Source organism: Neoarius graeffei, chromosome 1 (assembly GCF_027579695.1).
Source record: "Neoarius graeffei isolate fNeoGra1 chromosome 1, fNeoGra1.pri, whole genome shotgun sequence".
Taxonomy (NCBI): Eukaryota; Metazoa; Chordata; class Actinopteri; order Siluriformes; family Ariidae; genus Neoarius; species Neoarius graeffei.
This window is the reverse complement of record NC_083569.1, coordinates 41,962,948-42,080,999: the sequence shown is the minus strand read 5'-3', so window position 1 is coordinate 42,080,999 and position 118,052 is coordinate 41,962,948. Positions and strand designations below refer to the sequence as shown.

At 41.0% G+C, this 118,052-nt stretch overlaps 1 protein-coding gene across 3 annotated transcripts; it reads right to left on the bottom strand.

Annotated features, from left to right (window-relative positions):
• Window positions 1–1,365: 1,365 nt before the first annotated feature.
• Window positions 1,366–107,367, bottom strand: lpin2 (lipin 2). 3 transcript variants are annotated; one of them, XM_060932089.1, is made up of 20 exons: window positions 89,877–90,115; window positions 56,429–56,629; window positions 31,743–31,838; window positions 31,189–31,493; window positions 30,946–31,053; window positions 30,700–30,826; window positions 24,979–25,294; window positions 24,543–24,642; window positions 24,115–24,296; window positions 23,911–24,004; window positions 23,637–23,799; window positions 16,638–16,717; window positions 15,990–16,146; window positions 14,192–14,340; window positions 11,341–11,427; window positions 11,093–11,245; window positions 10,440–10,554; window positions 4,911–5,014; window positions 3,947–4,094; window positions 1,372–1,749 (listed from the first exon to the last, which is right to left on the bottom strand). In XM_060932089.1, the coding sequence occupies exons 1-19, from the start codon at window positions 89,982–89,984 to the stop codon at window positions 3,947–3,949; spliced, it is 2,793 nt and encodes a 930-aa protein (XP_060788072.1). In that variant the 5' UTR covers window positions 89,985–90,115; the 3' UTR covers window positions 1,372–1,749. The 3 variants fall into 3 exon arrangements, with proteins under 3 accessions (XP_060788081.1, XP_060788089.1, XP_060788072.1); XM_060932098.1 differs by lacking the exon at window positions 89,877–90,115 and adding an exon at window positions 107,094–107,367 and having other exon boundaries at window positions 1,366–4,094; XM_060932106.1 differs by lacking the exon at window positions 89,877–90,115 and adding an exon at window positions 106,682–106,879 and having other exon boundaries at window positions 1,366–4,094.
• Between the last annotated feature and the right edge of the window lie 10,685 nt (window positions 107,368–118,052).

Genomic DNA, 118,052 nt, shown 5'->3' with positions numbered 1-118,052 from the left:
AGAAGCCATCTTCATCAACCTGGAACAACCATCACTGAACAGAGGAGGTGGTCTGATACACCACTTATCAGCCACATACAATGCAGTCCTTGGCACACTTCCCAGAAAACTGAATACACATCCACACCAAGACTCCGCTGACTTCAATGACTCACATAATGGCAGAGAGAGCCAACGACCCTCTAGGCTGCTAGCACCGTTCACACCCAGCCTCCCGGTGACCCTCACACCTACAGGATGACTGATACCCCTTTTCCACCAAATCAGTTCCAGGGCTGGTTCGGGGCCAGTGCTGGTGCTGGTTCACAACTCGTTCAACTTGCGAGCCAGCTGAGAACCAGTTTGCTTTTCCATAGCTCGCGGTGCTAAAGGAAGACACGTCATTATGTCGCTGTATACGTCAGTTACGTCGCTACGTTTGCATAAACCTTGGCATGAATATCGAAGCAAAAACAACACGGAAGAAGCAGCAGCAGCAACAATAATGATAATGGATGACTTCGCGTTTGTACAGCTGCTGCTTCTCGTCGCTTAAAAATGGCGACCTTTCGCGGTCTCGTTATTGTTGTTGGTCTTAACAACTCCGCCCCCCCCAGTGATGCAAGCGGTTCTTTCCTCTGGCCCAGCAGAGAGCTGGTGCTAGCCTGGAACCGGTTTTTCTGGCCCCAGAGCCAGTTCTTTATCAGTGGAAACAGAAAACCCAGTTCCAAACTAAGCACTGGCCCCGAACCAGCCCTGGAACTGCTTTGGTGGAAAAGGGGCATGAGGGTCAATGACCCATGTGACCTCAATGACTCTCCTTAGGGTTGCTTTTGGTCCACTAGAGGATAAATACCTGGAACTCCCCACTAGTCAGACAGAACTGAAGAAGCCTTTCGGATGAGAGGTGAAACGTCTTCAAGAATTTCAAGCAAGTCCAGATGCCTTCTTTAGCACTTACGGATTACGATGACCTGGATGACAGACCCTTCAGAGAAATAACATGGAATGAATGGCTTAGCATAAACCTGAAGCCAGATCTATTGTCCGAGCTGCGGTGTTATGGGGGGAAATTTTTTTTTTTTTTTTAAATCAATACAATCCGAGTAGAACTGAGCATTCAAGAGCACTGTGGTTAAAGCTTTTATAAAAATCACATAACGTAATGGAATGACTAACAGTCAAAATGAAGAATTTCAGGACAGCTACAACAGGAAGATCTTTTGGGTACTGAAGGGGAAAATGATTTTGCATAGATAAAGCACTACAACAAGCAGGAATCAAAAATGAGACCCACAAAGAATTAAAGGGTTTGTTCATATCTATAGTGTAAACAGTGTCATAAGTTCTACTGTTTCATCCAACACTTAGAACAGCTGGATTCGTAAATGTAGTGATTCAAGAAGCGATTTCAGGAACTCTAAACTAGCCTGTGACACGCACACCTCCGCTATTCTCATTCCAAGAGAAGACAGTAATACCCCTTTATGCACACACTGCAACTTTTGGTTTGGACATTCCATCTTATTTATTGTACTGCTGAACAAGGCAATGGGGAGGGGGGGAACGACAAAATTTGACAATATTAATTTTTCCATTGCTATATAAATGAAGAAAATGTCTGACTTGAGGTGATAATCTCCTAAATCTGATTAAACCACACAATCTCCAGCCTTCATTTCATTCCACCACTCGGTTGCCTGTACCTCTTCTTTCTCTCCACTGTCTACCCTTGTCCTTCAATTCCTCAGCTGAATTCTAAACATCCTCCTGAAGGAAATGTAAGGGAAAAAGAAAAACGTTCGTTAGTGAAACAATCTAACTTTTGTAATAAATGCGTTTTAATCGATTTTCATGTCATTTTCCAAAACAATAAATCCATACACTAAGTATACACTTAAAGGTATCTAGAGTGGTCGGATGCAGTAATGTTCAATTTTGACACTGAAAACAATACAGGTTGACGACAAAATGCGTATTTCAACAAATAAAAGCATATAAAATTAAGGGCATGAAAAGCAAGAGTAATGAACAATAAATGATCGGTTCCAGAGCAATACGCATGGTGGTTTTTTAAACATTTTTACAACCATAGATGAGTGTGTCCATCCCACACAAGAAGTATTACTTTCATAGAAAGAACGGGATCACTTTGTTAATCATTAACAGACAGATTTCACTTCTACACTTCATAAAGACCAAAAAAAAAAAAGTGATAATACATTTGTGCATAAACAACTGAAAACAACCCAGGAAGTCCCTTCCCCCCCCCACAACGTTTACCATCATACAAATATCCTATTGTAAATAAATTACTTGCTATTGTGCTCCGAGTCGGTGTGCATGCCTACCTAACACAGTGCTTTACACCTAACTTTAAAACGAGGACCTAGAAACAAATTATTGTAAATACACTGTTACACAGAGGCAAAGACCAGCTTTTGCTAACTACTCATGACAAGGATGTGCTCCTTCCCTTGGCCACAGAGAATCATCAGTCAGAAGATGTTCAGGAAAATAATAAGGGACACTCCTCTTGTGAAACAGCTGCGATCTGTTTCTTCAACACCACTGTAATTGGCCCATTACAGTGCTATAACTGCTCAGGCAGACTGATAGGCTGTCTTCCTCAGCACCAAAACATCATTCACCTATAGACCTGAAAGTTTGAAAATATCTCAAAAGACAGACGTAAAACTCTAAATGCCATCATACTAGTTTAAAAAAAAAAACCCCGAGGCTAAAGCTACAAATCGGTACACATTAGAACTTCATCTCGGGAAATCAAACACCATTAGCATTTCTGGTCAATTTCTTTGATTACACAAATTAAATAGGCTGATTTTTACCTGCAGTGCAGTTCAAAAAACACTCGAGTCTTATTTTAGCCTCATGTGGGGGAAAAAAAATAAATAAAAAAAGAAGCTTTTAAACCTTCCACGCAAAAGGCTGCTGAATAGCTTCCAATAAGGCCATTCCTTCATTAGCTGCAAGCTGATCCATGGCACGTTCTTGCGATCAGTAAGGCATTATAAAGCAGCCAGACAATGAAATTGTTAACGAGTGGAAAACACCTGGAAAACAGATGGAAGCCTTGCTCAGGGCTTTTCCACCAGGGCTAAAAGCTTAAACGCACCATCGGACTGTAGATGCCGCGAAAAGATAGTGCTGCGAGGTCACCGACACGACTGACTTGGATAGCAGCAACAGCATTCAAGAGAGCGTCTGATCAAACCTTGTCAGAGACGCATAGTCAGACAGGAATTCTTTCGCCACGTCATGTTAGGAGGCAGTGCACTTTAGTAATCGTAATTAACTTACCATGAAATAGTTAATCATCATTTAGAGAACAAAATAAATTAGCATTTGTAAATAAATATCTCTATTAATTAGTTCTGTGATCCTACATATTCTCCCACATGACTCATTTTCTGTTTCCTACTAAACATACTGCGCCATTGTACCCACATGGTAACTGTTAAGCGCTTAGGCCACAAGATTGTAAACACCAGCCTACCCTGGACCACCACAGTGGGGATAAATCTTATTAAATTGTCCACCAGTATCAGACAGACCAGGCAGGCTATGATAACCCCAAATTAAGTAATTAACGTATACACACAATAAACTGAAGACTTTGATCTAAGTATCTATTAGATGCCTTGGCACTCAGGCAGGCTTCAAATATCCCTGATGTGTGTGACAATGAGGAAAAACTGCACCATCACCTCCCCCACAGTTCAACATGGATATTAGATTAAAGGGGAGAGCGAGGCATCATTCCGTCTGAGATGTGCAGATGGATTTTATACAACCCTTTACAACAGAACTGGCCTCAGCTGGTCAGAGTGCAGATACGGGTAGTGAGGACTTTTGGATTTTGCAAGGATTACACCCAATTATCTTTGAGAAATATTACTTCAGCCCATACAATGGCATATGGACAGAGACTGAGAGCATGTCTAGCCTATGAGAGTAGGTCGTCTGGGTTGATCTCGGGGATGGGCTGCCTCCAGAAACAAAACGAGCTGAACTCGGGGAAGCTGAAGGCCGAGCTTTGTTCTTTACTCAGCAATGGAAACACGTGCTCCACGAGCTCGCTCAGCCTGCTGTACCTGTACAGAAATGACAACACACATGTATGTACACACATATACACCTGGCCTTCCAGAACACAAAACACCATAGAGCTGCTAGGTAAATTATGAAAGTTTTTGAGCAAATATTCAGCAAAAAATAAAATGTTAATCCCTTTAACTCCCACCTTATTATTCAATAACCTGCCTTAAAGCATAATAATACACCAAGTACAATGAATTATTCAGTATCTACTGTGAAACTAATCGAAAAATATGGGGAAAAAATTGACCTTGCATATCCAGAGCATATGCAATCAAGTGCGTACGTGTTTGCGTCACAGTTGTCAGCAAAAAAAAAAAAGTTTTTGTTTATTAAAGTGAAAAAAAGATTGATGTAGTCTCAGTAACTGAAGCTGAACAGCTTGAAGATGAAGCGTTGCTCACAATGAACACTGACTAAAATACCCAGAGAAATAAAACACTCCTCATATAGGGTCTAGAAAGGCTTTTTGCGATTCAGCAAGACAATAAAGTCCAAATCATTGTTCTGAAAGCTTCTGAGATTAAGGCATTTAATGTAATGTAATGCATGCATTTACAACGTAATGCTGACCATTTGTCTTTTCTGAGCTGGATCCCTTGCTGACACTTTGTCACAAACCACAAGGGTGAGTAGATGGATCCAGTCAGTTTAATTTTAATAAAAATTTAGTTTGGTTTTTTTTCCTCGTTTGAGAGGTAAAGGGTTATAAAATCGGGAAATCGGAGTCCTGAGTGCCGTAATAGTGTTAACTGGTTTCTAGGGCTTAATTAGATTAGAGCACTGCAGATGTAAGAAGTGGACATGCTTACGAGGTCTTGTTTCCTTTAGTCTGCTCCTGAATTAGCTCTCCTTTAGGGTTGACAGTGAAAATCCTGCAAACAGGCACTCCGACCTCCTTATAGGCAAAAACATCCTAGAACGAGAAAGTGATCCAGATGTGCATTACAAACTGGAACATTATAGACTGTGTGGAACATTACAGACCATCTTTCCACCAAGCACATCAACAAGACAAACTTCAGACAGAAAAATAGATGTAATAATGTCTGTAAACGGGGCCAAAAATTTATGACACCCTCCACCCAAGCAGAGTCTCACCAATACAAGGATTTTAATGTTCGTGATGAGTATATTTTATCACTTGAAATCTGTGTGCTGTCTTCATGAGATCCTGAACTGCTTGTTAACCTTAATAAACTCATCTTACTATACTGTTAATAATCCTAACTGCCAGTATACTTAACTGAAGTTGTGTTTTTAATTTCAGTGAAGAATACCCCAAAAAGGAACAAGAGTGCTCTGAGAGCACAAGATCCCCTGCTGGTAGCTATGCCATAACTCTGGTAAAATGAAACTGAATTGAACGAAATTACAATATGCGTATTACCGACATAAAACAAAGAATCCTGTCAAATTTCGTGAAATTCCTCCAAAAAAAGTGTGAGAGGGGTTGATTTCAGAAGGTGAGCACCCTTCCTGGGACAGACATCATGACATAATCCCCCTTCGGGCCTTTCGGCCAGCGGGGGATAATAAAAATTGTGAGGGAAGTTGATTTCAGAAAGCAAGCACACCTTGACGAAACTGCCAAAGTACAAGTTTGTTCATAATCAAGGGTATAACCAGGGTTCCTACACATTGTCAAATTTAAAATTCCAGACTTTTTCCATACTCAAATTCTCAGGTTTGGAGACTTCAGCGAACAAACAACTACTCATATATTTAAAAGAATTACTTGAAAATCAAACAGGTACTCGCGTTATGACATACCACCAAAATGCATACCATATTTAGCTTGGCCTAAAATTTGTATCAGTGCCCTGTTTTTGTCATAAATATATATACACATTACACAAAATACAGGATGCCACTCTGACGCACACGTATCTGATGCACACCTCAAGACATTTAAACACAGGTGTGTGAAGATGTCAAGCACATACAGGATGTCCCGAAAAAAAATGTATACACACTTTTAATCACTGTAAAGTGCTGTGTGTTTATTAAAATCCGTGTAATTTTCAAAGAGTAATAGAATTTACAGACATTTTATTATTTACCGTATTTTCTGGACTATAGAGCGCACCTGTATATAAGCCGCATCCGCTCTATTTAAAAAAAAAATTAAAAAAAAAAAGATATACAAGCCGCACCGGGCTATAAGCCGCAGATATCTATGTTGAAAAATTAGATATTTACTGCATGTACAGAACGATTTTGTACTGTAAATGTACATGTATGTACCTGAACAGATTCTTTCCGAACAGTGCCTTTTAACACGGCAGCAACTTTGCTGATTAAAACGGAACAGAACCAAGAGAAAATAACCGGTATTTATTTACCTTCATTTCTCCTGTGTTTGAAACCACAAGTCACTTTAATCATCTTCGCTGGATTTGAAATTAATTACCAGTTAGTAATTTGTCGTGCGTGTTCTATCTGCTAAAGATCTGCTAATTCTTCTTTGCATTGATTTTTCGTCTTATTTTTGATTCTACTTCCGGAGTGCCCCTAGCGGTGGAAGAAAAATCCACAGAATAGCCGCACCTTTGTATAAGCCGCATGGTTCAAAACCTAGGAAAAAAGTAGCAGCTTATAGTCCAGAAAATACGGTAGTCACCACCTGTTCTCAAAATGGCATCCATTCTGGTCCAGTCACTGCTGACAATGCAAACCACATTCAATTCTCTTGGTATTTTTGGACATTCACTTTCAGTGACTGTTGCAGGTCTCATAGCGTAGACTATAAACATCAGTTAGAGGCAGTGATAAAACAATAAAGTAATGTCTGTAAATTCTATTACACCTTGAAAATGAAATGAATTTTAATAAACACCTACTTCACAATGATTCAAAGTGTGTATACATTTTTTTCGGGACACCCTGTATGTTCTGCGCACACACAAGTTTACTGAAGCTTCTAATTTGAAAACAGTCATTATGGCATTTTTTGTATTTACTATTGTGTTTTATGAAGGCCCTGTGTTAGTTCCACCGTAGATCACATTTTGTCCACATACCAAGAGATGGCAGACGTGGCCACCCTAACCAGTATGTAATGGCTGCAGTGCCCTTGAGCAAGGCATTTAACCCCACATTGCTCCAGGTTGTAACCATTTTGTACCCTGTAATAACTAAGTGGCTTTGGATAAAAGCGACAACTAAATGTAATGTAATTATAATAATAACGTAATAACAGCATTGTTCAGTTTATATGCATGTTTGCGTACACAGCCTTCATATTTTTGTTGGCAGTTTTTTTTGTCTTGGGTCGCTTGTTTTCAGGGTCCATGTGCCTTATTTTTCTAGCAAATTCTGGCAACACTGCCAAATAAGCCATAAGCATTTTTACACTGACTGGAGCTATGATGTGTGTTCACGCGTGTTCAAGAGGCGTTTTGTAGCAGGGGGTTTTCCTGAGTCTTGTCCAAAGTCTTTCAAGAAGCAAGCAGGTTCAGGGGGTGTGGCGGAGCGCATGCCAGTACAACAGAACACCCGTTTCCCTTCCTCCGCATTTCAACACATTTCTTTGGTAAAATTCAACTGAATGTCGGAAGGTTGAGCTTCATTTTACTATGTAGCGGCAAAGGTCTGGAAACACAAATATTTCTCCATACCCTAATTTCCATTTTCCATACTTTTCCAGACCTGGAAAATACTAAAATCAAATTCCATACTTTTCCATACTGCGTAGGAACCCTGTATAACTCTGGTTAAATTCGCCCAAATGAAACGAAATTTCAACCTGTGTATAACTGTCATATAACAAAGCCTTTTGCCAAGTTTGGTGAAATTCCTCCACAAATTGTAAGAGGAGTTGATTTCAGAAGAACGTACACCCTCATGAAATTGTCAAAGTTATTTAATCAAGGGTTAAAACTCTGGTAAAATTTTCACAAACTAAATTAAATTGTAATATGCGTATTACTGTCACATAAGGCCTTTTGCCAAGCTTCGAGAAATTCGTCCACAAATTGTGAGAGGAGTTGATGTCAGAAGGCAAACACACCTTCATGAAATTGTGAAAGTACAAGGCTGTTAATCAAGAGCCACAACTCTGGTAAAATGCCACCGAATTGAACAAAATAAGATGTGTATTACCGACACATAACAAGGCCTTTTGCCAAGTTTCGTGAAATTCCTCCACAAATTGTGAGAGGAGTTGATTGCAGAAGGAAAACACGCGCTCATGAAATTGTCAAATTATAATTTTGTTAATCAAGGGCTGTAACTCCGGTAAAACGTGACTATATTGAACGAAGTTACAATATGCGTATTACTGACATATAACGAAGAATCCTGCCAAGTTTCGTGAAATTCCTCCAAAAATTGAGAGAGAGGAGTTGATTTCAGGAGGTGAGCACCCTTCCCGGGATGGACGGACATCGCCACAACATAATCCCCCTTCGGGCCTTTCGGCCAGCAGGGGATAAAAAGGAGACTTGCAACCGGCCTGGAGGTTTAAGGAATACAGAGATGATGCATGCAGATTTATTTACTACTTTCATATTACCCGTAATGCTTTGCACCTTGGGGGGTAACCGAAATATAAACAAACTAAAACACGGGTGTCGCACACTGACAGTAATCTTTCGAATTTAAAATCTCCCTAAAACCTTCAAAGAAGTGTCAAAACTAAATAATCAAAGTTTAAAGAACTGGGCAAAGCCTTTTCTGTGGACTTTGAGAAATCAATCGGTAAAAAAGCGCTTGTAAATACTGTATTGAACGCTTTGAACATCTCGACTTTGAGTGACTCTCAGCAGCCTTCCTCGTCTGTCAACACGGGGGTTCCAACAATTACTTACCTGCAAAAGTTAAAAGACTGGCAGATGAGCTTCGAAAGCTCGACACTGATCATAGAAGAAGCCACACAGTGAAATCGTTTTTGCCGGGTGCTGATTACGGCGAGAAAGCCGTAAGAAAATACAAAAACGCTTTGAGCATGGGAACACAAGCAAGGAATTCACTCAGTCAGTCAAGTACGTACTGTAAACACGGCAAAATTGTTACATTTCTTTTTGAAGTTGATTTTGATTTCCCTCATGCTGATTTTCCTCAAGCTCATCTGCTACCAGATTACGACAATCTTTGGGCTGTTAGAGGAAGCTGTTAGGACAACCGGGTCAAATACTACATTCAATCTACCTACAGAAACACCCAAGCTTACTTACACTGCATCGTTTGCACTTTCTTTTGGGAGTTGATCCTTCAATAAAGTTGTCATTTTCAGTTCTTTGACTTCTTGTTTTTTGCACTTTTTATGACTAAACACAAAGACAGAGGGGTTGTAGGTTTCGTGACTTGGATCATCAGACTTTATTCCACCACCGAATTGTGTAGAACAGTGTCACATGTTGTCTGCCGGTGTAAAATTTGGACGCTGAATTCTCGCTAGCTTCTTTAGGTCTTCTATAAAACTTTAAATCAGAAAAAGTCGTTTTTCCTTCATGTGAATTTGAAGAAATGACTGAGGTTATCTGACTTCGTAAGCAAATAAAGTGCCTGGTTACCCCCCCCAGGTGCAAAGCATTATGGGTATGTGAGAATAGTTAATTATATGCTTGTTGGAAGAGCTGCGGGCGGCACGGTGGTGTAGTGGTTAGCGCTGTCGCCTCACAGCAAGAAGGTCCTGGGTTCGAGCCCCGGGGCCGGCGAGGGCCTTTCTGTGTGGAGTTTGCATGTTCTCCCCGTGTCCGCGTGGGTTTCCTCCGGGTGCTCCGGTTTCCCCCACAGTCCAAAGACATGCAGGTTAGGTTAACTGGTGACTCTAAATTGACCGTAGGTGTGAATGTGAGTGTGAATGGTTGTCTGTGTCTATGTGTCAGCCCTGTGATGACCTGGCGACTTGTCCAGGGTGTACCCCGCCTTTCGCCCGTAGTCAGCTGGGATAGGCTCCCAGGAATATAGGAATATAGGCTCCCAGGAATGTAGAACAGGATAAAGCGGCTAGAGATAATGAGATGAGATGAGATGGAAGAGCTGCCAAGTGTGTGCTGAGTATTCTGCCCTCTGCAGGCAATTACAAGTACTGTGCATGTGCAATTGTCTCCCCATAACTCTCCTAGTTATAAATATATCCGTTTTGCTTGACAGCCCCAAATACAGCCTTTGCCATAAGCAATATTTGAACGGTCAATAAAGTTAATTATGATGTATTGCCATATTGTTGCTGCTCCCCCCCCCAAAAAAAAAAAAAAAAACTTCCTGCCATCCACCTGACGCAAGTTGCATGGCAGACAGCACACCTCAATCCTGAATCCACATATCACACTTGCCACCAGCAACTGCAGGCAGGTAATAAAAATGCAAACAGAGCTTACTACAATTCAACTCACATTGGTCCTGTTTCCAAATGCAGCATAAAAGGGATGTTTGTTGGACTGAAACAGGTTCTTGATGTCAGTAAGACATTCAATCTTGAAAATCTCTGGCTTTTTCTCAATCACTTCTCTGTAAAAGGAAAAGAACAGACAGAAAATCTCATTAGGCTGTACACTTTGAGGACTGCACACATCAATGTCACAGCTTGACAACATTATATATAAAATCCAAAATAACTTCCCGTGTTTAAAAACGCTTGGTAGGAAGAAATGTACACTTGGCTGAAGGTTCATTCAGTCCAGATTGAGAGAAAATTGAATAAATTTGGAATTCTTACCCACTAGCTAGCTACCAAATAGGGAGGATGAAGGCTAGCACATGCTTACTCTGAGACATGTGAAGCCAGCCACCACGTTCTCGCACGCAGCTGAAGGCGCTTTAAGGAAAGTGCTAACTGCCCTGCTCTACATACACAAGCTCACAGATAGCAAGAGTAACCAATCATGGGCATGACTGACAGGAAGAGTATGGTATCCCTCAGGACCACAGATTGTTGTGGCATCCACAGCATTCAAAAATCACAATCTTGCAATAATAGTGCAATTTTTTTTTTTTTTTTTGCTGTCACACCACTCGGGAGTCTTTTTTTTTGGACTAGGTGTGGTACCTGTGAAATGCAGAGAAGAGGCTGCTGGGAGAAAGCATGAGGGGTCCACGGGGTAGAATCGTGCCACCATCATTCACCCACTGCAGATAGCCACGAGTCATATCGGCCATGCCAATAGCTCTGGCTGAACAATACAGAAACTTGTAGCCATTCCTGCACAGCACACAGAAACAGAATTGTACACATCCGTGTAAAACTTCAGTTAAAATGACAGCATGATAAGACAAATGCATCTGTGATGAACTCACTCGGCTACAGAGTGGTAAAGCTTGGCAATGCCTTGGTGAGTCCAGTCCTTCCCGAGCTGAGGCAGAATCTGCCCAAACACGTCTGATCTGCAGGACAGCACACACACACACACACACACAGCGTCAGCAAGGAGCCAGAGCTCCATGTCTAAATGGAACGCCACAAGTGTCACTTTCTTTGAAGAATTAACAAAAGTTTAAAAAAGCAAAGCCATCTTTCACTATCTGGAGGAGTCTTAAACCATGTAATCTGCTAACGAGGAACATCTCCCTGACTTTAAAGTATTATCTGGTGCACAGCCCAGATGGCAGTGCAAAACTGCTAGATTTAAATTGGCTCATTATGGTGACGTCCTTCACCTGGTCTGAATCCGTGGCCTTGCTCTTGCTACACTGATGCAGCAGAAATAATAAGCTCCACTCTTTTTTTTTTTTTTTTAAATGTTGCCCACTGTTCTGTGAGAACAGCTGCAGAGAACCATCTTTATATACACATTATATCTGCCTTTGATGCAATTAAAACCCAGACTGGCTTTGAGCCAACATTAGTGCTGCGAGTACCATCAAACTCTGCACTATTCAATAAGACAGTATCCATTAAGCCTAGGTCACAACCGGACATACGATTTTTTGGCCGTGCGATTTTTGGCGTTTCCCAAATCGCTGCGTTTTTTTTGTTCGTGGAGAAAGACGCACGTTGGCCGCAAGTTTGTCTTGCAACCTGAAAAAAACATAAGCGCCCGTAGAGTTTGACATGACAAAGAACCTCTGCGGCCGGTCTACGGCTCGAAAATCAGCACGTCACATGCGTGCCCTCCATGCGTTTCACGCGCGCCCTCTGTGCGTTTCTTGCACGTAGACCAGCCGTAGGAGCACGTACGGCCAGTTGTGACCGAGGCTTTAGACTGTGCAAACGGTCGCTTTTGTGAAACTAAAAGCTTGACTAGATTGGATTGGTATTCATTGGCACATTCAATCTCTTTCAACTCCTTTATAATTTCCAACTGATTGGCTTTTCCTCCATGTGCCAAACTCATTACTGTGCATTGTAAGGGAGTTGTTCATCGTAATATTTACACACTGTATGGCTTTTTGTTTTTATATTCTTCTGTTGACTAACTGAAAAAATTATTCAAGACCAAAGTTTCACAAGCACAGATTTATGATGACTGCTGTTGGCCCATCAAAAGCAACAACACTACACTTTATCATGCTCTCTGTTGTAAAAAACAGAGCAGCTTTGGGGAAAAAAAAAAAAAAACAGAGCAGCTTTGGGGAGGGGGAAAAAACAGAGCAGCTTTGGGGAGGGGGAAAAAACAGAGCAGCTTTGGGGAGGGGGAAAAACAGAGCAGCTTTGGGGAGGGGGGGAAAAACAGAGCAGCTTTGGGGAGGGGGAAAACAGAGCAGCTTTGGGGAGGGGAAAAACACAGAGCAGCTTTGGGGAGGGGAAAAAACACAGAGCAGCTTTGGGGAGGGGAAAAAACAGAGCAGCTTTGGGGAGGGGGGAAAAAAACAGAGCAGCTTTGGGGAGGGGGGAAAAACAGAGCAGCTTTGGGGAGGGGAAAAAACAGAGCAGCTTTGGGGAGGGGAAAAAAAACAGAGCAGCTTTGGGGAGGGGAAAAAAACAGAGCAGCTTTGGGGAGGGGAAAAAAACAGCAGCTTTGGGGAGGGGAAAAAACAGAGCAGCTTTGGGGAGGGGGAAAAACAGAGCAGCTTTGGGGAGGGGGAAAAACAGAGCAGCTTTGGGGAGGGGAAAAAACAGAGCAGCTTTGGGGAGGGGGAAAAACAGAGCAGCTTTGGGGAGGGGGAAAAAACAGAGCAGCTTTGGGGAGGGGGAAAAACAGAGCAGCTTTGGGGAGGGGAAAAAACAGAGCAGCTTTGGGGAGGGGGAAAAACAGAGCAGCTTTGGGGAGGGGGGAAAAACAGAGCAGCTTTGGGGAGGGGGAAAAACAGAGCAGCTTTGGGGAGGGGGGAAAAACAGAGCAGCTTTGGGGAGGGGGGAAAAACAGAGCAGCTTTGGGGAGGGGGGAAAAACAGAGCAGCTTTGGGGAGGGGGGAAAAACAGAGCAGCTTTGGGGAGGGGGGAAAAACAGAGCAGCTTTGGGGAGGGGGAAAAACAGAGCAGCTTTGGGGAGGGGGGAAAAACAGAGCAGCTTTGGGGAGGGGGGAAAAACAGAGCAGCTTTGGGGAGGGGGAAAAACAGAGCAGCTTTGGGGAGGGGGAAAAAACAGAGCAGCTTTGGGGAGGGGGAAAAAAACAGCAGCTTTGGGGAGGGGGAAAAACACAGAGCAGCTTTGGGGAGGGGGGAAAAAAACACAGCAGCTTTGGGGAGGGGAAAAAAAAACAGAGCAGCTTTGGGGAGGGGGAAAAAAAACACAGAGCAGCTTTGGGGAGGGGGAAAAAAACACAGAGCAGCTTTGGGGAGGGGGGAAAAAAAACAGAGCAGCTTTGGGGAGGGGGAAAAAAACAGAGCAGCTTTGGGGAGGGGGAAAAAAAAACACAGAGCAGCTTTGGAGAGGGGGGAAAAAACAGAGCAGCTTTGGGGAGGGGAAAAAAAAACCACAGAGCAGCTTTGGGGAGGGGGGAAAAAAACACAGAGCAGCTTTGGAGAGGGGGAAAAAAACAGAGCAGCTTTGGGGAGGGGAAAAAAAAACCACAGAGCAGCTTTGGGGAGGGGGAAAAAAAAAAAAAACACAGAGCAGCTTTGGAGAGGGGGAAAAAAAACAGAGCAGCTTTGGGGAGGGGAAAAAAAAAACCACAGAGCAGCTTTGGGGAGGGGGGAAAAAAAAACAGAGCAGCGATCGATCGATCGATCGATAGATAGATAGATGGGCATCACTGTAGTACCTACTTTGTAATAGTGCCATCGATATCAGAAATGATGACCTTGTCATCCCAGTCCCACAGGTAGATCGTGCCATCACAGCGGCATGTGCCCTGGTACTGGGTGGTTATGCTGAAGGTGACATCATTAGGCCCCTGCTTCAGCTTTAGTTTGGCCTGTGAGACAGAGATATTCATTGCAACACATTACACACATCTCTCTTACATTGCAACTTACTACTAAACCAGAGCAGGGCAATAAATATCAAGCCATATGAAATTTTATGCTTCTAATTTCCCGTACGTAATGTATAAAATCACCCGCATGTGTTATACCAGATGAGGATTGTGTTATTTATTTGTGCACGTTGAAATATATGAGGAACATTACCAAATTGCAACCTACTGTGAAGTATTAATTACCCATTACTCATTTGAAGTATGTACTAGAACTACTAACTCAAGCTTCTTTGAAAGCTAATTGGTTGAGATGATTTGAAGCCAGGAGAGGGAGCTCTAATCAAAACAACAGCCATTAGACAATCTTGTCAAAATGATTCATTGTGCTGCAGATTAGTCTAAATAACAGCAGCAAAGGCTTATGGGGTAGATTATAACAGTTTCACAGAAAAGCCTTTAATAGCGCATTAGACGAAGATCTCGTTCCTTTCTGGACTTTGAAGAACCACTGAACGCATTGATTAGCAAAGCCTAAAAGGCTGGAGCTTTTTAACACCACTTACACAGAAGCTAAGGGAGGAGTAAAGTGATTTTCCTGTTCATAACTATAAAGTCTATTTAAGCTTAGTTTTACCCAGGGAGGTAGGATACCTTAAGTGAGTAATGAAAAACAAATCTGCAAAAAGTTTTATAAGCATCACAGTGAATTTATCACCTCTTCTTGGTTAAATTTAGTCAAAGGTGTCTTGCTCTAATTCGACTTTCCAATAATAAATCACCAACACCACCGAGTAGTTGTCGCAAGCTAGACATCTGGGTTGTTTTTTTTTTTTTGGGACACGCAAAAGTTCGAAGATTATGTTGAATAAACATGCTTGCCAAAATGGCAGTTGCACCGTCAACCAAACGGCCACTTCCTGTGACAGACGATAAGCAATTTTTGGCCACCTTTAAATGATGGAGAATTTTGTTGTAAACAAGTCATGAACTATTATTCAAAAATTCTTGCTCTGAAAAGCTCGTCGTTTCACATTTTTCAAAAAATTTTGTCAACTTGTCAGAGGCCAGCGCATGTATGCGCACATACACAGATGTGCAGACATCCAGTTTGACTGCAACGTTCAAGGTGAGTCCAATTACGGTTAGAATTTCTGCCATTATTGTTTCCATGGTTACAGCCACATTTAACTGGTGGGTTTGACCTTTGGATTATGCGTAGTTATAATTTACCAGGACTAGGAAGCTAGACCAACAAGCCGATTCTACAGGAAGAGTCCGGTGACTCAAGGTAAATCAGTCTTGACCAGCTTTAAATAAATAAATCGTTATGCTTCTGTAACCTCCATTTCTCTCACCCGTTTTTTTTTTTTTTTGGGTTAAGATCAGTTTCACATACATGAACAGAATGAACAAAATGAAGGTGTGAATAGAAAGACAGACACACATCATAGCTTTTGTGAAATGTATTCAAATATAAACAGGAATAAGACTCCGGGGCCAGGATCTGGTACATGATGGAAGTGTGGAAATGTTACCTAGTATTAACTGACCAGCCTCATTACATTACAGAAATTTACTGGGTAAAACTAGCCGAAATAGAGCTTTGTGCACATTAGGAGAGAAGTAAAAAGGTAAAGCAGACTCACAATCTGGTCGGAAGAGAGGCGCAAGGACTTCCTGTAGGAGAGTGTGCTAGGCTGAGGTTGAGGCTGGGGCTCAGTCTGAGCCGAGCGCTCAAGAGAAGCAGCAGCTGCACTCACCTCCTTCCCCTCCTCATCACTAGACGAGTCTCTGGACTCCACTCTGAACAAACAGTAACCATTTGGTCAGGGAACTGCATTTGCTAATGCTCACTAGCTCCACATTTAAGTCTTCCCTGAAACTACAAAGAGCTTAAGTCTGAAAGAAACTAGGCCAGCTCACTGCAAGGCAAGTTTGGGAAACTTCCAGTCAGCGACTTGGGAAAACTTAGTCAATTTTAACATTTATATTTATACCATTTGGCAGATGCCTTTATCCAAAGCATCTTGCATTTATCTCTTTTTTTTTTTTTTTTTAAACAACTGAGCAGTTGTAGGTTAAGGCAGCACTGACAGTGTGGTGCTGCTGGGATTCAAATTAACAACCTTCTGATCAGACGTCCAATGTTTTAACCACTCTGCTACCACTAACACAATGTGAGATGTCTGGTTTTATCTTCATCTTTGGGTGTGTCCGACATACCATACTGAAATTGCGCCCTTTAACCCACACAGACAGCAAACTATGTGACAGGAAGTAATGTGATGCCTTACTTGCAGGGATCATTTTCCAGAGAGGCTTCTCCCTCTTTTAGCTGCTCCTCCTTCATCTCCAGTTTTCCTGCATTCTCAGACTAAAGGAAAAAATGGCAACAGAAGACATCAGACTAGGCAGCTGCTTACTCCACAATCAAATGACCCATAACACATTCAGTTCTTGCAGAAAAACAAAGGTTTGTTTTTTTTTTCATTTCTTCTTGCAAAATCAAACACCACAAAAGACCCAAGTGAATAAGAACAGGACATAAGCCTTAGTGCCTTGAATTTTGGAAAAATCAACAGCCCTTCAATTTGTTCCTGATGAAAAGCCCTGAGAGTAATGAGCTGCCTGCTCTGTTTCTATCCATCATAACTGAGCATGTAAAAGTCCACACGCTCCATGGAGTCCTAATTACCGAACTGCAGGATGGAGGCAGACACAGAAACAGACACTGATGTGCGAGCAATTTAAGATACTTCAGAGCAAATATAGGGAGCTTCAGATGTTAACAAACCAAAACATCACTCATTGCTCTGTGCCAGAAATTACAGAAACAACCCCGCTACTAGCAGAGAAACAACTAGTCCAGCAGAGCCAAAAGGCAAGTCGTCACCTGCGCGCTATGAGATTAAAGAGCATTTAATAAACTGAAGACAGGTTAAAAATAAATAAAGTTTCTCCCTGACTGTCATATGGATTATAGCTGTATAATACAAAATGCAGTACAATAATTGGTAAAGATGGGTATAAAAAAAAAAAGGTTATGAAAAATGTCTTTGGGAATTATTTGCTTTATCTCACATTGAAAACATGAGAGAATTCTTTACTTGAAGTAAATATATTATTTATTTGAAGTAAAACATGTGTCAAAATAGATATTAGTACTCAAAAAATCTTGGGATCAGTATGTAACACATCAATCAGCCATAAAATTAAAAACACTGACAGGTAAAGTGAATAACATTGATTATGTTGTTACAGTGGCACCCGCCAACAGGTGGGATATACCGGTATTAGGCAGCAAGAGAAGAGACACTTCTCAAAGTTGATTTTTTTTTTTTTTTAGGGGGCACGCAAGTATAAGGATCTGAGTGACTCTGACAAGGGCCCAAAACAGAAAGGTGTCCACATTAACTTTTTCAGCAGTTTGTGCCACAGTAGCTCTTCTGTGGGACTGGACCATATGGGCTAGTCTTTGTGCCCCATGAGAATCAGTGAGCCTTCGACACCCATGACCTTATCACCAGTTCACCGGTTGCCCTTCCTTGGACCACTTTTGGTTGGTACTAACCACTGCATACCAGGAACACACCATAAGATGTACCGTTTTGGAGATGCTCAGACCCAGTCATCTGGCCATCACAATCTGGCCCTTGTCAAAGTCGCTCAGATCCTTACACTTGCCCATGTTTCCTGCTTCCAACACATCAGCTTCGAGTTGACTGTTCTCTTGCTGCCTAATATATCCCACCACTTGGCAGGTGCCACTGTAACAGTGTAATTACTTTACTAGTCAGTGATTGTAATTTTATGGCTGATGGGTATATACGGTAGCAGTCAAAAGTTTGGACACCCCTACTCATTCATAGTCCCCCCCTATATTTTGACTATTTTCTACATTGTTGAACAATACTGAAGACATCCAACCCTTTCTTCTTGTTCTTTGTGTATCCAGTGTTATTACTGCAGAGCCAATGATTTTCTGTTTCAAAATCTGGCTTTTTCCGTTTCGGACAATGAAAAATTCCGTTTCACAATTTCAGTTCAAAATTGTTCTGTTTGGCTCCAATTTAGTAATTCTGGCTGGCATAATTTTACTTGGGTTTCAAAGTATCGCATCTCTAGACACAAATGGTCCTTTACATGAAGAAGTCATTCATTAAAAAAAAAACATATATAATAAAACAATTACACTGACAGTAGGCTGATAAATTGCATTAATTAAAAAAAAATTAAAATGGAATCACAGATTGAGAACTCAAAATACTTTGACATACTGATAACATAAATCAAGAAACTAGGATCACCGTTAACTAAAACCCCATCTCATATATAATACATGCAATATAATAGCGTATATAATCTCAATATAATATTGAGTACTGATAAATTAATGGGGTAAATTAATACAGTAATACTTACTGAGCCTGTAATGACAATACTCATAATTGACTGTTTAAAAATATTACTCTATATCCATCTTTTTTAGTACACCACAAACTCCTGAAACAGTGTTTCCTAACAAAGCACAGAACACGCTCTCAAACAGACTAGAATAGTTTAACTTTGATTGTAATGACAGTCCTGAATATTCTTTGCAGATCAACCACTGAGCGCTCTCAGAGTACCTAGAAACGCTGCTCGATATCGCCATTATGACAGAGCATCACAAGTTGTTTAGTATCGGTCTCTGTGAGACTGAATCTTCTGTCATTTACACTACGTTCACACTGCAAGGCTTAATGCTCAATTCCGATTTTTTTTGTGAAATCCGATTTTTTTGAGAGGTTGTTCACATTAACAAATATATGCGACTTGTATGTGATCCTCAGTATGAACGAAAAGCAACCTAAAAGTGTTCCGCATGCGCATTGCAGGATACGACGACGTCACACGCAGTGAGCATGGCCAGTGTTTACGGAAGTAACCTAAAGTTTCCTGTGTATGACAGTAGCCAGCATGGAGTACCTGGCGATGATGCAGTTGTTGTTGCGACGGAGCCAGAACATGCACAATAGCCTGATGTTATGGAGGAGGTTGAGAAGGAAGAGGGCAAGGGTTTTGGCTCAGGCGTTCTGCGGGGTAGTGACTGCAACCTCCGTTCAAAGGAACATCAAAGCCATGTTGTTGTAACTTTTTTTGAGAGACCCGCCGCCTACTTCAGCGCAGAATCGTGACGTTTGTGGCTTGTTGATGACGTGTAAGTCGGATGAATGCGACCTGGCGGTTCAGACTGAAGTCGCATATGAAAAGATCGGATAGGAATCGGAATCAGGACCACATATCCAAACGGCCTGGGTCGGATTTGAAAAAATCGGATCTGTGTTGTTCATATTGTCAATAAAAGATCGGATACAGGTCACATATGGGCGAAAAAATCGGATTTGAGTCACTTCAGCCTGCAGTGTGAACGTAGTGTTATTCATGGAAAAGGAGCGCTCAACGTCCACACTCGCCACTGGCAACCATATGGCATTCGTTTCTTTTTCGCGGTCGCCATTCTAGTTGCGACGCAGGGAGCGAATCTGTAAACGAGCAGCTCATTGGCTGGTTAGGTGTGCCACAAGCCAATCACAATCACCGACAAAGCTGCCTTGACCGTAAAGGCATGTCTGCTTGGGCGTTAGCAGCAGTTACGCAGAAGCCTTCTGCAGCAGTTACACTTTGACACGCGAGCAATGTTGAAAAAATGAATACAAGCACAGATGTACTAAAAAAACCCATTATTTTCAAAAATTCCGTTTGGCAGTCAAAAATCCGTTTCACGATAAAAATTCCGTAATTTCCGCCCGTTTTCCACGATCGCGGAAAATCATTGGCCCCATTACTGTTGATCTTAGCCTTGTCTGGTTTTGACCTTAGTCTATGTAACATTCACCATCTCTGCCCGTGTTTTGGCCCTTGCTATGGAATAGCCTGAAAAACAGACCATTTGCAAATAGTGTGAAGCACCATAGACGTACATGGCCACTGACCATCTCTGAGAATTCCAACACTATTCCTGCATGTTCAAACACCATCCCATAACAAAGACATAGCACGTCTCATCCTTTAAATTGTTTAAATATGTACACTCACTGACCACTTTATTAGGAACACCAACTCATTCATGCAATTCTCTAAATTAGCCAATTATAGGGAATTATGTGGGAGTGTGTTAAATAAAATGTTTCGTATTTTAGATTCTTCAGAGTAGCCAGCGCTTACTTTGATGACATTTTGCACACTATTGACATTATCTTAACCAGCTTCATGAGGTAGTCACCTGGAATGCTTTTCAATTAACAGATGCCTCGTCAAAAAAGTTAATTAGTGCAATTTCTTGCCTTCTTAATGTGCTTGAGATCAAACAGTAAATAATCTCATCTCATTATCTCTAGCCGCTTTATCCTGTTCTACAAGGTTGCAGGCAAGCTGGAGCCTATCCCAGCTGACTACGGGCGAAAGGCGGGGTACACCCTGGACAAGTCGCCAGGTCATCACAGGGCTGACACATAGACACAGACAACCATTCACACTCACATTCACACCTACGCTCAATTTAGAGTCACCAGTTAACCTAACCTGCATGTCTTTGGACTGTGGGGGAAACCGGAGCACCCGGAGGAAACCCACGCGGACACGGGGAGAACATGCAAACTCCGCACAGAAAGGCCCTCGTCGGCCACGGGGCTCGAACCCGGACCTTCTTGCTGTGAGGCGACAGCGCTAACCACTACACCACCGTGCCGCCCACAGTAAATAATAATAATAATAAAAAAAATAATACTACAGTAAATAGCCCTATTGCACAACTGTAGTAATCCATATTGTGTCAAGAACCGCTCAACTGAGTAAAAAGAAATGACATCCATCATTACTGTAAGACATGAAGTGACTTTTAATTAATAAAAATTAAGAAAAACAGTGAATTAGGAGGTGTCCCCAAACTTTTGACTGGTACGATATTACTGTTTTAAGTTCATCGAAGTGTTTAGGAACTCTTAAGTGGTCGGCCTGTTATACTGGGTTACAAATATGAGGTGACAACGGCCAAAATGCCTTAGCCGTTCATCAATCAATGGAAGATAGACAAGAACACACAAATGAAATGTGTTGGATTTCATAAATTAGGCACATTTAAGAAAGAAAGAAAGAAAGAAAGAAAGAAAGAAAAGAGTATAGTAATAAACAAGTTATAACGGTTCAAGTTAAATTTATTAAACTTTAACACGTCTAAAACAGGGCAGCACGGTGGTGTAGTGGTTAGCGCTGTCGCCTCACAGCAAGAAGGTTCTGGGTTCGAGCCCCGTGGCCGGCGAGGGCCTTTCTGTGCGGAGTTTGCATGTTCTCCCCGTGTCCGCGTGGGTTTCCTCCGGGTGCTCCGGTTTCCCCCACAGTCCAAAGACATGCAGGTTAGGTTAACTAGTGACTCTAAATTGAGCGTAGGTGTGAATGTGAGTGTGAATGGTTGTCTGTGTCTATGTGTCAGCCCTGTGATGACCTGGCGACTTGTCCAGGGTGTACCCCGCCTTTCACCCGTAGTCAGCTGGGATAGGCTCCAGCTCGCCTGCGACCCTGTAGAACAGGATAAAGCGGCTAGAGATAATGAGATGAGATGTCTGAAACAACTAGATCTGTAATCAACCTGCGTGGAAGAGGGCCCAAGTGTATTTTGTTCCCACGCAGTGAGGAGGATGGACAGAGAGGAAAATTTTTCTTCACGGCTCACTGCTGGATATTTGAACAAGATGGCTGCATTTAAGGATTACCAATTGCCCAAATCTATAATTAGACCTCCTTTCATACAAACTACATGGAAGGCATGTCCGTGGTTTTTATGACTCCCTCTGCCAAGAACCTAAAGCTGGTTCAGTCTCAGCGTTGAAGTCGAGGCTGAAAACATATCTGTTTAGTCCAGCCTTGTGTTAATGGTGTTTATGAGGTAAAGGTGTAGATCTGGAGGGTTCTCAGACAGAGTGTTTTGGTAAACTGGGATGTATGGATGCTGTCAGTCCCCACTCGCTTGCTCACTCGAGTTTGCTGACGGTGTAGTGGCTGCTGCTTTATGTCCCGGGGCCCCCTCATGCCTGTGTTACCTTCTGGCTCTCCCCTTTTAGTTATGCTGTCATAGTTAGTTGCCGGAGTCCCTGCTTGTACTCAGTGCAATATGTATACTGTTCCTACTTATTCAGGTGACATTGGGCATACCTAACAACCTGTGTTTTCTCTCTCTTCCCCCCCCCCCCCCAAAAAAAAAAAAAAATCTGTCCCTCTGAGTTACATGTTGGTCCTGGGATTGAGATGCTGGCCTCTTCTACTCCTCGGACCTGCCTGATCCATCCTGGTGCCCTGTGTCTGGTTGGAGTCTTATCGCATCGCTCCTGTGGAGGACGGCCCCATGAGGACAGTTGAAAGTCACACCTGGAGGACGCTCTGGACTCTTACAGTAATGCTTTTATGGCTGAGGACTACAGTTGACTTGCTAACTTTCAGACTGCAGTTGTCATGAACAGTTTTGCACTCAAGTTTCCATCAATGAAGAGTTTATAACATCAACGAAACAGACTTCATGTTAAAACTGTTAATGTTATAGTCATGCTGTCTGTTGTTGCCCAAATGAGGATGGGCTCCCTTTTGAGTCTGGTTCCTCTCGAGGTTTCTTCCTCATGCCACCGTCGCCACAGGCTTGCTCATTGGGGATAGATTAGGGATAAAATTAGCTCATGTTTTAAGTCGTTCAAATTCTGTAAAGCTGCTTTGCGACAATGTTTATTGTTAAAAGTGATATACAAATAAACTTGACTTGACTGGTTAATGGTTGGCTCGTCTAGGGGTCCAGTGATCCACAACCTGCGTCAAAATCCACACAAAACTGGTTAAATGATCACAGATTCGAGCTTCTGATATGGTCATTCCAGTCCCTTGACTTAAACTCTTCTGAAATCCTATGAGATGAGCTAGAGAGGAAAAGCCACAAGAGAGAACAGAGAATCTGAAGGATCCGGAGAAATTCTGGGTCTCAGATTCCATGCTCTGTACACTTCCAGTCATAAGAGAAGATTGTGGGCTCAGTTGGCAAAGGGCAACTGCACAACATATGCAACTAAATGCAAGGTGCTAATTATTTGTGGTTTAAAAAGTACTTTTTTGATATGGTTTCTTTTTCTTAGAATACATTTGATTCAATTATAGCTTAGGTGAGATTAAGATTTTTTTTTTTTTTAAAGTTTTCCAAAGAGATTTTTATAACCACCTTTACTGTTAATTTGCTAATAATTCTGGAGCCGGCTATATAATCATAACAGTATTACCTGTTTGATAGTGCTGTCTGCTCTTTTCCGCCAGAACCACCAACGGCCAGACTTCTTCGGCATCCTCTCTTTAACCCAGGCCTCCTCTGTAGCTTTGGGCAAATTCTTCTGGAAAGCCTGTAAGCTTAAAATTAACGGTGCAGCTAGTGTCCAGTTGTAGTATCTGTGGAGGAAAACACATTTTAAATATTTTGTATGCACAAATGAGTACAATGACGAGGGTTTTTTTTTAAACTTTTAAATATAATTTAATAATGATTAAAAATGCTCCTACCTGTTCCCTATTTTCACCACTAAATTAGGATTGTCTATAATGGCTGGATTCTCAGCAAATTCATTGTAAGTGATGATATATTCCATAAACCTCTCTAAAAAGAGAGAGAGGGGGGGGTTTAATCCATTTCCATGATGTTAACCACTATCCAAAAATAGAGAATACCACCATTTGAGTTGCACTCAAATGTAGTGTGTGATGTACCTTTGGAGATCTCTGCATTCTCGCTAAGCCCCCCACACAGTGAGAGTGTGACATCAGGCAGGTCAGAGGCCGAGTCAGACAGACATTCTGTTCCGCTGTCAGCCGCAGCACTGCCAACTGACTGAGGGGACTGAGACCCTGAATGCATCCCTGAGTCCATCCAGTGCTTGGAGTCTGAGTCACTGTGTGCACACAAACACAGCTGCAATTTTTCTCCTCAAACAACTTTTAAAATAGATCCAAGGTAAGCACAGTCAGCTATATTCACAGGACAGTTAGCACTAAAAAAAAGTTTAAAAGGCTGATCCAGGATTTCCATAAAAAGCTACGCAGCACAGCTTTTATTTGCAAGCTCACATATCACTGCAAAGACAGGACATGGCATTTTAACAAGCTGCAGGCTACTCAAGTTATTAGCTTCTGTGTACCTCTTGGGAAAGTAGCGCGCAGCCACATCAGGCTCAAGCACATTCAAATCATCTAGGTAGATATCCTCAGGTCCCTGGTGCTGACTTCTCTTTGGTACTCCTGAACAACAAACAGCAACAGTAATGCTCTAAAGTAGCAACGCTCACAACTCCGCAGTCTAATCAACGTATTTAGATCACTTCATGGGTCTTAGAACACAGGAACATCAACCCTGAGAACTTAAACCATAAATTCTGTCTCACATACTGCCTGATTCAGATTAGATCCCATCAGGAACAGTACATGCTGCAAATTAACCATTAACTACATTTTCTTTCCCCTTTCATGGCTTCCTTTGACAATATTACTGCCTATTGTAACTGCTTTACAAAGGATAAGAGAGACAATGATTATAGTGGCCACTAAAACCCGTCAGTAAGATTACAATCAGTTGACCTTTCTTCTTGGAAGGAGAGTCTGTCTTTGGGCAGACATCCATCATGGCTCCACCTTGAGGGCTGGGGGCAGCAGTATGGGACTCCGAGGGCGTGGAGGTGGTTACACATTCAGAAGTCATTAGTGGGGTGATCGGGGTAGCTGGAGTACGAGGCTCAGGCTTCACAATAGTGCATATGGGTGCAGGTTCCAGGACGTCTTTCACATCAGCCTCAGGCTCCATGGCCTCAGAGCTCAGGATCACCCTGAAGTGAGTGTTCTCAGATGGCGTTATGGTCACAGTCTTGGGAAGTTCTGTCTTGTCTTTTTTGGCCATCTAGTGGAAATATTTTGAAAAGCAAGACAGATAAGCTCCAAATATAACCTGTAACTTTATACAGATAAAATTATAGGCTGACTATTCCAGCTATCAGTACTGAATCTTTACATTACACTATTAAAGAACTGAGGTAAGCTTAACCCCCTTAACCTGAAGCAGATCATTCAGTTGATACTCAGTGAATTATTAGGAAAGATATACAAGTTGTGTGCATAAAACTGCAGATCTTTATTGGTCAGCAATACTGGGTACAGACTTGTGACCGGTACTGGGAGTTTAATGGGTTAATGCTCATGAAAGAAGGCAATTTGAAATGCAAGAGGAAAAAGTAAAAAAAAAAAAAAAAGGGGGGGAGGGTTAGGGTTAAGAAAGGAAAGAGTGAAAGTAAAAGATGAAATGAAAAAGAGACAGAAAGAAAGTGAAAGAATGGGGGAGGAACGTGCCTCCTCTCAATCCCCTATCAGGTCATAGCGAAAGCTTAACAGGCTACATTAAATTAAATGATGTATTGGGCAATAAAATACGATGATGCCATGTATTTCAGTTGGTTGAAGCCACTTTCTTTTCCATTCAGGTCAATAGGTTGGAGTTGTTTCTGATAAAATAGGGGCTTTTTGTCCCTGTTGAGGGACATTTTGAAACAATTACATTTTTAAAAAGACCTTAACCATTCAAGCTTACATAAGGAACAGAACATGACTGGGTGTGGTGATGTAGGAAAATGATCAACAATGGGATGGTGTAATCTACCACCCTGTAATTAATTTCATAAAGTGCATTTTTCATCTTATACTGTATGACAGCTATTTGCCAACCAACAATTTATTAAAGCATGTCTTACATTTTAACCATTTTTAGTTACAATTAATGCTGCAGAATCAGTGTCAGTGAAACAAGTTAGTTCCTGTCAACTTGTGCTATCGCAGCCATAAACAGCCTCGCCAGTCTCGGTTGTTTTTTTTTTCCTCTCTCATGAAGATATAAAATGCATCTTTGTGCACAAGAACCAAAGTGAAAAATTTTCCACCATGGAAAATTTGCAGCTGCAACTCGAATTGTTAAAAAATGCTGAAACTGAAGACTTCTCGCATGGAATTATTTGATATTCCTTTACTTCCTCTTATGCTTAAAATCTGTTTCATTCTCTTGATGCTGATTCTTATTATTTGTGCGTGTACTCTGTACCAGGGTGTTCTGAACTGCTGTGTCACGCTGTAAGTGGATAAAACGTACGTAACGAGACAGATAAGTGATAAACATTGTCATGTGCAGAACCTTTCATCATACAACGAGCTAAGCCTGCCTGAATATGTACAGTAACTGCATCAATGACCTAAAAACTTGTTATACTGGGTAGGCTTTCACATGTTTATTTAGACAGGAAAGGAGACAAGTTGTGTGACGAGACCAAAACAGAACTCCAATTAAACTCCTGTATTTGCCCATCGGAAGAATTTCTGCAAATAAAATTCCATTATTGTGAAAATTATGTTTACCCTTTGCAGCTGACTGAAGCATTACAAGACAACACCTTACATAATATTAAGTAAACGCCTCCTTATTACAAACTCCTTTCAAAAAAAGTTGGGATGCTGTTTAAACTAAATAAAAACAGAAATATGATGATTTGCAAGGCATGGAGACTCTTTCATTGAAAATAATACAAAGGCAATATATCAATTGTTGAAAGTGAGTATTTATTTATTTTAAATATAAGCTCATTTTGAATTTGATGCCAGCAACACATTTCAAAAAAGGTTGGGACAGGGGCATGCTTACACTGTGTTGCATCAATTCTTAACACCGCTCTCTGGAAGCATTTGGGAACTGATGTGGCCACATGCTGCCATTTTGAAAGTTCTTGCCTGATGTCGGATTTCAGCTGCTTAGCAGTTTTCGGTCTCCATCATAATTGTTGTTTCATAATACACTAAATGTTTTCAATGGGAGACAGATCTAGACTGCAGGCAGGTCAGTTTAGCACCCAGACTCTTTTACTATGCAGTTGTAATACGTATAGAATGTAGTTTGCCATTGTCTTGCAGAAATAAGCAAAGACTTCCCTGAAAAAGATTTTGTCTGGATGGCAGCATATTGCTCCAAAACCTCTATACATCATTCAGCATTAATGATGCCTTCCCAGGTGTGCAAGCTACCCATACCATGGGCACTAATGCACCCTCATACCATCAGAGATGCTAGCTTTTGAACTGTGCACTGATCAGCCAGATTGTCCCTCTTCAGCCTAGAGGATGCAGTCAGGGCTCAACATTAACCTGGGCTCATGCTAGCCGCTCGCACGTCCGCAAATTGCAAAGTTTTATTTCAATTTGCGAAAAGAAAATCATCTGTATTCACATTTTATGCGAAAAAGTCACTTAAAGTTTAAGCAAAATCCATCAAACAATTGCGATTTCTCAAGATAAAGAGTGCCTTTCGTGCCCATCTTCGACGTTTTGATTTATAACCAACGCCCCCGAGTTTCGAAGCTTCTTACTGGTTGACCGCAAATTACGGCTTCCAATAGCATCGGACCTTACATATAAAACGATCAGTTTCTGAGTTGTGCTGATAATGTCGGCAATTCTCATTCATTAGTGAACAAGATTATAGCGAGGTTTATTTAAAATAAATTATCTGACTTTATATATGACAAAAACTTATCTAAAAAGTGAGATAACATATTAGAATATTCAGTTAGCTTTCTCAGTTAGGGATAAAAAACACGATATACTGTAACCATTCTAAAGACGTATTTTCTACATAATATCAACCCTGCCAGAACTTTGGAAGAACTCACAGATGAACCAGGATATATCGACCAAGTGTACCTTGTTTTCAGAGCGTTTTGACGCACATGGTTCAAAGTTTTGACTGCAAGTGTTTCATTTGAGAAATTAATGGTGAATATCATTATATTTGGGTTATGAGATTAATTTATAAGAAACAACCATTGATTTTAAATCCCTGAGCTCCCTTCATCCTACCCATAAAGACAACCCCCTCCCCCTAAACACACACACACACACACATAGCCCAGGCAGCAATGTATGATCATTGACCATCATGACCATAGGTGTGATAAATCCCTGATAGAGTTGGAAGCCACTCACCATGCAGTTATGTTACACAGGCCAGTCAGCATACTACAGAGGGTGACTAAGGGCTAAAAGGTGCATAGATAGCAAAGAATGCAAAGCACATCACACCAGATGTTAGATATAATTATAATGAAAAATATGGACTCCGTAAACCAGATTAAGTGGGTTAAATTAAACACAATTTCATTACATATATACAGTTGATGAAATGATCAAAATAAGAGAATTCAAGAATAAATAAGCATGCTATGAACATAAATCAAGAACATGGAAAGACAAAGGCAGGAAACAAGCTTGCAAACACTACTGAAACACCAACAAACTACAATAACAATTCATTTTTCAATATTATGTCAGTGCAAGAAACATTTAGAAGTATAACATATCTTGCTAAAAAGAAAGTGTTCTTTTAACATTTCTTGCTAAGCGAAATTGCAAATTGCTAAAGAAAAATCTGAGTCTTTAGCACTTTTCGCTAAAACAATTTGGGTCCTAGAGTGAGCACAGATTAACGATAGTCCAACTATTCTGGACAACCAAATGTTTGGTTCGGACAAGTCAAATCCGCATCTGCCTATCCGACAGGACAAGCTGAATATTTGTTGAAAATCACCATTTTTTATAGTAATTATTCAAGAGCTACAATCAATAAAAGTTGGAACAAAACTAGTTCAATCCCCTCAGTGATCCGGCCGTGTTATTGTTTATGAAATTCCAGGGAAGCAGAGTACAGCAGGTGCGTGTGTAAGAATAACCACGTCATAATATCTAGATTATTAGACTTTGAATTCATCAAAACTGGAGAAATGGCGATCAAATAACTCAATAAAATAAATATCTGTGGTGAATCTTCATGCCATTCGGAGATTTATTGTATGGTACACATTAACGATCACGAATGCCATAGAATATTTCGCGGTAATTTTACAACAGTGCTGAATTCATTTACAGTTTGTTTTCACTGACAACGGAATTCTGTCACCCTTATCATGGGTAAACTTGTTTTCTTTCGGTTTCATTTTGTCAAAAATAAAAGTGAAAATGATGAAGTGAAAAAGGTGAAACTGACAATCCCAATTCTTAAAATTGTATATCAGGTAATGGTTATAACACATACACCATAATGGGGCTTTGGATAGTTTTTGTTTATTGTTACAGTTAAAGTTTGAGTTTTACTGAAAAATTAAAGCATAATGCTGATCATAACTGTACCTGCTTTTTGATAAACTTTGTTAATCACTTTCCTTTCACTGAACTCGTAAATAAACAGTAATAAAAAGGTTATGGTTAGGACAAGTTAAAGGAGATATGAAGTCATTTTTAAACTTGCTTTATTTCTTAATTAACGTGTTATTCAATTACGTTTACGGTTTCAGTAACCTTATATCGTGACTCATACTGGCAACTAATTGCAATTAAATATTACACTTATCGGCCTATTCGGTTTTTAGCCATGTTGAATTTAGTTCGTTTGGTCCACGGCAGGCGTCACTTATCCGTGCGATCTTCGCCAGACTTGTGCGAGACTTTGAAACGTGAAGTGTCAGCCAGGTGTCAGTGCTGCCATTTTGAAAACTGTTTTCCAAACGAAGTATTGCACAAAAACGAGTTTAAATGACGATCACTGCCTACTTTTTCAAACTTTCCTGATTGCTATCAAAACAAATAAAACTTCCGGCTTGATTACATCAGCATTCGAAAGAGAGCGCGCGCGTCTTTTGACGACGTTGGCAGATGTTGGTCACTTTGATTTGCGCTGTACGTTTTACTTCCGTCCTACGATGTCTCGCACAGGTCTCAACGAATCTCATTTACGGCCATTGCTTTGACATATGGACTGATGTATTACAGAGCATTTCGCCGCTGTCAGTTCAAAACCTGCTATGTGACAATTTAGGTCAAATTGGGTTCTCTATGCCGACTGGTCAATTTTGACCTCGTGCTTCCATTTATGCTAATTAGAAAAGCTAATAATAGAACAAGTAAACTTTTACTGGCTTCTCAGCTTGTTATTTCAGAGTTTTATTCAGTTTTTTACGTCTCCTGTAAAAAAAGGAAAAATGTCACATAGCAGGTTTTGACCGGACAGCGACAATATTTCAAAACACTCATAACTTGCTATAGCAGCGACAAAATAGGTATCAAAAATGCATTCCGATATTTAATAAAATTAGATAAATAGAATTTTAATGATAAAAAAAATTTGGTTTCAGTTCTCCTTTGATACATGTTCTGACCATGTCAAAAATCTTGCTGCTTGTCCAACTGGAAATTTGTGCTGAAATGTGATATCACACATACCCTGGTGGGTTCTGGGAACTCTCCCCATGTCCACTGCATGTGAGACTCCATTTTCAGCATGCTCTCAGAGGGCCGGATCACCAGCTCAGAGTCACTCTTGGGAGAGAAGGCCTCAGACATGGCATGACTACACATGAGTAAATGCAAAACAGAGATTAGTGAATTCCTGATATACTACAGTATGTGTTGCAGAGTCTTTGATCACGAGTATGCATTCTGGCGTGCTGGGATTAAATGAATCGTTACCTGTCAGTAGGTGACCAGTCTCCATCAGAATAAGGATAGCTCTCCGGAGAATGGCGAACTGCTGGTACTCTCATTTCAACCTCTCTTAATGTGCTAATCGAAGATGATCTAAAAAGTGACAGTTGGGGGGTGGGGGTGGGGTGGGGGGGAGATAAAATTCACGACAAAAACATTTAGCTGACTAGTTTTAACAGACTAGCTGACATTTTAACTGACAAGTTAATATAAACTGTTAGTGGTCACCGTGTGCTGGGAGTGGCCTCTTCATCAGTGCTCAGATCCATTTCAAAGATGTCCTCTGTATTAGCAGAAGCACCAACAGAGGCAGGAGGAGTCATCTCTTCACGCCGAGAGTCCACTTTGTGCTTCTTTCTCCGCCTCTTCTTTTTCTTGGCTGTCCCTGTACTGGGCACAGGGGGCTCAGGAGGCTCCTCAAGGTCCAGCGGGTCATTGTCTAGACCCTGAGTCTTACCTCGATCACCTCCAACCCAGAACATGTGACTCTCAGTGGGGATTGGAGAAGTGGCTAGGTGAGCTGGGACTGTCTCCTGAATTAGAAAGAAGTGTACTTTAAACTCAAGGCAAACACATTCGCCATTATTACTCCCTAGTCATACATCGGAAATATAAGTGAAACTTCTTTTAATGAAGCCAAATAAATTAAAATATTTGAGGAAGCGCATTAAAAATCCATTTTATGGATGCAAATTTAGAGCAGCAATGAATTCCAGACATGCAGGGGGCTTCCAAGAAAGATTACTTGTTTATATGAAGTGACCCCTTGTGAAAATACTCACATCCTGCACCTCCATTTCCTGGACGAAAAAAGCTTCTCCGTTGTCCCCGAGCTTCATATGTAGATCCACTGGCTCTCCATTTATTTCTATATCAATCTGAGGAAATTCAAGATCAAAATCTCATCGCACATTTTCACAAAACCCATGCTCACATTTCCAGTCAAGTTTGAGATATTTTGATACTTTCCATCATCATATTATCCCCTATGAAAGTATTTGAATGGAAAGGCCGATTCTTTTGTTTCTGCCATGTCCTGAAGACACCGGTGTTTGAGATCAGAAGATATGAGATGATTGAGCAGAATTTTAGCTTTCATTTCCTGCCATTTCCAACAAGATATGTTGAACAACCTAGAACATGGCACCTTTGGTAGCAGACCACCCAATTTTTAGCTGAGCAAAGTACTCGAACAGATAATCTTAAAGCAAATAAACACTTAATATTTGGTTGCACATCCCTTGCTCGCAATAACTGTTGATCCACCGACATCACCAAACTGTTGCATTCTTCTACTGTGATTTTTTTTCCAGGCTTATACTGCAGCTATTTTCAGTTGTTTGTATTGGGACGTTTCTCTCTTCAGAAATGTGAAATGCATACTCAATTGGGTTAAAGTCTGGAGATCAAATTGGCCAGTCTAAAACCGTCAGCTTTTCCCCTCCTGATGAAGTCTTTCATGGTGTTCTGAATTAATTCTGCTGCTACCATCACCAGTTACATCAATAAAGATTGACGAGCCCGTTCCAGAAGCAGCCATGCAAGCCCAAGCCATGACGCTACTTCCACTGTGCTTGAGTGATGAGCTTGTAGGTTTTAGATCCAAAACAGATCCTTTCCTTCTCCACTTTGGCCTTTCCATTACTTTGGTAGATGTTAATCTTGGCTCCAGAACTTCTGTAGCTCATCTCTGTACTTTTTTGCAAATTCCAATCTGGCCTTCTGATCCTTACTGCGGAGTGTTTGCATCTTGTGGTATGACGTCTATATTTCTGCTCTCAAAGTCTCCTTTGAACAACAGATTGTAATACCGTCACCCCTGCCTGTGGAGGTTGTTGGTAATATCACTGCTATTTTGGGGGGGGGGGTTCTCCACAGCTCTCACAATGTTTGTCATCAACTCCCGTTTTCCTTGGCTGACCTGTTTGATGTCTGATTATTAGTGCACAAGTTTGTCCCCCCCCCAGGACACGTACAATGATTTTCAGAACCATTGCACAGAATTTCCCTCTTTTCTTAGCTCCAAAATGGCTTGCTTTTCTCCCAAAGACAGCTCTCTGGTCTTCATGTTAGTTTATCCTTTTTAACAACAAATGCACTCTTCACAGGTGAAACCCAGGCCACAAACCAAGAGTAGGTCATTCAGAGCTATTATTTAAAAACAATAAATGTAGCAGTTCATACCTGAGCACCCCCCCCCCAAAAAATAAATAAATAAAAAACCACCCCACCCACATGTTCCAATTTTTTTGATCACTGGGTGTGTGTTAAAAACCAAAAGGTGTTTTTGTATCTAGTAATCCATATTATGTTAAGACTCGCTCAACTAAGATAAACGACAGTCCATCATTACTTGAAGTGTCTTAATAAAGAATTAAAAGTAAACCAGAGAATTAGGTGATTAGGTGTCCAAACTTTCAACTGGTACTGTAAATATATGGGAATCCTTCAAAAAAAACAAAGCAATTCATAGTAATTAATTACAATTATGTAACATGACAAAAATGTTACAATTAATTGAAACGAGTGGCTCCAGATATTAGTGACGGCGACCAAAGAAAGCCACCGCCTAAGCATGGCACCGCTCCTCATGCTACCACTCAAATGGTGCTGAAGAGACAGCGACACTTCAGCACCACTGTTTTGGGCCTCCAAGAGCAGTGTGGCAATGGGGTGGAGTCAGCTAATCACACACGGCTGGTGGAGCATGCTCTCTCAGGTCTTAAAGAGGGAGAAGAGTATCCCGTGCTGTATATCAGCTGCAAACTGTACCTTGCAGAGAAGTAGTAAGCAGCAGTGGAAAGAGAAGCCTTGGCCATCAAGTGGGCAATCATGGAACTCTAGTACTATCTGTCCGGTCGTCACTTCACTTTAGTCACTGACCACACCCCACTTCAGTGGATGGCGACAGTAAAAGACACCAATGCCCGTGTTACTCGCCGTTTCTGTACCTCCAAGACTTCTCTTTCCATGTCCAACACAGCACGGAAACACTGGTAGCCAATCTAAACACTACAGCCTCTGGGCCGAGCCTGCAAGGACGGGAGCCCAAGAAAGCCACCACCTAGGCAACTCACCACTCCTCATACTACTGCCCCGATTGTGCTGAACAGACAAATGACACTTCAACACCACTGTTTTGGACCACCAAGAGCAGTGTGGCCAATGAGCAGCCAATAAAATGGAATAAAACAAACGCATCTTTGTGTAAACCAAAATCTCACCTCATTGTACAACCCCGATTCCAAAAATGTTGGGACAAAGTACAAATTGTAAATAAAAACGGAATGCAATGATGTGGAAGTTTCAAAATTCCATATTTTATTCAGAATAGAACATAGATGACATATCAAATGTTTAAACTGAGAAAATGTATCATTTAAAGAGAAAAATTAGGTGATTTTAAATTTCATGACAACACATCTCAAAAAAGTGGGGACAAGGCCATGTTTACCACTGTGAGACATCCCCTTTTCTCTTTACAACAGTCTGTAAACGTCTGGGGACTGAGGAGACAAGTTGCTCAAGTTTAGGGATAGGAATGTTAACCCATTCTTGTCAAATGTAGGATTCTAGTTGCCAACTATCTTAGGTCTTTTTTGTCGTATCTTCCATTTTATGATGCACCAAATGTTTTCTATGGGTGAAAGATCTGGACTGCAGGCTGGCCAGTTCAGTACCCGGACCCTTCTTCTATGCAGCCATGATGCTGTAATTGATGCAGTATGTGGTTTGGCATTGTCATGTTGGAAAATGCAAGGTCTTCCCTGAAAGAGACGTCGTCTGGATGGGAGCATATGTTGCTCTAGAACCTGGATATACATTTCAGCATTGATGGTGTCTTTCCAGATGTGTAAGCTGCCCATGCCACAAACACTAATGCAACCCCATACCATCAGAGATGCAGGCTTCTGAACTGAGCGCTGATAACTTGGGTCGTCCTTCTCCTCTTTAGTCCGAATGACACAGCGTCCCTGATTTCCATAAAGAACTTCAAATTTTGATTCGTCTGACCACAGAACAGTTTTCCACTTTGCCACAGTCCATTTTAAATGAGCCTTGGCCCAGAGAAGACATCTGCACTTCTGGATCATGTTTAGATACGGCTTCTTCTTTGAACTATAGAGTTTTAGCTGGCAATGGCGGATGGCACGGTGAATTGTGTTCACAGATAATGTTCTCTGGAAATATTCCTGAGCCCATTTTGTGATTTCCAATACAGAAGCATGCCTGTATGTGACGCAGTGCCGTCTAAGGGCCCGAAGATCACGGGCACCCAGTATGGTTTTCCGGCCTTGACCCTTACGCACAGAGATTCTTCCAGATTCTCTGAATCTTTTGATGATATTATGCACTGTAGATATGTTCAAACTCTTTGCAATTTTACACTGTCGAACTCCTTTCTGATATTGCTCCACTATTTGTCGGTGCAGAATTAGGGGGATTGGTGATCCTCTTCCCATCTTTACTTCTGAGAGCCACTGCCACTCCAAGATGCTCTTTTTATACCCAGTCATGTTAATGACCTATTGCCAATTGACCTAATGAGTTGCAATTTGGTCCTCCAGCTGTTCCTTTTTTGTACCTTTAACTTTTCCAGCCTCTTATTGCCCCTGTCCCAATTTTTTTGAGATGTGTTGCCGTCATGAAATTTCAAATGAGCCAATATTTGCCATGAAATTTCAAAATGTCTCACTTTCGACATTTGATATGTTGTCTATGTTCTATTGTGAATACAATATCAGTTTTTGAGATTTGTAAATTATTGCATTCCATTTTTATTTATAATTTGTACTTTGTCCCAACTTTTTTGGAATCAGGGTTGTACATTGCTCTGGATAAGAGGGTCTGCTAAATGCCTGTGATGGTTGCTATGCATGTATCATCTACAAGACGGCTTCTGATTGGCTGTGTGCACATGCGAAAAGCAGTGCAGCCAATCAGAAGCCTTTTACAGATGATACTTGGCATACTTCCTGTATGAACACCATAGTGTGAGAAATCACAGAGCTCTTAAACTGAAATTTAGTTTTCAGTTTAAGAACTTAAAAAAAAAAGTTAAAAGTTGAGTAATTTAATTGCAGCTTTCTTCATACAACCCAGGGAAGAGAAAAGTCACCACTGATATCAGTAACAAAGATGAATTTGAGGATAACTTTAACCCTCCCCCCAAAAAAAGACCAATATTAAGTTGGTCATGGAAAGTGCCAAGCTGCCGATGTTGACCAAGTTGAGTGGAATTAAGCTTTAAAACTTAGGCGAGTCACATTTTTATATCTTGTGGGCAGTTACTATGATCTTTCCACAGTGTGTTGTGGAAGTTATTGCGAGGGGCATCAAACATGATGGGAATCGGCATTAACTTCATGTACAAGTATACATTTAGAAGTCTTCCAGAAGCCTAATATTACATAATTAAGTTTATATGCACTGTGTGGACAAGCAGTGAAGGTACATACAAAAAAAAAAAGTAACCAACCATAAACCATGATAAGAAGTTTGTCACATTCACTTCCAAGACTGACAAAGAACTGACATGCCTGTATAATTAATGTGTACACACACATATAGGCCTTTATTTTTCATGCATTTTTAATTTGACAAGCATGGGTTATGCCGAGTGCTGACAGTGGCTGCACAACAGACTAGACTGAATTTAATGAAATAGGCCAAATATATTTTCTTGTATTGGTTTCCAAAAGCTCAATGAACTCTTCTTTTTTTTCCAGCTACACATGCCACATCTGGCCTGATTGAACACCATGCCATCACCTTTTTTGTACCCAAAGAAATGATCCAGGTGGTTGTCTAGTCACGCTTTCCTCACCTGGACTTCCACTAACTTGGCAACAGTATCTCTATGAACACATCTGAGCCTTTTTTCCTGCGCCCTACAAGGACATAACATGCCGCCTCCAAATGAGTCGGAGGATGAAGAGATACAGGTGCATGTAAATAAAGGACAAGAAGGACAGAGTCAAGATAATGGATGTAGGTGAGGACATGGTGAAGAGACAGAAGCAGGCGTGGTCATGCGTTTGGCCATGGCAGAGAGGTTGAAGCAAGGGGTCTTTTGTTGTTCTACATGAACTATAAAACAACATTTGCAAGGAACTTTTGAATCTTTATCACTACAAACCGGTCAATTTCCCAATAATATGAAAACAGCTAAAGTTATTCCGCTATTCAAAACTGGAGACAAACCCCTGTTCACAAATTACAGACCTGTTTCTCTTCTCCCACAGTTCTCAAAAATTCTGGAAAAAGTTTTTAATAGGTTAGACAATTTCATAGAGAAAGTATAACTTACTCACGGATAATCAATATGGATTTAGATGTAATCGATCAACAGCAAAAGCTTTAATTGAATTGCTTGAGGAAACCATAAATTCCATAGATAAAATGACTGTTGGGGTATTCATTGATCTAAAAAAAGCATTTGATACAATAAATCATCAAATATCATTCAACAAATTGGAACAATATGGTATTAGGGGACTAGCATTAGAGTGGGTGAAAAGTTATTTAAGAAACAGGAAGCAATTTGTGAAAATGGGAGATTACCAGTCAAGATGTTTGGATATTGAATGTGGCGTTCTACAGGGATCAGTGTTGGGTCCTAAATTATTTATCATGTATATCAATGACATATGTAATACATCACAAATACTCAAAAATTCATCTTATTTGCTGATGATACAAACATACTCGGATCAGGTGAGAATTTACAGCAACTCTTGGACACTATCACCTCAGAACTTATTAAAATCAAAAAACTGGTTTGACAAAAACAAGCTGTCACTAAATCTGAGCAAGACAAAAATTGTGTTATTCGGTAACAGAAAAATAAATATCATCAAGCACAGGTACAGATCGATGGTATTGATTTGGAAAGAGTACATGAAATTAAATTCCTGGGGGTGATGATAAATGACAAGATTTGCTGGAAATCTCACATCAAATACATCTGCACTAAAATAGCTAGAAGCATCTCTGTAATGGCCAAAGCAAGACACTACTTAGACAACAAATCACTCCACATTAGGGATGTTAACCGATGACCGTTTGACCGGTGGTTGACCGAATCAACGTCAACCGGTTCATTTTTTCTTTTTGGTTGTCGGTGAAAAAAAAAAAAATCAATCGTTTTGAAGCTGCCGATTTTGGAGCAGAGAACCTGGAATTCTGTGTTGTAAGGACGACAGCTGACAAATCAGAAACACCCATTCAGTCATGTCCCGCCCTCCCGCCCCAGTTAAAGACAGCTGACAAATCAGAAACACCCATTCAGTCATGTCCCGCCCCAGTTGAACACAGCTGCCACTCGGTGAAAAAAAAAAAAAAGTGTAAACACAGGCTTTTTAGCTTACAAATTACTATTCTGTTTTTTTTTGTTTTGTTTTTTTAATTATTATTAGAAGGCACATGGAGTTTAGTCCTGCCTTGGCCAGTGCATTCTGAAAGTATGTTTCGGTCTGTAGCCAACAATGCATGTTATTGCAGATCATATCTCTCCACACAAACTAAAGGCGCAGATGCCGACTTTTTCACGGCTTTTTCATGGACTGTAACGGCATTTGCTTATGTAGTAATTTTAATACAGAATTTACTCTGATGAAATTATTCAGACACTCCAACGCCCCCCCCCAAAAAAAAATCAGATCTGCACGAGCCGTGAAAAAGGCGCGCCGTTTGCATCCCTGTTTAAACTCATAGGTTAACCGACTTTAACCGGCTAATGAGGCTCGGTGGTCGGTCAAGATTTTTTTTTTTTTTAAGTTTTCGCCATCCCTACTCCACATATTGTACTGTTCCTTGGTTTTACCTTACCTAAATTACTGCATAGAGGTGTGAGGCAATACATATACAAGTTCATTAGATCCACTACTCAAACTGCAAAAAAGAGCCATCAGAATAATTCATAATGTCGGGTATCTTGAACACACCAATCCTTTATTCTTAAAGTCTAAATTAATAAAATTTAAAGATTGGGTGGAATTCCAAACAGCACAATTTATTTACAAAGCCAGGAATAATTTATCAAGCCACTTACAGAAAATGTTTCAGGATAGAGTGGGAGGGTACAAGCTAAGGGAAATGTCAAACTTTAAAATCCAAAGATGTTGAACTACAATGAAAAGATTATGTATATCAAATAATGGCGTAAAGCTATGGAACAGACTGAGTGTGGAGCTGAAACAATGTCCAAACATCAAGCAGTTTAAAAACAAATACAAGCAAATGATTTTTACAAAATACTGGGAGGAAGGGGCTTGAGGGAGAATCTGGATGTTCTCAGGATAGGGCTTGCCGCTCTGTATTATTTATTATTATTAGGGCCCGAGCACCGTTTGGTGCGAGACCCTATTGTTTTTCAAAGGATTATTATTATTATTATTATTATTATTCTGCCGCGTTTGGCCTTATTTGAGGCATTTCCCATGCATGAAAACTCATGAAATTTGATACACACAGTCGTCGTCACCGCTACTCAGCCACAAACTTTTGGCCCCAGGCCTGGCCCAGGGATTTCATAGCGCCCCTTTTTCCAGTTCCCATTGAAATGAATGGGTAGAACTTTGGAATGATGTCATAAGGCCATTTGGAGTGAAATTACACATGGTCATTTTTAACGTACTCCTCCTAGACGGTTCATCAAATTCATGTCAAATTTGGCAGACATGATGCCAAGATATTGCTGAAGTTGAATTGCTAAGGGATTTTTGATATGTTGTAATATGTTGAAATATAACATAATATGCCGAAATATAACATAATATGCCAAGATATTGCTGAATGTTGAACTTGATATCTTGTAATATGATTCTGATTCTCTTTAGCTGTTATGGGCCTGTCTGGTATAGCGCCACCAACTGGCCAAGGAAAGAATAGGGTTTTGAATGTGTATGTTTTGACACATGAATTTTAACATGCTCCTCCTAGATGGTTCATGAGGTTCATGTGAAATTTGTTATACGTGATGCCAAGATGTCACTGATATTAAACTGCGAAGGGATTTTTGATATCTTGTAATATGTTGAAATGGCCTTATGATTTTAATATCTTGCCACAAACAGGAAACGTGTCAGAAAGCCACAGTGCATTGACTGTATGGTCGGACACTTCTTACTTTAATAGATATTATGATTATTATGATAACCTGATGCCCAATGGGCCTGCCTGTTATAGCGCCACCACCTGGCCAAGCAGGAAATGTGCCAGAAATTGGCAATGCCTTAACTGATTGATCTGACACTTTACAAAATATTGTGTATTATGATTGTGATGATATTCACATGTGTAATTCAGATGCCTAGCACAGCGCCACCATCTGGCCAAGCAGGAAATGGGGAAAAATGTTCAATTCATTGATGATTTATCTGAAACTTTACAAAATACTGGATATCATGAGTCTGATATAACATATACAATTCTGTGCACACTCATACACACTCTCACAGTCGTATGCATATTTATGCGCATACACATACACTCAAGTATGCACTCACATGCACACCCAACATCTATGAGCACACACACACACTTTCTCTTTGACACACACACAATAATAGTGGAGCACCATACCTAAGAAAAAATGGTAAACCCATCGAGTCGATTTTTTGTGGTTTGTCCGTGTACCACCAGTCATACACACCGCCTAGTGGCCAGTGTTAGTAATTGCCAGTCATACACACCGCCTAGTGGCCAGTGCTAGCCAGTAAAGAAATAAAACAAAAGAGACTGGCTATGATAAGAAAATTCTACAACCCAGAAACAGATGGGAGCTCCGCTTTTAGGCAGTGCCTAAATCTATATATTAGTGACCTGCCATCATTGTGCATTTTGTTGCAGACATATGAAAACACTGTCTCTCTCTCTCATCCGTCAAGCAGTCATGGCATTTGCAACATGCACATCACCTTTGAACATCTGATGAATATATGACATGTGACTGTTTTGTTGGGTGGCAGCATGTCCTGGGTTGCGGAACACGACGTGCGAGGGCCCGTCAAGGCCGCTAGCGGCTTTAATTATTATTATTATTATTACTACTATTATTAATAATATTTATTTGTACTATTATCAATTAGTATCATACTGAAATAATATGTTATTTTAATGGTTTTTATTATAATTAGTATTATACTGATATATATTGATGTGTTATTTTTATTATTAGTATCATTAGTATTATACGGATATTCACAAGAAATAATTGGTATCATACATGATCATAGGGAAATAGAGAGTGGGGGTACGAGTTAATAAGTTTTTACTTCTTCCTACTCCTTTTCGAACATGTTTAAGTTCATTTTAATTATTATTAGTTAATTAGTATTAAAATTACTCTCTCTCTGTCACACAATTTTTTTCTTTGATAATGGTTATTTATTTAGTTTGGTTTTGTTTTGATTTTACTGTTCACGCATGTTTGAAATAAAGATTTAAATTTTGGAAAGGGAAAAAATCCTGGCAAAAATAATTTACATAACATGTTCCTAAAAAGATACACTGAAAAAAAAAAAAAAATTTAGTGTACATCCAGGCCTTTCAATTACATAATTTGGGCTACACCCTGTATTTCTGAATTTGGGATTTTTCCGTCGTGATGCAGGGTAATTTGGGTTTTTCTGCACGCGTAAAGTGCTGTTTTCCCAGCGCTCGGTGTTTAAACCTGCTGCTGCTTTTTTAGCTACATAGTTATGAATAAATAAAGAAATCGATGAATGGTATTTTTACCTTTACTGCAAATGTCTACAGCATTAATCCCTCTTGATGTACATGAAAACAATTAGAATCCAGTTAGTTAGTATTTAAAAGATGTGTTGGGGCCTGAGGAGAGCCTGGAGGAGAGGAGCCTGGGAACGAAAAAGCAAGTTCTGCACTGTTGCCATTAAAGAGACGAACCTGGAGCAGACCTGCGACACAAAAGGTTTTTCAATCACATCACAAGAATCGGCCGTGCAATTCACAGTCTGTAGTCGGGTAAAAGATCTTCGTTTAAACGAAAGGCCAGTGTCTAAAACCATCATCAACAAGAGGACCAAGCGCCAAGTCACTGATTCCACCCACACTTACACTACTGTGTGGATTTAAGATGCAAGCTGTAATCTTAAATACACACAGTTGTGTCCTGAATAGCTCTCTTTTATTCAGTCTTTTACCTGATTTAAATTATAGGACACTAGGTATCAGAGAGATATTGCAGTTGAGGTCCGATAATGTGGGATACAGGGCTGTTAAGTTTTTAAACGATACAGGAATTAGGAGAATTTAGCACAATAGGGTAGTAAACATTCTGGTTCACACTCCAGTCCAGAAGGTGGCTGTAATGCACCTAAAAGCTGTTTGCCAACCCCCATAAAAGAAAAAAGAAGCTTTACCTAATGTGGAAATCCCGCTCTGGTCATTGGTAAGCGAGTCTCGCTCCTCCACGAAATCATGGCATGCTGATCGCTGTTGGAGAATTCGTGCTCTGCGCGAGGCTTACGGCGAGTTCGACGAACCCGGAACATGGGAATGGTGCGGATTTTGCGTCAATTATGAGAAATACATGCTGATTCTCGCTAATTTCTGTGTTTTTAAAGAAGAAAGTCAAGACATTGGGTTTTATGCAGCCAAGTTTATGTAAATCAACATTTCTTTTTTTTTCTTTAGACTTTTGGTAGCACATTTTGGGCGCCTACAACGTTATCTGTCGCAGGTTTCACGTAATTGAAAGGCCTGACATCTCTGAAACTGTAATAAATATGCCCCAAATTTTATCTCTTTTGAAATTCGCATTGCTAAGGAGTTTACATAGTAAACTTTACAAGCAGATTTATCCATTTCTGACTTTTCATAACAAAAGTGCTCTGAGAGCACATTATCCCCCGCTGGAAACAAGACCACAACTCTGGTAAAATGCGACTGAATTGAACAAAATTGCAATATGGGTTGTTTTACAAATCAGGGTACGCAAGCTAAAAATCACATTTAAACACTTATTATCTTCAATATCAAAAGGCTTGACTAAATAAACTTGGTTGTTTATTGTAGCCCTGTGATAGCTCTATTTACCATGCAAAATATAATTGGAAACATAGTTAATGTTGAATGCCAGTAAGTTTTCAGACTATTTTGATCAAATTAGTATGCAATTGTGTGTGTAAAAAAAAAAGTCCTCTCCGAGACAGCTAATTTTTCAATATAAAATAACAATCTAAAATGATTATTTTCATCCTAAAATGTGGTCAAGATATTGGGACATAAATAGAGACAACTAACACAAAGCTTACAGCTTTATATTTAAAAGCACTATGGAAGTAGTGGATTCTGAATTGTCAAAAAAAAAAAAAAAAAACATCCTCTCCGAGAATCACTTCATTTGTTTCTCCCATCTTATAGCAGATTACACAAAACTACCATACACACACGTCAAAAAATTACCTGAAATCTGTTCTTTAACTTGTCCTTCACTTAAAAACTGGTACAAGAACCAGTTTGAATCAATTTGAATTCTGGACCCCTGTGACACAAACTTTGTACCCTGTTTGTAAAACAACCCATATGCGTATTACTGACATGTAACAAAGAACCCTGTCAAGTTTTGTGAAATTCCTCCAAAAAAGCGTGAGAGGAGTTGATTTCAGAAGGTGAGTACCCTTCCCAGGACGGATGGACAGACGGACATCGCCATAACATAATCCCCCTTCGGGCCTTTCGGCCAGCAGGGGATAAAAAGTAAAATCTGACCATTTCAAATGCCCATCTCTCAATGGTATATTGGTCAAATTTATTGATTCATGCATAACTGGAAAGCTCTCTCTCACACACACACACACACACACACACACACACACACACACAATTCAGAGTTGCCCCTACAGTGTTAGGAAACCCATGTGAAAGCCTAGAGGAAGCCCAGAGGAAGCCCAGGTGTAAACTTAACATGCAAAACTCTGCACAGACAGTAATCCGTGCTCAGAATTGAACCGGGGACCCTGGAGCTGTGGGCAGGCCATGCCTCACCCTATGTTTATCATGTAAATGGGTCAGTCCATGAAATGATGTTACTTTTCATTGGTCCGGGTTTACATAATCATTTCATCTTTAATTTCCATGATTTAAAGAAATATTTAGCAGATTATCCATAAATATTCCCATCTCATCTCATCTCATTATCTCTAGCCGCTTTATCCTTCTACAGGGTCGCAGGCAAGCTGGAGCCTATCCCAGCTGACTACGGGCGAAAGGCGGGGTACACCCTGGACAAGTCGCCAGGTCATCACAGGGCTGACACATAGACACAGACAACCATTCACACTCCCATTCACACCTACGGTCAATTTAGAGTCACCAGTTAACCTAACCTGCATGTCTTTGGACTGTGGGGGAAACCGGAGCACCCGGAGGAAACCCACGCGGACACGGGGAGAACATGCAAACTCCACACAGAAAGGCCCTCGCCGGCCCCGGGGCTCGAACCCAGGACCTTCTTGCTGTGAGGCGACAGCGCTAACCACTACACCACCGTGCCGCCCTCCATAAATATTGTTTGAAGAAATAAAATAAATAAAAAAATGAAGTTTCCTTTTGAAATAAAGAAATGTGAAACATTTTCTTCCCGTGACTGGACACGGATGACACGTTTTTTTGTGACATGGAATATTTGCTGACTTTGAGCTTAAATAAACCTTCATTACTTTCTGAGAATTTCAATAAAATTAGTTTCATGGTACTTGCAATTTAGTTTTACACTCTCATAATAAAGTTAAGAAGGTTCTATAAACTATTTAGCTTCGAATTCATCCACTAAAAATAGGTTGTGAATGTAACATTGTGGTGTCCTACCGTGTTACGTTAGAAACCAGGCTTATAAAAAATGATAAAACGAGTTGAAATCATGATTGATGTTTTTAATATAAAGAAGAATATACTATAAAACAATGTAGGTAGAAAGAAATTTAAACAAACGGCAATAAAAGAAATTATCGATGGTTTTTCTCACATCCTAACTTAGCGTCCACTCACTTCCTGGTTCGTTCACAACCTGCGAGACCTATTTACTCAATCTAGGTCAGCTGAACTGACGCGAGAGAACTTCTCGCGGGATCTCACACACAACACGTGCTCTCGAGAAGTGCAGATATAAGTGTGACTAAGTAAAGTAATGAATTCAATAATCTCATTTACCCCATATAGGATGAAACTGTTTCCTGTTAATGACTGTTATTGTTCAAATCTTAGAGATTTTATGAAGTTTGTGAAATACTGGTATTTCATATTTTCAGTGTTTATGATGTTGAACTAATATTTCTAATGAATTCTTATTCAGTGTTAATGTTTAAAGTAAGCAAATAAAAGCAAAAAATTGATTTTATCAATATTTTTCCTTTATTTTTAAAAGCTTGTTCGTGTCCTTGTTACATTAGCAACCGGGTAAATATTTATGGATTTTATCATACATTGTAGAGCAGGAGTTATGTTATATTTTCTTATATGGTCAATGCTTCATGGAAATAAAAGTTGTTTTCAGTTGTAAATTGTTTTAAGTGACTCCCTCTATGTCACATTTTGGTAACCCCATTTCATGGACTGACCCAAATCTAATAGAATATTGAGTCTTAAAAACAGCTGAACCTGTATTTGCTGTTGTAATGTCACACCGCATAATTACAAAACATCAGAGAACGATCTTACAGGTTTCTGAAACGGTATTCAGCATCTGGTGTCTAACATGCAAATGATCGTCTACTGAATATCCTTTCTTAGAATGTTTACTTCAGCACATCAGTTTTCTAGGCATCAGAGTGAAGCCTCTTGTAAAATGAAACCCTTGGCTTCCTGCCAAGCCAATACATTTTTAATCATCTTTTCAGCCACGACTCGAATACACAAATAACAAATGGGATCAGTGTGCTGGCATTTGGTCGTGGACACCAAGATCATATCACACACCTGATACCGCAAAATTAGTGCCATATACTCAATGCTCAGCTTTCAACCAACAGCCAAGCTGCAGGAAACGTTAGCAGTGATCCAAAACCTCTAGTGAATACTGATTTATTTCGGCATCTTACACAGAATCCGCCCAGTCTCTGCTTTACTCAATCTCTGCCTTTCTACCCCCACTTAGGGGAAAAGCCTCTCGTCTTCAGTTACATGGTTGCTAGGCAATCTGGACATTCTGTGCAGAAATAAGGGCCAGAATGTTAACGATGCCACTAATGATCCAGTCCAGGGTGAGTCTGAACCAGAGATGTCCCTCATGCCAACCCAACATAAAATATTTAAAAAGCTAAACAAAAGTAGGGTCAGACTTGTGCTGAAAGAAGGATCAAGGACTTCCTTTTAAACCCAACATTCTCTACGTGACTGAGATGAGGGAAAGTCAGGTAAAAATATGGACAAAAGGGGGGCCCAGCATGTAGAGCCATTCAAGACTCTCAATGAGCACAGGAAAAGATTTCAAAAAAAGAGTCACATTTAGTTTGCCTTCCTATTATATAAGTAACCTTGATGGTACTATTCCCACTCCTCCCTTGGCAGGCACTTCTTATTCTGAGAAACCTGTTGCCATAGCAACCTCCCTCTCAGCATCTCCACACTTCTTGTGGGTTGACAGAGCTTTTTAATCCCCCACCACTTTTGTTTCCTTCTTTTTCACTTCTTGCATATCAGCTACATGCAAAAACCACCCACATTTCCTGTTGCTCAACGACATGGCTTTGCAATTGATCTTATTCTGGAAAAAGGAAACCGGACAGAACTTCCAAAAATTATATGAACAAAGCTTCTATCAAAACGCATCGTTAAGTATTCCAACCCACTTATTTGCCGGTGTATGTTTAGTTATTTAAACATGCACGCAGTCACACACATTCGTTGACCACTTTCATTGGGAATACCTGTACATCTGCACATTTATACAGTTACCTGATCAGCCAATCATGTGGGACAGCAGCACTGCATAAAACCATACAGACCCAAGTCAAGAGCTTCATTTAATGTTCACAACAAACATAACGAGTGCTCGGAGAGCACAACATCCCCCGCTGGCAACTAGGCCATAACTCTGGTAAAATGCAGCTGAATTGAACGAAATTGCAATATGCGTATTACCGACGTGTAACACAGAATCCTGTCAAGTTTTGTGAAATTCCTCCAAAAATTGTGAGAGGAGTTGATTTCAGAAGGTGAGCACCCTTCCCAGGACGGACGGACATCGCCACGACTTAATCCCCCTTCGGGCCTTTCAGCCAGCGGGGGATTAGGGTTGGGCGGTATTACGGTAAGAAGGTATCCCGAGGTATCCAAAAGTACCAACGGTATCGGTCTCATTATCGTCATTTTAAAAAAATATATATAATACCTAAATAAATATGGAGTACATGAGGTCATAATATAAAATAATAAATTGAAGATCATCCCGAATAACTGTGTGATCGTATTTTCACTAATTCTATCAATTTCCTAAAGAAGTTCTCATCGCGTGCAGGGTTGTTTATGTCATTACCATGGCAACCCTGCGTGACATTTGGAGTCTGACAGAAAGCTTCGCAAGAGACTGAGACCGCGGTTGAAAGATGGCAAGTCAAGATAACGAGTTAGTGGCAAAAAAAAAAAACAAACATCGGCAGTGTGGCAGTATTTTGGTTTCAAACCAAACGAAAAGGGAGAGCCAGCAAACACAGATGAAGCTGTGTGTAAAGTATGTAAGAAGACGGTCACAGCGCGAGGGGGGGGGGGAACACCTCCAATCTGAGTGTTTTGAGTAGGTTACATGAGTAACAAGGTAAAATAATATAACGTATGACATTTGGGATGTGGGTAATAAACGTTTGAAATGTCATCTACTGAAGAAACGGAAGAAAACATCGTAGCGTAAACTGTTAGGTTTCTGGTGGGAATTAGCAATGCGCTTGCTATCTTTGTTGGGTGTGTTAAACCGTATGGATTTAAGTGGAATAATTGTAAGGAGTTATGTGATCAAGACAACGTTTTAAGCAAGGTAAGGCCATTTGATTATTAATTTCCCCGCCATGGCATGACGTGGGCCCATATGATTTTGCCTTGTGCAGCTATCACGCATTTGAATTAGGTTCGCCTCATTTGCGCTGAAGAATATGGTTTATCGCGCAGTCTAAACGGACTTGGGTGTTGGTTGATTCTTTTTCTTTTCTTTTTATTTCCCATGCTTGAAAGGGTATGATCCTGCTCATCGTGTACTTTTTTTTGATGGAGTAGGTGAAATAGTGCTGCAAATGGCGTTTCAACGCAGACATGTGTAAACGACAGTTGAATGCTATTTTCAAGATGAAGGAAGAGTTGCGTGATGCTTTGAAATATCTCTTAATCCATTCATCAATGCACAAAATTCACTTTGCTGCTTAATCCATACCACAATGCACACAATTCGCTATGCTGCTTTTAAATAGTACATTTGAGGCATAGGCGCAGGTCTGGACAAGGTCCGCCGGTATAGGCGCACGTTACGCAGTAGGCCGAAACAAAATATTGTTTTTTTCTCGGTAATACCGTATACCCCGGGAAAACACAGACAGTTTAAAGGTATCAAAATTTGGATACCGCCCAACCCTACAGGGGATAATAAAAATTGTGAGGGAAGTTGATTTCAGAAAGCAAGCACGCCTTGATGAAATTGCCAAAGTACAAGTTTGTTCATAATCAAGGGCGTAACTCGGGTAAAATCTGCCTAAATTAAATGAAATTTCAATATGCGTATAACTGTCAAAGCCTTTTGCCAAGTTTGGTGAAATTCCTCCACAAATTGTAAGAGGAGTTGATTTCAGAAGAATGTACACCCTCATGAAATTGTCAAAGTACAAGTTATTTAATCAAGGGTCAAAACTCTGGTAAAATTTTCACAAACAAAATTAAATCGCAACATCCGTATTACCGTCATAGAACAAGGCCTTTTGCCAAGCTTCAAGAAACTTGTCCAAAAATTGAGAGAGGAGTTGATTTCAGGTAGTGAGCACACCTTCATGAAACTGTGAAAAGTATAATTTTGTTAATCAAGGGCTGTAACTGGTAAAATGTGACCGAATTGAACGAAATTAGAATGTGTGTATTCTAGTGCTGTCAAAAATGTCGCGTTATTAACGCGTTAACTTGACTCAATTTTAACGGCGATATTTTTTTTTATCGCGAGATTAACGCTCTGTGACATGATGCCACGCCCCGCACAGCCAGAGTCCTCTGCCCTCCCCCGAAGAGCCACGGTGCTCGGTTTAAGTTTCGTTTTCCCATCGGCGGCTCCAGCCCCACTTTGCAGTGGCTGTGACAAGACGTGTTATGCTCTGCAATAATAAAAAATAAAAAAAAAATAAAAAAAATTGGTACAACCAGTGTTCGAACTATGCCGATATTTTCGGGGGGGGGGGGGGGGGTCCCTTTTTTTTCCCTGGGGGTGGGGGGTGGGGGTGGGTGGGTGCTTGCGCTTGTCTCAGAGCGCGGATCTCCATCGCGCGCTCACTTCGGATATGCAAATGCTTCCTGTTACACACGATTGCTATGTCAATAAACATCATTTTGCCAATATTTTAGAGACCCCCCAACATTTCCCAAATCACGTTTTCAAGGGATCTCATGTCTGTTTCAGGGGATCTCGGATCCCCGAGTACCCCCGTAGTTCGAACGGTGAGCAAGCCCATTCACTTTTTTATGCTGATAAGAGAATTTACAATGGTTTTTCATGTGACAAAAATGTGCGACTAAATTGCGATTAATCGCGAGTTAACTATGACAGTCGCGACATTAATCGCGATTAAATATTTTAATCGCTTGACAGCACTAGTGTATTCCTGACATATAACAAAGAATCCTGCCAAGTTTCGTGAAATTCCTCCAAAAATTGAGAGGAGTTGATTTCAGAAGGTGAGCACCCTTCCCAGGATGGATGGACGTCGCCATGACATAACCCTCCCCCCACCACCACCCCCTTTGGGTCTTTCAGTCAACAGTGGATAAAAACGGGGGGAAACGTGGTCTCAGTAATGACCAGGTCAGACAGCAGAAAGACGCATGCCGCAACCTGAGATCGGTCGGGTGACTACCGACTGCAGGTGGACGCAGGCGTTTTGCGTCAAATTCTTCATCGTGGTCAGATGTATTGCAAGATGCAGAGTTTTTTAAGCTGAATCTTGTCACGAGCCAGCCGGGAAGATCTAGGTCCTGAGGCGATCTTTCACCCCATTCCCTGGTTTTCTCCAAGCTTTCCCTGCGCTGCGGCCAGCACACCTGTCTCTCATCAGCTCATCCACAGCTCTACATTATACCACTCGGATATTCGTTCGGCGCGGGATTGTCTTCGCCTCAGGATATGGTTTTTCGCCCCTTGTTCGCCCAGGTTTTTGTATTCTATTATTTAGTCACTTTGCTGCGTGTTGTGGAGTATTTCGCTCTTCTGTGGATATCATTTATTGGGACTGTGAGCGCGTCGTTTTCCAGACGCGGAAGCACTTTGAACTTTTAAACTTCTGAACTGCGGGCTCTTTCCTGTTGCAGGGCTGCGTTTCTGGACTCGATCATGCTTTTTTTCAACCCGCGATTGGTTGCTCAAGCGTTGCATGACCGCCTGCCTCTACATGCGTCAATCTGCTATTTGCACCTATTGAGGATTTGCACGTGACGTCACGAGGTCACGTGATATTTGCTTATCCGCCATTTTGGACGGCATGGCTGCGCATAGAACTTATGGCCCTTTTCCACTACCCTTTTTCAGCTCACTTCATCTCGCTTCAGCTCACTTCAGCCCGACACGGCTCGCGTTTCGACTACCAAAAAACAGCATGACTCCGCTCGCTTCAGCCCTGCTTAGCCCCTAAAACTCGCACCGTTTTGGAGTGGGGCTGAAGCGAGCCAAAGCGAGCCGAGTGAGGCTGGGGGCGTGAGCAGACACTCCCCTGTGCACTGATTGGTGGGGAGGAGTGTCCTCACATGCCCACACACGCCCCGCGAGCACGCTGGGATCTGTAAACACCGTAAACCCGGAAGGAGAAGAATTACGAATTACGAGAATTATGAAGCCTTATGCGCCTCGCCTCATCTATACGCTCTTGCCAGTATCTGTTGGCGTTGTCGGTGACAACAAGCCACAGAACCAAGACCAGCAACACTAACGACTCCATGTCCTCCATGTTTATTGTTTACTATCCGGGTCGTGAGACTACCGCTTAAAAGCTCACTGATGTCACTGTTTGCGCTGCTTAACGACATCACCTGACGTCCACCCACTTTCGCTAACTCCACCCAATGTGTCCACCCACTTCCAGCCAGCACGGTTCAGCGCGGTTGTAGTCGAAATGCAACTCCAACAGCCCCGCTCAGCTCGACTCAGCACGGCACGGCTCAGCCCGACTCAGCCGCGTTTGTAGTGGAAAAGCGGCATTAGACGAACCCGTTCTAATTATCAAGTGTGTGGGAGTAGATCTTTCAAGAATGGTTATATCTTGTTCAGCATTTGGTTGTACCAATAGACAGGGCCAAAAGGAGGGCCTGTCATTTTATAGATTCCCCGCAGACGAGGAGAGACGCGCTGTGCGAAGAGAAAACTGGTACCCCAGTTCTACCAGCCGAATTTGTAGTGAACATATCAGGTAGGTGTAATCTTCTAATTCAATACTCCTAGTACATCTGTTAAGTTGATTTTTGGATTGAATGATAGCTGCATACTTAGAAACTAGACAGTCTCTAACGTTTAAAATGGCTATGCCTAGCCCTACTACCCTGGCCTAGTCTATGACAATGTTTTATCTTTTTGGCTCATATATGCCTTTGAAAGGCCAATCCATAGTAGGGATGGCGAAAACTAAAAAAAAAAAAAATCTTGACCGACCACCGAGCCTCATTAGCCGGTTAAAGTCGGTTAACCTATGAGTTTAAACAGGGATGCAAACGGCGGATGCCGTTTCACGGCTGAAACACGCAGATCTGATTTTTTTCTTTGGGTGGGGGTGGGGGTGTTGGAGTGTCTGAATAATTTCATCAGAGTAAATTCTGTATTAAAATTACTAAATAAGCTATAAAACGTCCTGCATAGTCTCTTTATGATAAACATCTTAACGCCACTTACCCGTGAGGTTATCAAGTAGACATTCTTCTTCGGGACCTTCCAGACGTATAGTTGAGATATCCATCCCGCAACAAAATATTTATAAGCTTCCAGGCTCTTGTAAGCTTTGACGGCTTTGCCAGTGTAACACGATTCACGATTAACGAGAAAATTGTAAATGTCGTGGTAGGCCAGATCGGGCAAATCACCGGCACCGCAGCTCCGAATTTCCCTGAACAAGGATTGCGGCAAGTCGTACGGATCTGCAATCCCCAACCTGGAACACTTTTCCACGTAACGCTGCCTCACGTCACCTTCAAGATGCTGAACAAACTTAGACAAGTAATCGCGCGATGTAGATGGGGTATTTTCCGAATTTTCTTGGGGATTACTCCCTGGATCCATTACGCTCGTGCAAGGTAAACAATCCTGAAGCCGTCCAATATGGCGGAGTAAACATGGACGGGTCACGTGACTGCACATCCTCTATGAGAAGCGAATCGCAGCTGAAATGCGAACAGATTGTGATCCACTTGAGTCAACCTGCCTCTACTAAAGACCCTCTGCCATTATCTGTGTCGTCATGTATCAACACAAGACCAGTCTTGCGTGTACCTGCAATTTTATCATCTCAGGTAGACGAAAGTAGTTGAAAATGAGTTGCAGCCTGCCATCTGACCTGGGCATAACTCTGACCGTGGCATGTTGTTGGTGCCAGATGGGCTGGTTTGAGTATTTCAGAAACTGCTGACCACCTGGAATTTTCCACAAACAGTCGCTAGAGATTACACAAAATGGTGAAAAAAATAAATAAAATAAAAATTCGATAAGCATCAGGTCTGTGGGCTGAAACACCTTGCTGATGAAAGAGGGCAAAGGAGAATGGCCAAACTGGTTCAAGCTACCAGGAAGGGCTACAATAACGCAACTATTCGATACAACTGTGGTCAGCAGAAAAGCATCTCAAAATGAAGAACATGTTGAACCTTGTAGCATGTCTTCCACAACAGACCACAGTGGGTTCTACTGCTTTCAGTTAAGAACAGGGCCTAACCATGGCCTAAAGGTTAGAGAAGCAGCTTTGAGACCAAAAGGTCACTGGTTTGATTCCGTGGACCAGCAGGAATGGCTGAAGTGCCCTTGAGCAAGACACCTAACCCCCAACTGTTCTGGGTATGTTGTACGTCACTCTGGATAAGAGCATCTGCTAAATGCCTGCAATATGTTGGAAAAAGAATCATCATCTCAGGTTACACTGGGTACAGGTGCCACCAAACTGGAAAGATGAAGGGTGGAACATAACATGGTCTTATTCCAATCTTCAAGTGGCCATTTTCAGCATTGTACTGGTGCCACATGATTAATGAAATTATTCACTCAGCCAATGTGCAGATGTACTTCCTAATAAAGTGGGCAATGGTTATAAAAGACAGACAGTGACATTTGACCTTTGTCAGTGATAACCTAACACTCCTACCACAGCTTTATTCTAAACTGAAACTGGGAAAACAATCCGTTTTTGCACAAAAATAAAACGGGATTTTTCAACTTAAAATGTTTTATAAACTCACTCAGTTGACCCGTATTTGAGTTATGTTATTAATTTTATAATAATCATTAAGATGTATTGCTTTACAAAATCACATTAATTAATGCTTTTATTGCAGGCCATTTATTGGATTTTACATTTTTCTAACATGCCAAAATCCCATTTTAAGCAGTTACATCAATCAAAGGCAGCTTAATTACCTACTCAGAATGTACAGTACAGCTGTCCGCGAGTTGGCTTAGTGGTCAGCGTGTCCGCCTCTCGATCGGGAGATCGCGAGTTCTACTCGCGGTCAGGTCATACCAAAGACCATCATAACGAGATAGAACTCGACGCCAATGGCGTCGATGGGGATGCCTCCGCCTGGTAGACTACACGCCTTATTAAGTTGCGATTTGGGGATGGACATTTGACCTCACAGTAATCTTAACCTGGTGAAATTACTTGTATTAGCCTTGGAGATATTGCGTTCACAAGGTTTTCGGACAGACATCTGACCTCACAGTGACCTTGACCTTAGACCTTTTGATCTCAAAATCTAATCCTTTCATCTTTGTCCCAAAGCGCACAAATGGTGAAAGTTTGGTGAAATTCCTTTCATTATTCTTTGAGATATGGCGTTCACAAAGTTTGGGGGTCCATCCCCAAACTTTGTGAACACCATATCTCAAAGAATTTGACCTTTTGGCCATTTATTGGATTTTGAATGACCAATTTGGCCATTTATTGGATTTTACATTTTTCTAACATGCCAAAATCCCATTTTAAGCAGTTACATCAATCAAAGGCAGTTATGATGGTCTTTGGTATTTTGATATTTTCATTTTGGCATTTTGATATTTTCATTAGCCTTGACCTTAGACCTTTTGATCTCAAAATCTAATCATTTCATCTTTGTCCCAAAGCACACAAATGGTGAAAGTTTGGTGAAATTCCTTTCATTATTCTTTGAGATATGGCGTTCACAAAGTTTGGGGGTCCATCCCCAAACTTTGTGAACGCCATATCTCAAAGAATTTGACCTCACAGTAATCTTGACCTGTGACCTTTTAACCTCAAAATCTAATCAGTTCATGTTTGTTCCAAAGCGCACAAATGGTGAAAGTTTGGTGAAATTCCTTTCATTAGCCTTTGAGATATCGTGTTCACAAGGTTTGGGGACGGACGCACGCACGGACAGACGGACAACCCGAAAACATAATGCCTCCTGCACCTTAAGGTGGCGGAGGCGTAAAAATGGTACCTACTGTCATCTGGCAAGGCACGCTGCAATACAGATGCGAGTGGGGAGTCAAAACTCTCGTGTTTACCAGAGGACCAGACCCCCACTGTAACCCTAGCTATGGAAGAGGCGAGAGGCCGAGGACTACAGAAACGGAGATCGGCGCCGCCTAATGTGCCATATGGCGCGGGAAGGACTTTAGAATGTACAGTTACATATAGGGTTTCTACAGCAAGCCTATTATAACCTCCCCATCATCCAAAGCAGGATATTGCCTTTTGGGTCTCTGCACCAAAGCCATTATATAAAGAAGTTACATTCTATTTTGGGCCGTTACAGACACAAAAACAGTACAAGGACACACACAGACATACCCACCCCACTTGGTCTTTTACACAGGATGTGGTGAAAGTCTCTTTTCTTCATTCAACAAGGGGTGTTGTTTCAGTACAGACTTGCTGATTATGCATTTCCATCAAACTCGTAGCATAGTTAATGTTTGCAAAAATGGCAAACCGCAGGCCCACTGATGATGAAATGTTTACATGCTCACTGAAGCCTGTTTTGGTGGCTCGATCAGGGTGTAACTCAGGACAATAAGGGTTTTTTTTCTTTTTAAAGGGGGCTGCATACTGGCTCACTAAAACTGACAGGAACTTCTTGAGCCCTCCATTTTAACCTACTACACATTTCCTTACAGCAGGACTGTGCAGTAAAAGGATGCAATCGCGTAACCCATGACAGATGTGTGCGTTATTTACCAGCTGGGAGGTCCGTATCATGAAATACCATGACCTTAAGCTGGTAAATAATATATTTATTTTTTTCTTTACCAAATTCTAACAGAAAACGAGAGCGCCCGAAAGGGAAAACCGAGCTGAGCTGCCATTTTGAATCCTCATTCACGGCTGTAATGCAAATGGCTTCCTCCTCGGTATACAAGTGCACTTCCATGGCAGGAAAAAACTACATTTTGCCACCTATGTAGTCCCCTATTTATACAAATAGGAGTTATTCAGGATTCAGCCATGTTTTTGCTCGGCATTAGCAAGTTAGAGGTTTTTAGCTTTCTCCTGAAATGTTTTCTTTTATTTCTTCTTCCTCAGGGTAGTAAAACTCGCTTTCGCTGTGAACACTGTCGTTATCGCTATCCATGCTGTAAAATTAATGCTATTCTCCTGAGAAATGCTGGCAAAAATTTATAAGATTTTTGATAATCTTATAAATAAATCTTTAAAAAAAAAACATAAATGTTGACCAAAAATGCTACTATGTTTTTTGTTGTTGTGAACAAGCGAGTAGCCAGGAGGTCCGTATCGTAGGATACGGACCCGCTCGCCAGTCAATTCGAGCGCAGGATTTGATGGAAACTGCACCGCGAAAAAAATAAGATTGCTTATTTTAGTAAAGAAAATGGGTAGAAAGCTATACAATAAATGATCTTCATGTGTGGCTTGTGAAACATAACAGCAGGGTGGGGTTAACCAGAAATGGTTACCATGACAAGCCTCTTATAAAAAGACACTTATAAACAGAACACGGAACATGAGAGACATCACCCACCAGTCTTACTTTACAGCATGAGTTTCAGATCAATCTTGCACTCCCATTATAAACCTGTGCCCCTGTTGTCACTCACCACTTTCTCTTTGGAGCGCAGCACTCCAAGTTTCCCGAAGCGCACGTGAAAAGGAGAGCACTGGTAGGTCCCGTCTTTCTGCCGTACCACCACCACATCGATGCAGCCTGACAGCGTGGCCTGGTTAATGCCCTTATACAGCTCCTTCACCGTCACCAGCACCTGACCTGCCAACTGCCCCACATAGTTCATGGTGCCTACCTGCTCAGAGACACAATGGGAGGGGGGAGGGGTCAGCACAGATCAGCGATGTTAAAGTGCATATCACGGGTAAATTCAGGAGCGAGATCAATGTAATTCTCCTTTTTTATATTAAACTTTGGTCAAATATCTGTCACATTCTGCATTTTGTGCAATTTTTTTACCTTGCGCAATACCAGAAAAATTCAGTTGAAAATCAAGCCATTTGAGGCGAATTGGTCCGCCTCTGAAAAAACTTGGCATTTGGATTTCCCGGCAAACATTGATTTTCGTGACGTCGCGTGCAGCGCTCGAAATTAACGGTGTCCCGACGTCCCGGGGACCATAAAAAATGTCATCGGTACACAAAATTATCATATCTGGGACAATCCCGGGACAATGGAAAAAAATAGATCTAGAAAAAAAGTTCTACATTAATATTATTTACAAAGCCGTAACACATACGTAGACATTCACCTAATTTGTCAATTTTAATTTTAAAACGTTAACAGCGAAAAATACATAGTAGCTACACTTTCGATGCACCTGCATCCGTAGGCTACAGAGCAGCGCATTCTGTTCTAGAATCTTCGGCCGGAGTCCGCATTATATGGACTTGGAATGGAATTGCTACCGCACACGCTGCGCCGACTCTTGCCAGAACAAAAATGCTGAAGTGGTTGAAGCGGACCGACCGCGGGGAAGAAACTGAAAGCCCAGACATAACGTCTCCGGGACCTTCAGGATCCAAAGTGTCATCGCCTGGTCTGCAGGCAACGCTAGCAACTGAATGAACTTAATGAACACTGTTAGACACGTTATAAAATACAACAGGAATGATGTGGATGATATTGACGGAAGATACCGTTCAACAGAATAAGTGAGTTTTCTTGGTGTCTTTCTAGTTCAGAAAGTTTAGTCAGTCAGCAGCACAACTAGGCTCGGACCTGGCACTATGCTGATGTTGCTAACATTTGCACCCACGTTTTGGCAGCGAAAGTTCATAAAAATGGATAACGGAAAGTTCATAAAAATGGATAACGGAAAGTTCATAAAAATGGATAACGGTAATGGATAACGGAAAGTTCATAAAAATGGATAACGGTAATGGTGAAAATTATAAGTTGGCCTTATAAGTGCCAACAGATATTCAAGGTATAAGTAGATGAAATGAACATAAAAGGGGTCTTATTTTCAACTAAAGTGTACTGCAGATGTAGGGAGTTGAAACATTTTCTGAATGAGCTAGTTGGCCCCTTTAAATAAACGGGTATCTATTCATACAGTGAGATCGCCAAAGTTTAATAAACTGAAAATGCAATAACTAATTTTGAAGTAGATGATGTATAGGACATGTGTCACTTGTGTCTTGTGACTTATTGTAAAAATGATATAAAGGGTTCAAAATCGCATAGTTACAAATATAATAGTAACGTCATATGATAATATTAACCACTGGTTATTTCAGAGAGGAAAAAAATGGGGACACTATTGCTTCCATTCGGGACAATACAACACAGAATTCGGGACCACTGGGGGACACAAAGAAAAAAAGTTAATTTCAAGCCCTGGTTGCGTGCGGGACGCCTCCCTCTGAATCCTACGTCAGCGCTGGTTTGTTCATGAGAAAACAACCTGGTGGTTTTCTGCAAATTTCTTCGTTATCACGTAATTATTAAAATGGTTAACAGATGTATCGTAGGAGGGTGTAGCAACACCAATCTTGATGGGATTAGTACTCATCGTTTCCCAAAAGACCGGACAATGAGAGAGAAATGGGAGCGCTTGGTCTACACAGGCTGTGCACTGAAACCGTGCGGAGCTCGCGCAGCCTGCTGGCGCTTCTGCAGGTGACGTCACGAATCTGGCTCCAGATTCCCTTGGGATTTTTCCAGACGCGTTTTATTTTATTTTTTTCTGCTGTAGACAGATGGCCTTGTGCAAAATTACCCTTCTGGATGAGTGTGTAAAGGGACATACTTTCATAAACAAAATTGGCCCAGAATATGCACTTTAACAGCATCATTGTTCATAGTAATGGAACCAATTTCCTCATCAAAGTGTACAGCACATCAGTTTCAGATAATCACCACCATTAACTAAAGCTTTAGCTTATAATAAGCAATTCCAATAAAAGGCTTATTAGATGCAGCATTCACATATTTCATATTTAATTTTAAAAAATAAGACAAAAAAAAAAAAACAGCCCTGAGGACAGGTTTCACAATACCAAATGACCAAAATATGAACTCAAGTCTCTGTAGACGAGTTTTAAGCAAGAGTTTGGCTCCGTTAGTCTCCCTTTCTCTGTATATACATGACCAGTACAGACTCAGTGGGTAAGCTGCAGATTATTCATCCTTCAGGCTGTTCTGCTGGCAATGAAAGTTTCATTTCAATTCATTTTTCACAACAAGCAGCAGTGAGAAAACTGCACGTTTGTAGCTCACGGCTAAGCACAACCAGAACCACAACTCCTGTGATCTTTAAAAGACCCCGCTGAGCTCAGCAGTGAGCATGGCGAACAAGAGCGTGCTTGAGAGACTTTGACAAAAGAGGCAAGAAACATTTGGTAGAAACTAGGGATTTGACCCGATACGAACACATTATTCAGATTCAACAGGTAATGTGTTCTAAAGAGATGCAGATACAAATAGGAAGGGCACTGTTGTTTGGGGTTCCCCCCCAGAAAAGTCCACAGAACATCTGGTTAAGACTAGAGGTGTATACGAGGACTGGGATCCTGACCATGGGGACGAATGAGTGATCGCAAAACAAACAAAAGACCATGTTCACATTGCAGTGGTCCTTCGTCCAACTTCCTATTCCTGGCTGCAGCAGTTTCAAAATGATACTAGTTTGTTTATATGAGGGTGAGTCAAAGTGTTTATTGCAAATAGGGGTCCACGAACGCATCCATTTTTTCCTACATAATCTCCATTTCACGCAAGTGTTCATTGTGTCACTTCAATTTAGCTAGATTACCAGTACAGTCCATTTCTTTACTACAGTACCAGTCAAACGTTTGTACACCCCTATTCATTCATAGGTTTTTCTCTATTTTGACCGTTTTCTACATTGTAGAACAAAACTGAAAACATCAAAACTATGAAATAACTTTTGGAACATATAAATATGTTATTATTTACCAGCTTAAGGTTGGTCCGTATTGTGAAATACCGTCACCAAGGTCTTGAAAGTACTGCAGGGGTCAAAATTAACTTTTGAATGTACTTGCCCTCAGGGCAACCAAGCCCAAAAATGTACTTGCCCGCATGCATGTATCAGTTGCCCTACTTTTTTGCAGGTTGACTGGGTAAGTAATTTGCATAAAAAGCAATCTGGATGTATAGAGTATGCAATAAAATATTTCAACTTGTTTTGCCATTGTTTGATTACTGATTGATAAAGTTAACACACTCATATGTGTTTGGTGTTTATTTCATCATGATGAACAGTAAAACAACTCGGTATAACTACTAGTATCTTCTATTAAACATGTTAAACAGTCAGAAAACATCATGTCATCATGGTCAAGTACAACTGATCAAATCAGAATTAAAAATCAGTCCAAAAAGACGCTTCATTCATTCTAGCCTACGTGACAGTGACCCCTCGTGTGAATCATCATAATATCATGTAGCGCCATCTTGCGAATGGAAGCATCAACTACTGCAACGAACCAAAGTCAAGGACAAACCAAAGAGAAGACGGGAAAAATAAAGTTTTCGTTCTGTTTCTGTTAGGAATCACAACAACTTAATTTTTCTTGGTAAAATAGACATTCAAACACAGTTGTCCGACAGACAACTAGTGATAATTTTATTGTTGCCCGAGTATGAGAATGACTTGCCCATGTCCATCGGTACATGCTTAATTTCGACCCCTGTACTGACCGAGGCCCTCTGGGCCGAGGTCAGTATTCAAGGCCGAGGTCACGGTATTTCACGATACGGACCGACCTTAAGCTAGTAAATAACATTTATTTTTTTTCTTTACCAAATTCTAACAGAAAACAAGAGCGCTCAAAAGGGAAAACTGAGCCGAGCCGCCATTTTGAATCCTCATTCACGGCTGTAATGCAAATTGCTTCCTCCTCGGTATACAAGTGCACTTCCATGGCAGGAAAAAAAAAAAAACTACATTTTGCCACCTATGTAGTCCCCTATTTATACAAATAGGAGTCATTCAGGATTCAGCCATGTTTTTGCTCGGCGTTAGCAACAGTTAGAGGTTTTTATCTTTCTCCTGAAATGTTCCCTTTTATTTCTTCTTCCTCAGGGTAGTAAAACTCGCTTTCGCTGTGAACACTGTCGTTATCACTATCCTTGATTTGAAATTAATGCTATTCTCCTGAAAAATGCTGGCAAAAAGATTTTTGATAATCTTATAAATAAATCTTATTAAAAAAAAAAAAAAAATGTTGACAAAAAATGCTACTATGTTTTTTCTTGTGAGCGAGTGAGTCGCCAGAGGTCCGTAACCGGGGTCCATACCGCAGGATCTGGACCCGCTCGCCAGCCAAATCAGAGCGCAGGATTTGATGGAAACCAGACCACGAATAAAATAAATGGAATTATGTGGTAACTTTAAAATAAGTTTCATATTTTAGATTCTTCACTGTAGCCAGCATTTACCTTGACACTTTGCACACTATTGGCATTATGTTAACCAGCTTGAGCTGGGGCGGCGCGGTGGTGTAGTGGTTAGCACAGTCGCCTCACAGCAAGAAGATTCTGGGTTCGAGCCCAGAAACTGGCGAGGGCCTTTCTGTGTGGAGTTTGCATGTTCTCCCCGTGTCTACATGGGTTTCCTCCGGGTGCTCCGGTTTCCACAGTCCAAAGACATGCAGGTTAGGTTAATATGGGATGGCCTTGGGCTGAGGTGCCCTTGAGCGAGGCACCTAACTCCCAACTGCTCCCTGGGCACTGTTAGTAAGGCTGCCCACTGTTCTGGGTATGTGTGCACGCTCATTGCTCAAGTGTGTGTTCACTGCTTCAGATGGGTTGAATGCAGAGAGGAATTTCACAAGCGTGTGATGAATGAAAGTTGTTGTTCTTCATGAGGTAGTCACCTGGAATGCTTTTCAATCATAGGCTTAGCTAGCGAGCCATACAGCCGTGTTTTACACGGCCAATTCTCAAAAAACACGGCCATAAATCCCTAAACGCGGCCTATAAATTTTATACTAACCTGTGCTAACCAAAATTTTGTTGTTTTGTGAAGCAATTTTGTGCATTTCTGCGGACATTTTTGTCGACGATCAGCGGGTTCCCGGAACGTGTGCTTTCCATATACGGAAATTAAATTGAGAAAATCAAATTTACCACCAAAAATGTAACACTTATTGGTCAGACTTTGAAACGAGGCTTGAATGGAAGCAAAATATTACGAGTTTTGAGAGCTTCGCTGGCGAAGCTTGGCAGGTTTAGAATGAGTAGCTCATGTATTTAGATAAATATCTTTGCGAGTTTATCATCATACAAGCATGATAAACATATTGACAAACTTTATACTTTCCACTTTCCTATGTTCCCACTGCCAAATAATAATATAGTTTTAAAATTACCTAAATTAGATGAAACACAAAACTTGTCACCTTCCCTCAGTCTCACCGGAGTCGGTGTGCTGACAGCCCACTGGCGCATTCATAAAAGGCTGTTCCCATGGTAACGGCATGATCACTTTCACGCTTTTGGTTGGTTTCCCTTTCGCCAAGATTTACATCATCTTAAAAACAGTACTTTCATAAACTACCATTATTGAATTTTTTGTATTGTTTACAGTATTTACATTTCAAGTAACTACAGGAAAATTCTTTCCTTTGTAACTTAATTTCACTTATTTTTAACTCCTGTTTATTGCACTTGAACAGAATCAGAATGATTCCTAACACTGTGATGTAACATTTGATTTATGTATACTTCATAAAATCAAAACTTGTTTAAAAGCGATAATATTTTCAGTTGTATTTATCTCATAATATTAATCTTCAGAGTCGGGTGAATCTCATTTTTTATCTTTGTTGTATAAAGATGTATTCTGTGTAATAGGACTTGAGAGCAGCACTCTATTTTGTTTGTCATAAGTGCACTAGAAATTATAATTTAAGGTTTCAGCTTTTATTGCAGGAATTTGTAGATGATTTTATTGATAATTACAGTGATTTGTAAAGTTCTGGTTAATGAATAGGAAACTAATGTTATAACGAAGTTTAAATTTAAGTTAGTAAATGGGTTAAATGCCTAATAAAATATAACTCACACAAAATTAATGTGCAAATGCACCAAAAAAAAAAAAAAATGAAGTTTTCAAAATTTGCCCCCCCAGCTTCATGAGGTAGTCACCTGGAATGCTTTTGAGCTAACAGGTGCCTCGTCAAAAGTTAATTAGTGCAATTTCTTGCCTTCTTAATGCATTTGAGATCAAACAGTAAAACAATAAACATACAGTAAATAGCCCTGTTCCACAACTGTACTAATCCATATTATGTCAAGAACCACTCAATAAAGTAAAGAGAAACGACATCCATCATTACTTTAAGACATAAGACATTAATAAACAAAAGGGGGGACAACCCCCAAACACTAAATTAGGTGTGTCCAGACTTTTGTCTGATACTGCTGCACTTTTAAGGATTTCAGTTGACTCACCCCTGTATTTGGAGAAACAGAACTAACTAAATTTGTTTAAAAAATAAATAAATAAAATAATCCACGAGAGGAATTAAATAATTCCTGCAAACATCTCTAACCCACTTATGAACTGGAGTGACTAAGCTGAGGTTGAGAAACTGTCCAAGGCAGAATTCACAGATCGTGCTGATTGTGCGAGCATTTCTACCTTGGACAGCTCCCTCCAGTATTTTCCAAAGTAGTTTTAAAGGGGGGGGGCACGCACCACACCCCCACCCTTCTGGCTTAAAGCAAATACGCAGAGCCATGGCCTCACTTTCATTTATAAATGTCTCGAGACCTCAAGAATGGCACAGGAATAGTTTTAAGCGTTAACAATAAATCTAATATAGTAATTTTTACAATTCAAGTGATTCATACAGGTAGTGGTCTGAGTGAATGACCTTGACATCCGTAACGTCACAGCAGGAAGTCTATCGGTCTCATGGCCATTTCCGCTATACTAAAACACAGAGCTGACTGCAACTCCGATCCTCCATTTTGAGCTAATTTATCGCCGTGCCACGTAGATGTGTTACTGGTGGGTGCAGCAACACGACAGAAGCTGGATTTACGTTGCATTCATGGCCCAAGAATGTTCAAACTGCAAAGATTTGAACGCGTTTTGCGAGAAGTTCACGGGCACATTGGGCGGCTATGCAGCAGTCTCTCCTCTGCTCTGCACATTTTATTGAAGACTCGTACGAGACCTCTGATCTGTTGAGAAGCGTTGGCTATAAGCCCGTATTGAAAGAGGGTGCAGTACCAACAATTAAAGGAAAACAAGAAAAGGAAAGCATTTATTTCATTTTATTTTTTTAACGGAAAGTAAGTGCAGTTGCGCCAGTCCTCCCGGACTGAGCCGAGGGTTGTTGGTAAAACCCGGGACGGAACAGATCGCTCAAGCAGTGACCTCCCTGCGGTTGTTGCTAAAACCGGTGACCTTCGGTTCCGTCCTGGGTTTTAGTAATCGCCTGAGCCGAGCAGTAATGGCGGAATACACAGTATGGAGAGAATGAGTGGAGCAGCCGTCTGATTTCTAAACTGGATATTACTGCCATCTCGCCCTTACATGGAAGAAGCGAATGAACGGAGAACTGAACGAACAACTGAAAGTCAGATCGTTTCAAAACAAATCGGTCACAAGATCAGCCTTCAAGAAGCGAGAACACAGACGGGTAAGCTCCGACTCTCATTTGGATTTAAAATAAATAAATAATAATAATAATTGTTTACCTGCATTTAGATTAATCCATGTAACTTGTATTGTGTGTTTAAGTTAGCGGTATAAGATTATTTAATTTGCTTCAGAATGTGATCGTCTCAGTTCATCTGATTATTTAATTCACCTTTTACATTTTATCAGTGAAAATGCATGCATGTACATGTATATTGCACAAGTTAGAACACCCATCCTGTTTTAATGAGAGTCAAATCAGTCTTAGTTGAGCGAGTCGGTAACGGGATTTCTTACTTTCACCATAAATTTTTATTTATATGACTTTGGTTTATAGCTGTAAAAGGCCTCGGCCTTAAAACCGGTTCCCGCTGTGATGTCACGCACTCAGGGCTGGCTGGCTCAGCTCCAATGCCAACTTTGCGCTCGATTTTAACTCTCAAAAATATATAATTTTTTATTCCCATTTATACAGCAGGGCGGCACGGTGTAGTGGTTAGCGCTGTCGCCTCACAGCAAGAAGGTCCGGGTTCGAGCCCCGGGGCCGGCGAGGGCCTTTCTGTGTGGAGTTTGCATGTTCTCCCCGTGTCCGCGTGGGTTTCCTCCGGGTGCTCCGGTTTCCCCCACAGTCCAAAGACATGCAGGTTAGGTTAACTGGTGACTCTAAATTGAGCGTAGGTGTGAATGTGAGTGTGAATGGTTGTCTGTGTCTATGTGTCAGCCCTGTGATGACCTGGCGACTTGTCCAGGGTGTACCCCGCCTTTCGCCCGTAGTCAGCTGGGATAGGCTCCAGCTTGCCTGCGACCCTGTAGAACAGGATAAAGCGGCTAGAGATAATGAGATAAATAAAGGTTCTCTATATATGCTTTAAGCCACGACCACAACCAAATAAAAATATCTGCAGCACTAAACGGATACAGACAGTGCAGTTAATTACACTGTCCCGTAATTATCCTATGAACATTTTTCCATCTCACTCTTCACAGCATCAGGAAATCGATTTAGTTCTGAGAACTGTTTAATTGAAGAGTGTGGTCATCCACAAACAGTTAATGATTAGTGAAACAGCTCAGCACGAACGCAAGATAAAAATGTACTATAGTTCACTTTTTAAATATGACTCAGCTGTAGCGAGGATTAAAACCTGACTTTTGTTATTTCAGCATTACTTCTGATCTAAAAACAGATGTGAAAAACGACAGTCCAATGAGGATAATCACCTGCAATGACTAACAAAGGACCAAATACAGCAAATCTTTTCGTCTAGCACCAGGCTTGGTCTTTTTCAGTCTAAATGAGGAAATCCAGGTCCTTCTTTATTTAGGCCACATCACACTGAAGAATCTCTACCTAGGAATAGTCCACTTTTTTTTTTTTAATAAACGCAACAGCTGCGTCTCAGTGTACACATGAATACGATTATATAAAAACACAAGACAACATTTACAATTCAGTCTTTGGGGGCAAATTTACAAAAGCATATGCACTATTGCACTAGTTAAGCCTTTAGAGGGAAACCATGAATTACTTCTCAGGCTGGCTGTCACGATTCTGTTTCCAGAGTTTAGAGTGCTGATGTTTTATTTATGATCTGTGAGAAGAAAATGGCTCCATCTCTGTAGACCTTCTGGGGGGGGGGGGGGGGGGGGGGGGGGGGGGGGGGGTCAATATCTATGAGAATTTAACTACGTGAGGTTTTTAGTCATTACAGCTAGAGTGAATGCAAATTGTGTGTTTAAAAAAAAAAAGGTGACGGAATATTGAAAAAAACACATGATGACTGAAATTTATATGATAATCCTGAGCTCTTGGGAGTCGCCCTTACCGATATCGGGTGTTCATGCATCCTATTTAAAACGTGTTATATTAGGTGAGAGCAATGCATTCAATCTGTTTGGCTGGTTTTTTTTTTGTTTGTTTTTTAATACTGCGTTGACAGTCTGAGGTAGCGTGCAAACACTATCCGGTTTATGCCAGACAGACGAGAGAGAGAGGTTTTTTTGTTGTTGTTGTTTTCAAAAGAACACCCCACACAGTACATACACAGAACACAGTTTGGAAAATACACAGGAGAAAGCATTTGGAAGCAACCAGGTGTTATGATTTTGTTCTGTACACTGTATTCTAGCGATGAGCAAAGCCCTTACATTCAGCCCAAGGTCCAGAACACACAGTAGGCTACGATTACAACTGAGTAACTCTTCTCTCTTCTACCTAGCCAAGGTGAGGCGATTAGTACATTCTGTAATCAGCATAGAATATATATTGCGCGACAAATCACGATACAAATTTATGACCATTTGAACCCATTAAATCACGATTATCATCAGGCTGCTTAATCTCTCTTTTTCGTAGCTGTAAATGCGCCGTTATACAGCACAGGGTGCACATACAATAGTGGGAATACATGTGACTTCACCCTAGTCAGAAGTTACACAGCTCGAATGCTACAAACACGCACAAAAAAAAAAAAAGAAAACCCTCCTCTAAAATGGGAAACCTATTCTGCAAGTGACTGAACAAATAGATTTAAAAAGAAACCAGAGCTCCTTTTAAAGACTGCTGAAGGTGAAAGAAAAGAAAAATGGAGGTAGTACAAAATGTTCATTAAGAAAAGGCCTACTTGTTATTAACCTTCATTTTTAATTAAAAGGAATATTTTACTCCAACCTTTGCGAATGTGGGTAAATTATTGTTGGTTATTAAGAAAATGAAACAAAAAGGCATTTTAACAAAAGGAATGTTGAAGTTGTTAAAGAATAGGAAAATTAACATTGAATTCTTTTGGAATAAAATTGTCTTCATTTAATATTTTTTTCAAAAATATCTTGATAAAAGTCAAATTATGAACCCAGTATTGTGAACAGAATCAAATTGGGAATTGGGGGAATCGTTACATGCCATATCCTGTGGGATATGCGCCATTTGAGGAGTTCACAGAATCCGCACCACAGTGGGTCAGCAATGCATGAGCACTTCTTACTCAAGCAGTTGTGGTTCAAGATGAGCTCTCGTTCGGTGGTTTTGCTCTTTTGACCTCGTACTCAGTACTTTGCGCTTGTGCACAATAAAATTTTAATTCTCATCACACTTCTGCAATATGTAGTCATCTTCAGTACAGAACACTTGTACTACCTCTCAAACTGCAGAGTACATCATTACACCACTGGTGTCCATACTTACAGTACCAGTCAAAAGCTTGGATACACCCAATTCAATGGCTTATTTTTACAAATTAAAAAAAGACATTTCATGCCTTAAGTAATGATGGATGTCATTTCTCTTTACTTAGTTGAGCGGTTCTTGACATAATATGGACAGGGCTCGACATTAAGGACTGCCTGATTGCCCGGGGCAAGTGAAACATGCATTCGGGCAAGTTGGATACAAATGCCCCCAACATGCCAGACCAGGCAAATTGGAATGTGCATATATTACAAACTAGCACCACAAAAATTTGACTTTTTGATCCTTTATTTCATTTCAGTTCCTAAAAGCGTCCCTCACTATGTATCCGCCATTATGTCTTGGCGGTTTTCTTAGTCTCAGTTTCATTTACTGCTGTGCAATAGGGGATGGCGAAAACTAAAAAAAAATCTTGACCGACCACCGAGCCTCATTAGCCGGTTAAAGTCGGTTAACCTATGAGTTTAAACAAGGATGCAAACGGCGCGCCTTTTTCACGGCTCGTGCAGATCCGATTTTTTTGGGGGGGGGGGGGGGGGGCGTTGGAGTGTCTGAATAATTTCATCAGAGTAAATTCTGTATTAAAATTACTACATAAGCAAATGCCGTTACAGTCCATGAAAAAGCCGTGAAAAAGTCGGCATCTGCGCCTTTAGTTTGTGTGGAGAGACATGATCTGCAATAACATGCATTGTTGGCTACAGACCGAAACATACTTTCAGAATGCACTGGCCAAGGCAGGACTAAACTCCATGTGCCTTCTAATAATAATTAAAAAAAAACAGAATAGTAATTTGTAAGCTAAAAAGCCTGTGTCTACACTTTTTTTTTCTTTCGCCGAGTGGCAGCTGTGTTCAACTGGGGCGGGACATGACTGAATGGGTGTTTCTGATTTGTCAGCTGTCTTTAACTGGGGCGGGAGGGCAGGACATGACTGAATGGGTGTTTCTGATTTGTCAGCTGTTGTCCTTACAACACAGAATTCCAGGTTCTCCGCTCCAAAATCGGTAGCTTCAAAACGATTGATTTTTTTTTTTCACCAACAACCAAAAAAAAATTAACCGGTTGACGTTGATTCGGTCAACCACCGGTCAAACGGTCATCGGTTAACATCCCTACTGTGCAAGTTATTTTATATACCCCGCTGTTGTAGTATGGTACACGTACTGTTTATAGACTCCTTGTGCATGACATCACGCATCATGTGATAATTACAGCTGGGGTCAGATAGACACCGTCTTTCATGAAAGCAAGGCTTAATCTGTCTTCAATATGGTTAACAGAAATAGAAGAAAGAAGAAGAAGAAGAAGAAACCTTTATTCGTCACATGCACACTTTAAGCACAGTGAAATTCAGCCTTTGCATTTAACCCATCTGAAGCAGTGAACACATGCGCGCACACACTCTCAGAGCAGTGGGCAGCCACATCAGAGCGCCTGGGGAGCAGTCAGGGGTTCGGTACCTTGCTCAAGGGCACTTCAGCCCAAGGCCGCCCCACGTTAACCTAACTGCATGTCTTTGGACTGTGGGGGAAACTCAAGTACCCGGAAGAAACCCATGCAGACACGGGGAGAACATGCAAACTCCACACAGAAACACCCTCGCTGGCCGCTGGGTTTGAACCCGGAACCTTCTTGCTGTGAGGCGACCATGCTAACCACTACACCACCATGCCACCCAAGGTAATGTAACACTTAAAGGGTAAACATGCCCCTGTCCCAACTTTTTTGGAAAGTGTTGCAGACACTAAATTCAGAATGAGTGTATATTTACAACATTTTATCAGTTTGAACTAGGGGTCGACCGATAATCGGCCTGGCCGATATATCGGGCCGATATTCTGCATTTTTAGGGTTATCGGTATCGGCCATAATTTCCACCAATATGCCGATAACATGCCTTTTTGCAGCCATTTCATTCCTAATGTGACCGTCACTGCACGTCCTTTCCTGCACTCGCCTCTCTGAGTTCAAGAACACGGTCCCGCCCACCACAACATCTGATTTGTTTGGCACAAGAGATATAGCCAATCGACACATGTAGCTAAACGCTGTGAACTGTTTCAAGGCGGCCGTATGGGCACTCGGGCAGAAGCAGATCCCACTTCAAGGCAAGGACACGCTGCTTTTGCCGCAATAAGTCACAAACACACAAGTTGCAAAAGCACATCATCATTATATGTTTACATTCTTCATCTACTACTCGTTAAAATTGTCCATTTGCATCTGTGTAGCCAGGCAAACTTAGCTTACGGAAGGAAGCACTTGAATTAGCCTACAACCAACTAGTCTCGCTGAAACTACATGTAATGCTTCCTTCACTACAATATAATCCTCCTAAATTGGGAATATTAGGCTTGGGCATTAAAAGCAGTAGAATGTAGATGGTTACTTGTCAAGTTGTTACATAATAGGGAGTGATAGCCGACTTTATGTTTGATTTTACTTTTTAAAAAATGCTGCAGGCAGCTCCCTACACTTGCTTTGTTATCTAAAAACTACTTGAAGTTGGTAAGTCTTACTTATGGCCCTTTTCCACTACCCTTTTTCAGCTCACTTCAGCTCGCTTCAGCTCACTTCAGCCCGACACGGCTCGCGTTTCGACTACCAAAAAACATCACGACTCGGCTCGCTTCAGCCCTGCTTAGCCCCTTAAACTCGCACCGTTTTGGAGTGGGGCTGAAGTGAGCCAAAGCGAGCCGAGTGAGGCTGGAGGCGTGAGCAGACACTCCCCTGTGCACTGATTGGTGGGGAGGAGTGTCCTCACATGCCCACACACGCCCCGTGAGCACGCTGGGATCTGTAAACACTGCAAACCCGGAAGGAGAAGAATTACGAATTACGAGAATTTCTGAAGCCTTATGCACCTCGCCTCATCTATACGCTCTTGCCAGTATCTGTTGGCGTTGTCGGTGACAACAAGCCACAGCACCAAGACCAGCAACACTAATGACTCCATGTTTATTGTTTACTATTCGGGTCGTGAGACTACCGCTTAAAAGCTCACTGAGGTCACTGTTTGCGCTGCTTAACGACATCACCTGACGTCCACCCACTTTCGCTAACTCCACCCAATGTGTCCACCCACTTCCAGCCAGCACGGTTCAGCGCGGTTGTAGTCGAAATGCAACTCCAACAGCCCCGCTCAGCTCGACTCAGCACGGCACGGCTCAGCCGCGTTTGTAGTGGAAAAGCGGCAAAAGTTCTTAGTGTAAAAGAATCCAGAGTGTATTTTCATTTATTTTCCACTGAAATTGGTGAGCTGTGATATAGGGAGTGATTTATTTTTTTATTGGTGAATATTTTATTATTTTATTTCTCATTTTATTCTAACTAATGTTTGACTTTATTGTACAAATGCTGCTGGCATCTCCCTGCACAAAATTTCATGTTCAATTTTACAATTAAACATACATTTCATGGATATGAAGGTCTGTGTCAGTGTGTGCCATGTTTAATTTCATGTGAATTATAATGTTTACATTTATCGGTTGCACATATGTTATCAGCATCCCAATTCCATAATAATCGGTATCGGTCCTGAAAAAAAAAAAAAAGAAAAAAAAAAAAAACCTATCGGTCGATCCCTAGTTTGAACATTAAATATGTTCACTTTGTACTGTATTCAATAGGCCGAAATCCATCCATCCATCCATCCATTATCTGTAGACGCATAACCTATTCGACAGGGTCGCAGGCAAGCTGGAGCCTATCCCAGCTGACTACGGGCGAGAGGCGGGGTACACCCTGGACAAGTCGCCAGGTCATCACAGGGCTGACACATAGACACAGACAACCATTCACACTCACATTCACACCTACGCTCAATTTAGAGTCACCAGTTAACCTAACCTGCATGTCTTTGGACTGTATAGAGCATTGCCTTTTACACAAGATGTGTAATCAAAACAGAAAAGCCTTGAGACCATGAGTTTGAATCCCGATGATGCTGTGACCAGATGTCCAATAGAGAGACGTTGGCTGTGCTCTCTGAGTGGGATGGCATTACTCTCTCGCCCCAATCACAGTGCGTTACGGCAAATCATGGCCTTCTGTGAGCTCATGCGTACGTGCAGTGTGTTACGCCACCACCTTGATGCAGCATGAGCAGCAGTTTGAAAAGATGTCAGCTGGTTTCATGTGTCTGAGGAAGCGTGTGTGATTGCCTTCACCTTTCCTGGTTGGTAGCTGCTATGGGTGGAAATTGGCCAAGACCAAGACATGCACACTATGGCAACTTATTAGATACATCAAATTTAAAAAAAATAAATGAATTAAAAAAAAAAAAATACGCAATTCTAAAGTTTTGAAGATATATTATATACAGTGGTGCTTGAAAGTTTGTGAATGCTTTATAATTTTCTATATTTCTGCATAAATATGACCTAAAACATCATCAGATTTTCACACAAGTCCTAAAAGTAGATAAAGAGAACCCAGTTAAACACATGAGACAAAAATATTATACTTGGTCATTTATTGAGGAAAATGATCCAACATTACATATCTGAGTGGCAAAAGTATGTGAACCTCTAGGATTAGCAGTTAATTTGAAGGTGAAATTAGAGTCAGGTGTTTTCAATCAATGGGATGACAATCAGGTGTGAGTGGGCACCCTGTTTTATTTAAAGAACAGGGATCTATCAAAGTCTGATCTTCACAACACATGTTTGTGGAAGTGTATCATGGCACGAACAAAGGAGATTTCTGAGGACCTCAGAAAAAGTGTTGTTGATGCTCATCAGGCTGGAAAAGGTTACAAAACCATCTCGAAAGAGTTTGGACTCCACCAATCCACAGTCAGACAGATTGCGTACAAATGGAGGAAATTCAAGACCAGTGTTACCCTCCCCAGGAGTGGTCAACCAACAAAGATCACTCCAAGAGCAAGGCGTGTAATAGTCGGTGAGGTCACAAAGGACCCCAGGGTAACTTCTAAGCAACTGAAGGCCTCTCTCACATTGGCTAATGTTAATGTTCATGAGTCCACCATCAGGAGAACACTGAACAACAATGGTGTGCATGGCAGGGTTGCAAGGAGAAAGCCACTGCTCTCCAAAAAGAACATTGCTGCTCATCTGCAGTTTGCTAAAGATCACGTGGACAAGCCAGAAGACTATTGGAAAAATGTTTTGCGGACGGATGAGACCAAAATGGAACTTTTTGGTTTAAATGAGAAGCATTATGTTTGGAGAAAGGAAAACACTGCATTCCAGCATAAGAACCTTATCCCATCTGTGGAACATGGTGGTGGTAGTATCATGGTTTGGGCCCGTTTTGCTGCATCTGGGCCAGGACGGCTTGCCATCATTGATGGAACAATGAATTCTGAATTATACCAGCGAATTCTAAAGGAAAACGTCAGGACATCTGTCCATGAACTGGATCTCAAGAGAAGGTGGGTCATGCAGCAAGACAACGACCCTAAGCACACAAGTCGTTCTACCAAAGAATGGTTAAAGAAGAATAAAGTTAAATGTTTTGGAATGGCCAAGTCAAAGTCCTGACCTTAATCCAGCCGAAATGTTGCGGAAGGACCTGAAGTGAGCTGTTCATGTGAGGAAACCCACCAACATCCCAGAGTTGAAGCTGTTCTGTATGGAGGAATGGGCTAAAATTCCTCCAAGCCGGTGTGCAGGACTGATCAACAGTTACCGCAAATGTTTCGTTGCAGTTATTGCTGCACAAGGGGGTCACACCAGATACTGAAAGCAAAGGTTCACATACTTTTGCCACTCACATATGTAATATTGGATCATTTTCCTCAATAAATAAATAAATGACCAAGTATAATATTTTTGTCTCATTTGTTTAACTGAGTTCTCTTTATCTACTTTTAGGACTTGTGTGAAAATCTGATGGTGTTTTAGGTCATATTTATGCAGAAATATAGACAATTCTAAAGGGTTCACAAACTTTCAAGCACCACTGTATATACATATTTTTCCCCCCACAGAAGGTGAAGAACCTGATGAAGCATGGGCTTCAAGCCATGTCTATACTGCTTCAAACCCTTTACGACCATTAGAGAAAACAAGGATTCAAGTGCCAAGATCAAGGTCAAATCTGCAGTCCGACAATCCCGACAGGCTGACAAATACTGGTATCCCATTTCACACACGGGATTAGAGAGAGAACGAAGAAAGGGAATTGTGTGTGAATAGAAATCCCTCGACGGCGACTGATTTCAGAAAGAAAAATCTTCAAAAGCACGCTGATGCTGCTCTGGAAACCAGGCTTATGAACACATTATCACTTGGAGAAGACAGGTGAAGTAAACACCTGCTAAAAAAGAAGGTGGAAGGAAATGTATTCAAATGTACAGCATCCTGCCTGTCACTGCAGGTACTTTCAGCAACTGAAGTCCTTTTAGGAGATCGGTTATATTTTACACATGGGTAATAAACAGGGAAAAATTCAAGAATGTGTACAGAGCATGAACGTAATGCAGTTCACCATTTAAAACACCAGAGCTCCGAAACTGTGCAACCTATTAAATTAAAACACCGCATAACGAGCACATGGTGGGCCTGATCACAACTACTGACACGCATTATATGGTTACATGACCACATTATACGAGAGTTATAAAGAGCTACTGAGCAGCTTTCAAACACCACCAGCCCCCTGCCATCTACAGCGCCAAAGAAAAAGGTGGAGGAACAGCATTTTAGCTGAATTTGGAGCTCTATTTCTGATTAAAATGATGCCTCAGGTGCTGCTACAGCGCTCCATGTATATCTATCTATCTATCTATCTATCTATCTATCTATCCATCCTTCCAAAAAAGCAATAAAATTAAGTTTCAACATTTGATATGTTGTCTTTGAACTATTTTCAGTGAAATATAGGGTTTCGATGATGTGCAAATTATCACATTCTGTTTTTATTTACAGTTCACACAGCATCCAAACATTTTTGGAATTGGGATTGTATATGGACACATCCAAAAAATAAAAATATGCAAGTTAAATCAAAAGAATTTTAATTTTGAACTGATTCCTGATTTTGAGAACGCACATCCAGTCAACAGGAAACCACTAGGAGTGACGTCATCAGAGTGAAATACACACACACACACACACACACATTGTAATTCTCCTATTTTATATTAAACTTTAGTCAAATATCTGTCACATTTTGCATTTTGTGTACTTTTTTTTACCTTGCGCAATACCAGAAAAATTCAGTTGAAATCAAGCCATTTGAGGCGAATTGGTCCGCCTCTGAAAAAACTTGGCATTTGGATTTCCCGGCAAACATTGATTTTCGTGACGTCGCGTGCGGGACGCCTCCCTCTGAATCCTACGTCAGCGCTGGTTTATGAGAAAATGACCTGGTGGTTTTCTGCAAATTTCTTCAACGTTATCGTGTAATTATTAAAATGGTTAACAGACTGTGGCAGTGGGGGCGTGGCCAAGCGTCGGTCTGTGACCGGAGGGCGGAGTCGGGGAAGGTAAGTGGCAGAATCACTGCACCTGAGGTTGATTAATGTGTTTGTGTGTCTTCCCCGGTGACCGCGCCCTATTTAAGGAAGAGAGCAGAGAGGGCTCTCTCCCCAACCAGGCGACTGGAGTGTGTGTACGTGTATAGTAAGGCTGAAAAGCTATAATAAACGGGTTTTGTGAACTCAGTTCTTGCCTGCCGTCCTTCTGTGCTCCACCCACCCATCTGAACTGCTACACAGATGTATCGTAGGAGGGTGTAGCAACACCAATCTTGATGGGATTAGTACTCATCGTTTTCCAAAAGACCGGACAATGAGAGAGAAACGGGAGCGCTTGGTCTACGCAGGCTGTGCACTGAAACCGTGCGGAGCTCGCGCAGCCTGCTGGCGCTTCCGCAGGTAACGTCACGAATCTGGCTCCAGACTCCCTTGGGATTTTTCCAGATGCGTTTTATTTTATTTTTTTCTGCTGTAGACAGATGGCCTTGTGCAAAATTACCCTTCTGGATGAGTGTGTAAAGGGACATACTTTCATATTTAAAAAAAAAAAAAAAAAAAAAACGAAATTGGTCCAGAATATGCACTTTAAACCACGCACACCTAAAGGAAGGCTGTCCGTTCACCTCTGCAAATCAGCACGGCTGGACACCCATACTCCATACTTTGCACATGGATTGGCGACACCCCAGAGGGACCCAAGACATTATTTTTCATTTTCCAAAACATGGGATTATAGCTAATCCAACACGTTATTCATTTCCCATAGGCTACATGCTCACACTAACACACCACCCACAGTCTCGGCAAGGAATCCCCTCCCCGACTTGCCCAAGTTTTTCCACTTGTACGGGACCTCACAATCAGCGCTCCTCGCCAGAGACTTCCGCTGGGACGGGCGAGTCTACTTCACTGAGGACACGCAGGGAGCAATTTACGTCATTTTGACAGAACACAGTGAAAACATACATCACGTGTCCACTCAACTCTCCACTGGGCCATTCAAAGGAAATTAGGTTCACAGGCAATAACTGTGCATGTAAATTTATTTTTATTGATAAAATACATAAAAACAGCGCTTCAGTACATAGTATACAGCTGTAGTATCGTTTTGACAAGTTAATTAGGGCATGTACTTTGTGCATGAGTATTCCCCCCCAAACAACTGTTTACAGACAGATTTCACTTTTAATTGATCACAAATCCAGTGGCTCAGAAGTTTATAAACACTAACTTAACTGTCCCTTTAAATAGCTTGGAAAATTTCAGTAAATGTCGTCAAGCCTTTGGGCAATTAGCCAGTTATCGTCTGGCTAACTGAAGTCAATTGGCAGTGTACCTATGAATGTATTTTTGTATTTTAAGGCCTCCTTTCAAAATGCCATGCCTCTTTACTTGACATCATGGGAAAATCGAAAGAAAAATCAGCCAAGATGTCGCCTTCCTGTTATGACAGCTGTGTGGCCCTCCCATGATGTTTATATTTGCATTTTTGTTGGAAAATGTGAACCTTAACCAGTCTGGCTTATCCTTGGGAGCAATTTCCCAACACCCCCCACCCCACATGTACACAGCATGGGACCATGCAGCCGTCATAACGCTCAGGAAGGAGACATTCTGTCTCCTAGAGGTGAAATGGCGCAAAAAGTGCAACTCAAGCCCAGAGAAACAGCAAAGGACCTTGTGAAGATTGCTGAAGGAAACAGGTAAACAATTATCTATACCAACAGGAAAATGAGTCCTATATCGACAGATCCTGAAAGGTTGCTCTAAAACCACCATGAAACACCAGACTACAGTTTTCAAGTGCAGATGGGGACAAAGATCGTGGTTTTTGAAGAAATGTCCTCTGGACTGATGAAAGCAAAGTTGAACTGTTTGGCCATAAGGACCATCGATTATGTTTGGAGGAAGAATGGTGAGGTTTGCAAGCCAAAGAACACCATCCCAGCTATGAAGCATGGAGATGGCAGCATCATGTCGTGGGGGTGCTTTGCTGCAGGAGGGACTGTTGCACTTTACAAAATATATGGCATCATTAGGAAAGAAAATTATATCCAAGAGATCAACCAGGAAGATAAAGCCTGGTTGCAAATGGGTCTTCCAAATGGACGATGACCCCACACTTACCCCAAAGTTGTGACAAAACGACTTAAGGACAGAGTGGCCATTGCAAAGTCCTGACCTCAATCTGACAAAGTTTGTAGGCAGAACTGAAAAATGCATGTGCGAGCAAGGAGGCTACAAACCGGACTCGGTTACACCAGCTCTGTCTGGAAGAATGGGCCAAAATTCCAGCAACTTCTTACGAGAAGCTTGTGGAAGGCTTGACCAAAATGTTTGATGCAAGTTAAACCATTTAAAGGCCATATCACTGAATACAAACAAAAGTGTACATTTCTGACCCACTGGGAATGTGAAAGCTGAAATAAATCAAATCATTCATTCTCCCTACTATTATTCTGGCATTTCACATTCTTAAAATAAAGGAAGAGAGATCCTAATTGACCCAAGACGGAATGCGTTCTGTAATTAAAATGTCAGGAATTGTGAAAAACTGAGCTTAAATGTGTATGTAAACTTTGACTACAACTGCATAATGCAATATGATAATGAGCACACTTATGTGGACTTTTTGATCATTTCAGAGGTTTTTGCTGATTTATTGATTAATCGTAGCATTGCTGTGCAAAACTTAAATGCTTTTTTTAAAAATTAAAAAAAAAAAAAGTTACATTAAGGCAGGCCAGTTTTTCACCCTCTGATGTTGAGAGCTTCACCAGCGAAGCTTGGCAGGTTTAGATGGAGTACGTCATGTATTTAGATTAATATCTTTGTGAGTTTTTAATCATACAACAGTGTTCTCCCCAAGATTAAAATAAAGCCCTGATTTTTGGGGGCCCGCACGGCACACCAAGGGCATGTGGAGGAGAGTACAAGAGGAGGTGTCCAGGAGGCCTTCCCTGGAAATTTTGGAAAAAAAAAAGGGAGCCCATTTGTAGGGCCAATGATTTTCCGCGATCGTGGAAAACGGACGGAAATTACGAGATTATCGTGAAACGGATTTTTGACTGCCAAACGGAATTTTTGAAAATGTTTTTTTTTTTTTAGTATATCTGCGCTTGTATTCATTTTTTCAACATTGCTCGCGTGTCAAAGTGTAACTGTGCTAACGCCCAAGCAGACTCAGACTCTTGAGTTAGTCTCTAATCAGAGAGACAGGTTACACAGTGACGGTAGGCTTGACATGCTTGATTGTAATATAAAGTACACTATTATATTAACTTTAAAGTTGTTCGTTGATAAATATTGCATTGAATCTGATCTTTACTGTTTCAGCTCACTTAACACATTTTGTACTTTTACACTTTCTGCCTGTTGATGCGTCGCGCTGTCCAATCAGAGGCGGCCAAATTTGCATATTACAGGAAGGATTTCTGGGATAGCATTGAGTTTACAGTTCAGAGGGATCTGGCTTCTTTAGACGCTGTCTTCTTAAAACTGAATAAATATTTAAAAAGAGCCAAATGCTCCCAGAGGACCATAACCGGTTTACCTCTCATCAATTGGATATTTTAGCTTTTACTTCCTTACTGGCAAGACGCCACCTTCTACTCCACTGGAAGTCGACTAAAGCTCCCTCGAGTCGTCAGTGGCTCAGTGACGTCATGTCTTTTCTAAAGTTGGAAAAGATCAGATATTCAGTGAACGGTAACTCTGCTAAATTTTATAACAAGTGGCTTCCCTTTCTTACATTCTTCCACTCTCTCCAGTCTCTGCCCCCTAACTGACGGACCCTCTCGTTCCCTTTTTTTTTTTTTTTTTTTTTTCCCCCTTTTGGTTTTATTTGTACTGTGTAGCTTTAATATTTTAATTATTTCATAATAGAATCTCGTTATCAATTTTTATTTTTATTTTTTTGAATTGTGTAATGTTCTTGTTTGTATGAAAAAAAAAATCCTAATAAAAATATTAAAAAAAAAAAAAAAAAAAAAAAGAGCCAAATGAGCCAGTCTTTTGAACGGCTCTTTTCAAAGAACGGATCACAAAGATGCGGATCCCATCAAAGAGCCATAAATCTCATCTCTACTAGCGCGCCCTGCCCGCGCTGGTTCTTTGAGGGAGGAGGGCAGAGGACTCTGGCTGTGCTGTGCGGGGCGTGGCTAGCTGCTATCGTTTTTCTAAGCAAAGTCTCTGTTCCAAGTTCCTGGCAGTTTCAAAAGCTTATGAAAAACCTACATCATGTCACAGAGCGTTAATCTCGCGATAAAAAAAATTATCGCCGTTAAAATTGAGTCAAGTTAACGCGTTAATAACGCGACATTTTTGACAGCACTTATATATATATATATATATATATATATATATATATATATATATGAGATGGGGTTTTAGTTAACGGTGATCCTAGTTTCTTGATTTATCTGTTATCAGTATGTCAAGTAAAGTATTGAGTTCTCAATCTGTGATCCCACTTTAATTTTTTAAATAAATGCAATTTATCAGCCTACTGTCAGTGTAATTATTTTATTATGTGTTTTTTTTTTTATGAATGACTTCTTCATGCAAAGGACCATTTGTGTCTAGAGATGCGATACTTTGAAACCCAAGTAAAATTACCGTATGCCAGCCAGAATTACTAAATTGGAGCCAAACAGAACAATTTTGAACTGAAATTGTGAAGCGGAATTGAAACGGAATTTTTCATTGTCCGAAACGGAAAAAGCCAGATTTTGAAACAGAAAATCTACATTTGGTGGCATCTGGTGACTTTTAGGAGCATTTTACAGTGGTACTGACACGGTCACTTTTTATTGTTAGCATGGTTGAACATAACAGTCAACCCAAAAATGGGAGGGGGGGAAAAAAAAAAAAAAAAAAAAAAGTGAGAAAGCCGGGGTCCAGGGGCTGCAGGTCCCGGCCGAAGCCCCCCAGCCAAAAATGATTTTGCCAACTTTAAGAGGGGATTGGTGGCCTTAAGATGAATATTTAGTTTTCGCCTTCTTGTCACTATTAATGAAAAATAAATAAATAAATCAAGAGTGTGCTCCAAGAGCAACTATATCTATGCTATAAGTGCTTAACACACCCTCATGAAATTGTCAAAGTACAAGTTTGTTAATCAAGGGCCATAACTCTGGCAAAATGCAGCTGAATTGAACGAAACTGCAATATGCATATTACCAACATATAACAAAGAATCCGGTCAAGTTGTGTAAAATTCCTCCAAAAATTGTGAGGGGAGTTGATTTCAGAAGGTGAGTACCCTTCCCGGGACGGCCGGACTGACAGACATTACCATGACAATCCCCCTTCAAGCTTTTTTTTTTTTTTATATTTAAAAAAATAAAATAAAATAAATAAAAAAAAAACCTTTATGAAGACATCACATGTATTAACAAAACGCCAAGTAAACAAGAACACATTTCAACATGATCATGAAATGAGAAATGTGCAATGATCACATTTCAAGAAGCTTTCACCACAAAACTACATATGCAGGTCACTTCATAGGAAAACAGGAAACACAATTTGTGTTAAATTATTAAATAATTATTTACTCTATCATTACAAAAAAAATTTATCTGAAAACACAAGCTGAGTAAATTTAATATTCTGTCCCATGTATTAAATATCACTTTTAAAATATTTAGAGTTTATAAATAAATTATTCAAAAGATAATAAAAGGAATATAAAATTTCATGAATTACTCAAAGTAATACAATCACCAAAAATCCCCAAACCATTCTCACAGATACATGTGTGTTATTTACCAGCTTAAGGTCGGTCCGTATGGTGAAACACCGTGACCGAGGTCTTAAAAGTACTGAGCGAGGCCCTCTGGGCTGAGGTCACGGTATTTCACCATACGGACTGACCTTAAGCTGGTGATTTTTTTTTCTTTACCAAATTCTAACAGAAAACGAGAGCGCCCGAAAGGGAAAACCGAGCCGAGCCGCTATTTTGAATCCTCATTCACGGCTGTAATGCAAATGGCTTCCTCCTCGGTATACAAGTGCACTTCCATGACAGGGAAAAAAAACACTACATTTTGCCGCCTATGTAGTCCCCTATTTATACAAATAGGAGTTATTCAGGATTCAGCCATGTTTTTGCTCGGCGTTAGCAAGTTAGAGGTTTTTAGCTTTCTCCTGAAATGTTTTCTTTTATTTCTTCTTCCTCAGGGTAGTAAAACTCGCTTTCGCTGTGAACACTGTCGTTATCGCTATCCATGCTGTAAAATTAATGCTATTCTCCTGAGAAATGCTGGCAAAAATTTATAAGAATTTTGATAATCTTATAAATAAATCTTATTAAAAAAAGATAAATGTTGACAAAAAATTCTATGTTTGGTGTTGTGAATGAGTGAGTCGCCAGAGGTCCGTAACTGGGGTCCATACCGTAGGATACAGACCCGCTCGCCAGCCAATCAGAGCACAGGATTTGATGGAAACCGCACCATGAAAATAATAAAGTATATTAACAACTTCCAATTATATAATCATAGGTTTATACATTCATGTGCTTATTTTTTTTTTTATTTCCCGTCACCAACACAGACCAGCTAAGCTACTACCGTAACAAACATACCAAACACAGCATGCAAAGTTTCTGTTGAAGGAAAGGAAAAAGGTATATATTTCAGTGTTTCCCACAGACCAGGTAGCAATTTGTGGTGCTCCACTGTGCCGATGAGGGAATCGTGCGCGGTGGTGTCATGGCAGTCGGTGGATTCGGTCATTGGGGTGTATGCAAAGTGTTTACAGCGGGCGGTGTTCAAACACACAGTATTTTTCTTCAGAGTCACCTGCTGGGACTATTTTAAAGCTACAAGAAGCATTTGAGATTATTCAGTTCAATCTAAATTCTTTTAAGTTCTTTAAGAGAAGACAGCTAAAACAATTTTTACCAGAACCCTGCCTGGTTTCATTCCTCGACCCAACTTTACATTACAGGGCAGACCATTAGTTTGCTGGGCTTGATGCTGGTGGAAAACCTGTCTTTTAAATTTATGAAACTTACCAAAATTGAAGTTAAAGTTTAGTTTTTACTAGAGATTCACCGATTGCGATTTTCCATGGAGTGTGACCTGCCGATACCGATTTTGGCCGATTCCGATTTAATTTTTTCAAACCACTTCACAGCACACACAAAGACTATTTTCTTTTTATCTTTTCTTTAATAGAACATTCTGCCAGATTTTCAGTAATAAATTTTCAACACCTCAAAAGGTTGAAAACAAACAAAAAGACATTGTTCTTTGTAAAATCTTTCTTCATGTTTGGTATTAACATATTAATTCCTGAAATAGGAAATTCACACAAACATTTTTTTCTTTTCCCATCCAATATCTGGCACAAAAACAACTTCCCCCTCATATATTATTTGCCTACTGCAATGGAACACATTTTCATAAGCCTGTTTAGATCTGAAAACGTATGCCTTATAGAACAACCCATTTCTTCATTCAGTATCAAAATGCAAAAATAATTTCCAGTCATACTTATACCATAGCCATTCTATCATCTTTGTCAAATGTGTAATTTGTAGAGTAATTTCCAATGGAATCAAGTGCAACCAAGGTTGTAAAACAAACAAAAAGACATTTCTTTCTCTCTTTATATAAATCTAACTAGATGTTTGGTAATAGGCTAACGTATTAATTCCTGTAATGGGAAATTCACACAGCCACAAACGTTTTCGTCTTTTCACATCCAATATCTGGCACAAAAAAAAAAAAAAATCACTATATTTGGATATCCAAATATAGTGAGAAAATATATATATTTATATATTTTTTTGTTAACGGCGCACGCGCCGGAGCCAGTTAGGCGCGCAGGACTGACACTGTTCTGCGCAAGCGCAACACAATCGCACTAGAAAACATGTTCAAGCTGCCAGTGTAGCTGCAGTCTTTTTAGTTGCGAATTACGAGTATTTCCACTTTCATCTCTATGTGATACACAAGTTTTGATCGGCAGAAAATCGGCATATTTTAATTTTGACCGGCCGGTCGCCGGTCATGGCCGATCACGTGAAAATCGGCCAATTCCGATCAGCAGCCGGTGTTCTGATAAACGGTCCTACATCGACGTGTAGGACAGTTTATCAGAACACCCTGTTGCGCAACGGCAGGCCTGTGGACATGCGTCTCTCTCTCTCTCTCTCTCTCTCTCTCTCTCTCTGTGTGTGTGCACGTGTGAACGACAAGAAAGAGCACTGAATGAACGGAACGATACGCAACGGAATTTTTTTTCTTTTCTTCAAAATCGCGAGTCTGATTGTGTGGCGCTAGGAATCCATTGTGTGGCGCTGCGCCACACAATGGTCTATGTATGGAAAACCCTGTATTTGGCTGTAGATTTATGAGAACATATCTGTGGGACAGTTCAAAATAAGCTATTATTTTACTTCAACTTAGCAACTTTACAAACAGATCTATTTGAGCTTAAACTGAAACAAAAGCACGTTTAACTTTTTTCAAACAAAATATATAGACACACCTTCTCACTGACAAAAATCTGTGCTGCAAACGCGGTCAAGAGTGATCCTAATGACAAGCTCGCTTTTTCAAGATCTTTTTGCATGTGAAGTTCAACATCTCAAAAGGCCTTGGTGTTTATAACTGAGCCTCCTGTTCCAAACAGTGCATTGGAAATGGTGCTTGCTTGCTGAATCAGCAATAACGCATGGCTAGATTTTGGTCCAGTTGGAATTAAATTTTGTATCATACTTAGCTGCACCTTGATACTTGGAAATTCTGGGGGTTTTTTTACAAAAGAGAACTTGGAGGGATCTCTGATCCAGAGTCGCCGTCACCATTTTCGCCAGGTGTGTCTTTCCCACCGGTAACGTGGAAATGAAGACAAAGCACAGGGTGTTTCAAAAAAATTTATATTATTTGAGATGTAAATATCCCAGAAACTACAGAGTCTAGAGAAATGAAACTGAACAGGCTTAAATGTTGAGCAATACAAGATTTATTCCTCAAAATTTGAATGAGAAATTCAAAAGGTGTGTGGATTCCATGAACGATTTCACAAATTTTCAATATGTGCGCCACCTGAGACACAAACGCGCACACAGCCAGCCTTCCTCTATGAGCTTTTTGTGCCGTGTCCAAATCTGCATTGCAGTTGGTGCGTTTTGAGAGAATTCTCTCATAAATGCACGTTGTGTTCGACTGTGTTCGAGCGTTCTCTAACACACACAATGCCTTGTCTTTTACAGCGAATGGCATTTCTACACCTAAAAAGATAACATTAAACATAAAATTGTGACCTGTTTCCACACACGCTGTTAAAATTTGAGGTCAATTGAACAAGAACTGGCAAAGTTATTAGATTGTGAAATATCAAATTTTTTGAAACACCCTCCAAGACGCGATTTCATTGGTCGACTTCCTGCAGTCAGCCAATCAAGAACGTCCTTTCAAAAGCTCCTTCACTGGGTTTCTGAAACACGATATTGTGGACATTGTACGCACTGGTGCATCGATAATGCTTTGTTTTGTTTTTTTTGTGATCCAGTGCAAAAAGTCGTGGAAGTTGACAGGGCAGTTTTCAGCGAGTGTCAGAGCACACACACACATACACACAAAAAATAGCCTGTCAGCAAATTTAAAGCGTGTCAGCATGAAATTAAAGCGTGTCGGCCCAGAGCGCTTTTGCGTGTCAGGGGAGAACACTGTACAAGCATGATAAACATGATTACTTTACCCACTGTGACAAACCGTTTTGATCACTTGATCTGATGGGATTAAGAGATGGCAGTGGGTGGGGTCGTCACACTTCTCATTGAATTGAAATTTTTTTTACTCCTCATTGAATAACCCTCCCACTGCCAACTCTTTATCCCAAAACAGTAGGACAATTTTTTTGATGGCCAGTAAATTGTCCAAATCAGTAGAGCAGATTTAAGTTTCTGTACTTGATCCATTCCTAAGACTAAACAGAATCACCTCAAGTGACCAAAACGGTTTGTCACAATGGTAGAGCTGAGCGATAAATAGATTTTATCAGTGAATTCAAATTTACAGTTCAGGACGATGTGTTATGAAAATCGGTTTTCTCTCAGTTTTAACTTCCACCACTGACGCGCCCCTCTGTGCATGTGCAGAACGGATCGGGCAGCAGGGACGGCAGGGCTCTACGTTAACTTTGAGACATGGTTGCCCATTCGGGCAACCATTTGTAGAAATCTGGTTGCCCGAACTCAGAACATGGTTGCCCAAATATTACATTTTTTTTTAAATTTATTATTCAACCTTCTTAGACGCTGTCTGTATCAACAAGCATTGACACTAGCGCCCCGTGCGAGTAATGCGGTAATTAGTCATGTAGTGAAGGACATACCGATACTCAGTCCCCCCAGGATTTCACGGGCCTTTTTTTTTTTTTATTGTCGCGGGCTAAAATGTCTGATGTTGCGGGGGGGGGGTTTCCAAAAAATTGCGATGAAAGTTGCGGTGTTTTTTAGGCTTTTGTTGCGATTATATTGCGGGAGGAAGTGAAAGTTGCAAGAAATTGTTGCAATTTTCTCTTTTTATGATTAAACTTGAGTGATATGTTAAATATTAAAGTTATTACTGAAAAACAATTGATTAAAAAAAAAACAGACACTGAGAAATGGTCCTATAAACAACTTTACCAATATAAAAGATTACCAGGACTACAAAAATGCAGAAAAATAGGCTTTACTTATCCAAATGCACCTGTTGGTTCTAAAGTTAAAGTGCAGAGAACCTCACAGCACAACATGAAGTTACCTTCAAATATAATATAAATGCCTCAGCTTTCATGCAAGAAAAAACACTTAATACTAGTACTGTGTGCAGGCAGTCTCTCCTGAAGACTAAATTAAACAATAATTATAAACTAATAAAATAAATGGCTCAGGCTTCATAGAAGAAAAAAAAAAAAACAACTTGAACAGAATCTCACAGTATGATGCTGAAGCTGCCTAAACAATGGAAAATAAAATGCCATTTTGGCAAAAATGTTGGCATCCATTAATTTCTTGTATTAAGTAAAAAAAATAAAGTGCACACAGTCCTTCACTGTAAACATTACACACTTTCAGTAACAGAATTTAAGCCGACATAAATACTGACTCGCACATCATGCAATGTTGCCAGATACTGCTGACATTTTCCAGCCCAAAATACGTTCAAAACCCGCCAAAATGCACTTAAAACCGCCCAATCTGGCAACACTGCGCACATGCTGCTTCTCTTGAACGTATACACGGAAGTAAGGCGGAAGGTAGTTTGTCGACGTCACCAACAATTGGTCAAATTTGCGGGAAAGTTGCGGTGATTGGATACAATTGCAACACCGCCCAGAATTCGCAGGGATTGGTTGAATTTGCATTGAAGTTGCAAATCACAACATCGCGAAATCCTGGAGGGTCTGAACAGAACACTGAATATGCACTACGCGATAATTATTAGCAATGGGAAACTGTATTGCGAGCTGACGATGTGCAAATGTGAATTCCGCTAGTTGTTGAACATCCCGTAATAACATGGACGCGGTCTTTCCGAGTCAAACAATCGCAAATCGTGATGGAATTTCATCATAATATGAATGAATAAACATCGTTTTTCACGCAAGTTGACATATTTGGGTAGTTGCCTGATCGGGCAAGCATTTGAGAGTCTGGTTGTCCGAATCTATTGAATGGTTGCCCCGGGCAATCGGGCTACTGTTAATGTCGAGCCCTGGTGCCGGATCGGGCACTGACACTATCGCCCTCCTCCTGTGCGCTTGCCATAGACACACACAAACATGGCAGCGATTGGGGGGGAAAGCTACAACTTGTGCCCAAGAAAGGAGTAACTTCCTCTGTGATCTGGAATTGGTTCGGTTTTGAGGCGTCAGACGCAGACCAGACAAGTCCTCGTTGTAAGGCGTGTTTGAAAACGGTTGCTTCCAAAGGAAGCAGCACAACGAATTTATTCCAACACCTTAAACAGAAGCCTGCAGTGGAGCAGGAGAAGTGCTGCTCCCAGCGGGATGAACACAGCCGCAGCACGAGCGCACCATCCACAGTAAAGCAAGCAGCCGTCCTGGACACATTTCTGAACGGTGTGCCTGATGATAAGAATGGGGTGCGGTGGAAGGCAATCACAGATGCTATCGCGATGTTCTCATCTACAAGCTTATTTTTTGGCTTCTTTTTGGTTTTTGGTTGCATTTTAACCCCAGAGGGGAAATTTAAGTGAAAACAAAATAAAAGGTAAAACTTGTTTTGAACCATTTCTTTGTCATCTGTAGCTTGATTTTTAGTAGGGGGAAAAAAAATCTATTAAAATCGAAAATCCGATTTTTTGTGAAAAGTGTATATATATATATATATATATATATATATATATATATATATATATATATATATATATATATATATATAAGATTTTTTTAGGCCATATCGCCCAGCTCTACATAATGGATAAGGTTGTGTTTTTCCACACATTCCAACACGGTTCTAAAATTGTTTTTTACAACATTTATCTGTTTTGTTTTTTCAAGTACAACGATGACATACATTCATATTATTGTAGCTGAACTTGTGCTGAACTCTTTAAAAACTAGATAGAACTCGATGCCAACGGTGTCGATGGGGATGCCTCCGCCTGGTAGACTACATGCCTTATTAAGTTGCAATTTGGGGATAGACATTTGACCTCACAGTAATCTTGACCTGGTGAAATTACTTGTAGTAGCCTTAGAGATATCGTGTTCACAAGGTTTTCAGACAGACATCTGACCTCACAGTGACCTTGACCTTTTGATCTCAAAATCTAATCAGTTCATCTTTGTCCCAAAGCGCACAAATGGTGAAAGTTTGGTGAAATTCCTTTCATTAGCCTTTGAGATATCGCATTCACAAGTTTTCGGGACGGACGCACGCACGGACAACCTGAAAACATAATGCCTCCTGCACCTTGCGGAGGCATAAAAAGTACCCTATGGGTGCATGTGGTTACTGCTTATAAATAACATTTTTTCTGATCCCATGTCCATACAGTAAATATCGCATATATATTTACTCTAAGGCAGTAGCCACAAAAATGAACAATTTAAAAATCGCAGAAGTAAAATATACCAAGTGTCTGTAATATATTATTCTCCTCTTACAGTTTTTGAAACCGAAACCTCCGAACCGAGGCTGACACACACACACACACGCTGTCGCCATGACCCAAACTCTTATTTCCCAGACAAGGCCCGGCGCTAGAGCTCAGTGGTCTCAATACTCTTTTCGACAACTTCCTGTAACAACTCGGAAGTGAGTCACATCAACATCACACATGGGACGCGCTGGCTGAAGAAGGCGAGGAAAGGGGGACGACCTGGAGTATATTTTAAAATAGGAACGCACTTTCTCTCAGTAATAAGCATAAACATGTCCGAAAGCGAGTTCTTTAGTCTAGTCCATTTATTTCGACTGGTGAACCGGACTGTATACACTCACCAGCCATTTTAATAGGAACACCTGTATGCACAGTGCGCTATTGTTACACTCATTCTTACAACACGATGACATAGTGGCTACAGTCTCTATAAGGCAATAGCCACAAAAAAAAAAAAGTCATATGACTGAAAAAAAACACTGCTTAGATTTGCTGAAAAAGTGACATGTATGCCAAAATTATTAGTGCCAGAAAATACCCTCAGACCCCAGAGGGTTCATCATAGCTCATCATACTGTAGGTTCATTTTATTAAAAAGGCACGTCACAATTACAGGGCATAGCAATAAAAATCACAATGTTATTCTCTTCCCTGTCATGCAGCCTTATTTTAAATATGTGGAACCAGGATATTTAACAACATTATCCATTAAACTGTTTCACTTATTAGTCTAATCAGTGTACATGCCAGTGTACTTACTTTTGCTGATTAACAATACTATATAAACCTATGATAAGGATAAAAGTCCTCATCATGGTGATATCAGAAACTTCCCAGAGCAGTAAACAGGCACTGAAAGTGAAAGCAAGATACCTGAAAGCTTTTATTTGTCTGAGAAATTCTCTGTTGAAACAATCAAATTACTACTACAACAACAAAACAACAACGCTGCCACCAACAGCGCCAACAATTTCAGATGTGGCCAGTTACTGAATTAACCAAAATACCAAGTTAAATAAATGTAATGGGAATCAGATTTTGTACATGAGCTTCATAATGTAAAGGTATATTTTGTCCAGCTACTAACGAACAATAAGCAAATGCCTCTGCACATGAAGAAAATTACCAGTCTGCCTTTCTAAAATCTAGGCCTAACATATGCTGAAAAATATCAGTGACAAGGTTTTAGATGTATGAACATGAGAAGATCTCATCTCATTATCTGTAGCCGCTTTATCCTGTTCTACAGGGTCGCAGGCAAGCTGGAGCCTATCCCAGCTGACTACGGGCAAAAGCCGGGGTACACCCTGGACAAGTCGCCAGGTCATCACAGGGCTGACACATAACCATTCACACTCACACCTACGGTCAATTTAGAGTCACCAGTTAACCTAACCTGCATGTCTTTGGACTGTGGGGGAAACCGGAGCACCCGGAGGAAACCCACGCAGACATGGGAGAACATGCAAACTCCACACAGAAAGGCCCTCACCGGCCACGGGGCTCGAACCCGGACCTTCTTGCTGTGAGGCGACAGCGCTAACCACTACACCACCGTGCCGCCCAATGTGAGGAGATAATCAAGTAAAACAAAAAGGTCATAATGCCAGGTCCCAACCCTCTGACAGACCCCTACATGGGTTTACTTACAAAAGACCAGAATCCCTTTAGGTTTGAAGAGGCGTTCTGTTCCCTGTTGTCATCCTCAGTCCCACTGCAGGGGGGGTTTAATTCTGCCCAAGAATGCAATTGTTCCATAACCGCCAACACCTCAAGTGCATGTTGGACCCTTTAACCTCCTCCAAGTGCGCCAGTGTTCCTGTCCTACTAAGACCTCATCGACTGCGTGCACATGGCCTTGCAAGTACAAACATATACTAATTGGCATTAGTGAATCCATTTTGTGTCAAGAGATTTTCTTGAATGTTTTTCTAATGCACCGAGTCAAGTCATCCAATGAGGTAAGAACACGCCCAATGTGTGACCCATGAGGAGAGGGACACAAAGTCAGCACTTTATAGACAGATAAGACATGATTCTTGGTACGGAGGCTGCTGATAAGGGTTGTGTATGCGGCTGCCGTGTAGGAATGAACTCCACCACTGAGAGGCCATCTTTCTGACTCAAAAAAAAAAAAAAAACAAACACAGCAGTCCAGTTAATGATTTTACCATGAGAAACTTGGGCTTCTGTGTCAACAGCCAACTAGCAGTGAGGACGCAGTGGAATTTTACCCTTTACCCGAACTCAACCCAATTTATGACGCAACAGTTCGACTCTTCACTGAAGGAAAACAGGGCTATGCAAATAGTAGGGCTGAAGACTGCATTAGTCACATGGTTCTCGCTCTCAGCTCTGATCATAATCAAGTCTCCAGGTCAAAGTTTTTAAGTCGTCAAAATACTATGGGAAAAATACCGGGAAAAGCAAATAAAACACATCAGCTCCGATCTAACAGTTTTAGATTAGGCAAATGGAAATATTACAGCACTGTTATTCAAGTGTCACAATTGAAGTGATTACTATTGAAGTGATAAAGTGATTACTATTATCATCTTGAACAATTTTGGGAATCAAATTGTCATTCTGGCCGTCTCTAAAGCAGTAAAATCTACATTTTCAGCTCAACATGGCCGACACTGTTACTTCAGACTAACATTATGGAAATTCTGCAATCAGAAAATAAACTCTGAACGCATGGTCAAACACCGACAGAACCTGATTACTCTCCAAGACCAAACACCAGTATACTGGGTGTTTATCATCAAGATATTTCTCAATCTCATTAAATAACCAATAAATGGTATTAGTATAAATACGGAGGCGATTATAGAAAAATTGCGCGTGCTGATTGGTCGAGAAATTCAGACTATTCCTTGATAATCATCTTGAGCGACTCGGCAAACTGGTTGCCAACTGCTTTGTCACCGGAAGTGAGGAAGAATTACAAATTATGAAAGAAAATGATGTTCCTAAAAGCCAGGCTTGTAGTACTCGAGTCTGACTCGTGCCCCAATTTTAAGGACTCATGACTTGACTTGGACTCGTGCATTAATTGCATTCGGACTCGTAAATTGGAGATGAAGACTCGAATTTTTTCGCAACAGGCCATAATAATTTGGCATAATATATTCATCTCTACATTAATTTTTATACTAATTTCATGCAAAAGTGTCACACCTGCACGCCTTGACGCATGCATCAGATAGACTCTTGGGTGAGCTCCGGACAGCGCGCGCGCCAAGCGGGGACACACTCGCGCACGACGTAAACGACTCGCACCTGCACAAGATAGCATGCCTATATATGTAAAAACCGTGAACACACACTTACTTTGCAAAGTATTGAGTTGCGTTGGTGACACATGACCGAGCCTTATTTATTATTTCCTTGTTCGTTTTCCTGTTTCTCGTCTTTGATTCTACTGAGTCTACGATAGCCTAATTTGTGCCTTCTTCATCATAGCGCCATACATTCTTGCTGTGTCTTGGGCAGGCCTGAGTTTCCCCAAACGCATGACAGCACAAAGATCATCGTTAAATGGTAGACCGAACAGCACAATGAATGCTCTCTCTCCGAGTTACGCAGAACCATGGCCTCACTTTTTGTTTATAAATGCCTCAAGACCTCAAGAATGGCACAGGAATAGTTTTAAGTGTTAACAATAAATCTAATATACTAATTTTTACGATTAAAATGATTCATACAGGTAGTGGTCTGAGTGAACGACTTTGACATCCGTAACATCACAGCAGGAAGTTCATGGTCTCATGGCCATTTCCGCTATACTAAAACACAGAGCTGACTGCAACTCCGATCCTCCATTTTGAGCTAATTTATCGCCGTGCCACGTAGATGTGTTACTGGCCGGTGCAGCAACACAACAGAAGATGGATTCACGTTGCATTCACGGCCCAAGAATGTTCAAACTGCAAAGATTTGGACGCGTTTTGCGAGAAGTTCACGGGCACACTGGGCGCCTACAAAGTGGTCTCTCCTCTGCTCTGCACATTTTACTGAAGACTCGTACGAGACCTCTGATCTGTTGAGGAGCGTTGGCTATAAGCCCGTATTGAAAGAGGGTGCAGTACCAACCATTAAAGAAAAAGAAAATACAAGAAAAAAAAAGGATTTTTTTTAAAGGAAAGAGAGTTCAGTTACACCAGTCCTCCTGGAGCATGAGCCAAGGGTCGTTGCTAAAACCCAGGACGGAACAGGATAGGACATGTCACTGGGGCAGTGACCTCCCTGCGGTTGTTGCTAAAACCGGTGACATCTCGTTCCATCCCGGGTTTTAGTAATTGCCTGAGCCAAGCAGTAATGGCGGAATACACAGTATGAAAAAAAGTGAATGAGTGGAGCAGCCGTCTGATTTCTAAACTGGATATTGCTGCCATCTTGCCCTTACATGGAAGAAGCGAATGAACGGAGAACTGAACAAACAACTGAAAGTCAGATTGTTTCAAAACAGTCGGCCACAAGATCGGCCTTCAAGAAGCGAGAACACAGACGGGTAAGCTCCGACTCTCATTTGGATTTAAAAAGAAAAAAAAAATTGAAATAATTGTTTACCTGCTGTTAGATTAATCCATGTAACTTGTATTGTGTGTTTAAGTTAGCGGTATAAGAGTATTTAATTTGCTTCAGAATGTGATTGTCTCAGTTCATCTGATTATTTAATTTGCCTTTTATGTTTTATCAGTGAAAATGCATGCATGTACATGTATGTTGCATAAGTTATAACACCCATCCTGTTTTAATGAGAGTCAACCCACAATCAATGAAGTCAAATCAGTCTTAAGGCCTCTGCATGCTCTTGCGACAAGGCTTTCGCAGATAGCTTTTCGCAGACAGTTGTAATTTATCGTTGAGCGGGGAGTAATAGGCGTGCGCGATGTTATTCACCGCCACAACGCAAGGGGGCGCAAAGTCGCGAAATCTCTAGAAGTAGTTGGTGGGTGTGGTTAGTGGAGTGTTTATCCTCCGGTTACTTATAATGACTAGAACTGGAGTCGTATAGATGTACGTACTTCCTCACTTCCTCGATCAACCGCTCCTCGTGCTGCTCCATCTTCGCTCGTGTTTTTAAAAATGGCAGTCGTGAAAACAAAACAAACCGGGAAAGTAGGGAAGCGGAAGTGCGTGTACAGCGGATGTAGAGTGGACCAATCAGAGCCCTCTTGTCTGCGAGGTTGTCTGCGGTGGTCACAATTTTTGGGAGGTGCGCGCAGAGCGTCTGCGAAGGGGGGGGCTTCGCAGACGCCATCTGCAAGGACTGGGTTGTCAGCATAAATTGGCCTTTAGTTGAGCGAGTCGGTAACAGGATTTCTTACTTTCACCATAAATTTTTATTTATATGACTTTGGTCTATAGCTGCAAAAGGCCTCGGCCTTAAAACCGGTTCCCGCTGTGACGTCACGCACTCAGGGCTGGCTGGCTCAGCGGGGCAGCACCAATGCCAACTTTGCGCTCGATTTTAATGCTGAAAAATATATATATTTGTATTCCCATTTATACAGCATACAAGAGTCAAGGATGGAGATGCTATGCACTCAGAAATTTATTTAAAAATAATGGTTCTGCGCATCTCCTTTAAGATGCTCTTTGAGTTGAGAGGCTTTTGAGAAACCCACCCCAGGAGACTGGGAACACTACAAGTTTCACCCCCGACAAATCAAATCACTGTTCACGTCCTTGTGTGTTGTCAAGGAGGAGGATCAAGAAACTGTCAATCACATTGAGGAGCATGTCGAAGGAGGTGTCAAACTTGGCAAGGAAATACAAAAATTCTAACATGCTAGACTTTGTGTCAGATGTCACTTAGCATCCCAGACGCTACATCACTGTTCTTTGATTATCTTGCACTACCAGGCCTGTTAGTCATTCCTGATGTTCATATTCAGACCCGATTCTGGAAATCTTTCAGCCATGACAAACAGTGTCAAAATCTGGGTGAATATGGGCAATTCTTCAGCAGAGAGGCCAAATTATGAAATTAAGATTGCCTTAACTTGTCAGCTTAGTGATATTGCTAAAGTATGGAATCCAAGACAAAACGTACTGAAAACCATATTTAAAAATCACCCTCCAAACTCAAAGGTAGCAAGTGACAAAGGCTGATGCCTTTTACAGCTATAGACCAAAGTCATATAAATAAAAATTTATGGTGAAAGTAAGAAATAACGTTACCGACTCGCTCAACTAAGATTGATTTGACTCTCATTAAAACAGGATGGGTGTTATAACCTATGCAACATCCATGTACATGCATGCATTTTCACTGATAAAACGTAAAAGGCGAATTAAATAATCAGATGAACTGAGACGATCACATTCTGAAGCAAATTAAATAATCTTATACCGCTAACTTAAACACACAATACAAGTTACATGGATTAATCTAAAATGCAGGTAAACAAACGTGTGCTGTTTTTGTTTTATCCAAATGAGAGTCGGAGCTTACCCGTCTGTGTTCTCGCTTCTTGAAGGCCGATCTTGTGGCCGATTGTTTTGAAACAATCTGACTTTCAGTTGTTCGTTCAGTTCTCCTTTCATTCACTTCTTCCACGTAAGGGCGAGATATTGCTGCTGAGGCAAGCAAATACAATGAACAAATCAGACTGCTGGTCCACTCATTCTCCATACTGAGTACTCTGCCATTACTACTCAGCTCAGGCAATTACTAAAACCCGGGACGTCACCGGTTTTAGCAACAACCGCGGGGAGGTCAATGCTCGAGCAATAATGTCTCGTTCCGGGTTTTAGCAACAACCCTCGGCTCACGCTCCAGGAGAACTGGTGCAACTGAACTTACTTCCCTTTTTCTTATAACTTTCTTTTCCTTTAATTGTTGGTACTGCACCCTCTTTCAATACGGGCTTATAGCCAACGCTCCTCAACAGATCAGAGGTCTCGTACGAGTCTTCAGTAAAATGTGCAGAGCAGAGGAGAGACCACTTCGTAGGCGCCCAATGTGCCCGTGAACTTCTCGCAAAACGCGTCCAAATCTTCGCAGTTTGAACATTCTTGGGCCATGAATGCAACGTGAATCCATCTTCTGTTGTGTTGCTGCACCGGCCAGCAACACATCTACGTGGCATAGCGATAAATTAGCTCAAAATGGAGGACTGAAGTTGCAGTCAGCTCTGTGTTTTAGTATAGCGGAAATGGCAATGAGACCGATCGACTTCCTGCTGTGACGTCACAGATCTCAAGGTCATTCACTCAGACCGCTACCTATATAAATCACTTTAATTGCAAAAATTAGTATATTAGATTTATTGTTAACACTTAAAACTATTCCTGTGCCATTCTTGAGATTTCAGGCATTTATAAACAAAAAATAAAAATAAAGTGAGGCCATGGTTTCGTGTACATGCTTCAAGTACGTCTTTTTCCCCACCAGAGAAATGTAAGCTACAAACACTCGTCCATTTCAATTCAGTTCAAAGGTTTTCGTTGCAGATTAAACGGATCCATTTCATTCTTTTCTTCTCAACTGGCAGCTGATAAAAGCTCAAATTAGGTGTTCTGTTTGTTGTGAAGACACAGTCAGGCATACAGCAATTCACTTTAGGCACGGCTAAAACCGGTTAGACAGAACGACGCAACATTTAACAAAGGCGAAAGTAAACAATACGGCAGCACTGACCCCAGGGATCACCCATAATGCATTGTGGCAAACAAGCGATGACGTAGTTATGGGTTAGGGTCATTTCATTACCAAAGAACTACCTATATGTGTAGTCTGATCCTGGCGTCAGCAGTACAATTTGAATAATACAATGATATTTTTCAAGAAGGAAAAAGGTGTTTAAAAAGGAGTACAAATGTTATACACACACACACACACAGGGATGATTTCTACTGGATGGAACCTGACATTTTACTTGAATTATCCACAGAGGTGGACAGTAATGAAGTACATTTACTTGAGTACTGCACTTAAGTACACTTTCTGAATATCTGTACTTTATTTTTTTTTTTTAAACTTATGGCTAACTTCACTACATTTGAAAGGCAAATATCGTATTTTTTACTCCACTACATTTCTATCAAGATCCTCATTACTATGAAGCAGCTTTGAAAGTGGATGGGTTTTTTTTCCTTTTCTAAAACGTGATTGGTTTTTTCACAGGTGACACTGAGACGGTCTATTACTAGGGTCACGTCACGTCCATAGACTGGATAAAATCAAGAGGAGTTATTCCTCAGTGTTATCTGAACACGATCAGCTGATTGCAGAATGGAAGGAGGCAGTTCTTCTGGGGAATGCACACACCCATGGCTTTACCTAGAACCAATGTTTCAGTTTCCTGAAAGGATTAAAGATTTGTTTCGGTTTAAATGTTAACCTAAAATGAACCACATCACAGCCTACAAAAACTCACCATCCAACCTGTGGGAGCATATTGAGGGATGTAAACATTTTATTCTAAGAGAAAGCTTGCAACAAAGTTGTCTGTGCTTTTAGAGCTAGCGATAACATTGCAATAGCGATGCAGTCTGGCTAGACAAATGACTTCTATGGATTTTCCCACCAAGTTGCCATAACCTTGTCCACGGCTAACGCTAACACATAGCTAGTTAACTTGGACACTGTTAGTTAGCATGTAAAAATGGAGTTATGCTAACATGAATAACGTTAACTTATCTGAAGTGCTTTCAGAAATATATGTTTTAGCATAATCTTGCCAAATAAACGGAATGTAGAAATCTTTCTTTTCTAGTAGCGTTAGCTACCCAATATGATTTTGAGTTTGAAAAGAGTTTGCTAGCATGTCGGGTGGAGCTTCACTGACTAGCTAGCTTAAAGCATATACGCAGAGCCATGGCCTCACTTTCGTTTATAAATGCCTCGAGATCTCAAGAATGGCACAGGAATAGTTTTAAGCGTTAACAAATCTAATATAGTAATTTTTACAATTAAAGTGATTTATATAGGTAGCAGTCTGAGTGAATGACCTTGACATCCGCAATGTCACAGCAGGAAGGCTATCGGTCTCATCGCCATTTCCACTATACTAAAACACAGAGCTGAGTGCAACTCCTATCCTCCGTTTTGAGCTAATTTATCGCCATGCCACATAGATGTGTTGCTGGCTGGTGCAGCAACACAACAGAAGGTGGATTTACATTGCATTCATGGCCCAAGAATGTTCAAACTGCAAAGATTTGGATGCGTTTTGCGAGTTGTTCACGGGCACATTGGGCGCCTACGAAGTGGTCTCTCCTCTGCACATTTTACTGAAGACTCGTACGAGACCTCTGATCTGTTGAGGAGCATTGGCTATAAGCCCGTATTGAAAGAGGGTGCAGTACCAACAATTAAAGAAAAAGAAAACTACAAGAAAAGAAAGGATATATTATTTTTTTTTAAAGGAAAGCGAGTTCAGTTGCACCAGTCCTCCTGGAGTGTGAGCCGAGGGTTGTTGGTAAAACCCAGGACGGAACGGGGCATATCACTCGGGCAGTGACCTCTCCGCGATTGTTGCTAAAACCGCTGACGTTCCGTTCTGTCCCGGGTTTTAGTAATTGCCTGAGCCGAGCAGTAATGGCGGAGTACACAGCATGGAGAAAATGGAGAATGAGTGAAGTCTGATTTCTCTGCTGGATATGCTTGCCTCAGCAGCAATATCTCACACTTACATGGAAGAAGCGAATTAAAGGAGAACTGAACGAACAACTCAGTCAGATTGTTTCAAAACAATTGGCCACAAGGTCGGCCTTCAAGAAGCGAGAACACAGACGGGTAAGCTCCGACTCTCATTTGGATAAAAAAAAAACACGTCGTTTACCTGCTTTTAGATTAATCCATGCAACTTGTATTGTGTGTTTAAGTTAGCGGTATAAGATTATTTAATTTGCTTCAGAATGTGATTGTCTCAGTTCATCTGATTATTTAATTCGCCTTTTACATTTTAATCAGTGAAAATGCATGCATGTACATTGCATAAGTTATAACGCCCATCCTGTTTTAATGAGAGTCAACCCACAATCAATGAAGTCAAGTCGGTAACGGTATTTCTTACTTTCAGCATAAATGTTTATTTATATGATTTTGGTCTATAGCTGTAAAAGGCCTCGGCCTTAAAACCGGTTCCCGCTGTGACGTCACGCACTCAGGGCTGGCTGGCTCAGCTGGGCAGCACCAATGCCAACTCTGCGCTCGATTTTAACACTGAAAAATATATTTTTTAATTCCTATTTATGCAGCATACAAGAGTCAAGGGTGGAGATGCTATCCACTCAAATTTATTTAAAAATAAAGGTTCCGCGTATCTCCTTTACTGTAAGTATTAAAAGTACGTTTTCTGTCAACGCATCATTGTATTATTGCCACAACGCTTACAAAACCTAATGCCATTACCAAAGACAGAAATGTGAATTCACAAAATGAACGCATGCTGTGCCATCATGGTGGTTTAACGTTAAAGGAGACACTCAGGGAGAACTGGTGCAACTGAACTTTCTTTCCTTTTAAAAAATAAATAAATAAAATAACTACAAGAAAAGGAAAGCATTTTTCTTTGTTGGTACTGCACCCTCTTTCAATACGGGCTTATAGCCAACGCTCCTTAACAGATCAGAGGTTTCGTACGAGTCTTCAGTAAAATGTGCAGAGCAGAGGAGAGACCACTTCGTAGGCACCCAATGTGCCCGTGAACTTCTTGCAAAACGCGTCCAAATCTTTGCAGTTTGAACATTCTTGGGCCATGAATGCAACGTAAATCCACCTTCTGTCGTGTTGCTGCACCAGCCAGTAGCACATCTACGTGGCATAGCGATAAATTAGCTCAAAATGGAGGATCGGAGTTGCAGTCAGCTCTGTGTTTTAGTATAGCGGAAATGGCGATGAGACCGATAGACTTCCTGCTGTGACGTCACAGACGTCAAGGTCATTCACTCAGACTGCTACCTATATAAAAGTCACTTTAATTACTATATTAGATTTATTGTTAACGCTTAACTATTCCTGTGCCATTCTCAAAGAATATCACAGAGCTTAAGCAGATTTTGGAGATCTACGACAACACGTTTAATAGGTTTGGTCTACAAATGTCCTATAGCAAGACTGAAACTATGACCTTCAATGTAGATGAAACAATCAAGGAAAAAAAAAAAAAATTTCCTAATAACTGAACAACCACGATATCAAGAATGTAAGGAGTTTTCGCTACCCGGGATATGAAATTACCAACACAGAACAGTCATCTGCTTTCTTACATCTTAGAGTCTCATCTGCGTTCCAGAAGTGGAATGAGCTGAAACGAGTTCTAACAGATCGAGTTCTAATCACTCTCGGTTACTTTATAGCACCCAAGCATGGGATCTTTCCACCAAAGAAATACAAGAGCTAGAGACTATATGGAATGGCTTTTTGAGAAAAAGTGTCTGGAGGATACAATCCCAAGAACGCACCCCCTCGTAAGGATAGGAAGAAAGGAATAAATCCAGCAACTCAAGTTGAAGGTCAACTCAACTGGGCTTTAAAGATATCAAATCAACAGCTATATGAAAATTACAAGTGCACAGCCAAGTCAAGAGTTTTGTCATCTACAGTTCCTCAAGTATTTGGCCCATGTATGCCGTATGGAAAACGATGCAATACAAAAGCAAGTTCTGTTTGACAGATGCACTTCAAATAGACCTTCTGGGAGTGGACCAGCAACAAGCAAGGAAAACGATGATGGACAAAATGAACTTCAAGTGTCTATTGCAGGGCTCGACATTAGCACTTGCCCGATGGCCCGGCAGTGTTTTTACGTCTTTCGGGCCAGTTCGGGCCACTAAATTTGACCAAACAGTGGCCCGGGCGGGCCAGTACGTTTTCGATACAAATTAAATTTTATTACTCATATTTTACCCAGAATTGTGAAGAAATTGTTCGTAAAATGCACCTTTTCGATACGAGGTCCGCCATCTTTGTTTTTGTCATCCTCCGCTCCGCGGCAGGAGCGTGTCATCTTCGTGCATCTTCGGAAATGTTCGGCTTCATTTTGAACTCGGCAGCCAATCAGAGCGCGCGACGTCATGCTCGGTTTACAACTCGCCAAATCATAAAACAGCATTTCAACACACGCGTTTTAGCTTCAGATGGTGTAAAATCGTTCAGACTTTGTATATCAAAATTTCAGGATACACTGCCAAGAAATATGGCTACACGTCTATCAACTTTTAGTGATTCAAGAATTAAGTATAAATGTTGGTTGCTATGACTGAAATAGAACAGATAAAATAATGTGGTAAATTAGATCTGATCCCATATATTATATTATTCAAATATCCAAAGATGATGAAATCTATCAAAATAGCCAAACTAGGTTTACATTAGTTCATTACAACAAAAATAACTATTCTGACCCTCTCTGGTACAACCAGACCATGCTAAACCCAGTATACCCCCAGTTGCTAGGGTATCTGCTGTTGCCATGGCAATGGTTTATGCAAATGAGCTGAATTTGCAAAAATTTACTACTAGTTCCCCCAAGGGCATATCCTGAAAATTGTGTTTATATCTTGTCTTATTTAAAAAAAAAAAAAATTCACTCCTTTTTGGCTCACCTGAGCATACCTGTTAATTAGCTAATTAACAGGTAATTAGGGTCATAAATCACCCCCGAGCAGGTAAGGCTTTGCAAAAATCCTGTGTGATGTAGACATTTTCATTTGGGCCAGTAACTTTTCAATTCCACTGGCCCACCAGTGGTAAATGCTTAATGTCTAGGCCTGCTATTGGAACAACGGTTCCAATGACGCCCCCAAGGCCGATCTCGTGCCATGCGGGAAAATATGATGACGACGACTTGCGGTCTCAAGACATTTAAAAATGAAAGTGAAGCCATGGTTCTGCGTATATGGGTCTGTCTCAGAAACTGGGTACTGTGGGGGTACCCCACTAAATATACTGTCAATACACTATACGGTTTTGAATGGTGATGCTGGTTTTAATTTGAAATAAAATGAAATAATACAGATAAAACTAAATCTTTGATGTGAATACTCTTCACAATTTGGCAAAAATTCTGCAAATCTGTGGAAAAATGGCGGCTTGATCTGGGACATGATAAATGGTTGACTACATCGCATTCCCTTAAAAAGGTTGTAGTCCTGAAAAGTCTACAGTTATCACTAATTGTATTTTAAGTTGTAACTTTATCCACCTAAGGATTGGTGCGCTCACAGAATAATCATAACCGTAATAAAACATCATGCAAAATATTTGATCACCGTCATAACTCCATTTTCCGCAGACCCAAAACCAATACGATCGCGTGTTTTGATCTAAACGGAAAGCCTCAGGGTCAAGGTCACTACCTCACCAAAAGTAGGAACTTAAAATCACTACGCCATATAAACATTGTTATAAATCTGCAATTTTGTTTTTTCTTACAGAATATGTTACGATGGTAGCTGGTCTTGTATGAATTTCTGAGCTATAAAATGAGTTGTGGTCTATTTTTTACCGTAGCGTGTTATTTGTGTGCGGGGAAGGACACACATTAACAATTTGCATGTGTAGAATGGAATTTTCCACTCCAACAGTTAGAAGTTGATCGTGCTTCCATTTGCGGTCTTTCTGTTACGCGGGTGATCTGTTCGGACGTTATCACTGAAAAGGGGAGTTTTGACGGTTTTATTTTGTTTTAGTCTTGCAGTATAAGGCAATAGAATGTTTCTTTTTCATCTTTCATATTTCGTAACGTTTGCGTATTTTTGGCCAATATTTTGCAACCATGGTCAATTTAGATCGAACTTTTGATAGAATCTACAGCCAGTCATTTTGCCCCGCCCCCGCCTCGCGCTCCGTCCGGTGCGGTGGTGATGTCCCGTCGCTCGCACGCCGCAGCAGAGACCCGCGCGACCTTCAGCCGGTACAGTCGCTGTTCTTTTACCAGCGCTGTTATTCTCATCTTTCCGGTGTGTTCTTGATTTTTCCATTGTGTTCTATTTCACCATATCAAATCCCCAAAATGTACCACATTATTCAAGTGAATAATCAATTCAGTCATCATAACTTGGCATTTTTAACCCAAGCAATCAAAAAGAGGAAATTTATTCAATATTTTCACTCATCTGTGAAGGAGGGGCTTTAATTCTTCATGATGGAGTTATTTTATATGGAAATCAATTTTACAAAAGCATTTGAATTGTAATCAAAAAATTTCCCACAGTGGAGGCCAGATAAAGCAAGATGCTATCTTTATTCTTATTAAACATGACAAAAGAAACATTGAGTGTTAGGTAAATGCAAAAAAAAAAAAAAAGGAAAATTAGAAAATGTATTTTATTTTTTGACCATAATGTCCCAAATGAGAGACCAGTTTCTGAGATGGACCCATATGCCTTAACGTTAAACCATCATGATGCACAGCATGTGTTCATTTTGTGAATTCTTTAGTAACAGCATTAACATACTTGCCAACCCTCCCGATTTCGGCAGGAGGCTCCCGATTTTAGCCTCCGTCTCCCGATCGTATTCGTTAAAAACTGGATAATCTCCCGGTTTGGGGAAATCCCTACCCAAGTTAAAAATACTCCTGATTATGTCCAATCAGAATCGTATGAGAAAACACTGCTGACGTCAACTGATTTTTAACTGATCAACGAACAGAACGACAGTCACTTCCGTAATGTAGGATTCACCCAGGCTGTCCAACATTTTTTACAAGCAGTCATTCATCATGGCCACTGAACCCAATACCAAACGGCAGAAATATGAATGCAAATACCAGGTTGCATGGGAGAATGAATTTCCATGGATAAGCAAATGTTCGACCAGCGAGTTACACATTTTAAGATAAAGATACCTTAAATCAGAATATAATGGGCATTTGAGTGTGAAATTAAACTAGCCTTCCATACCATTTCAGAAACGAACTGTACAACTTCTAAAGTGTTTAATGAAATTTTGCAGAGAATTTGTTTGGTGAGTGGATTTGAATAGTGTGGTAGTGTCTTAGTGCGATTTTGAATTTATGTTTGAAAGTTTTAAGTGAAAGTTTACAAGCGAATTAACTGGAAAGTGATTTTGATAGAGTTTTAAGTGAAAGATTACTAGTGAGTATTTTGGTTGTACTAAAATTTTGCATTCGAGTGAATTTCTTTGTGGAGTGTATTTTGATAGTATGGTAGTATTTATAGTGCCATTTTTAAATTGTGTTTGAAAACTTTTGTTTGAAATTCCTTTGATGAATTCCGACAGGATTTTGATAGTATTTCTAGTGCTTTTTAAAAGAGAGAGATGCATTTTAGTAGTACCAAGACAGTGCAGTATTTGAGTTATTTTGGTTAAATCTTATTCAAATTTTATTTAATTTATATATGATACAGTTCTCTGTATTTTTACATGAGCTTACAGAAGGAAAAAACATTTGATGCAATCCAATAATACTATGTTTATAATTTATTAAAATTCTTAAAGCATCACTTGTGTTATTTTCTGTGGGTCTCTGTATGTATACAATATTCAGGCATGAGATTTTTCAGCTCAAAACCTGATTTAAGCAGACTTCCCTTTCATTGTTATTATATTAAAATTCAAGACGAGTATTATTTCAGATTTTTCACTCTGAGCTCTCTCATGCCTGATAGATGAATCCCAGAACCTATAGTAATTGATAAACAAAATCTCGTCTCATCTCATTATCTCTAGACACTTTATCCTGTTCTACAGGGTCGCAGGCAAGCTGGAGCCTATCCCAGCTGACTACAGGCGAAAGGCGGGGTACACCCTGGACAAGTCGCCAGGTCATCACAGGGCTGACAGACAACCATTCACACTCACATTCACACCTACGGTCAATTTAGCCCATGTTTACATTAGACCGTATCAGTGGATCATCAGATTAACGTTTTTAAAACGATTAGTGTGCACACAGCAACACCAATACACGATTTGCGTGCACATAGCAACGCCAATACACAGATACGCTCAGCTCCGCAGGCATCCTGCGCTCCAAATCACTCCGCCCTGAACAGCGAGTGCCCTCTGGAGGGTGCGCACTCCGGCCCTGCGCAGCTCACACAGCGCGCGAGTGAAGTGCACAAGTCACGATTCGGGACTGAGCCGCTGTGTGTGTGATCCCAGCGCATATCACTTACTACTTGCAAGTGGAAGGATGGCAAGCCTAAAGACAATCATAACTACACAATGGGCAGTATTTGCATCAGTATTTGCAGTATTTTCATACTTTTATACCCTTTAATGAAAGGTGATACAAGGCGGAAGTCCGCGCCGTTTTTCAGCAGTCGCGTCACATGACCAACGCCAGCGAATCAGGAAGGTGGATGTCACAGTGACGTTGTCCAATGAGACGCCAGCTAGAGCTCAGCACAGCGTAGCCGCGTATTCTGAATGTTTACACAGCACCGGAGCTGACACGATCTGGATTGAATACGTGGACGCTGGCGGATTCCCGTTTCCCGGCGTTTCCAGGCGGTTTAATGTAAACAGACAGTGCATCCGCGAAGAAAACGAGACAGATACGGTCTAATGTAAACGTAGCCTTAGAGTCACCAGTTAACCTAACCTGCATGTCTTTGGACTGTGGGGGAAACCGGAGCACCCGGAGGAAACCCACGCGGACACGGGGAGAACATGCAAACTCCGCACAGAAAGGCCCTCGCCGGCCACGGGGCTCAAACCCGGACCCCCACAGCGCTAACCACTACACCACCATGCCGCCTAGAACAAAATCAACAATTCAAAAACTCTTGAATTGTATAAATTTCAAATGGTTGGCAATTAACTGGGATCCACTGTTTTTATCGTTTCAACTGCGCATCATACCCTCGGCCAATTGAAAATGTCTTTCACGCACTTTTCTCCCCCATGAGAATTTTGAAAAGTTGGCAAGTATGCATTAGGTTTTGTAAGCACTGTGACAATAATACAATGATGCATTGACAGAAAATTTACTTTTAAAAGCAAGTACTTCAGTACTTTAAGTTAAGTAAAGTAAAGATTGGGTGGCACAGTGGTGTAGTGGTTAGCGCTGTCGCCTCACAGCAAGAAGGTCCGGGTTCGAGCCCCGTGGCTGACGAGGGCCTTTCTGTGCGGAGTTTGCATGTTCTCCCCGTGTCCGCGTGGGTTTCCTCCGGGTGCTCCGGTTTCCCCCACAGTCCAAAGACATGCAGGTTAGGTTAACTGGTGACTCTAAATTGAGCGTAGGTGTGAATGTGAGTGTGAATGGTTGTCTGTGTCTATGTGTCAGCCCTGTGATGACCTGGCGACTTGTCCAGGGTGTACCCCGCCTTTCGCCCGTAGTCAGCTGGGATAGGCTCCAGCTTGCCTGCGACCCTGTAGAACAGGATAAAGCGGCTAGAGATAATGAGATGAGATGAGACAAAATAATCCATGTGGATCATGATGTGGTGACCCCTAATAGGAGCAGCCAGAAGAAGAAGAAGAAATGTTTTTCTTTTGCACATATCTAAATCAGGGTGGCACGGTGGTGTAGTGGTTAGCGCTGTTGCCTCACAGCAAGAAGGTCCGGGTTCGAGCCCCGTGGCCGGCGAGGGCCTTTCTGTGTGGAGTTTGCATGTTCTCCCCGTGTCCGCGTGGGTTTCCTCCGGGTGCTCCGGTTTCCCCCACAGTCCAAAGACATGCAGGTTAGGTTAACTGGTGACTCTAAATTGACCGTAGGTGTGAATGTGAGTGTGAATGGTTGTCTGTGTCTATGTGTCAGCCCTGTGATGACCTGGCGACTTGTCCAGGGTGTACCCCGCCTTTCGCCCGTAGTCAGCTGGGATAGGCTCCAGCTTGCCTGCGACCCTGTAGAAGGATAAAGCGGCTAGAGATAATGAGATGAGATTATACTCATTTAATTCATTAATGTTTAACCAAAACTAGTTCAACATAAGTAAAGCATGTATAATGTTTTCCTAAGTACAGTGGTAGATTCATTTTAAGAAAAATACACTTTATTCTTTATTTAAAACATTAATATTATTTAATATTGATATAATTTGTCAGGGGGCGGCACGGTGGTGTAGTGGTTAGCGCTGTCGCCTCACAGCAAGAAGGTTCTGGGTTCGAGCCCCGTAGCCGGCGACCCTGTAGAACAGGATAAAGCGGCTAGAGATAATGAGATGAGATGGAAAAACCTGAACACAGTTCATACAGTAGTGAAAGCTAGAAGTGTTCCTGAAATCATCTGAGGCATGTTAGGACTATTTGTCAAGAAGACAAAAGGTTTTACGAGTATAAACAGAGCTCCGAAATGATAAGAAATGCTTTATAAAGGAGTGGAAAAACTTTTCAGTAAGATGAACCAGCGCCGCCATTCTCTTTGGCTCAATCAGGATAATGATGAGTTGGCAGAGCAACTGAAAGAAAGAAAACCCTTCCAACAACAGTTTTCTAGCTTTATATCAGTCAATAAAACCCAGAAACCGAATAAGAAGTGCTTCTGTACCGTTTATCATAGTTATTTTAAGGGTTTTTAACTCACCTCAGCTTATCAACAATTCACAAAGCGTTGCCTGGCAAACAAACCGGCATCCGTTAAACTCGACTTAATATACGAAGAGGGTTGTTTGTTTGTTTTTGCCTTAAACGAGCCTCCAGACAGAACCAAACACCACTCGGTACCTAGTAGTATCACATTAATAAAAAATAACCTGTCTAACCAAAACATACTGTATTATAATAAGCTAGCTAGCCATTTTGAATGACGTTAGCCGCATGCTAACAAGCGACACTCACTTATATGATAGATCACGTGACTTGGACCAGTGTTAGCCAGCTAGCTCTATCAGTACCTAAGTTTTATCCACAACCTGTCAAAATTACGAAATAACCCCAAACCTAGTGCTCCAATGTAGTACATATTATAAATAACAGTCTTAAAATGACAAAATCACCTTATTTGAAGGTGGTGATGAGCTGCTGTTTGTGTTGGAGTTCCTCTTTCTGTTTAGCTTCCTTGCTGATGAGAATGTTAGCCTTTCATTTCTGGAGCTCAGAAGCAAAGCTGCTCTTCATCACAAACACGCAGAAAGCCGTGCTGAGGTGGTTGTGTTGGTGTTTTTCTGGTTAAATCCTAACACCGTGTGTGTGTTGGATGAAGCGGCGGCGGCGCTGTAAAAGACCCTTCCCATGATTCACCGCGGCATCACATTCTCAGGCATGTGTCTCTGACCTGGACACTGTGTTTCTGAGTGCAAAAGTTTACACACCCGTATACTGGGGATGAAAAAAAAAAGGAAATGTCAAGATGTTAAAAAAAAATGACGTGAATGTTTCCTGCAACAAGCTGACCAGCCAAAACAGCAGGCAAACCTTGAAAAAAATGAGGTCACCTAGCTAGTAGTATGTCATCATTTCAGATTTATGAGGTACTATGTCATAATTCTGACTTGTGATTGCATAATAATGAGAACATCTCTAGCCGCTTTATCCTGTTCTACAGGGTCGCAGGCAAGCTGGCAAGCTGACTACGGGCGAAAGGCGGGGTACACCCTGGACAAGTCGCCAGGTCATCACAGGGCTGACACATAGACACAGACAACCATTCACACTCACATTCACACCTACGGTCAATTTAGAGTCACCAGTTAACCTAACCTGCATGTCTTTGGACTGTGGGGGAAACCGGAGCACCCGGAGGAAACCCACGCGGACACAGGGAGAACATGCAAACTCCGCACAGAAAGGCCCTCGCCGGCCACGGGGCTCGAACCCGGACCTTCTTGCTGTGAGGCGACAGCGCTAACCACTACACCACCGTGCCGCCCTGATTTAGATATGTGCAAAAGAAAAACATTTTTTCTTCTTCTTCTTCTGGCTGCTCCTATTAGGGGTCACCACATCATGATCCACATGGATTATTTTGTCTCATCTCATCTCATTATCTGTAGCCGCTTTATCCTGTTCTACAGGGTCGCAGGCAAGCTGGAGCCTATCCCAGCTGACTACGGGTGAAAGGCGGGGTACACCCTGGACAAGTCGCCAGGTCATCACAGGGCTGACACATAGACACAGACAACCATTCACACTCACATTCACACCTACGCTCAATTTAGAGTCACCAGTTAACCTAACCTGCATGTCTTTGGACTGTGGGGGAAACCGGAGCACCCGGAGGAAACCCACGGGGAGAACATGCAAACTCCACACAGAAAGGCCCTCGCCGGCCACGGGGCTCGAACCCGGACCTTCTTGCTGTGAGGCGACAGCGCTAACCACTACACCACCGTGCCGCCCTGATTTAGATATGTGCAAAAGAAAAACATTTCTTCTTCTTCTTCTTCTGGCTGCTCCTATTAGGGGTCACCACATCATGATCCACATGGATTATTTTGTCTCATCTCATCTCATTATCTCTAGCCGCTTTATCCTGTTCTACAGGGTCACAGGCAAGCTGGAGCCTATCCCAGCTGACTACGGGCGAAAGGCGGGGTACACCCTGGACAAGTCGCCAGGTCATCACAGGGCTGACACATAGACACAGACAACCATTCACACTCACATTCACACCTACGGTCAATTTAGAGTCACCAGTTAACCTAACCTGCATGTCTTTGGACTGTGGGGGAAACCGGAGCACCCGGAGGAAACCCACGCGGACACGGGGAGAACATGCAAACTCCACACAGAAAGGCCCTCGCCGGCCACATGGCTCGAACCCGGACCTTCTTGCTGTGAGGCAACAGCGCTAACCACTACACCACCGTGCCGCCCTGATTTAGATATGTGCAAAAGAAAAACATTTCTTCTTCTTCTGGCTGCTCCTATTAGGGGTCACCACATCATAATCCACATGGATTATTTTGTGAATTCACAAAATGAACGCATGCTGTGCCATCATGGTGGTTTAACATTAAGCTAGCTAGTCAGTGAAGCTCCACCTGACATGCTAGCAAACTCTTTTCAAACTCAAAATCATATTGGGTAGCTAACGTTATTAGAAAAGAAAGATTTCTACATTCTGTTTATTTGGCAAGATTATGCTAAAACATATTTCTGAAAGGACTTCAGAAAAGTTAACGTTATTCATGTTAGCGTAACTCTGTTTTTACACTTAGTTGTTTTTTTTTTTCTTTTTTTATCAGACATCTAATTTATTGGGTTTGTTTACCTGACATGTTTCGACGTACAACTTCCGTCTTCCTCAGAGTGTCACCGGATGTTAATTGGTGACGCATCTTTTATCAGCTGCTGTTTCTGTTTCTGCTGTTTTTACACGCTAACTAAAAGTGTCCAAGTTAACTAGCTATGTTGTGGACAAGGCTACGGCAACTTGGTGGGCAAATCCATAGAAAGTAATTTGACTAACCAGACTGCATCGCTATTGCAACGTTATCGCTAGCTCTAAAAGCACAGACAACTTCACTGCAAGCTTTCTCTTGGAATAAAACATTTACATCCCTCAATATGCTCCCGCAGGTTGGACGGCGAGTTTTTAATGGCTATGATGTGGTTCATTTTAGGTTAACAAATCAAACCTTTAAAACGAAACGAATCTTTAATCCTTTCAGAAAACTGAAACATGGGTTCTAGGTATGGCTCTGAGTGCGTGCATTCTCCAGAAGAACCGCCTCCTTCCATTCTGCCATCAACTGATCATGTTAAATAACGCTGCTGAGAAATCACTGAACTTGATTTTATCCAGTCTATGGATGTGACCTGACCCTAGTGATTACTGATAGACTGTCTCAGTGTCACCTGTGAAAAAACCAATCACGTTTTAGAAAAGAAAAGAAAAAACATCCACTTTCAAAGCTGCTTCAGAGTAACGAGGACCTTGATAGAAATGTAGTGGAGTAAAAAGTACGATATTTGTCTTTCAAATGTAGTGAAGTTAAAGTCATAAATTGCCAAAAAAAATACTTAAATAAAGTACAGATACTCAAAAAGTGTACTTAAGTACAGTACTCAAGTAAATGTATTTCATTACTGTCCACCTCTGTGTGTGTATATATATATATATATATATATATATATATATATATATATATATATATATATAATAATATGAGATCTGGCGACTTGTCCAGGGTGTACCCTGCCTCTCGCCCATAGTCAGCTGGGATAGGCTCCAGCTTGCCTGCAACCCTGTACAGGATAAGTGGCTACAGTATATGAGTGGTGAATATATTCATGAGTGAGTGAAGCAAACAAGTGAAATATTTATCAACATGAGAAGATAAACTCAATACCCCATTTAATATTCTTTATATTATATGGACACATCCACAAAAAATACGCAAGTTAATCAAATGTATTTTAATTTTGAACCAGTTCACCATTTTGACAATGTGCATCAAGTCAGCAGGAAAACACTGGGAGTGACATCATCGGAGTAAAATATCAGGAATTATCATACATACAGGACACTTTTTCAATGGAATAAAAATGTGTTCTATTCCCTTCTAGCAGGTTTTATTCATTTGGTTTGATAGCAGGCAATGTTGTTAGCATATCGCTTATCCTATGTGTATTACGTCACTCTACCCAATGGAGAATGAGTGCTAAATATGGTTTACGATATTGCATGGTTGTCAGGACAGCATGATGTCACATGTTGAAGATGTAAAACTTCCACGGTAGAGAGCGACTATGATAATTTGTAAACAAACATGGCCGCCAGGTTTGCTTTGTTAAATATGGAAGATTTTGAGAGAATTTTGAAAGAGAAAGATGCATTGAACACCCAAAAGGAATGTGCATGTATAATAATGATAATAACACTGGCTGGCTTTTTTTCATGGTCTATCAGATATAGTCCATTCAGCTAGCATGATATTGAATTATATCTGATATACCACTCAATGCCAGGCAATATTATTACCTCGCCTGGGACGGAGTCCACCAGGGGGTGAGGTATTGTTTTCGGTCAGGTTTGTTTGTTTCTTTGTTTTTTTTATGATATTACGGGAAAATGGCTGGCTCAATCTTCATGAAACTTTCAGGATAGATGGGCATTGGCCTCAAATAGAAACTCCAACATTTTGAGGGTCATCCGGTCAAGGTCACCAAAAAGGTCAAAATCATTTTTGTTGTGGCTACTGCTTCATATAGAGGTGTTAGCCACTACATCATCGTGCTGTAAGAATGTAAGAGTGTAACAATCGTGCACTGCGCATACATGTGTTCCGATTAAAATGACCGGTGTGTACAATTCGGTTCACCATTCGAAATAAATGGACTAGACTAAAGAAATTGCTTTCAGACATTTATGCTTATTACAGAGGGAAAGTGTGTTCCACTGAGCTCTAGCGACGGGCCATTTCCGAGAAATAAGAGTTCGGGTCATGGCGACAGCGTGTGTATGTCAGCCTCGGTTCGGAGGTTTCAGTTTCGAAAACTGTAAGAGGTAAGAGTAGAATAATATAAAGTACAGACACTTGGTATATTTTACTTCTGCGATTTTTAAATTGTTCATTTTTGGATCACGCTTCGTTTTTGTAGCTACTGCCTCATAGAGTAAATATATATGCTATATTTACTGTAGGCTGCACGGTGGTGTAGTGGTTAGCGCTGTCGCCTCACAGCAAGAAGGTCCGGGTTCGAGCCCCGGGGCCGGCGAGGGCCTTTCTGTGCGGAGTTTGCATGTTCTCCCCGTGTCCGCGTGGGTTTCCTCCGGGTGCTCCGGTTTCCCCCACAGTCCAAAGACATGCAGGTTAGGTTAACTGGTGACTCTAAATTGACCGTAGGTGTGAGTGTGAATGGTTGTTTGTGTCTATGTGTCAGCCCTGTGATGACCTGGCGACTTGTCCAGGGTGTACCCCGCCTTTCGCCCGTAGTCAGCTGGGATAGGCTCCAGTTTGCCTGCGACCCTGTAGAACAGGATAAAGTGGCTAGAGATAATGAGATGAGATATTTACTGTATGGACATGGGATCAGAAAAAATTTTATGAATAAGCAGTAGCCACATGGACCCATAGGGTACCTATTTTTTTCGCGATATCTTCCTTCATATTCATCATAAGTGCTACTGTGCGAGTTTTTTTTTGTTTTGCCTGGCACATCAAGAACCAAAACCATGACATAAATCTCTATATGTCACTCGTGAGGAAATCAATGAATTGTTTTGATAAATTTGGATACTGTTTGTTTGTGAATGTGCTGATATAATAAAAAGAACATCGCACATTGGACTTGAAGATATGAAGTTTATCTTATGTTCACTACTTGAAGATAAACTTCATGTCTTTGCACAACCATGTAATATCCTCTATTTATATAGTATAATGTCTATATTGTACATTACATGTACATATATACATTTTTCTTCTTCTTCTTTTTCTTTTCCATATCACTAGAGAGACACCAACTGCCAGAACCAAATTCCTTGTGTATCAATATACTTGACCAATAAACATGATTCTGGTTACGAAATGTCATAATTATGAGAAAACTTCTCATTATTATGGTGATGTAAACATGCTTCCATTGGCAAACTCTAGACAAATTGTCCGAAAATAACTGTATGTATGATTCGGTACTATGACTAAACAGTATGCATGAGTTGAAGAAAAGAGGAAATGACATATGGCATTACAACAGAAGTGTCAGGGCTGAAACGTGACAAACTACAGTGCGTGTCTTCTCATTACAGTTCTTTGATTACATAGTTCTCTGTAGCAGTACTTTCTTCACTCTATTTAAACATTATGCTTAAGTTTTATATAAAAAAAGAAACTATTCAACTAAAGAAATGCTATCTATATTTAAGCACTGTTATACACTTTAAAAACGCACTTATTCAAAAAGAAACAGTTTAAAAGCCAGTACATGTAACGTTTAAATAAATAAATTTCGAGGCCTAATCCGAATAAAGCAGTTTCTTGCCAAAAGTCACTTCAGACACCGGGTGTTTAGTCAGCAGCAGCAATGTCTGAGACAATGGAGACAGATGAGCACTCCTGGTCCAATTTATCAGGTATCTTCAATTTGAAATGCCTCAATAGATACAGCATCGCAACGATCCAGGGATATGGAGAGGTGTTTTACATTGAGGGAGGGGTGCTGGAATTTTAAACAGTATACATGTGATGTGCTACAGTGCCCTCCACACTTATTGGCACCCCTTTTAAAGATTAGTTAAAAAAAGTGTATGTGTGTGTTAAAATCCACCTTTTGATGAAGTATCCTCATCTCACACTAACAAAATGAGAAAAATCTAACCTTGAATTGTAATAAATTTATTCAGAGAAAAACAAATTCCTCATCAAGAAATAATTATTTTCAACAAAAACATGATTATTGTCACCCCTGGAAATGATAGTGAACACAATGTCACTGAAGCATGTTTCCCATTTAAACTGTACGTTTGAGTTGAGAGTGGCACGGTGGTGTAGTGGTTAGCACTGTCGCCTCACAGCAAGAAGGTCCTGGGTTCGAGCCCAGCGGCTGGCGAGGGCCTTTCTGTGTGGAGTTTGCATGTTCTCCCCGTGTCCTCATGGGTTTCCTCCGAGTGCTCCGGTTTCCCCCAAAGGCATCCAAGTTAGGCTAATTGGTGGCTCTAAATTGACCGTAGGTGTGAATGTGAGTGTGAATGGTTGTCTGTGTCTATGTGTCAGCCCTGCGATGACCTGGCAACTTGTCCAGGGTGTACCCCGCCTCTTGCCCATAGTCAGCTGGGATAGGCTCCAGCTTGCCTGTGACCCTGTAGGACAGGATAAAGAGGCTACAGATAATGGATGGATGTTTGAGTTGATTGGAGTGAGTAGGAACTTTCAAGCTGTAATCCATGACTTCCTGATTAACTGGGGAACAAATATGAGGTGACACAGAGGCCAAATTCCCTTAGTTATCCATCAACATGGGAAAGATAACAGAACACACAAACCCAATGAGGGAGAAGTGTGTTGACCTTTATATACGTCAGGGAATGGTTATAAAAAAAACCCCAGCTATTTGCCTAAAAATATCCATTTATACTGTTAGGGCAATAATAAAAACATGGACACCAACTGGAACTGTTACAAACTTGCCTGGAAGAGGACCCAAGTTTATTTTGCCCCCACATACAGTGAGGAGGAGGGTAAGAGAGGCAAAAAAAAATCCCCAAGGATCACTATTGAAAAAGTACACAAAAGTTTACAAGAAAAAATAAAAACTTGGGATTTCCAAGTCTCCAAAACCACCATCAGATGCCACCTCCATGCCAACAGCTTATTTGGAAGGTCTGCCAGAAAAAAAGCCTTTTTTCTGTCAGTTAACTACAAATGTAAGCATTTGAAGTTTGTGAAATGCTACTACAACTCTGACAAGAACCATGTTTTATGGTCTGATGTAACATAAATGGAGCTTTTCGGCAATAAACACTCAGGGTGGGTTTGGCGTAAAAAGAAGAATGGCTATAATGAAAATCACCCGATCCCAACTGTAAAATATAATGAAAGTTCTGTGATTTTTTCGGGGCTGTTTTTTCTCCAAAGGCCATGGAAACCTTGTTAGGGTACATGGCATCATGGACTCCATGAAATACCAGAACATTTTAAATCAAAATCTGGCCGCCTCTGTCAGGAAACTAAAACCGGGTCGTCATTGGATCTTCCAGCAGGACAATGATCCGAAACATTTGTCCAAATCAACACACAAATGGTCAGCTGAGCACAGAATCAAGCTTCTGTCATGGCCATCTCGGTCCCCTGACCTGAACCTCATTGAAAACCTGTGGCGTGAGCTGAAGAGGAGAGAGCACAGGAGAGGGCCTCGGACCCTGGATGATGTGGAGAGATTGTGTAAAGAGGAATGGTCTCAGACGCCCTGTTCTGTATCTACAACCTCATAAAATGCTATAAAAGACTCAGTGCTGTTTTATTGGCAAAGAGGGGTTGTACAAAGTATTAAATGCAGGAGTGCTGATAATAGTGACACATGTTTTTGTTGAAAATAATTATTTCTTGATAAGTGAGTTGTTTTTCTCTGAATAAATTTATTTCAATGAAAGGTTGAATTTTTCTCTTTTTTTCAGTGTGAGATGAAGCGAAAAGGTGGATTTTTTCTAATTCTGTTTACTAATTTTTACGAGGGGGGACGGCACGGTGGTGTAGTGGTTAGCGCTGTCGCCTCACAGCAAGAAGGTCCTGGGTTCGAGCCCCGGGGCCGGCGAGGGCCTTTCTGTGCGGAGTTTGCATGTTCTCCCCGTGTCCGCGTGGGTTTCCTCCGGGTGCTCCGGTTTCCCCCACAGTCCAAAGACATGCAGGTTAGGTTAACTGGTGACTCTAAATTGACCGTAGGTGTGAATGGGAGTGTGAATGGTTGTCTGTGTCTATGTGTCAGCCCTGTGATGACCTGGCGACTTGTCCAGGGTGTACCCCGCCTTTCGCTCATAGTCAGCTGGGATAGGCTCCAGCTTGCCTGCGACCCTGTAGAAGAGGATAAAGCGGCTCCAGATAATGAGATGAGATGAGATGAGAATTTTTACGAGGGGTGCCAATAACTATGGAGGGCACTATAATTTTAGCTGTTGGGGTTAAAGGTATCCTGAAAGGCAGGGGTGCTGCAGTAGCTTTAGCCGAACCATTTCCTGCCTTCTTGTAATGATCTGCAAATGATGCAAGCTAAAACCTGTGTAATGTTGCCATATCACAGCTCAATATCTCACCTGTGTGAACATGTACAGTTCAACTGCTAAGCTAGCAGAGGTGGACAGTAACGAAGTACATTTATTTGAGTACTGTACTTAAGTACACTTTTTGAGTATTTTTTTTTGGAAACTTATGACTTTAACTTCACTACATTTGAAAGACAAATATCGTACTTTTCACTCCACTACATTTCTATCAAGGTCCTCCTTACTTGTTACTCTGAAGTGGCTTTGAAAGTGGATGTTTTTTTTCTTTTCAAAAACACGATTGGTTTTTTCACAGATGACACTGAGAGCCTATCAGTAATCAACGTCCATAGACTGTATAAAATCAAGTTCAATGATTTCTCAGCAGCATTATTTGAACACGATCAGTTGATGGCAGAACAGAAGGAGGTGGTTCTTCTGGAGAACGCACACACTCGTGGCCCTACCTAGAACCCATGTTTCAGTTTTCTGAAAGGATTAAAGATTAATTTCGTTTTAAATGTTTGCTTTGTTTGCCTAAAACTAACCACATCACGGCCTACAAAACTTGCCATCCAACCTGCAGAAGCATATTGAGGGATGTAAACGTTTTATTCCAAGAGAAAGCTTGCAGTGAAGTTGTCTGTGCTTTTAGAGCTAGCAATAACGTTGCAATAGCTGTGCAGTCTGTTTAGTCAAATGACTTTCTATGGATTTGCCCGCCAAGTTGCCGTAGCCTTGTCCATGGCTAATTTTAACACATAGCTAGTTAACTTGGACACTGTTAGTTGGCATGTAAAAACGGAGTTACGCTAACATGAATAACATTAACTTATCTGAAGTACTTTCAGAAATATGTTTTAGCATAATCTTGCCAAATAAATAGAATGTAGAAATCTTTCTAGCCCTGCCATAACCTGGCGACTTGTCCAGGGTGTACCCCGCCTCTCGCCCATAGTCAGCTGGGATAGGCTCCAGCTTGCCTGCGACCCTGTAGAACAGGATAAAGCGGCTAGAGATAATGGATGGATGGATGGATAGAAATCTTTCTTTTCTCATAACATTAGCTACCTAGTATGATTTTGAGTTTGAAAAGAGTTTGCTAGCATGTCAGTTGGAGCTTCACTGACTAGCTAGCTTAACATTAAACCATCATGATGGCCCAGCATGCATTCATTTTGTGAATTCACAAAAGAATCTAGTCAGTTGCTTCAGAGGCATTAGGTATTATAAGCGTTGTGACAATAAAAACAACGATGCATTGACAGAAAATGTACTTTTAATACTTAAGTATTTTTAAAAGCAAGTACTTCAGTAAAAATTTGACTGGACAACTTTCACTTGTATCGGAGTCACATTTGACCAGTGGGATCTGTACTTTGACTTAAGTAATGAAGTTGGGTACTTTGTCCACCTTTGCTAGCTAGTTGATTGAGATCGGCTAGTTAGCAAGATCTTTTGATGTTTTACAGTATGAACACTCTGTATTAAACTTAAGATGTTCAGTGTTGTTTGGCAGTTTTGTTCAATCTATTTAAGCGCTGCTGGAGCTGAAGGGGCATCTTTGCTACATCGCTAATTATGTAGCTAGAAACATTAGATAGCAAGCTATTGAAAGCCCCAAGTTAGCTAAGCAGGTAATGTTATTTTTCTCTATATACAGTTGATAATCGGTACCTTATGTTAGCTTAGCTCATATGGTTAGTTCACATAATCATACATGTCAACCTTTGGTCAATCAAACCTGTATAACCAACCTCCAAAATCCGTATTTCCCTTATAAAATCCGTATAAGATGCAAATTAAAATAATTTACCTAAAATTTGAATGATAATTAACAATAATATATCCAAGTTACTTTTTATTCAATATTAATAACAATAAACCTTCAGAATGAATACAAAGCTCCAATATTCGACAAAAACACAAAGTGTCACTCTAATGTTCTGAATTGTACTCCATGACAGCTTTTTTAGCACTCTGCACCAATACCTCACTAGGCTGCATGTCACAGCAAGTGTCTGTGTTGATCTTGCCGGAGTGCCCATTCAGAATCTTTTCAGTCGCTACTGAAAGTCGCTCAGGTGGAAATACGCGTTTCAAACAAAATGTTACTTCCCGGTTGGCGGGATTCTCGCAATACGGTGTGTGCATGATCAGAAGTGGAACGAAGTCTCGCTACCACAAGATAACGCGCGATTTCACAAGACTCTTTACTGGCTGTTTGTGCTTTCTGTGGTGTACAGTACGTTTGCAAATGTTATGCGCTCTTTTATCATCGTGGGAATTGATTATAGCTCTAAATAAATATTGA

Coding starts and splice junctions, on each gene's coding strand:
- lpin2 (XM_060932089.1), bottom strand. CDS start 89,984: ATGGAACAATTGCATTCTTGGGCAGAATTAAACCCCCCCTGCAGTGGG. Junction 24,297..24,542: donor GCGCGCTACTTTCCCAAGAG/GTACACAGAAGC, acceptor GTGTGCACACAG/TGACTCAGACTCCAAGCACT. Junction 14,341..15,989: donor GCCTCTCTTCCGACCAGATT/GTGAGTCTGCTT, acceptor TCTGTCTCACAG/GCCAAACTAAAGCTGAAGCA.